General features: G+C 38.3%; 5 protein-coding genes and 5 pseudogenes across 5 annotated transcripts; 7 read left to right on the top strand and 3 right to left on the bottom strand.

Annotated features, from left to right (window-relative positions):
- Positions 1-9,969: 9,969 nt before the first annotated feature.
- Positions 9,970-10,917, top strand: LOC103553539 (olfactory receptor 52L1-like; annotated as a pseudogene).
- Positions 10,918-25,280: 14,363 nt separating this feature from the next.
- LOC103553519 (olfactory receptor 56B34-like) lies at positions 25,281-26,246 on the bottom strand. Its single transcript, XM_008524111.2, has one exon. The coding sequence runs from the start codon at positions 26,244-26,246 to the stop codon at positions 25,281-25,283; it is 966 nt and encodes a 321-aa protein (XP_008522333.2).
- Positions 26,247-48,321: 22,075 nt separating this feature from the next.
- Positions 48,322-49,275, top strand: LOC139084325 (olfactory receptor 52L1). The gene has a single exon (XM_070626722.1). It carries the CDS (start codon positions 48,322-48,324, stop codon positions 49,273-49,275), a length of 954 nt encoding a protein of 317 aa, XP_070482823.1.
- Positions 49,276-57,599: 8,324 nt separating this feature from the next.
- Positions 57,600-58,553, top strand: LOC103555749 (olfactory receptor 56A1-like; annotated as a pseudogene).
- A 13,727-nt stretch (positions 58,554-72,280) lies between these two features.
- LOC103555748 (olfactory receptor 56A1) lies at positions 72,281-73,285 on the top strand. Its single transcript, XM_008527498.2, has one exon. It carries the CDS (start codon positions 72,281-72,283, stop codon positions 73,283-73,285), a length of 1,005 nt encoding a protein of 334 aa, XP_008525720.2.
- Positions 73,286-76,015: 2,730 nt separating this feature from the next.
- Positions 76,016-107,416, top strand: LOC139084273 (olfactory receptor 56A4-like). The gene is made up of 4 exons (XM_070626643.1): positions 76,016-76,102; positions 103,155-103,331; positions 105,677-105,947; positions 106,727-107,416. Exons 3-4 carry the CDS (start codon positions 105,747-105,749, stop codon positions 107,414-107,416), a joined length of 891 nt encoding a protein of 296 aa, XP_070482744.1. The 5' UTR covers positions 76,016-76,102; positions 103,155-103,331; positions 105,677-105,746.
- On the top strand, positions 89,554-90,495 carry LOC103555724 (olfactory receptor 56A4-like). Its single transcript, XM_008527483.2, has one exon. It carries the CDS (start codon positions 89,554-89,556, stop codon positions 90,493-90,495), a length of 942 nt encoding a protein of 313 aa, XP_008525705.1.
- Positions 95,905-96,831, top strand: LOC103555723 (olfactory receptor 56A4-like; annotated as a pseudogene).
- Positions 107,417-114,277: 6,861 nt separating the features above from the next.
- On the bottom strand, positions 114,278-115,206 carry LOC103555722 (olfactory receptor 56A3-like; annotated as a pseudogene).
- Positions 115,207-128,899: 13,693 nt separating this feature from the next.
- On the bottom strand, positions 128,900-129,838 carry LOC139084272 (olfactory receptor 52E5-like; annotated as a pseudogene).
- Positions 129,839-133,548: the final 3,710 nt, after the last annotated feature.

Here is a 133,548-nt window from a genome sequence, read left to right as displayed (position 1 = left end):
GGTTGGCTTATCTGTAGGTTGCCTGAGGAACTGATTCCTGGTTTGCCTGACTTGGAGCTCAGGTAGCAATGATGGCATTCTTTGTATATTGGGTTGGAGGTTGCTGAAGGAAGTAGTGGATACAGCAATGTGTGAGTGTGAGACTACAGGGTTCTACAGACCTGAGTGAACCTGAGGGAAAGAAGTTACAGATGAGGTATATAATTGAACATCTAAATTTCTAAGAAGAAGCATGGGTGAAACTCAGGGAAGTAAGACATTTAAGAGAAGCTAATATTATGAGGCAATTGGGGAAAAGAAAAGCATCTGCACAAGCCCAAGGGAGATACATGTTCAGAAAAGGCCTGTGAAGACTTAAGATTTCTTGCTGGTTTGAGTAGTGAAGATCTCCATCTTCATGGAGACAGTCTGCAAAGACAGGGAGAATGGTCTATTTTTTTCAAATCCCAATTTTCAATAAAATGTTACAATGCATACAAAGAAACTGTAACATGGCCCACTCAAGGGAAAAACATCAATCTTTAGAAACCAAGCTTAAGAAACACAGGATTTGGAATTACTTTGCAAAGACTTTAAAACAACTGTTTTAAATATGCTCAAAGAACTGAAGGAGAACACACAGGGAGAACTAAATAAAATCATAAGATCAATATATGAACAAAATGAGAATATCAATAAAGAGAGAAAAAGTAGAAAAGAAGCAAACAGAAATTCTGGATCTGAAAAATACGGTTACTGAATTGTAAAATTCTTTAGAGGGATTTAACTGAAGGCTCAAATAGGCAGAAGAAAAAAATCAGCAAAGTTCAACACAAGTCACTTGACATTATCGGGTTGAGGATCAAAAAGAAAAATGAATGAAGAAATGTGAACAAAACCGGAACTTGTGGGATACTAGTAAACTGACCCATATACTCGTTATGGAAGTCCCCAAAGGAAAGGAGAGAGAAAAAAGGGCAGAGAGCTTATTTGAAGAAATAATGGCTGAAAACTACTGAAATTTGAGGAAAGAAATGGATATACAAATACAAGAAGCTCAAGGAACTCCAAGTAGGATAAAGAGACCCACACCAACACACATTATCACCAAACTGTTAAAAGTAAAAAACAAAGAGAGAATCTTGAACGCAGTAAGATAAAAACTACTTATCATGTTCAAAGGAGCCACAATAAAATTATCAGCAGATTTCTCAGTAGAAACTTTGTAGGACAGAAGGCAGTGGGATGATATATTGAAAGCACTGAAAATAAAAACTGACCAACTGAGCATTCTTTATTTGGGAAAACTGTACTTCAAAAATGGGGGAGAAATCAAGACATTCTCTGGAAAACAAAAGCTGAAGAAGTTCATTAGCACTAGAAGTGCCCTTCAAGAAATGTAATGGGAGTCCTTCAAATTGAAATGAAAGGATGTTAAACAGTAACCCAAAGCCATAAAAATATAAAATTGTCTTGTAAAAGTAAAGACATGGTTTATTAGCCAGGGTTCTCCAGAGAAACAGAATCAACAGAATGTGTGTATATATATTTATTTCTATTTATTTTATGTGGAAATTTATTTTAAGGAATTGGCTCACATGATTATGAAGGCTGCCAAGTCCAAAATTTGCAGCTGGACTGGCAGACTGCAGAAAATGAAAGAGCTGATGTTGCAGTTGAAGTCTGAAGATTGTCTTCTGGAAGAATTCCCTCTTGCTCAAAGGAAGTCACTTTTGTTGCCTTCAAGTATTTGATTGAAAGGATGAGGTCCACCCACATAATGGAGAGCAATGTGATTTACTCAACACCCACTGATTTAAATGCTAGTCTCATTCAAAAACAACCTCACAGAAACATCCAGAATAATGTTTGATCACATATTTTGTCACAGTGGGTCACAGTGACCCAGCCAAGTGGACACACAAAATATTAGAGCCTATAATGTTGTAATTTTACTTTCTAATTCTACTTTAATTATTCTTTAGGATTTAAAAGACAAAAATCACATAAAATAATTTTAAATATATGCTATATTTATAAAAGATGTAATTTGTGACATCAATGACATAAAGGGGGGGCCTAACTGTAATGGAGTAGAATTTTCCTGTGTTCTTGAAGTTAAGCTGGTACAGTTTAAAACAGACTGTTATAACTTTAGGATGTTATGTATAAACTCTGTGATAATGCCCCCAAAATGTTTATAGAATATACACAATTCAACAAAAAGCTATAACCGTTGTAGACATATATGCACCAAACTTCAGAGCTTCTAAATATATGAAGCAAAATTTGACAGAATTGATAGGAGAAATAGACAACTCTGCAATAATGGTAGGAGACTTCAATACTCCACTTTTACTAATGAATAGAACAATTAGGCAGAAGATCAGTAAGGAAATAGAAGACTTGAACAACATTCTATACCAACTGGACCTAACAGACATATACAGAACATTCATACAGCAGAATACACTTTCTTCTCAAGTGTACATGGAACATTTTCCAGGACAGACCAAATGTTAGACTACAAAACAGTCAACAAATTTCAAAAGCTTAAAATCTTACAAAGTATCTTTTCCAATCATAATGGAATGAAACTAGAAATCAGCAGAAGGAAAAGAGAAAAATAGATGAAATGGATAAATTCTTAGAAACGCAATCTATCAAGTCCATCAAGACTGGGTGACAAACAAATGGAAAATCTGAGCAAATCTATAACTGCTAAGAATATTGAATCAGTATTCAAAAATCTCTCAACAAACAAAAGCCCAAGACCAGAAGACTTCACTGGTGAATTCTACCAAACGTTTAAAGAAGAATTAATCCTAATCCTCCTCAAACTTTTTCAAAAAATCAAAGAGGAAATACTTCTAGACTATTTCTTTGAGGCCAGCTTTACTCTGATTCTGAAGCCAGACAAGGAAACTACAAGAAAGTAAAACTACAGGCCAATATCTCTGGTGAAAAGTCATGCAATATTCCCCAACAAAAAACTAGTAAACTGAATTCAATAACATATTAAAAGTATTATACACCATGACCAATTAGGATCTGTTCCGTGAATGTAATTTTCATTCAATATGTGATATGTTTCAATATACGAAAATAAATCATTCTAATATGCTACATTAACAGAATGGACAAAGCCACATGATCATCTTAATTGATGCAGAAAAAACTTCTTTTATAATTCAACACCCTTTTGTGATAAAAAATACTCAACAAATTAGGAAAAGAAGGAAACTATCTCAATATAATAAAGGTCATTTATGAAAAGCCTTCAGCCAACATCATGCTTAATGGTGAAAAACTGAAAGCTTTCCCTCAAAATACAGGAACAAGATCAGCACGCCTGCTTTCCTCAGCTGTTTGACACAGTACTGGAAGTCCCAGTCAGAGAAATTAGGCAAGGAAAAGAAATAAAAGTTACCCAAATTGGAAGGAAAGAAATAAAATGATTTTTCCACAGTTGATATGATATTATATGTAGAAACCCGTAAAGATTCCACAAAAGCAGTTAGAACTTATAAATTCAGCAAATTTTTAGGATAAAAAATCAAAACACAAATATCAGTTGTATTTTTATAGAGTAATGATGAACAACCTGAAAGAAACTAAGAAAACCATCTCATTTCCTATAGCATCAAAAAGAATAAAAATCTTTAGAATAAAGTTAAGGAAGGATCTGAAAGATCTGTACATTGAAAACAAGAAAATGTTGCTTTATGAAATTAAAAACACAAATAAACGGAGATGTATCCCATGTTCACGGACTGGAAGTGTTAGTATTGTTAAGATGTCAACACTATGCCAAAACGGCCTGCAGATTCACTGAAATTTTTACAGCTTTTAGGTTTAAAGTGGAGTCTTTAACCAAATATTTTTGGTTGACCTCCATGGTAGTCTGTAAACTTCCTCAATTTGTATGGAAAAAATCCTGGCACCATCATCATCATCATCATCATCATCATCATCATCATCATTACTTATTCTGGGGAGAGGATCTGTTTAGCTTTCACGAAATAATCAAAACATTTCACTCCCCAAATAAGAAACACAGAAAGGTATTGTTTTCTCAAAATTTTGACCAACATTCACATCCCTGAAACTTCAAATTTTTAATGATTGACTTTTGCTTTTGTGACATAACTTATTTACATGGAATGAATTTTGCTGTTAATGAGAAGTATGTAAAGAAATTGACTTTAAATACTTAAACAATGGCTTCTATATTTTTCCTGAACTGATTATTAGTCCCCTTCATCACATATATACTTTTTATATGTGTAAAATTCTATTTCTGGACAATCTGTTTCATATTTCCTTCTGCTTATTTTTGTGCCAATATCAAAGTGAATTAAAAATTCTAGTTTTATAATAAATTTAATGCATAGCACGACTATATTACTCTTATTGTCTTCAATATTAAGGCTCTTTTCATGTCTATTTTTCCAGATTGACCTCAGAATTTCTGCATTGAGTTCTAAAATTTCACAGAACTTTGATTGGAATTTTGTTAAATCTGTAGATTAATTTTGAAAAGAAAAAAGAAGTGCCATCTTTATGGTATCAACTCTTTTCATTTAGTAGTGAGGACTCTATCTTCCTTTATTTATATGTTTAAAAATCTGTTATTATAATTCTGTACTTCTTCACTCTTGTTATATATTTTATTAATCTGGGATATATTTAGTGAATATGATTTTTCTTCATTATACATTCCATTGTCTGTTTCTAGCATATGGAAGATGATTAAATTGATTTTTTTAGTTTAATTGTATTGGTTTTTATTTCACCTACTCTGGTAAACTCTTGTCACTTTTAAATGTCTTTTTAATTTTTTCCACCATATTATTATAATAGCCAAGTAGCTGTTGCTAGTAAAGTAAATATTTTGTATTTATTATTTTATATATTGTAACTTTTTTTGTTATTTTGTCTTGTATATCATACACTTTCCTAAACTGTTGTCAATTCTTACAATTTTCCCATTGATACTCTTTCTTTGGTATTTTAGGTAGACCAAAATTTGCTTCAAAACAATGAAGTTTTCCCTCTTTACAAATATTAACATCTCTTAATTTTTGTTTTATTTCTCACTGAAATGGTTGGAAATTCATGATCAGTGTAAAATAATTGTGGTGGCAAATATCTTCAGTTTTTAAAGTGAATTTAGTGGAAATTCAGCTAAAATTTTCATTAAACATTATGTCTTTTGTTTTTTGAAGTTATATGCCTTTTAGCAAATGTAATGAAGTAGTTTTTTGTTTTTAATGGATATTTTAGTTAATACCAATGATTCCTGAAACTACTTTTTGATCTGACAATATTGAATTTAGAATTTACTATTCTAAACCTCTTTGTTTATCATTTATTTGGTGCAGTTTTACTGAGTATTGTATCTAACACTGAGAAATGCATGCTTTTGGTTAGTTTTTTTGAATGTGTTGTTTTATTATGTTTTTTTCACATGGTCTGCTGACTGGAAAGTCCCATCCTTTTGAGGGTATCTCTTCATCTTAGAACTCAGAATCATTTCTCTCCTATTTCCTGCTCACGGACTTTGATCTATACGAAAGTGAGGAGCCTGAGAGAAGGAGTTGCTAAAGGTGAAGAATCAAACAAGGAAAGCCAACAATGGAAGCTAAGATATGGCCTATAATCAAATTCAGAGATCAGGACAGAATTACAGGAACATGGGACACATCCATCCCTTCACCTTAGGATGTAGGTCATTGACTGGCTTACTTACTACTTCAGGAGGGGCTTGGAAGGGGCTCTCAGGCTGCAATAACTTCTGTAGCTCCTTCTGCTTTCCTGGCTTTAGCTTTTTGTTGTTCTGAGCAGATGCCTGACTTATCTTGACATTCCTGGAGATTGGGGTTTTAGAATAAATTAGGTCCTTGAGATGCCCTGCTTTGGTGTGCTGTTCTAGAAGCCCTCCCCACTCTATTTCAAGCATTCTCCAGGGTCTAACGCTTTTTACATTTAAATGGGAAAAAGCCTCCAGTGATCTCAGCAGTTAGTCAAGTAATTTCTGCGGCAGAGTCATTCAACCCCAATCCCAGGAGCATCCCAGCAGATGGACAGATTTGCACTCCAGAATCCCGAGAGCTTAAATCACCCTTCTTTGATGAATAATGCCACTCACTACAGGATAGTTCGGAAGTATTCCATCCCTAAATGTATCTTCCTTCATATCCTTGTATGATGGTTTTGGGGAAGGGTATTGGCAGCTAACTTCTGCCTTTCCCATTGCCCTTGTGACAGGAGTTAAGCTTGGTGGCTACTATGGCCCCAAGTCTTCCAATACCTCTGGTCTGACACTTCTTAGTAGACTTAAGTTTATTTCCCCTTGTGTCAGAGTAGTTGTTCTCCCCGGATCTGACTCCTCAAAAGCAATTTTCTGTATTCCATTCCCCTTAGCTTCTCCTCTTCAGATCATGCACTGCTGCAAACTAACCTGAGAGGTTGCAGATACTTATCAATGCCATTAAATCTTCATGGTCAGCAGAGGCATTCCCTGGGGTCTTTAGCATGCTCCTAAATTGGCATCTTCATCATCAAATATAGTGCATGAAGATATAGCTGATTTACACTTTACCCAAGTCTTCCTAGAGCTAGCACTCATGTTTCATATCCTTGGCCAACTTTAGCTGCATAGACCTTGAATGACGTATTTGATTTCCTCTTTGGTATGCAGTGTAGCCCTTCTGAATATAAAATCCTGTTTATCACTGGTACTTCCAAGCTAGGGCAAAAGGTCATCTTGGAGGTTGAACTGGGGACTCAGCGTGCTTCTACAGCTTAGCAGAGAGGACCATAGTCGAACCTCCCTGAGCCCTGGAATTTTCTCCTTTTTCTAAATTCTCTCCATGTTGCTGAGTCTCCCTCAGTCCTGACTCAAGATTTTAAAGCATGCATCCTCAAGGAGAGCCCAGCGATCAGAACAGTGCCCCTGTACCGGGGATATTTTACTGACAGTTTATGTTTCTCAGATTTGATACCTGTGGTCTGACTCTGGGTATTCGATTTCCATTCCTCCCTCTCCCTGTAGCTCATCACCATGAGCTCACTATTTCTGTGCCCTCTCCTAATCTCTCTCTGTGTCTCTTTATCTCCCTTCTATCACTATCATAAAGTCTATGCCACTGCTAAGAAGGAGATAATGGGGACAGTGACAGGCCACAGCCCATAAAGGAGCTTCCCTGCCTGCAGTGACAGAGACAGTGGCAAAGCGATTAGTAGTGACCACAGGAGTCCTCATTTCTGACACACATCTAGAATTCTGTCATAGCCTCTTATGGCAGAGGGATTCATGGGGTTCCTCCTTCCGTGAAGCATCCAGCATATCACTTCAGGTGAGGAACAGTGAGGCTCAATCAGTCCATCCTTCATAGACATGCCACTGTCTGCTACATCATTCCTATCCCTTAAGTTCAGTGTCTGTCTTGTCAAGTTCCTGTAATTCTTGGTAGTTTTATAGACTCATCTACTTATTTTAATGTAATCATATAGCTATTTATTTATTCAGCAAACATTACTGAGTTTCAATTTGATTCTGGCACTTCTGGAATTTGCCCTGGGACCGCTGCCATAAGCAAAACAGTTCCCTAGTCTTCACAGACTGACACACTGACAGCTTTATAGTACAAGTAATCAGTGCAATGGCACGACTAGAAAAGTGATTTGGTAGGAAAGAAAAAGAGACACGCCATGCTACCTTACAGAATTTGGGGACAGCCTCATAGAAGACAGGTTGCTAGGACTGAGTTTATGTGAATAAGCAGGAATGTACAGCTCAGTTATTTGCTAATTGTCCTTTGCTTCCTGGCCAGGAAACTAAATACATCTTCGCTTGTTTGCTTCACAGGAATATATTTACTTCTGCTTTTCCTCTGAGAATCATTGACGGACATCTTCTTCACTTTAGCAATTAGTTTTCAAAAAGAAGGTCTGGGCTTTTCCTCTAGACTCACAGACTATACAGAGCAAAGAAGAGGCAGGTTAATCTCAGACACATGCATCTCTGCCTCTCTCTTTCACTCATTGAAGTTTGGCTTCATTCTCCACTGCTCTGCTGACACTGCTCCTATCAAAGCAATGGGTGGCCTTCCACAAACGCACAGCTGTTCTCTGTCTTCTCAGGTAAAAAGTGAGAAATGGGTTGAAATCTGCAGCATAAGGGGAGTAGTTAAGAAAGTGCATTAATTTTCTTACTCTGTAAAATGTTAAGCATTGATTGCAAATTTTTGCAAGACTATGAGATTCTCCTGAAGGTCTCAATAAAAATATGTCACTCTTACTTGAAGTTATAAGTGGATTTGAATCTAGAAGGAAAACAAAGGCTGGGAGACCATGTGCCCAACAGGCATTTTAGGTTTTATAGCTGCCATGTTCAGAGTTTTGGGGCCATACTGCACTCATCATTGATTTATAAAAAAGACAGAGTTATCCATAGATGCATAATTCACAAGAACTCAGTTATTCCTGACTCTTTTTATGTATACATATACACGTGTACCCCTACTTTATACAGAAAAATGCAAATTATTTCAGACTGTGTCAGTCTTTTAAGACAAACATACAGACACAAAGATGTCCAGTTTCAAGTTTTTTGTTTTCATGTTTGAGAGATGAATCACACAGAGAAGGTAAACAGAGAGCTTATTTAATTGGTACTTTGCTAACATAAGGATGTCAGAAATACCGAATGGTTGTCACATTGTGATAAGAGATAGACATAGCAAAAGTTTGAAACAGAGAAGCAGACTCATGGAGACAAAGAAAAAGGCAAGAGGCCACTGATCTCATGCTCAGTGATCTTTTATTATTAATGTTAATAGTAATGATAAGTATAACTGATTTAGCATAATTTATATGTAATAACCTTTGGAACATTGTTTGTCAGTCCTAAATGTATGGTTTTATTCCATGGTTTAAATTCACTAAAGGATTTTAATGTCAGAGTTTAATGTCATCTGCATCTTAGGAAAAACCCTCTGACTTCAGAGTGGAGAGTGGTTTGAATGGTGTAATATCAAAGTCTGAGAGATCTAAGGAAATGATCCAGGTGAGAGAAGCTGGGAGTGTGCATAAGGAAGTGACATTGGGAGTTGAGTAAAACGAGTGGATATAAAAGCAGTCAAAAATAAAGTCAACTGGAACTGGTGGTTAGGTAAAAGGGATGAGAGATAAGAATGAGTAAAAATTGTTTCCAAATTTATATATTGGTTTGGGAGGGTCAATAATGATATAGTTCAAAAAAACACTAACAAAAAAGAGGGAGAGCAGATTTAGGAAGGATAGGTGAGTTAGTTCAGTCTTGAGTATGTTGAGTGCATGGTATAGATATTTAGGAAGAATCAGAAAATGGACTTGTGTCCCAGAAAGTTATTTGACTTAAAAACATAGATATGAAAGAAATTAAATATGTAAATGTTAAAACCATGCAAAGGGATAAACTTAACCAGACATAATGTACAGAATAGGGAAGAGAGGAGAAGATGAGACTGTGGAATCAACGACTATAGTGGTAGGTAGATGGAGAAGGTGGTGAGATGGAGGACATAGGAGGAACAACTGTAGAGTACTGTATTCTGGAAACTGAGGGACACTCATTTAAAAAACAACAGATTGATTTACAGTGTCCAACAACGCCAAGAGTAATAAGAAGGGTCCTTTCAAGTTGACATTCCAAATTATAAATAATTGAATGGTAGAGTTTAAACAGCTCTCTAAAAGCAGGGAATGCTTACTCTTACCTATAAATGAAAGTAGACCTATCCTAATTCAGAAATGTAGATGTCTCACTTTTGAAAATTTGTCCCAAGCAAGGGAGATTTTCTTCCCTGTATCTAACTTATTCCCTTGTTTAAGCTTTCCTCTTCTCATGAAGATGGTAGCCAGATCTGGACAATGTGACAATGCATCAGGAATGAAGCAATCATGTTTTTGGTCTCTTTTCCCTCTTCCCTCTCTGAACCATTAATGGTGGTCCTTAGTAATTCCAGCTGGAGGCTACTCCAGCCTTCTTTTTTCCTGATCGGCACCCCAGCTTTGCAGGAAAGGCGGCATTGGATAGCTTTGACACTGTGTCTTTACCTCCTGCCTTAGGTGGGCAATGCCACCACCATCTTCATCATCTGGACCTACTCATCTTTGCACCAGCTTATGTACCTCTTCTTGGCTGTGCTGTCTGATAGTGACCTGGTCCTGGCTTCCTCCACTGCACCCAAAACATTGCAGTGCTCCTAGTTCATGTCCATGAGATTGGGTATACTCCTCTACCTGATCCACATGTTCTTCATTCATGCATTCTCTTCCATGGGATCAGGTGTACTTGTGGCCATGCCTCTGGATCGCTATGTAGCCATATGTCACCCTCTGCACCATTCCACCATTGTGCATCCAGGGTTTATAGGATGCATTGTCATGGCAGTGCTGGTGAGGGGATTACTTTTCCTCTCCTTCCCTATCCTGCTGCATAGCCTTGTCTTCTGCCAGGTCACAATTATAGGCCATGCTTATTGTGAATGTATGGCTGTGGTAAAACTTGCCTGCTTGGAAACTACAGTGAATCGATCTTATGGGTTGGCAGTAGCATTGCATGTGGTTGGGCTAGATGTCCTGGCCATTGGTATTTCCTACGCCATCATCCTCCAGGCAGTGCTGAATATACTGGTGGGTGAGGCCCAACTTAAGGCCTTTAGCACTTTTGGGTCTCATATTTGTGTAATCCTGGTCTTCTGTGTCCTTGGAATATTCTCCTTCCTCACGCACTACTTTGGCCACCATGTATCCCATCATGTCCATGTTCTTCCGGCCACGCTTTACCTCTTTGTGCCACCTGCACTCAATCCTCTTGTCAACATGGTGAAGACTCGGCAGATCTGCTGGTGAGTGCTCAGGGTATTCTACACAAAAGGACAGATCTAAACATATCTCAATTATTATATTCAGAGGCTCCTGCCAAAGACACTGTCAGGAGCCCACTCCTGTTCTAGGCTATATGGACAGAGGTCATTCCACAGAGAGAAGTCCTTCTAGTCCTCCTAGTCTTGTGGCAAAGAACCCTCATGGACACTTGGTTCCATAGCTGATTTAGACATACCTGCATGCTGGATTTGCAAATATTTTCCCCATCCTTTCTTTTGCTCCTGGTTCCAACATTCTCTCCCTTTTGTGTCAGCGTGCTTTAGGGATTGGAAACTGGATGATAGTTTAATATGCAATTTTTCTGCCTTCACCCGATGACTGAGCATGCAACATTGTCTGGAATGGTAATGCGAAGTCCCAATCTTTGCTTGATTTTAGTTTTAGAATGTCTTCACACCCTCTACGTGCTGTGAACTCTAGGTCCTTGGGCTTCTGTGTAGCAACAGGGTCTCTCTCAAAGCAGTTGGGACAGCTACAGTGTGAGAAAATACCTTTCGTTGCAATATGAGAGCACTCATGTATTTAAAATAAATTTAAGTGGAGGAGACACTGTAATAGGCTCTTAGAACAATAAGATATGATCTCTATTCAATGAAGAAATATGTATATGAATAGTAGAGATATTTTTAAAGATGTCTGTTTGTACTTTTTAATTTATTCTTATTTTTGTTTAGAGTAAAGAAAGACTAATACCAAGTGTGGAATATATGTATGTTTTATAAGTCTTATTTAACAAAGCAAAAGCAACTATGTAATTGTCAGTCTCTAATATACATAAAATGTGCTAGAGTCTGGTGCTGGTGAAGATAGATTTAATAACACATGCTTGTAGGAATAATTTCTCTTTTTGAACTATGGATATGGAGTGATGTCAATTAGAACTCCCCCCATTACTTGCTAACAGGAATTGGTTAAAATTTACAGGAAGATTGTCACAGTTGGTGTATTTCACCCTGTTTGTTGGATGTTGTCTTAAGATCTGGCTTAACTCTTCTGTGTTTTTAAAGTTACACCTTTTGTTCAGTCCTGGAAGAAGTCAAGTCACTGCTGCCTTGAGGTAGGATGCTCAGGTGATGAGAGGATCCTATCTTGGGATTCCATAGTGGTAGAAGGGGTAGAGAGGGTGGTTAGTGTTTCTAGTTTCTCCTTTCTTTGTTAATTTTACTCATAGTAAATAGTTTTCTGTTACAGAGACTGAGAATTAAGCCTTCAATTTGATTGATACATGTGGGTGAATTAAGGAGGCCTGGTATGAGTTGTTCTTATTGTGTGAGTGTCACTGGCCATGGGCACTGACCTATTTTGTCTTCTCTGACCTATTTCTCTCGTCTTGCTGAAAATCGCAGGTGTTCCTTTCTCTAATGTCTTTGAGGTTGTTGATTTCAGCTATGTTCCAGGAAGAAGATACAAACACAAACAGCCTTGAACTTGTCCAGACCACGTTGCATAACTGATACATGGGCAGAATAACCAAGCAGTAACCTAGAGCAAGCTTTGCTTCATTAACATAATAAAATTCCTCCCCAGTGGGGAGCAAGAACTCATTTTTGGCCAAAAGGGGTGTTAATAAGTGTGCCTGTGTGAGCTAGACTCCATCTAAATAAGTGCAAATTAGTGTATCCTTGCTGAATATTCACTACCCACCCGAAATAAAGGACACTGCTTTCCCTTTGCTTGGGGAGCCATGACTTTGAGAAATTATTCCCCATTGGCTCATTGTTTGGGGCAAATAAATTTTACCTTGTGTGACAACTACTTCTGGCTGAAGTAGTTGAAGGCTGAAGGCTTTTATTTCAACTCACCAAGAAGCAGACCCACTTTGGACCTGTAACAGGAGGAATGACACATTTTCATCACCTTGGTTCTAGGTCTAGGACTTCAACTCTGGTGAGTTGGCTGGGGAAGTTCAGGCTATGGTCTATCATGTCCGTTGGGAAACAACTCTCTTGACCCTAGAAGTACTTAGTTTTGTAGGTTATAAAGGTAGTAGTCTGCTCTCTCCTTCCATTTACACCATTTCCTGATGCTTGGAATGTGGATTTGATGGTGGGATTGAAGCAGCTTTGTTCAAATCACAAGATGGAAATTTATATTGAAGATGACAGAGCAACAATATAGCAGAGTCTGTGTTGCTAACACATTCTAGGCCACCAGCCCTCACTTAAACCCCTGAGACAGAAATAAACTTGTATCTGATTTAAGCCAGTATATTTTTGGGAATGCTTGTTGCAGTCGAATAACCTATAGCCTAAAAAAAATGTTTTTCACCTCAGATCTTCCAAGTGGGATGTGCATTCTGACCAAGGTATGTCTTTTAAAATTTCTTTTGAAATTGTTTGTATTTTTTGTTTGTTAAAATGTCTCTATTTTACTCTCATTGAAATTTGCTATCAGAAAATTATTTATATCATTTTCTTATATTTTATTTTCTACTGTGCCCACAGGATATCCTCTATTTCAATCCTGGTAGTGTTTATTTGTGCCTTCTCTATTTTTCTTGATCATCCATGCTAAGTGTTGATCAATATTATGAAAATATTTAAATATTTAAACTATAGACATTCAGTTCAAGGTTGGTACTGGCTTTTTGGATTTAACTTTTCTTTTCAGTTGAAGTAGATATCATTACTTTTCTACCACCTCAAAAATGCATTTAAAAGGACATTTAAAAATATTCTTACATATTTATAAATGTCTTTTTTTCTATATTTACTCTTTTCTCTAATGGGCTAGTCTTTTTGTTTGATTAACTTGGTCATTCCCTTTCTTGCTACTTTTCCTCCAGTATCTGTAGATTCTTACTCTGATCTATCTGTTCATAGATGAGAATTAATCAGTTTGGGTAGTTGGTGGCAGTTTTCTCGGAGGCTGTGAAAGTCACAGCTCCTGTGCCCCTGACTGTAGGACCCTATAGGTCATTGTGCAGGGATTTGCTAACAAGCACAATTCCTCTCAGGCTGTCAAGAGAGAAATGAAGAGGTGAGCTGGGTTCCCTCTTCTTTGGCTGAAATAGAGAAGCTTTACGCCCGGAACCAGAGATGCTACTGTATATTTTGCTGATCTCTGGAGCTGCGTTTCTGCACATTTTCTCTCTTTCTAAGTTGGAGAATTGACTCTGATTCTCTCCCTGTGGCTTCATTACAATGATAGTGTTTGGAGATACATAGGAATTTCCTTCATTTTACATAGGGAGCTGATTTTTCCTTGACAATTTGTGTGCACAGAATATGAAACTGACCCTGATGCTTTAGCAATACAAAAGCAATTACCTCCTCAATTCATTGAAGGATTGCTTTCAATTTCTGTTTTCATTTCTTTTGATTCTAAGCTTGGAGTATTCCCTGGATCTCTTAATAAGGATATTTCCAATCTCCACATCAAGCTTTAACTTCTCCATTTCCTCTTTTCCTAAATCATTCATTGGTCCCCAACCAACGGACATTACTAGGTGTTGAGCCCATTGAGCAGGAAAACGAATTTGAGCAGGAAAACAAACTTGCAGCGCACCTTCTGCTGAGCATATTTACGAGTTGTGCCTAATCAGGAAACCTTGTCCTGCTCGGGCAGGGATCCAAGTCAGCAGCCTTGCCCAACTGTTGAGTATGGCCTCTGGTCTTGCATTACCAGGTTGCCTAATAGTGACCCTGGGCAGTCTTGGAACCAGGCCTATAATCCCACCGAGGGTATGGCCCTGCTTGATTACTGAATACGGCCTGTGGCCTTTCCCAGGCAGGGAGCCCAGCCAGGCCCTGGGCAATCGCAGAACACAGCCTGCATCCTTACCCAACAAGAAAGCCTGGAGATCTGCTATGCCTGACCATGGAGCACAGTCTCAAGCTTTATCCAAATAAGGGATCCAGCTAAAGGCCTTACCCAACCAGAGCACCTGGCCAGTGACCTTGCCAATAGTGGAGCACAGCCAGTGTCCTACATGATTGTGAAGCCCAGCCTGTGGTTAACCCAAATTTGGGGCACAACCTACTCTGCCACCTGATTGCAGAGCACAGCCCGAGGTCCTCTCTGACCATGAAGTCCTGTGTGTGGCTATGCCTGAGCAAAGAGTCCAGTCAGCAGCAACATCCAGTTGAGGAGCACACCTGAGGCCCCATTTGACTAAGAACGATTATGGAGCCCATCCTCCAGCCCTGCCCAATTGCACAGGCCATCCCGCAGCACTGCTGTGACAGGGGACACAGGTTGTAACCTCACCTGACCAGAAGTGATTACAGAGCCCAGCTTGTGGGCTCACCTGACTGTGGAGCACAGTCAGCAGCTCCATCTGACCAGGGAGCTCACTTAGAGGCCCTGGTTGAACAGGGAGCAGGACCTCCTCTCCCCTTGATCGCAGAGCATTGGCAGTGGACATTCCCAATTAGAGATCATGATAGCAAGCCCCATAAGTCCACAGATGCTGCCAGCTGACCTGTCTAGTACCCTAAACTGAGCTGACTGAGAATGGTCTTTCCCTGCTTAAGCAACCTGTAAAGTGTGGAAGAGGAAACTACTTACTCTAATATACAGATACCAGTGCAAGGGTATGAGGATCTCAAAGAATCAGGTAAACACAACATCACCAAAGGAACCTAATAAAGCTCCAATATCTGACCCTAAAAGCATAGTGATCTATGAACTGTCAGACAAAGAATTCATAATAATCTTTTTAAAGAAGTTCAGTGAGCTACAAGAACACACAGACAGACAGCCGAATAAAATTGGGTTAACAATGCATGAACAAAATGAGAATTTTAACAAAGAAATAGAAATGTTAAAAAAAAAATAAAGAAATCTTTTCTTCCCCCCTTTTCCCTCCCCTTTTTGTTCCTCTTCTGTTTGGTAAGGAGAAAAAAATCACACAATGAATCTGATGGGTTTTACTTTAACTTCATCATCAGAAATTCCCAAGAGACATTCAGCAATATCTGTGACTGGAATAACCATCACTCTCAGAAACTCTAAATACACTGGAGAGGTAGGAAGGAGTTAGATTATGTATGATTTTGATTTAATTAATTAGGTAAGAATATATTGATCTTACTACATTCTAAACACTGTGTGAGACACCACATTGATGGGGAACAAAATCAACATGCATCTAACGCTCATCAAACTAACAGTCCAGTTCACATGTAGCCTGGAGTAAGTCCATGTTATGAAAACTGGTTTTATTTTATAAACAATGGTAATGATGGATAGTATAATCTAATGTATTTACTAAATGGAATCTTGATGAGGACAGGGACCTTAACTACTTTACTCTATTTTTTATCCTCATGAATAATCTAGTGCTGGGTGTATAGCTGATAATGAAAAAAATATTTATTGAATAACTGATATTTACTTCAGGTAAATTAGCTGCCCAATTTGTGCAGATATCAAATAGCAGAGTTCAATTCAGGTTGATATAAAAAGCAGGAAATATTAGCATTTCTTAAGAAATTCTGGAAAGGTTCAATATGACATTTCAGGATGTTGAAAGTGGAAAAAAGTTATATGTTGAAGGATGCTTTGTGTACTCAAGTGGATGGATATAGATTTGAATTTCAAGTCAGCTTCAAGTCCTGTCCCCCACAGCTCAACTACTGGCACCCAGTAGCACCTTAACATAAATTGGTTCCCATGAAACCCAGCTCATCAGCCACTGGGTCCCAGTGTCCCAAACTACTACTGTTCCAAGCTGGAGTGGAGAAGGGAGTGGAGCAGTGTGAGGAATAGACTGCAGCTCACAAAACTTGTAACATTTTTACTGAGAGTCTCCTGTGTGCCCAGCGTTTTGATAGACAAGAGGTCTTTGCATATTCTTCTGGCTGGAGAGCCCCATCATCTCCAACATGGCCATATCAGAGATCAGCCTCATCTCTTTGGCTTCGTTCCCAAATACAGCTCCTATCCCCTATAAAGTGAAGAGCCTAAGGAAGGCAAGAAAGGCAAATTAAGAAATCCTAGGATAGTGAGCTAGATGCACAAACCAGGGAGAATCCTAGGGAGGTGGGTAGATGGCCTCCATTCATTTCCCTCCCAGAGATCATGTCATTGGCTAGTTTGCTTACTACTTGAGGAGCAACCATGAAGATGCCCTCAGGCTGGCACTTCCTTCTGAGCTTCTTCCCATCTCCTGGCTGTTGCTGCCTGTGCCTGGACTTTTGGTGTTCCTAGCAGATCTATGCCTCTCCCTACCACTCCTTGGGTTTTGGTTGTAAGTCACGGCTGTGAAATGACCTGATCTCTGTCTGACCCTCCCTGGACCCATCTCAGGGCACTCCTCAGTCTCATCCAACCACTCCTGGGCAGGTTGTTGTCTCGTTCCAGCAGGAGGGGCACCCTACGACTTTGGAGGCTTTTCTTGGTCACTCTGTGAAGAGTCCTATTCAAACCTAGTCTCAGGGGGCAGGTCCACCAGATGGATGTCTCTGCCAGCTTGAACGGTTGGACGAGATGTGTTCTCCTTCTGCCTAGGCTTGGTTTCCTCCCCACTCACTCTGGCAGTTACAGTCACTTCTTAATAATCACTGTGCTATGCAAAATGCCACTAGAAAAACCGCTGCACTTATGGAAAAATGGAGTAAGGAGCACAGTCCTCAAAAACGTCATCAGTGACACATAAAAAAGAAAACTGACGCAGTTTCTGAGTTTTACGCATGTTAAATGATTAAGAAAAATACAAAACCTACAACGAGTACAACAGTTTCCTTTGAAAAAGACATGAAGCTTGCTTGTGGAAATGAGAGGAAGGGTTACAGCTTGTGAGTTACTTTGAAGTGGTTGAAGGACATTTACCTGAAATCATATGGAAAGTTGGGACATGAAGGGAGGTAGCTGCCAGATATTAGGGGTATGTGTGTGTTTTGCATATTCCCATGCAGCTTGTTTTCAGCTTGATGCAGTTTTCTGCATTCAACCAGTGTTTGTAGGGGACAAAATTGCACAAAGACAAATGCGAAATTCAGTTGTGCCTAAATTGTTTTGTAATATATCCTTGGTGTGGGAACGTGTTTGTATGTTCAAACCAAGGGACATAGCAGAACTGAGTCTATGTCCTTTTTCCTGTGTCAACAGTCTTCCTCTCGCCTATACCACTCACCTCAATGTATGAAGATTCCAATGCTCTTCAACTTCAGAAAATATCTCTATTCCACATACTTCTGCCTATGTCTCTCTATATCTCTTCCCATCTCACTCCTATATCCTCAGGATCTGCTTTTCACTGATCTATCCTCTTGTAAGAGACATGTTTGTATATTGTCTTCAACTCCTCACCTTTTTAATTTACAGCCACCTGAAATCTGTCCTAACTCTACATTGAAATTACTCTTGCTTATAACTTACATACTGCATAGTTGAATGAACAATGAATTAGACAGAGTCCCACTAGAAAACAGGTGGCCCATTCAAGTTAGAATAATTTGAGAAGGGATTATTTACAAATGAACTATTTCTAGGGTGTGGTCACTAAGAGATTCTAAACGTAGCGTAGTTACCTAGGGCTGGTAACAGCACTTGAAGGGATGAGTGACTGGAATCCTGAAGTAGAGAGTTGGTGTAGAGAAGGTAACCTTGTGAAGAGCTTTTTTTGCTTGATATTGTTGAACTTATTCTATCTCTTCAGGTGTGAGTTATGTTTTTTAAGTTTAATGCCACTGTTTCCTCTTGATGTTGCTCAAACAGATGATTGTATTTGGTATTAAAGACAAAATGCGCCAGACAGGATGAGCAATTGGAGGTTGATTTTATTCTTATCCTATTGCCAGCAATGAGGAAGAAAGCACAGACCAAGTCTGAGTGCTCACTTCTCCTAAAACAAAAGGCATTGTTGGGCTGGGGTAAGGTGTCAGGCAGAATGCATTTAAACCCTTGGGTGAGGTAGTGGAAAAGTACTGGAGGACTTTATTGGGAAGTTGATAAATAGGATGTGTCAAGCTCATTGAATTACTCCTGAGATTGCAAAAGCTTTTGTCTTTGATTAGGTCATCTGCATTGCTAACTGGTGCTCTGAGAAGGTAGGCTCCTACCCTCCACAGATACTTGGAGATTTGGAGTGCTATTTCCTTCGATATTTATATTTCAAGAGATAGTTCTCAGGTTTGAGAAATGCATTTTCTAGGTTATAAAGCTGACAAGAGGTTAGGAGAATATTAATATATACTTCAAAGATGAAGAGAAAGAATTTACAACTACAAGTTTTCTCAAGAAAATACTCTAAGAAAACAAAGTCCAAAGGCACATAGCCAGGAAGAAACCTGTCCAAAGTTTAGCCATCCTGGTCATTGGTGGATCATTTTTCTTTCTTATAGGCAACCTCAGAATGCCACTTTATTTGTTTGATGCAACCTGTTGTAGGGGAGATTTGGGGTGTCCTAATAGTTTGATTTATCATTGAGCTTGTTCCCCGTGGCTCATGGCATGATTGTTAATATTTGTGTGTGTCATTGTCCTGTTTTCTGACCCAATCTCCATTACTCTGGAATACTCACTGCTGTTGCTTGACTTTTGGCTCACTTCATCATCCAAGAGTGTATGTGCGCATGGATAGCTCTGCCTGGCTACTACCATGCTATCCATCAATCACCAGGTTGGTGATTTCCCATGGCCCCCTGCTTCTCTTAGTATCATATATTTCTGAGTCTGGATCAACATTAATTTTGTAGCAATCCTTTCCACGCACCTTTTGGGCTTCTATTCTTTTCTATAATCCTATCACAGTCCTTCATCTTTTGGAGTTTTGTCCTATTTCCTGTGTCATAAATGGCTCTCTGTTTGTTTTACATCATGTTACAGATTGATTTGTTATTGAATATCTTGTCAGTATTGCTAGGTTTTGGAGTGAGAGGATGAAGGTGCAGTAAGTGTTGAGTTTGTCATGTTGATTTAGAGATCTTTGGAACTTATTTATACTCTTGGGAATTTTTGAGACTTTCTTCTTGGTTCAATATTTTGTCAATGTCTAAAAAATAATGCAATGAAAGAACAGATGTGTATTGTCTACTTTTACTGAGAGTTAGCTACATAACATGCATTCAAATTCACCTTTCTATAACTTTCCTTTGTCATAGAGAATGGGAAGCTAAAACACTCATCTTTTGAGTCTTTCTTGCAGCTAAAGATGAATATAAGCATCACTTCTCACTAATTAGATGTAAAACTCTGTTGAGGTTTCCTTTTCCATTTCTTCCTTCTTGTCTGGAATATGGAGTTGAATGTGGAGGATGGTAGTCATAATTTAGGATCACTGAGCAGAAAATAGAACGAGCCTCGTCTTTTGATGGCATAATGGAAGTGCCTTAAGAACTCTGAACTGTATAATTCTGTGTGTGTGTGTATGTGAGATAAGTAACTTCAATTTGATTAAGCCACTATAACTAGTATAATTTATACACAGCTAAATGCAATCCTAATGGGTTGTTCACTAATATTAGGTTGCCACAATTCTCCCTTTCTTGATGTTCTTGTGTCTTGCACAGGGTGATCCATTTTCATAACACTCCTGACTTTGACTCATCCTTTGCTTACTCTCCAGAATAAAAGCAGTGTCCTTATATGAGTGCTAAATGTAAAGAAAAAATAAAACGGGCACATATAAAGATCAGAGCCTTTTTCTCTTCTTGTCTCTGACATGTGAGTCTCTGTGGCTCTCAGCCACGTGGTAAGTCTAAGTATAAAGATCCTTGTGTGAGGGCCTTATGTCTCTGCAGTTTTGGAGAGTCAGTTTGATTCAGGAAATTGTTAGATATTGTTAATTGGCAGAGTATATTAAAAAAGAGTTTATGAAATTATAATATGGGCATTAAAACATATTTGGACACAAAAATCCTCAACAAAATACTACCAAATTGAATTAAACAATATATAAAAATGATTATACACCATAATAAAGTGTGATTTATCTCAGAAATGCAAGATTGCTTTAACATTTGAAATTTAATTAATGTAACACATCATATCAATAGAATAAAAACAAAAACTATATTATCATCTCAACATGTAGAAAAAGCATTTGACAAAATCCAACACTCCTTCAAGATAAAAATACAAACTATGGTAGAAGGGAACTACTTAACCTCATAAAGGTTATCTACAAAAGCCCCACAGTTAACAACATACTTAACAGTGAAAGACTGAAGGGTTTCCCTCTAAGATCAGGAATAAGATAAAGATGTCTGCTCTACCCACTTCTGTTCAACATCATACTGAGGTTCTAGCCAGAGAAATGGCAAAAAACTGAAATAAAAGCATTCTGATTGGAAACAAAAGAGTAAAATATCTCTTTTTGCAGATGACATGATTGTGTATGTAGAAAATCATAAGGAATCCACTAAAAACTATTAAAACTAATAAAAGAGTTTGGCAAGTTTGCAGGATGCAAGGTCATTTGTACAGGAATCATGTGTATATTTTTTACACTGGCAATAAACTATGCAAAAATGAAATTAAGGAAATGATTCCACTTAGCACCACAAATAATAAAATATTTAGGAGTAAGTTTAACAAAAAGAGTGTAAAATGTATACTATGAAAACATTGTTGAATAAAGAAATGATGAACTAAATAAGGAGAAAGATATCTTGTGTTCACAGATCAGAAGACTTAATATCGCTGAGGTGGTAATTCTCCTCAAAACAATCCATAGATTCAGTGAAATCCCTATCAAAGGACCAACTGCCTTTTTTCAAACTTATCCTGAAATTTATATGGAAATTCAAGGGACCCAGAAGAGCTAAAACAACCTTGAATAGGAAGAACAAAGTTAGAAAAATCATACTACCAATTTACTATACAGCTATAGTAATAAAAACTGTGTGGTATTGAAATAAGGATATATCTATATATCTATCTCAATGGAATAGAATTGAGAGTCAAGAGATAAACTCTCACATTTACAATTACCTGGTTTTTTACAAGGTTATTAAGTCAATTAATAAGAGGAATAGTCTTTTCAACAAATGGTGCTGAGAGAATGAAATATCGACATGCGAAAGAATGAAGTTGGACTTCTTCCTCACACATCAAACACAAAAGTTAACTCAAAATGAATCATAAACCTACATATAAGAACTAAAACTATAAAGCCCTTAGAAGATAATATAAGAATAAATCTTTGTGACTGTGGGATAGGCAAAACCTGTTTAGATATGACACTAAAAGGACAAGCAACAAAGAAAAAATACATAAATTAGACTTCATCAAAATTAAAAGCTTTCATGCTTGAAAGGATATCATCAAGACATAAAACGACAGCCCACAGAATGGGAAAACATACCTGCAAATCTTTCATCTGATAAGGAACTTGTATCTAGGATATAAAAAAAACTCTTACGACTCAATAATTAAAGGACAAATAACGCAACTAAAATCCAATTTAAAAATGGACAAAGCATCTGAATAGATATTTCTCCAAAGAAGACTTACCAATGACCAATAAGCACGTGAAAAGATACTCAACATTACTAGCTATCAGGAAGTGCAAATCAAAACCACAGTGAAATAACACTTAATACCAACTAGGATGGCTATAATCAAAAAGATAGATTCTAGCAAGTGAAAAATGGACTTTTTATTTTAGAGTAGTTTTAGATTTATAGAAAAATTGTGAAGATAGTGCAGAGAGTTTCCATATATGCCACTCACAGCTCCCTCTATTATTAATAACTTACTTTAGTACAGCACACATGTCACATGTAAAGAATCAGTCTCAATATATTATTAACTAAAGTACATACTTTATTCATATTTCTTTAGTTTTTACTTAATATATTTTTTCCATTTCAGGATTCCATCAGGATATCACATTGCATTTAGGTGTCAGGTCTCCATAAGATCCTCTTGGTCGTCTGGTGTTTTTCTCATGATTACACTGGGATTATGTAGGTTTTGGAGGAAGACCACAGAAATAAAGTGCCATTCTCATCATATCGTATCAAAGATACATATGATGAACATGATTTATCACTGTTGATGTAAACTTGATCCCCTGGCTGATGTAGTGTTTGTCAGGTTTCTTCATTTGTAAACTTATTTTTCCCCCCTTCCCATACTGTATTCATTGGAGAGAAGTCATTACGCACTTAAGAAGTGAAGAGTTATGTTCCACTTACCTGAGGGTGGAATTCTTTATATGAGAGATTTGTCTATTATTTTCCATTCATTTATTTATTGAATTATCTACTTATATCAGTTTGAACTGAGGGATATTTATTGTGTACTTTGGGTTATAATCCAATACTAGGACATCTAATGTGTAAACAACTTAGAAGTCATCACTTCTGTCCTTACAAGAAGAAAAATCAGAAAGAAAAGAACTACCCATGACTTTTCTTGTACTCATCAGAATTGATGTAGCAGGGCAAACTGCCGTCCCCAAATTTGGAGAATCAGGTGAATACAGAGAATCTGTTTACTTGGAGTAGAAGCTGCTAGAATCACAAACTGGTAGAAAGACTTCAAAGGTAATTTTGACAAATTGCTGGAGGATGAGTGTGGTCTAGATTGAGAATGGGAAAGACTTGGGGGCTGCAGTCTTAGGGAGCCCCACACTTTATATCCAGGAACCCCAGCAGATTCTTACAGTACAGATCCAAGGATGGTCAGCTGGCTCGGGCAGGAGGAGGGGAAAAGTTAACATTGTGTAGAACCCCAGAGCATTCTCCATAGTAGAGGCCTCCTCTCTAGGATAAAAGACATTATTAGAGACATCTCCCACCTAGAGGAAGGGTATTTCTCTGACTCCAGGATGTCACTTAGCCCTGTGATCTCAGTTCTCTGACAGTCCAAGAAAAGTGATTGATTTTCAGTTTGTTCAGCTTTTTGTTGATGTAAGGATGGGAGTGACAACTTCTAAGTCTCTCTACATGTTGGAACTGAAAGGAAGTCTCTGAGTTTTCTTTCACACTCAGGTCTTAGTCACATAATTGTCACTGATGTGTTACTTTTCCAATCTCTATACCCATTTAAAGATGTTTTGTCCATAATTTTTACTTGTTCTCCTTGGAAGGTTTTGTCTGAATTATCTTATCAGCCATTAGTAGAAGTGGAAATCCAATCTCTTGGATGGCCAAATTAGAAGAAATTTCAGAATCTTTCTTTTGGGACTTATTTTCTTTCCCAGAAATATCAAAGGATCTTAGGGACTTAGTCCAAACACTGTGCAGAAAGAGAAACAGTTTGGCCCATCCATTAGTGCACTACTCTTTGTCAGCTGTCAATGCTTCTGTTCTTGATATATGGATGACTATTAAAAACAGGTGAAAGCACATGGTCTAATTCAGCCTTGTCAGCAGATATACAAGGCCTTCACTTTCTGACTCAGTCTGTTACAGGAAAGATGATTCAATTCCTTTTATTTTAATGGCTTTTGATTCTCAAACATTGACTTCCAAGTTTTCTGTCACAGGTTAGTCTCTTCTTCCCAAAATCAGCCATTATACCACATGATTGGGTCAGGGGACTCTTCCAACCATGCTCACCTATCATCCTGGAGCCAACATTTCACCCTTGCTGACTTATACTCTGACGTTGGAATAATTAAAAAAAACGTTTTTGCCCAACTTTCACTTTTCCTTGTCCCCAAACACATTTCATTTCTCTTATCAGGAAAGTTCCCTTTCATACACTTTTGCTGTCCTTTATACTTCCAATGAACCATTGGATCTCACTGGGATTCTCTTAATTCATTATAGAAGTTCAAGTAATTTTGAATGTTTAAAAAAGTGGTTGGGATATTCTGTTTTGGGATCTAATGCAAATGAACTCAAGAGGTGTCAGAGTTTATAAAGTAGCAAAATAATTCCTGTCAAATTGTGATTTACATTCATACAACTAAGAGGGTCCTCCCGAGTGACTATAGAGGATTTAAAATTTGCTGTATTTACCATTAGACAGGAGAATTGCTGCCAACTTTTAAATGGACTTTTTTAAAATTAAAAGACAACTTATTCATAATTTCAGTTAGTTAAATATATCTCTTTTTGTCATCAATTTACACTTTGAAAATTTAGTAGGAAGGTTGAATAGAGAGAAAGAGTTAAGAGCCGGGACTTTGGAGCATGACTGCTAAGGTTGTAATTTCACTCTGTGACTTCCTTTCTTTTTGACCTTGGGTAAGTTTTTCAACTTTCTTGTCACATCTGTAAGATGTATAAATAATAATTAGATTTGCTTCATAGGGTTGTTATGGTAATTAAATGAGTTAGTATTTGTGAAATGTTTAAAAGAGTGCCTTGCACATAGTACGTGATATATAAAATTGGTGAGATAATTTGAATTGATTTTCCTAGCAATTGGGCTATGTGGAATTTTAACCCAGGAACGTTGGGCCCCAAAGCCTGTTCTCTTTCTACAATATCACTTATAATAATCTGTCACTTAAAGTTAGCTCACTTCCTGGCCACACTCTTACCTAAACTGAGCACCCTCTGGAAGCCCACTCTCAGCTCCTGGGTCCTCAGGGCATACACCATGGGGTTAAGGGCTGGGGGGATGACACTGTGCAGCACATTGAGGAGAACAGGGATGAAGGGAACTTTTATTTCTGCCAGATGGATGACAGATACTACAATAAGGGCTGTGTAGAAAAAGAGAATGAGGATGAGATGAGAGCTGCAGGTATTCAGGGCCTTAGATATTGCTTCAGTGGAGCTCAGCTTCAGCACTGAGTGAATAATTAAAGCATAGGAAGCAAAGACCAGACCCATGTCACTCCCAAGTATAACCCAGGCCAAAGCCAACTGGTAAAATCTGTTAATGGTGATGTCATCACACGCCAAGCTAGTGACCCCCAAGTTGGAGCATAGGCAGTGGTCGATCTCATTCCTGGAGCAGTAATGTCTCTGGGCAGCCAGTACAGGTACTGGGATCATCAACAGGCTATTCCTGAGTATGATAGACAGTGTGACTTTGATCACAAAAGCCTCCGTGACTATGGAGGGGTACTGAAGGGGATAGCATATGGCTGCATACCTATCTACAGCCATGCAGAGGAAGATGCCTGACTCCATGGCCATAAAAGTGTGGACGGCATAGATCTGAGTGAAACACTCAGGGAGGCTGATGGCCTTGGCATTAAACCAGAGGACGGCCAGGATCTTGGGCATGATGGTAGTAGCCAGGCCAATGTCCACAGTAGCTAAGATAACAAGGAAGTGATACATAGGCTGGTGCAGGGTGGGCTCATGTTGGATGGTGATCAAGATGAGGAGATTGGCACCAAGAGCTAAGAGGTAAAGGAGAGCCAGGGGCAGTGAGAGCCAGTGCTGCCACTCATGAATTCCTGGGAAGCCCATCAGGATGAACTCAGACACTTGAAACCTTGAGTTATTGGTTATACTCTGGGTGGTATCCATATCATGTAATGTCTTCGTCTCAGCATGTACCTGTTAATGAAGAGAAACAAGAATAGGCTGTGATTAGCCCAGTGAGGGTCAAAATTTGTGTAGAGCTGTAAGATTCATGGACAATAACATGATCCTTTTTAACCTAATACATCGTCTGTCCCCTTGAGACTCTTGGAAAAAGTTTACCTAAGAATAAAAGAAGATTCAGGATAGATCCTAAGACAAATATTTTAATATAATAAAAGTAAATATTTAATGACTTTATGTGCTTGAAATTGACACATGAACATAATGCAAGAGACATATACATTATGAGTAAACAGACATTTCAGGAGGCTTCTAGTTTTCAATGGCTACCGTAATAAAATACTATAGACTAGATGACTACAACAACAGAAAATTATTTTCTCACAATCCTGTAGGCTATAAGTCCAAAATCAAGGCGTCAGCAAGATTGGTTTCTTCTAAGGCCTCTCTACTTGGCTTGTCGATGGCTCTCTTCTGGTGTCTTCATGTGGTCTACTTTCTGTGCATACACATGTCTGTTTCCAAATTTCATTTTCTTATGGACACTAGTTGTTTTGGATTAGGGCCAATTGTAAAGACATTATTTTAACTTACTTGCTTCTTTAAAGAATTTATCTGCAAAGATTGTTACTTAGGAGGTACTAGAGGTTAGAATTCAACATATGAATTTTGAGGGATAATATTGAGCCATAATGTGGAAGTAGATTTAGTGGGCAGGGTTGTTGTCTCCATTCTTGGGGATCTTTAGGAAAAGAATAAGTAGCCAAAGTGAGAATCCTAACTAGTCTTTTCTTTTGAATGCCTTGTTTTTGGAAAATATTTTCTGATATAAACTACTTTATTTAATCATCACCATACAGATGTTGTTATGTTGTTATTCATTAGGAAACAGTGGTTGAATGATTTGTCTAGATGAGAACTATGCATTGAAATCACTAATAAGTGACAAAGCTAAAGCAAAATTTTAATATTCTGCATTTAATTCCAGCACTCTTTCCATAAAATCTTAGCCAACGGGTCCGTACCCTGTAGAATACCAATCGTTTCCTCTTCTGATTATGAAAGTAAAGTTAAAGACATCCCTAAACCTATATTTTAAAATAATCAATGTTATTAGTAAAAGATATAAAGAAGGAAAGGGGGAAACAAAATTTTGACCACTTCCATAGTTCTGTATTGTATAAGTTAGAAATACAGCAGGCATTGATTGCATATATGAGATATTTTTTTGTTGAGGTAACTTTATGGTTTACTCTGGGCCCTTTCACACTTGGTCTTCCTCATTTTTACATTCTTGATTTTCTTAATTCTTTGGCTTTTGAAAAACTTTTCAAATCATCGTATCAAAAAGTGTACTTAAGAGACTAATGTCAGCAGAATGGTGGGCTAGAAAGCTCCAGGTCCTTGTTCTCCCACAGAAACACTAAGTAAGCCAGAGACTGACCAAAATAGCTTTGTGGGATTTCTAGAATCTAAGTAAGAATCTGTAGCAACTGAATGCCCAATCAAGAAAATGCCACACTCAAAATGGCAGGAATTTTTGTGTCGTTTTTCTCACCCTTTCTCCACCCTCTCCCTTCTGCAGTGCGGTATAGGCAGGGGGAATCCTCCCAATTTCCAGTTCCTTTCTTGTGATGAAAGGTAAAAAGTGGAACTTGTCTTCAATGGTTTGCTTATCTGGGGGCTGCCTGAGGGAATGATTCCTGTCTTGCCTGACTTGGAGCTCAGGCTGCAATGACTGCATCATTTGTATATTAGGTTGGAAGGTGCTGAAAGAGTGGTAGGCACAGCAGCATGTGAAACTGCAGGAATCTACAGACCTGTGTATGCCTGGGGGCAAGAATTTATAGACAGAGGTATACAACTGAACATCTAAATCCCTGAGAAATATGGGTGAAATTCTTAGGGAAATTAAGGCATTTAAGAGCAGCTGTGAATATTAGTGAATTGGGAGGATAAAAAAGCATGTACACAAGCCCATGGGAGACACATGCTCAGAAATGACCTGTGAAGACCTTAGGCCTTTGTGCTGGGGTAAGTAGTGAAGATCTCCCTCTGCATGAACCAGTCTTCAAAAACAGGGAGAAGTTCTATTTTTATAAATGCTCAATTTTCAACAAAATATCACAAAGCATACAAGGAAATAGAAACATGGCCCATTCAAAGGAAAAACATAAATATCTAGAAATAAATCCTAAAGAAACTTAAGCTTAGGAGTTACTTAATAGGGTCTTTAAAACAACTGTTTTAAATATGCTCATAGAGCTAAAAGAGAACACATAGAGACAACAAAAGAAAGTCAGGAGATCAATATATGAACAAAATGAGAATATCAAAAAGAGAAATTGTTGAAAAGAAGCAAACAGAAATTCTGGCTCTGAAAAATAAAATTACTGATTTGTAAAATTCACTAGACAGTTTCAACTGCAGAATCAAACAGGCAGAAGAAAAAAATCAGCAGACTTGAAGAGAGGTCACTTGATGTCATCAGGTTGAGGATCAAAAAGAAAAATGAATGAAGAAAAATGAACAAAACTTAAGGGACTTATGAGATGCTGTGAAGCAGATTAATACACAAATTAGGGGAGTCTCAGAAGGATAGGAGAGACAAAAAGGGACAGAGAGCTTATGTGAAGAAATAATGGCTGAAAACGACCAAAATTTGAGGAAAGAAATGAACATGCAAATATCAGAAGCTCAATGAACTCCAAGCAGGATAAAGAGGCCCATAGCAACACATATTATCACCAAACTATGAAAAGTCAAAAACAAAGAGAGAATCTTGAAAGCAGTAAGAGAAAAACTTCTTGTCATGTTCAAAGCAACCACAATAAGATTGTTAGCAGATTTCTCAGTAGAAACTTTGTATGCCAGAAGACAATGGGGTGATACATTTAAAGCACTGAAAGAAAGAGTTGTCAAACAATAATTGTTTATTTGACAAAACTGTCTTTAACATTAGAACTGCCCTACGAGACTGCTAATGGGAGTCCTACAATTTGAAATGAAATGATGTTAAACAGTAACTCAAAGCCATAAAAATATAAAGTTCTTTTGTAAAAGTAAAGATATGGTTTATTAGCCAGGGTTCTCTAGAGAATCAGAATCAATAGAATGTGTAAACATTTATTTATTTTATATAGAATTTTATTTTGAGGAATTGGCTCACAAGATTATGGAGGCTCACAAATTTTGGAGCCAAGTCCAAAATTTGCAAATTGGCTGTCAGGTTGCAGACAAGGAAGACCTGATGTTGCAGTTCAAGTCTCAAGGTTATCTGCTGACAGAATTACCTCTTGTTCAAGGGAGGTCAGACTTTTGTTCCATTCAGGTATTTGACAGGATGAGGCCCACCCACATTATAGAGCGCTATCTGCTTTACTCAATGTCTGCTGGTTAAAATGTTAGTCTCGTGCAGAAACAACCTCACAGAACCATTCAGAATAATTTTTGATTACATATTTGGTCACAGTGACCCAGCCAAGTGGACAAATAAAACTAACCATCACATATCAACAAGTATTAGAACCTATATTTTTGCAATTTTGGTTCATAACTCTACTTTTTATTGTTCCTCAGGTATTAAAAGATGAAATAACAAAAATTATCAATATATGCTAATAGTTACACAATATATAAGATGTAATTTGTGACATCAATAACATAAAGGGGAACATAACCGTAAAGGAGTAGTTTTCATATGTCCTTGGAGTTCAGCTGGTATAATTTAAAACAGACTGTAATAACTTTAGGCTGTTATATATAATCCTTATGTTAATCACCCTGCCCACCCACCAAATGTCTACAAAATATATACAAAAGAAAATAAGGAGGGAATTAAAATGTGTCGCTAAAAAAAATCAACTAACCACAAATGAAGCCAATAAGGGAGAAAAACGAGGGAAAACAAAGGTATAAGACATACAGAAAATAAATAAAAAATGTCAATAGTTAGTCCTTGTCTATCAGTAATTACTTTATGGATGGATCAAGTTCTCCAATGAAAGACAGAGATTGGCAGAATGCATGAAAAAACCCAGGATGCAACTATATGCTGTCTACATATTTTAGAACTAAAGATACACATAAATTAAAATAAAAAGATTGGAAAAATTACATGCAAATAGTAACCAAAGGAGAGCAGAGCTACCTCTACAAATATCAGGCAAAATGGACTTTAAGTTTAAAACTGTTACAAGAGACAAAGGAGGACGTTATATAATGATAAATGGGTTAATTCAACAAGAAGATATAATAATTGTAAACAAATATGCATCAAACATCAGAGCTCCTAAATATATGAAGGAAACTTTGACAGAATTCACAGGAGAAATAGATGTCTCTGTCATAATAGTAGAAGACTTCAATTCTCCACCTTTAATAATGAATATAACAGCTAGACAGAAAATCAATAAGGAAATAGTGGGCCGGAACAATATTATAGACCAACTAGACCTAACAGGCATATACAGAACATTCCACACAAACATAGCAGAACACAATTTCTTCTTAAGTGCACATGGAACATTTTCCAGGACTGCACAAATGTTGCATCATGAAACAGTCTTAACAAATTTAAAAACATTAAAATCTTGGGGCTGGCCTGATGGCGTAGTGGTTAAGTTCCCATGCTCTGCTGCAGGTGACCCTGGGTTTGCAGGTTTGGATCCTGGCCATAGACCTACACACCAGTCATCAAGCCATGCTGTGGTGGCATCCCTCAAACAAAATAGAGGAATATTGGCACAGATGTTAGCTCAGTGGTCACCTTCCTCAACAACAACATAAAAATTAGCAAATGTCTTGAGACAAATGAAAATACGACATACTAAACATTATGGGATTCAGCAAAAGCAATGATAGGAGGGAAATTTATAGCTGCAAATGCTTACATTAAAAAGAAAAAAGACTTCAAATAGATAACCTAACATTACATTTTAAGGAATTAGGAAAAGAAGAGCAAACTAAACCCAAAGCTAGCATAGGGAACAAAATAATATGAGAGCACAGATAAAATAGAGAATAAAAAATCATTAGAGAAAATAAACAAAACCAAGAGTTGGTTTTTCAGAAAGAGAAACAAAGGTAACAAAAGTTTAGCTCTATTGACTAAGAAAAAAGAAGACTCAAATTTAAAAAATCAGAAATGAAAGCAGGAGAGTACAATTGATTTCACAGAAGTAAGAAGTATTATGAGAATAATATGCACAATTGTATGCCCTCAAATGGGATAAACTAGATGAAATGGATAAATTTGTAGAAATACACAGCCTGTGAAGTCTATCAAGACTGGGTCATGAACAAATGGAAAGTCTGAATACACATATAACTATTAAGAATATTGAATCAATAATCAAAAAATCTCTCAACTGAGAAAAGCCCAGGACCAGAAGACTTCCCTGTTGAATCCTACCAAACATTTAAAGAAGAATTAACCCTAATCGTCCTAAAACTCTACCAAAAAATCAGAGGAGGAAACACTTCCAAACTCATTCTTTGAGTCCACTTTACCTTGATTCTAAGGCCAAAGAATCTATAAGAAAAGAAAACTACAGACCTATATCTCTGATGAAAAGTGACACAAAATCCTTCAACATAATACCAGTAAACTGAATTCAACAGCATATTAAAAAGATTATACACTATGCCCAAGTGGGATTTATTTATGGAATGCAAGGATGATACAATATACAAAAATAAATCAATGTAATATGTTATATTAACAGAATGAAGGACAAAACTACATGATAATCTTAATTGATGCAAAAAAGCTTTTGACAAAATTCAACACACTTTCATGATAAAAAATACTCAATAAATTAGGAAAAAAAGGAAACCATCTCAACAAATTAAAGGCCAAATATGAAAAGCCCTCAGCTAACATCACAGTCAATGGTGAAAAACTGAAAGCTTTCCCTCAAAGAACAGGAACAAGATGAGTATGCCTGCTTTTCTCACTTCTATTTGACATAGGACTGGAAGTTCTAGCCAGAGCAATTAGGCAAGAAAGAAATAAAGACATCCAAATGGGAAAAAAAGTAAAATTACCTCTGTGCACAACTGACATGATGCTATTATGTGTAGACAACCCTAACGATTCCACAAAAAACTTGTAGAACTTATAAATTCAACAAATTTTTAGGAAATGGAAAGTCAACACACAAAAATCAGTTGTATTTCTATACAGTAATCACAAACAATATGAAAAGAAACTAAGAAAACTGTCTCATTTACTATAGCATCAAAAAGAATAAAATACTTAGAAATAAACAAGCAGGGATATGAAGGATTTGTACCTTGAAAACTACAAAACGTTGCTGATAGAAATTAAAAACACAAATAAATGGTAATATATCCCAATTTCATGGACTGGAAAAGTTACTATTGTCAAGATGTCGATACTACTTAATAAGAGTCTGCAGATTATTGAAATTCTTATAACATCTCAGTAGTATTTTTTGCAGAATTAGAACAACCCATTCTAAAGTTCATATGTAATCTCAAGGGACCCAGAATAGCCAAATAATCTTGATAAAGAACAAAGTTGGAGGTCTCACACTTCCTGAATTCAAAATTTACTGCAAAGCCACAGTAATCCAAAGAATGTGGTACTACTGTAAAGACAGACACTTGGATCATGGAATAAAATAGAAAGCCTGGATAAATCCTCATCTATATGGTCAGTTGAGTTTTTACAAGGGTGCTGAGATCATAGAATGGAAAACAGACAGTCTTTTCACCAAATGGTATTGGGAAAACTGTACATACATATGCAAAAGAATAAAGTTGAACCCTTTCCTTACACCATATACAAAAATCCACTCAAAATAGATCAAAGATCTAAATGTAAGAGCTGAATCTAAAGCCGCTGGAAGAAAACACATGGGAAAAACTTCATGACACTGGATTTTGCAATGATTTCTTGGATAAGACACCAAAAACTCAAACAAAAACCAGAAAAACAGATAAATTGGACTACATGAAAATTAAAACCTTCTGTGCATCAAAGGAAACAATCAACATAGTGAAAAAGCAACACACAATATGGGAGGAAATACATGCAAATCATTTACCTGATAAGGGATTAATATTCAGAATACATAAAGAATGCCTACAGTTCAACAACAAAAAACCAACAATCCAATTAAAAAGTTAGCAGATGACTTGAATAGACATTCTTCCAAAGAACATACACAGATGACCAATAAGTGAAAAGATATTCAACACCACTAATCATTAGAGAAGTGTAAGTCAAAACCACAATGAGATACCACCTCACACCCACTAGGATGACTGTTATAAAATTTTTTTTAAAACCTTGGAAAAGAACAAATGTTTTCAAGGATGTGGAGAAATTAGAACTCTTGAACATCCTTGGTGGGCATGTAAAATGGTACAACTTCTCTGGAAAACAATATGGTAGTTCCTCAAAATATTAAAAACAGAATTATTATATGATCCAGCAATTCCACGTCTGAGTGTATACCCCAAAGAATTGAAAGCAAGGACTTGAAGAGATCTTTGTACACCCATGTTCACAGCAGCATTATTCTTGATAGCCAAAATGTAAAAGCTACTCAAGTGTCCATGAATGGATGGATGGATAAGCAAAATGTGGTATATACATACATGAAATATTATTTAGCTTTAAAAGGAAGGAAATTCTGACACATGTTACACCATGAATGAAACTTGAGGACGTTATGCTAAATGAAATGTCAGTCACAGAAAGATAGATGCTGTATTATTCCATCTACATGAAGTACCTTAAGTAGTCAAACTCACGGAGACAGAAAGGAGAATGGTGGTTGCCAGGGATTGGGGAAGAGGGATTTGGGAGTTATTGCTTAATAGGTACAAAGTTTGTCTTTCAAGATGAAAGGTGTTCTGTGGATGATGGTGGTGATGGTAGCACAATGTAAAGTTACTTAATGCCACTGAACTATACATTTAAAAATGATTAAGAGGGTGAATTTTTATGTTATATGTATTTCACCACAATTAAAATAAAAAATCTACTTGAACAGTATGCTTTGGGAATCCTTGCCTATCTAAGAATTCCTTTTGTTATTTTTGTCTGTGAATAACACCCTGCTTTGTCAAATACCTAGGTATCAATATTTTCTTTCTCAAATCTCTGACTTTGTATGATTTAACGGCATGACATATAAATTCTAGGCTGCACTTCTCATGACTTTTGAGAAGAATAAATGCCATGTCACTTATTAATTATAACAAGCATATGTTACCCATGAAATTGATATAAAAATATAGGAAAAACAAAGCAAAAGAAATTTTAGGAAATAATATGAAGAAAAAATAACTATAAATCAAGAACCCACCAGCCAAAGATACTGATAATGAATTTTTCAGCATTTTAAGTTTTCTATATTTTTCTTTGCAGTCACACAGTTAAAATTTTATATAAATAGAATTATGCATCCTGTGCTTTTTCTTATCATGATACATACAAAGGTCCCAATTCATTGGGAATTTAAAAGCATTATAATTCTATAATCATTGTTTTCAATGGCTATATTAGATTTCATCATATGGATTTATAACACTTTCTCCAATTTTTGTTTGGTTTTACACACTGTTTGTATATTTTTAGGGATAGCTATATTTACCTGTAAAAATAAGATTTATACTATTTTCTGTTCATCCTTTTTTTCTATATTTTTGGACTTAAAGTGGAGGCTGTAACCAAGTATTTATGGACAGTCTTTATAGTCATCTGTGAATTTCCTTAATTTATACATAAAAAATCCTGTCTTTGTTGTTGTTGTAATATTATTATTATTATTTTTCTGGGAGAGTTGATCTGTTTAGGTTTCATCAAATTATCAAAACATTTCACTCTCCCAATAAGAAACACAGCAAATCATTCTTTACGTAAAATTTTGACCAATATTCACTTCTCTGAGCCTTTAAATTTTAAATGGTTGACCTTTTGGTTTTGTGACATAATTTATTTATATGGAATGAATTTTGCTGTTAATGAAAAGTATATAAAGAAATTGACCTTAAATAATTACACAATGGTTTCTATATTTTCCCCCAACTTATTATTGTACCCTCTTTGTCACATATATACTTTTTATATGTATAAAATTCTATTTCTGGGCAATTTGTTGTTTTATATTTCTTTCTGGTTATTTTTGTGCCAATATAAAACTGAGTTAAATATTCTAATTTTACAATAAATTTAATATACAACAGGACTATATTACTCTTATTCTCTTCAATTTTAAGCTCTTTTCAGATTTATTTTTCCAGATCAACCTTAGAATTCCTGCACTGAGTTCTAAAATAGCACAATATTGGTTGGGATTTTGTTAAATTCACAGATTAATTTTGAAAAAAAAAAGAGATGATATCTTTATACTATCAAGTCTTTTCATTTAGTAATGAAGACACTCTCTTCCCTTATTTAAATGTTTAAAAAAATCTCTTAGCAAAATTCTGTACTTCTTCACTCTTCTTCTTATGAATTTTAGCAGTTTGGGATGCATTTAGTGAATATGATTTTTCTGCATTATTTATTCCATTGTATGTTTCTAGCATATGGAAGCCCATTAAATTGATCTTTTTTAGTGTTATCATATTAGCTTTTGTTATTTCATCTACTTTGATAAAGTCTTGTCACTTTTAAATATTTTTTTATTTTTTCCCCTGTATTATCATAACAACCAATTGTCCGTTGGTAGTAAAGTGGTAAATATTTTGCATTTATTATTTTATATATTGCAACCGCATTTTTGTTGTTGTTGTTATTTTATCTTGTATATCATCCACTTTCCTAAACCGTTGTCAATTCTTACAATTTTCCCATTGATACTCTCTCTGGTATTTTTAGGTAGACCAAAAAGTTCCTTCAAAATATTGATGTTTTCCCTCTTTACAAATAACAACATCTCTTAACTTTTGTTTTATATAGCAATGAAGTGAAGGGAAATTCATGATCAGTGTAAAATAATTATGAAGGCCAATATCTTTAATTATTTGTTTGAATTTGTTGGAAATTCAGCTATAATTTTCATTAAATATTATGTCTTTTGTATTTAGAGTTATATGTCTTTTATCAGATGTAAAGGAGGAGTTTCTTGTTTTTAATTTGTATTTTATATAATACTAATGATTCTTGAAATTACTTTTTCTTCCAGGAATCTTGGATTTAGAATTTACTATTCTAAAGCTCTTCGTTTATCATTTATTCAGTGCACTTTTACTGAGTCTCTTATGTGACAGAAATGCATACTTTTGTTCCCGGCTTTTGAATGCATTGTTTTATTATGTTTTGTTCACATGGTCTGCTGACTGGAAAGTCCCATCCTTTTGAGGGTGTCCCATCATCTTAGAGCTCAGAATCATTTCTCTCCTATTTCCTGATCACAGACCTTAGTCTCTAAAAAGTGAAGACCCTGAGAGACAGGAGGCACTAAAGGTGAAGGATCAAACAAGGAAAGCCAACCATGGAAGCCAAGACATGGCCTATGATCAAATTCAGAGATCAGGACAGAATTACAGGAACATGGGACACATCCATCCCCTCACCTCTCAGGATGCAGGTCATTGACTGGCTTACTTACTATTTCAGGAGGGGTTTGGAAGAGGCTCTCAGGCTGCAATGCCTTCTTTTCTCCTGGCTTCAGCTGCCTGTGTTCAGCCTTTTGTTGTTCAGAGCAGATGCCTGACTTTGCTTGACATCCCTGGAGTTTGAGGTTTTAGAATAAGTTAGATCCCTGGAATGCCCTGCTTTGATGTGCTGTTCTAGAAACACTCCCTACTCTATTTCAAGCATCCTCCAGGGTCCAAAGTGATTTCTGGAGCAGATTCATTCAACCCTAATCCCAGTGGCATCCCAGCAGATGGACATATTTCCACTCCAGACTCTCCAGAGCTTAATTTAGCCTTCTGTGATGAATAATGTCACTCATTATAGGACAGTTCTGAAGTATCCCATCCCCAAATATATCTTTCCTTCATATCTCTATCTGATGTTTTGAGGGAGACGAAGGACAGCTGACTTCTGCCTTTCCCACAGTCCTTCTGATAGGAGCTATTTCTTTTGGTTACTATGACTTCAAGTCTTCCAATATCTCTGGTCTGACACCTCTCAGTAGACTTAAGTTTATTTCCCCTTGTCTCAGAATGGCTATTATCCCCATGTCTGACTCTTCAAAACTAGCCCTTTCTATTCCATTCCCCTTAACTTCTCCCCTTCAGATCACACGTTGCTGCAAGCTAACCTGAGAGGTTGCAGATACTTACCAATCCCATTAAATCTTCACAGTCAGCTGAGGCATTCACAGGGGCAGTGCCCTTGCCCAGCTGGACATCATGATAGTAAGCCCCACTTGGCCACAGATATACCAGCTGACCTGTCCAGTACCCCAAACTGAGCTGACTTACAAAGGTCTTTCCCTGCTGAGGCAAACCTATAAAGTACAGAAAAGGAGATTGCTTACTCCAATTTGCAGATACCAATGCAAGGATATGAGGATCCCGAGGAATCAGGTAAACACAGCACCATCAAAGGAATCTAATGAAGCTCCAATGACTGACCTTAAAAAAATGGTGTTATGTGAACTGTCTGTCGAAAAATCCAGAATAATCCTTTTAAAGAAGTTCAGTGAGCTACAAGAACACACAGACAAACAACTAAAATTGGGTTAACAGTGCATGAACAAAATGAGAATTTCAACAAAGAAGTAGAAATGTTAAAAATAATACAGAAATATTTTCTTCCCTTCCCTTTTTATTCTTCTGTTTAGTAAGGAGAAAAGAATCACACTGTGAATCTGATGGGTTTTACTTTAACTTCATCACCACAAATCTCCAAGAGATATTCTATAATATCTGTGACTGGAATAATCATCACTCAGAAATTCTCAGTACACTGGAGGGTTAAGAAGGAATAAGATTATGTATGATGTTGATCTAATTAGTTAAGACTGTGTTGATCTTACTACATTCTAAACACTGTGTGAGACACCACATTGATGGGGAACAAAATCAACATGGATCTAACTCTCATGTAGCTAACAGTCCAGTTCATGTGCAGCCTGGAGTAGGCCATTCTATGAAAACTGGTTTTATTTTATGAAAAGTGGAAGTGATGGATAGTATAATCTAATATAATTACTAATGGAATCTTGATGAGGGTATGCAGCTTAACTACTTTATTCACCTTTTATCCCTGTGACTAATCTAGTGCTGGACACATAGTTGATAATAAAAAATAAATGGTTATTGAGTAGGGACTGGCCTAGTGGCATAGTGGTTAAGTTCATGCACTCTGCTTTGGCAGCCCAGGGTTCGTGGGTTTAGGTACTGGGCATGGACCTATGCACCGCTTATCAAGCCATGCTGTGGTGGCCTCCCACATACAAAATAGAAGAAGATTGCCATAGGTGTTAGCTCCATGACAATCTTGCTCAAGAAAAAAGGGGAAGATTGGAAACAGATGTTAGCTCAAGAGCAATCTTCCTCACCAAAAAAAAAAGTTACTGAACAACTGATATTACATATGGTAAATTAGCTTCCCAAATCATGCAGATATTAAATAGCAGAGTTGAATTCAGGATGATATAAACAGAAGGAAATATTAGAGTTTCATTGAGAAATTCTGGAAAGGTTCAATGTAACATTTAAGATATTGAAAGTGGTATAAATTTACAGGTTAAAGGATGCTTTGTGTACTCAAGTAGAAGATACAGACTTGAGTTTCAAGTCAGTTTCAAGTCCTGCCCTCCCCCCCCCGCCCCCCCCACAGCTCAACTGCTAGCACCCAGCAGCACCTTAACATAAGGTGGTTCTCATGAAATCCAGTTCATCAGCCACTGGGTCCCAGTATCCCAAGCTACTACTGTTCCCAGCTGGCTTGGAGAAGGGAGTGAAGTAGTGTGAGGAATAGACTCATACAACCTGTACCATTTTTACTGAGTCTCCAGTGTACCTAACATTGTGATAGACAAGAGGTCTTTGCATATTCCTCTGACAGGAGAGCCCCATCATCTCCAATATAGCCATATCGGAGCTCAGCCTCATCTCTCGGGCTTTGTTTATAGATACAGCTACTAACTCCTACAAAGTGAAGAGCCTGAAGGAAGGTAAAGAAAGGCAAATTGAGAAATCCAAGGATAGTGAGCTAGATACACAAACCAGGGAGAATCCTAGGGAGGTGGGTAGATGGCCTCCATTCATTTCCCTCCCAGAGACCATGTCATTGTCTAGTTTACTTACTACTTGAGGAGCAACCATGAAGATGCCCTCAGGCTGGCACTTCCTTCTGAGCTTCTTCCCATCTCCTGGCTGTTGCTGCCTGTGCCTGGACTTTTGGTGTTCCCAGCAGATCTATGCCTCTCCCTACCATTCTTTGGGTTTTGGTTATAAATCGTGGCTGTGAAATGACCTGATCTCTGTTTGACCCTCCCTGGACCTAGCTCAGGGCACTCCTCAGTCTCATTCAACCACTCCCAGGTAGCTTATTGTCTCGTTCCAGCAGGAGGGGCTTCCTATGACTTTGGAGGCTTTTCTTGGTCACTCTGGGAAGAGTTCTATTCAAACCTAGTCTCAGGAGGCAGGTCCACCAGATGGATGTCTCTGCCAGCTTGAACGGTTGGAAGAGATGTGTTCTTTCTATCTATGCTTGGTTTCCTCCCCACTCACTCTGGCAGTTACAGTCACTTCTTAATAATCACTGTGCTATGCAAACTGCCACTAGAAAAACCGCTGCACTTATGGAAAAATGGAGTAAGGAGCACAGTGCTCAAAAACGTCATCAATGACACATAAAAAAGAAAATTTATACAAACAGTTTCTGAGTTTTACACGTTAAATGATTAAGAAAAATACAAAACCTACAATGAGTACAACATTTTCCTTTGAAAAAGACTTGAAGTTTGCTACTGGAAGTGAGCAGAAAGGTTGCAGCTCATGAGTTACTGTGAAGTGGGTGAAGGACATTTACTTGAAATCATATGGAAAGTTGGGACGTGAACGAAGGTAGCTTCCAGATATTAGGGGGTGTGTGTGTGTTCTGCATATTCCCATGCAGCTTGTTTTCAGCTTAATGCAGTTTTCTGCATTCAACCAGTGTTTGTAGGAGACAAAATTGCACAAAAGCAAATGTGAAATTCAGCTATCCTCAAATTGTTTTGTAATATATCATTGGTTTTGGAACATGTTTGTATGTTCAGACCAAGTGACAGATCAGCACTGACTGTATCTCCTGTTTCCTGTGTTAACAGTCTTCCTCTCCCCTGTATCATGAACCTTAATATGTGAAGATTCCAAGGACCATCAACTTCAAAAAATATCTCTGTTCCACATACTTCTTCCTAGATATTTCCACGATACTTCCCGGGTGTAGCCCTGTATCCTCAGGATCTGCCTTTCACTGATCCATCATCTTGTAAGAGTCATCTTTGTATACTGTCTTCAACTCCTCATCTTTTTAATTCATGGCCACCAAAATCTGTCCTATCACCACATTGAAATTGTTCTTGCTAATGTCTTCCATACTACATAATTGAATGAACACTGAATTAGAGTCCCACTAGAGAACAGATGGGCCACTCAAATTAGAATAATTTGAGAAGGGATTATTTACAAATGAACTATTCATAGGGTGTGGTCACTAAGAAATTCTAAGTGATAGCGTAGTTATATAGAGCTAGTAACAGCACTTGCCACCATCTCTAGACATGAAGGAATGAGTGACAGAAATTCTCAAGTAGAGAGTTGGCATAGAGAAAGTTACTTTGTAAGGAGATTTTGTTTGATGTTATTGAATTTATTCTATTATTTCAAGTGTGAGTTATGTTTGTTAACTTTAATCTACTATTTCCCCTTGATTTTGCTCAAATAAATGGTTCTATTTGGGGGACCTGCCTGGTGGTGTAGTAGTTAAGTTTTCTTGCTCTTCTTTGGCAGCCCAAGGTTCACGGGTTGGGATCCTGGGTATGGACCTACACATTGCTCATCAAGCTGTGCTTTGGTGGCAACCCACGCACAAAATAGAGGAATATTGGCACAGATGTTAGCTTAGTGACAATCTTCCTCAAGCAAAAAGAAGATTGGCAACAGATGTTAACTCAGGGCCAATCTTTTCCACAAAAAAAAAAAAAAAAAAAGAAAAAGCCTGTAATGGTATTAAAGAAAAATAGCAGTGGACAGGATGACCAAATGGAAGTTGATTTTATTCTGATCCTATTGCTGATTATGGGGAAGAGTGCACAGATGAAGTCTGAATACTGTGTTCTGCTAAAACAGAAGGCAGTGTTGGGCTGGGGTAAAGTGTCAGGTGGAATGGGTTTAATCCCTAGGATGACCTAGTGGAAAAGTACTGAAGGACTTTATTGGGAAGTTGATCAATGGTATGTGTCAAACACATTGAATTATTCCTGAGATTGCAAATGTTTTTGTCTTTGATTAGGTGATCTGTGTTGCTAATTGGTGCTTTTAAAAGTTAGGCTCCTACTGTCCATAGGGATTGGGAGATGGAATGTCACTTCCTTTGGTGTTTATATTTCAAGAGACAGTTCTTAGTTTCTTGAGAAAGACATTCCTAGGTTATAAAAGAGGCAAGAGGTTAGAAGAAGCTGTATACACACTGCAAAGGGGCAGAGAACGAATTTTACAATTACAAGTTTTCTCAAGGAAATGCTTTAAGAAAACAGAAGGCCAGGGGCCTGTAGTCAGGAAGAAACCTGTCTAAAGGTTAGCCATCTTAGTCTCTGGTTGATTGTTTTTCTTTCTAATAGGCAATCTCAGAATGTTGCTGTATTTATTTGACGCAACCTGTTGTAGGGGATGTGCTAAAAGCTTGATTTATCATTGAGCTTGTTTCTCATGCCTCATGGGGCATGGTAGTTTATTTACCATGTGTGTCACTGCCCTGTTTTCTGAACTAATCTCCAATATTCTGGAACACTCACTACTGGTGCTTGACTTTTGTTCCACTTCTTGGTCCGAGAGTTTATGTGCACAAGGACAGACCTGCCTGGTAACTCCTACTGTACTAATCATTAATCACCAGGTTCGTTTTCTCCTGCTTCTCTTAGTATCAGACATTTCTGAGTGTGAATCAACATTAATTTTGTAGCAGTCCTTTCCATGAACCTTTTGGGCTTCCATTCTTTTCCATAATTCCATCACAGTTGTCCTTCATCTTTTGGAGTTTCCTCACATTTTATGTTTCATAAATGGCTCTCCATTTGTTTTTTATGATGTTATGGATTGATTTACTATTGAATATCTTGTAGTATTGCTAGGTTTTGGACTGAGAGGAGGAAGCTGCAGTGAGTGCTGAGTTTGTCATGGTGATTCAGAGATCTTTGGAACTTATTTACTCTTTGGAATTTTTGAGACTTTCTTCATGGCTCAATATTTTGTCATTTCTGAAAATAATACATGAAAAGAACATGATGTGTATTGTCTGTTTTTACTGAGAGTGAGCAATCAACATCCATTCAAATTCATCTTTCTACAACTTTCCATGATTACAGAGATAAGAAAGCTAAATTACTCAACTTTTGAGAATTTCTTGCAACTAGAGATGAACATCAGACTCATTTCTGACCAACTAGATGTAAAAGTCTATTGAGGCTCCCTTTCCATTTCTTCCTTCTTATTGTCTGGATCATGGAGTTGAATGTGGAGGATGGTAGCCATAGTTTAGGATAGTGCTGCAGAAAGTAGAACCATCCTGGTCTATTGATGGCAGAACAGAGTTGCCTTAACAGCTCTGAAATGCCTGATTCTGTGTGTGTATGTATGTAAGGTAGATAAATTTGGTTAAGCCACTATAATCTAGTGTCTCTTATTCACAGCTAAACACAATCTTACTTGATTGTTTACTAAGATTAGGGAGGCACATTTTCCCTCTTCTTGATGTTTTGATCTTGTTCAGGCCAATCTGTTGTCATAACACTCCTGGCTTCTGTTCATCCTTCACTTACTCTCCAGAGTAGAAAGAGTGTCTTTATATGAGTGGTTAATGTAAAGGCAAAGAAGGCATGTAGAGCTCAGTGCCTTTCTCTCTTCTTGTCTCTGGAACATGTGTCTCTTTGGCTCTCAGCCATGAGGTAAGTCCAATTGTAAAGATCCTGTGTCTGAGGGTCCTATGTCTCTGCAGTTTTGAAGATAAGTTTGTTTTAAAAGACTACTTGCATTTGGTTAATTGACAGACTATTTTGAACAAGAGGTTATAAAATATTATAATTTGGGCATTCAAAATACATGTTTAGACACAAAAATTCCCAAGAAAATACTAGAAACAAAATTCAGCAATATATAAAAATGATTATACATCATAATCAAATGCGATTTATCTCAGAAATGCAGGATTTCTTTAATATCCAAGAATCAATTAATGTAATATATTCTATCAATAGAATTAAAAAAAAAGTTATAATTTCAATATATAGAATAAGCATTTGAAAAAAATCTAACACTCCTTCAAGACAAAAATACTTACCAAGTAGGAATAGATGGGAACTTCCTCAGGCTCATAAAAGGTGTCTACAAAATTCCATAATTAACAACATACTTAATGATGAAAGACTGAAAGTTTTCCCTCTAAGATCAAGAATAAGATAAACATGATGTTCTCTCCACTTCTGTTCAACATCATACTGAGGTTCTAGCCAGGGAAAAGGCAAAAAACTGAAATAAAAAACATTCTGATTGGAAAGAAAGGAGTAAAACTATCTCTATTTGCAGATGACATGATCTTGTATGTAGAAGACCCCCAGGGAATCCACCAAAAAAACTATTATAGCTAATAAATGAGGCTCTCAGGCTGCAATGCCTTCCGGAGCTGCTTCTGCTCTCCTGGCTTCAGCTGCTTGTGTTCAGCCTTTTGTTGTTCAGAGCAGATCCCTGACTTTGCTTGACCTCCTTGGAATTTGGGGTTTTAGAATAAGTTAGATCCCTGAGATGCCCTGCTTTGGTGTGCTGTTCTAGAAGCTCTCCCCACTCTATTTCAAGCATCCTCCAGAGTCTAATGCTTTTTACACTGAAATGGGAAAAGTCCTCCAGTGCTGTCAGTGCTTAGCCAAGTAATTTCTGGGGCAGAGCCATTCAACCTTAATCCCAGGGGCATCCCAGCAGATTGGACAGGTTTGCATTCCAGACTCCCCAGGGCTTCAGTCACTCTTCTCTGATGAATAATGCCATTCATTACAGGACAGTTCTGAAGTATTCCATACCAAAATATATCTTCCCTTCATATCTCTTTGCAATGGTTTTGGGGAAGGCTGTAGACAGACAGCTTCTGCCTTTCCCATAGTTCCTGTGACAGGAGTTATTTTCTTTTGGCTACTATGGCTCCACGTCTCCAAACCTCTGGTCTAACACATCTTAGTAGTTTATTTCCCCTTGTCTCAGAGTAGCTGTTCTCCCCAGGTCTGACTCCTCAAAACCAAGCCTTTCTTTTCAATTGCCCTTAGCTTCCGCCCTTCGGAAAACACACCTTGCTGCAAACTAACCTGAGAATTTCAAATACTTACCAATCCCATTAAACCTTCATGGTCAACTCAGGCATTCACAGGGGCCTTTAGCATGTGTCTAGGTTGGCATCATAGTCATCACATATGATACATGTAGGAATCATTGATTTGCCTACTTTACCCAAGTCTTCCCAGAGTTAGCACTCATGTTTCATATCCTTGGAAAACTTTGGCTGCACTGACCTTGAATGATGTGTTTAGTTTCCTCTTTGGTATTCAGAGATTGCTGTGTAGCTCTTCTGGATATAAAATCCTGTTTATCACTGTTACTCCTAAGCTAGCACAAAAGGTTGTCATGGAGATTGAACTGGGGACTCAGGGTGCTTCTGCAGCTTGAGAGAGGACCATAGTAGAAACTTCCTGAGCCTGGGAGTTTTTTCCTTTTTCTAAATTCTCTCCATGTTGCTGAGTCTCTGTCAGCCTTGACTCAAGACTTTAAAGCATGCATTCTCAAAGACAGCCCAGGGCCAGGAAAACAGTGCCCTTGTACTGGAGATATCTTACTGATTGTTTATTTGTCTCAGATTTGACGCCTGAACTCTGCCTCTGGGTGTTTGATTTCTATTTCTCCCTCTCCTAGTAGCTCATCACAATGAACCCTCTATTTCTGTGCCCTTCCCTAGTTTCTCTCTGTCTATGTCCCTGTATCTCTCTTCTACCACTATCATAAAGTCTGTGCCACTGTTAAGGAGGAAATTAAGGAGAAAGAGACAGGCCACAGCCCATAGAGGAGCCTCCCTTCTTCCAGTGACAGACACTGTGGCAGAACTGACCACTAGTGACCACAGCAGTCCTCATTTCTGACACACACTTAGAATTCTGTCATAACCTCTTTTGGCAGAGAGATTCATTGGGATTCCTTTTTCCATGAAGCACCCAGTGTATCACTTCGGGTGAGGAGCATGGAGGTTCGATCAGTCCATCTCCCATAGACACTCACTGTCTGCTATATCATTCCTATCCTTTAAGTTTAGTGTCTGTCTTGTCAAGTTCCCGTAGTTCCTGGTTGTTTTATGGACTCATCTTATTTTTAAGTAATTTTTAAGTAATCATATAGCTATTTATTTATTTAGCAAATGTTCCTGAGTTCCAATTAGATTCTGACACTTCTGGAATTTTCCCTGGGAATGCTGTCACAAGCAAGGCAAAGACCCTACTTATTCTTTAAGGACCGACACTGACAGGTTTTACAGTGCAAGGTATTCAGCGTAGTGACACGACTGGTAAAGTGATTTAATAGGAAAGAAAAGGAGACATGCATACTGCCTTACAGAATTTGAGGACAGCTTCATAGAAGGCAGGTTGCATGGACAGAATTTACATGAATAAATAGGAATCTACAGCTTTAGTTCTTTATTAATTGTCCTCTGCTTCCTGGTCAGAGAGCTAAATGTATCTTCCCTTTTAGGTTCATGGGAATAAAGTCCCTTTTGCTTTTCCTCTAAGAATCGCTGAGGGACCTCTTGTTTACTTTAGTAATTAAAAAGCAGCTTAAAAAGCAGCTCTAGGCTTTTCCTCTAGACTCACAGACTATGCAGCACAAAGAAGAGGCAGGTTATACTCAGGCACATGAATCTTCTTCACCCACTGTAGTTTGGCTTCATTTTCCACTGCTCTGCTGCTCCTATCAAAATGATGGGTGGCCTTCCAAAAGACGCACAGCTGTTTTCTGACTCCTTGGCTGAAAGGTGAGAATGGGCTGAAATTTGCAGTCGAATGGGAGTAGTTAAGAAAGAGAATTAATTTTTTCTCTATGTAAAATGTTAAGCACTGAAATGTGAGCTTTTGCAAGACTATGAGATTCTCTTGAAGGCCTCAATAAAAACATGTCACTGTTACCTGAAGTTATAAGTGAATTCAAATCTGAAAGGAAAACAAAGGCTGGGAGATATGTGTCCAACAGTCATTTCAGATTTCATAGCTGCCGTGTTCAGAGTTTTGGGGCCATATTGCAGTCATCATTGATTTATATAAAAGACATTCAGAGTGATCTATAGATGCATAATCCACAAGAACTGAATCATTCCTGACTCTTTTATATATATGTATTCTTCTGCATCCCTCCCTTATATAGAAAAATACAATTATTTCAGACTATGTCTGTCTTATAAGACAAACATACAGACACAAACATATCCGGTTTCAAGTGTTTTGTTTTAATGTTCGAAAGATGAATCACGTGGAGAAGGTAAAGTAGAGCACGTATATGATTGATACTTCTTGTTAACATGGGATTATCAGAAACGCTGAATCATCATCACGTCGTGATAAGAGACAGACATAGCAAAAATTTGAAACATAAGCAGATTGACGGAGACAAAGAAAAAGGAAAGAGAGCACTGATCTCATACTCAGTGATACTTTGTTATTAATAGTAACTGTAGTGATAACTATACCTGATTTAGGATAATTTATATAAGATAACCTTTGAAAACCTTGTATGCCAGTCTTAAATGTATGATTTTATTCATGGATTAAATTCATTAAAAGATTTTAACCTCAGAAGTGACATGACATCTATATTTTAGGAAAAACCCTCTGACTTCAGGATGGAGAATGGTTTGAAGGGTATAATGGCAAAGGCTGCAAGATCAAGGGAAACAATTGAGATGAGGGATACTGGGAGTGTGCACTAAGGTAGTGACATTGGGAGTTGAGAAAAATGAGTGGATGTAAAAGGAGTTAAAAGTAAAGTCAACAGGAACCGGTGAATAGATAAAAGGGATGAGAGATAAGAATGAATAAGGATTTCTTCCAAGTTTCGGTATTGCTTTTGGAGGGTAGATAGTGATGTAATGCACCAAGACATGGACGAGAAGGAGATCCATCAGATTTGAGAAGGACAGGTGAGTTAATTCAGTCTTCAATATGTTGAGTGTGTGGTATTGATATTTAGGAAGAAATGGAAAAAGTATTTGTGTTTCAGCAAGGTATTTGACTTAGAAAAGTAGATTTGTAAGAAATTAAAGTATACTCGTAGTTAAAACCATGCAAATGAATGAACTCCATCAGAGCTAAGGTACAGAATAGGGAATAGAGGAAAGGATGGAACTCTGGAATCAACAATAGATAAAGGCTGGTTGATGGAGAACGTGGTGGGACAAGGGACATAGGAGGAAGTACTGTAGAGTACTGTATCCTGGAAACTGAGGGAGACTCATTTAAAAAATAACAGATTGATTTATAGTGTTCAGTATGCCAAGAGGTAATAAAGACTATTCTTTCAAGTTGACATTCCAAACTCTAAGTAATTGAATGATAGAGTTTAAACAGCTCTCTAAAGGCAGCATATGCTTACTCTTATCTGTAAATGAAATTAGACTGGCCTAATTCATACGTGTGGATGTCTCATCTTTAAAAAACTGTATCTCAACAAAAGGAAATTTTCTTCCCTGTATGTAGCTTATTCCCTTATGTTGCAGTTTAAGCCTCTTTCCTCTTCTCATGAAGATGGTAGCCAGATCTGGAAAATGTGATAATGCAGGAAGAAAGCAGTCGTGATTTTGGTTTCTTTTCCCTCTTCAGTCTCTGAGCTATTGATGATGGCCCTTAGTAATTCCAGCTGGAGGCTACTCCAGCCTTCTTTTTTCCTGATTGGCATCCCAGGTTTGGAAGAAAGCCAGCACTGGATAGCATTGCCACTGTGTGTCCTTTACCTCCTCGCTCTAGTGGGCAATGTCACTATTATCTTCATCATCTGGACTGACCCATCCTTGCACCAGCCTATGTACCTCTTCCTGGCCATGCTATCTGGCATCGATCTGGTCCTGGCTTCCTCCACTGCACCCAAAACTCTTGCAGTGCTCCTGGCTCATGCCCATGAGATTGGGTACACTGTCTGTCTGATCCAGATGTTCTTCATCCATGCGTTCTCTTCCATGGAGTCAGGTGTACTTGTGGCCATGGCTCTGGATCGCTATGTAGCCATATGTCACCCTCTGCACCATTCCACCATCCTGCATCCAGGGCTCATAGGGCACATTGGCATGGCAGTGCTGGTGAGGGGATTCCTCCTCCTCCTCCCTTTCCCTATCCTGTTGCGGAGACTTGTCTTCTGCCAGACCACTGTCATAGGCCACGCCTATTGCGAACATATGGCTGTGGTAAAACTTGCCTGCTCAGAAACCACAGTGAACCGAGCATATGGATTGGCAGTGGCACTGCTTGTGGTTGGGCTAGATGTCCTGGTCATTGGTATTTCCTATGCCCTCATCCTCCAGGCAGTGCTGAAGGTACCGGGGGCTCAGGCCCGACTTAAGGCGTTTAGCACTTGTGGGTCTCATATTTGTGTCATCCTGGTCTTCTACATTCCTGGAATGTTCTCCTTCCTCACTCATCGCTTTGGCCACCATGTACCCCATCATGTCCATGTTCTTCTGGCCACACTCTACCTTCTTGTGCCACCTGCACTCAATCCTCTTGTCTATGGGGTGAAGACTCAGCAGATCCGCCAGCGAGTACTCAGGGTATTTTACATAATAGGATGGATCTGAACATGTCCCAATTATTTTCTTCAGAGTCTCATGAAAGACACTGCCAGAGGCCATGGTTGCTGTAGGCTATATGAACAGAGGCCATCCCACAGTAAAAAATCCTTCTAATCCTACTGGTCTTCTGTCAAAGAACACCCATAGGCACTTGACTCCATAGCTTATTGAGAAGTACCTGGATACCTGGATTTGCAAATATTTTCCCCATACTTTCTTTTGCTCCTGATCCTAATGTTTTTCTACTCCTTGTGATGGAGGGACTTGGGTATGGGAAAAATAGATGATAGCTGTGGATATGCTATCATCTGGCATTGGAATGGGAAGTCCCAAATTTTGCTTGCTTTTAATTTTAGAATGTCTTTAAAGACTGTGTGCTGTGAGCTCTACGTCACTGGGCTCGTGTGTAGCAATAGGGTCTCTCTCAAAGCAGTTGGGACAGCCACAATGTCAGAAAACACCTTTCATCACAGTATGAGTGCACTCGTGTGTAAAATAAACTTAAGTGGGGGAGGTACTTTAATAGGTCCTTAGAATAATGAGATATGATCTCTATTTTCAAAGAAGAAATATATATGTGTATAGCGGATTTCTTTTTAAAAAGGTCTGTTTGTATGTTTTAATTTTTTCACATTTTTGTTTAAAGAGAGAATAAGACCAAGTATTGAATATATGTATGTCTTGTAAATCTTAATTTGACAAACGAAAAGCAGTCATGTAATTATCAGTATCTAATAAACAGAAAATGTGCTAGAGTCTGGTATTGGTAAACATAGTTTTGTTAATAAATGTAGAAGCAAGTATACCACTTAAAAATGAATTTCTTTTTCTGAAATGTGGATATGGAGTAATGGCAATTAGAACCTCCAGTTTTACTAATAGGAACTGGGTAAAACTTACAAGAAGATTGTCACAATTGGTGTATTGCACCCGGTTTATTGGATGTTACCCTAAGATCTGGCTTAATTGTGTTGTGTTCCTAAAATGTAACACATTTTGCTCAGTAGTAGATTAAGCCAAGTCACTGCTACCTTGAGGTAGGATGCTCAAGTGATGAGAGGATCCTACTGGGATTCTGTAGTGGTAGAAGGGGTGGAGTGGATGGTTAGTTTTTCCAATTTCTTCTTTCTTTATAAATTTTACTGTTAATAAATTGTTTTCTGTTGCAGAGACTGAGAATTAAGTCTTTAATTTGGTTGGCATATGTGGGTGAATTAGGGAGGTGTGGTATTAGTTGTTCTCATTGCAGGAGGAATTACACATTCTCATCACCTTGGTTCTAGCTCTTGGGCTTAAACTCTGGTAAGCTGTCCTGGAGAAGCCCAGCCTATGGTCTATCCTGTCCATTGGCAAGCACTCTCTTGACTCTAGAGGCACTTAGTCTGAGTAGGTTATAAGAGGAAGCAGTGTGTTCTCTCCTTCCATTTACATCATTTCTGATGTTTGCAATGTGGATATGATGGTGGGATCTGAAGAAACTTCCTTTGGTCACAAGATGAAAATGTGTTTTTAAGTTGGCAGAACAACACTGTGGAAGAGGCTGTGTTCCTGATATACTCTGGGCCACCAATCCTGACTTAAACCCAAGCCAGAAATAAACTTGTATCTGATTTAAGCCAGTGTATTTTGGGGAATCTTTGTTGCAGCTGATTGACCTATTGCCTAAAAAGTGTGTTTTCCATCTCAGATCTTCCAAGTGGGATATGTATTCTGCCTGATGTATGCCTTTTAGATTCCTTTGAAAACGTTTGCAATTTTTGTTTATTTAAAATATATTTATTGTCATTCAAGTTTACTATCAGAAAATTAGTTATGCTATTTTATTCTTATATTTTATTTTCTACTGTGCCTCCAGTATATCGCCTATTTCATTTCTAGCAATGCTTATGTGTGCTGTCTCTATTTTCCTTGATCACCAATGTTAAGTGCTATAGATTTAATAAATGTGCTTTTTTTCTATATTCAGTCTTTTCTCTAATGGGTGTGTTTTTCTGCTCGTTTAGCTTGGTCCTTCCATTTTTCGCTAGTTTTCCTCCAATATTTGTAGATTCTTACTCTCATCTATCTGTTCATAGATGAGAATTAATCGATTTGGGTAGTTGGTGGGAGTTTCCTCAGAGGCGTGAAGGTCACAGCTCCTATGCCCTGATTGTAGGACTGCGAAGGTCATTGTGTGGGAATTTGTTAACAGGCAGAATTCCCCTCAGGCTGTCAAGAGGAAAATGAAGAGGTGAGCTGGGTTCCTTATTTCTTTGCTGAAATAGAGAAGCTTTCATACCAAGAACCAGAGATGCTACCATGTATTTTGCTGATCTCTGGAGCTGCTTTTCTATACTTTTTCTCTATGTCTATCTTGGAGAACTGACTCTGATTCTCCTTCTCTGGCTTCACTGCTATAACAGGGTTTGGAGATATAGAGGAATCGCCTTCATTTTACATAGGGAGCTGATTTCTTTGTCAATTTGTGTGCACAGAATAAAAATCTGATCTAGCTGCTCTAGCAATACAAGAACAATTACCTCCTGAATTCACTAAAGGATTGCTTTCAATTTCTGTTATTTCTATTGATTCTAAGCTTGGAAGATTCTCTGGATTTTTTAATAAGAGTATTTCCCATCTCTGCATCAAGCTTTAACTTCTTCAATTCTTCTTTCACTAAATTATTAGTTGGTTCCCAAGCAATGGGTCTTACTAGCCACGGATCCCATTCCATGAGGCCACTTGGGAAGGAAAACAAATTTGTAGCCCCACCCACTGTTGAGCATAGCTTCTAGTTGTGCCTGACCAGGAAGCTTTGTCCTGCTTAGGAAGGGATCCAAGTCAGCAGCCCTGCCCAACTGTTGAGCATAGTTTCTGGCCCTGCATTACCAGTTTGCCTGACAGTTACCATGGGCAGCCTTGGAACTCAGCCTATAATCCTGATCCGCTTACGGCAGTGCCTGATTGTTGAACACAGTCTGTGGCCTTACCCAGGCAGGGATCCCAACCAGTGACCCTGCCCAATTGCAGAACATAGCCTGCATGCTCACTCAAAAAGGAAACCTGGAGAGCTGCCATGCCAGTTTAAGGATCACAGTATCAGGCCTCATCCAGATAAGACATACAGCTAAATGCCTCACTCAACCAGAGATCCTGGCCAGTGACCTTGCCTAATAGTGGAGCACAGCCAGTGGCCTACATGATTGTAAAGCCTACCCTGTGGCCTTACCAAATTTGGGGCACAACCCACAGGCCGGACCAATTACAGAGTCCATCCGGTGCCATCATTCTGCCGGGGAACACAGCCTTCATCCTCACCTGACAAGAGGTGATTGCAGAGCCCAGCTTGTGGGCTCACCCAACAGTGGAGCACAGCCAGCAGCTCCACCTGACAAGTGAGCCCACTTAGCTTCCCTGCTTGAATGCAGAGGCCAGGGAACAGGACCTTTCACTGCCCCTGAGCTCAGAGCATGGGCAGTGGACATGACCAACTACAGATCATGATAGCAGGCCCATCTGGCCACTGGGTTTACCAGCTGACCTGTCCAGTATCCCGAACTGAGCTGCCTGATGAAGGTCTTTCCCTGCTGAGGCAAATCTATAAGGTATGGAAGAGGAGACTGCTTACTCCAATATGTAGATATCACTGCAAGGATATGAGGATCCCAAAAAATCATGTAAACATGACACCACCAAAGGGATCTAATAAAACTTCAATAACTAACCCTAAAAAAATGGTGACCTATGAACTCTCTGACAAAGAATTCAGAATAATCCTTTTAAAAAGAAATTCAGTGAACTACAAGAACACATAGACAGACAACCAAATGAAATTGGGTTAACAATGCATGAGCCAAATGAGAATTTTAACAAAGAAATAGAAATGTTGAAAAAAAAAACAAACAGAAATCTTTTCTTCCCTTCCCTTCCCTTTTTCTTCTTTTTCTCTTGGCAAGGAAAAAGAAAATCACACAATGAATCTGATGGTTTTTACTTTAAATTCATCATTACAAACCCCCAAGAGACATTCAATAATATCTGTGACTGGCATAATCACTCATTCAGAAATTCTAAATACACTGTGGAGGTGGAAAGGAGTCAGATTATCTATGACCATGATTTAATTAATTTTGTAAAAATTAATTTTTACGTGTTGATTCTACTACATTCCAAACACTGTGTGAGACACCATAGTGATGAGGAAAAAACTCGACATGGGTGTAATGCTCATGAAGCCAGCAGTCCAGTGCATGTGTAGTCTGGAGTAGTGCATATTATGAAAACTGGTTTTATTTTCGAACAATGGGAAGTTCCTGATATTTTAATGTAATGTAATTACTATAATGGAATCTTGAGGACAGAGATCTTAACTACATTATTTACCTTTTTATCCCTGTGACTAATCTAATGTTGGACATATAGTTGATAAAAAATAACTACTTGTTGGGGCTGGCCCCGTGGCTGAGTGGTTGAGTTCGCGCGCTCCGCTGCAGGCGGCCCAGTGTTTCGTTGGTTCGAATCCTGGGCGCGGACATGGCATTGCTCATCGGACCACACTGAGGCAGTGTCCCACATGCCACAACTAGAAGGACCCACAACGAAGAATATACAACTATGTACCGGGGGGCTTCGGGGAGAAAAAGAAAAAAAAAAAAATCTTAAAAAAAAAAAAAACCTACTTGTTGAATAACTGATATTTACAAAGGGTAAATTAGCTGCCCAAATCATGCGGATATCAAATGAGAGTTGAATTCAGCATAATATACAAAGCAGGAAATACTACAGTTGTGTTAAGAAATTCTGGAAAGTTTCAATATAACATTTCAGGAAGTTGAAAGTGGTATAAAATTATGTTTAAAAGGATGTTCTGTGTAGTCAAGGAGGTAGATACGAATTTGAATTTCAAGTCAGTTTCAAATCCTGTCCCTCACATCTCAACTACTGGCACCCAGTAGTACCTTAAAATAAGGTGAGGTGAAGGTTCCCATGAGATCCAGCTCATCAGCCTTTAGGTCCCAGTATTTCAAACTACTACTGTTCCCAAATGGCTGGAGAAGGGGGAGGGACTGTGAGAGGAATTGACTACAGATTATAAAATCCTCTAGATTTTTTCATGACAGCCAAGGAAGCAGTTCCAGTTCTGGTAACTGGATGCAGGCAGCTTATTCCTTAAGTGGGACCCAATCTATGGCATCGTCGGTGAGTTCTATGGGTAAGGGAGGGGAAAAATGCTGTGCTGGATGCACAGCACCTAAATTGCCAGAAGACTCAGAACAGGAAAACTTCTCCTCATTCTCATACTGGCTCCCATGGTAAAAGAAGCAAAAGGTCATGAGTGGTGGTATTGTGTGCATGAGCATTCAGAAATCATAGGTTCCTCTTGGAAGAAAATGATCTTCTACAGTCTCAACAATCCCACATCATGGAATACAAGGGATCCCATGTTTTCTATTGTTGGGAACTTTATGCAAATATGTGATTAAGATCCATCTGGAAAGCAGTCTAGGGATTCCAGAGAATGAAAAGATGATAGTGGGACAGGGACAGCATTTTGTGTTTAATACGACACTGGGCACTCAGGGGCATCCAGGGCCGTGAGGCTCAGGGAGAGAGATGGTGAGGAAATTTGGTTATTGCCTTCCCCCAACATGTTCTAGAAGTGTAGTATTAACAAGAGAGAAAGTCTCCTCTGATGATTATACAGGATTCATATTGAACAAAAACAGATCTATCTGTGATTTTCTCCTAGTAGACCTAGGTTTTGGCTCTTCCACTTGAAAGTCAGTCATATATTTAGAAGGCATCACTTAGGTAAAATAGCTTCACTTTCCTAAATTGTTCCTCATTATGAGTTTTCAGGACACTTTTTATCCTGAACACCTTCTTCTAGGTGGTACAGTTTCAAAAATGTTCCTTTAATCAAGGTGCACTGAACTGGACACAATGTCCCAAGCATGGTTGAACCAGAGAAAAGCAGAATATAGAAGAGTCATCACCTTCCTTCTAATCGTTGTTACTTCTTCTGGTAGAGTAAGTTTATAACAGTTCTTACTAACTGAATATATCAACACTTTGGCTCATATTCATGTCTATACTTCCACCTGACAATTGACCCCCTTTTCTCTGCACCTATTCCTTTTTATCCTCTCCTTTTTTAACCTTTATATGGAGTTCACTCTTCTTAGTGAAATCTAGGTAGCAGAAGAATAAGCTTACTTAGAATAGTTCTCTACAGTGTGAGAAAGAATGAGAACAGGCAGGTGGATGAATCAGAGACTGGGATTTGTGAAGCATGATCACAGATAGGAGCTACACATAAGGTGCAAGAAAAAGAACAAAGAGCCAAGGAAGGGATTTTCAGGGATAGAAGAATAAGACAGGAAAAGAGATTGAGTGGAAGGTGAGAAATGAGAACAACAATGTTTTGAACTATACCTTATGTGCTGATGATTTCCAATTCCAACTCTTTTCTCCAACAGTTCATAGTCATGTATATTTTGATAGCTCACAGACTCTATCAACTCAAAATATCAGAATTGGATCCGTCATTTCTCCCTCTACAACATACACCAAATCTTTTCAAAGCCTGTTGTCTTTCTGGTGAAATTTAGACATTTAATCCAGAAGAGACAACACAATTTTAGATTTCCTGACATCTCTTCTGCTCTAAGACTACTCAGTCTAGTCTCTGTCAATATCATTATATTTACACCTCTAAAAGACATCCCTTTGCTACATCCTCAGAGCCATTCCAGAGCCATTTGTTTAAACACTGATCCCTTCTCAACTGGACTATTGAAGCCAACAGTCTCCTGTCTACTTTTAGATGTTCTTTGCCTCTTATGGTTCCTTAAGTTTGGGTATGAAAGAAAGAGGAAGAAGAGAGAGACACTCGGTATCTTTGTCCAAAACTGAATTTATGGTCTTTACACCAAATGGGGATATGCAATACATATAGAAATTTATTAAGATATGAGATACTTGAGCATTTTGAATATCCACAGGAACCTTCTATGGAGGAAGAGATTGAACATATAGGAAATGGAATGGATAATTAGTAGGTCTATGTTCCTAAGAAGATCAGAGTGAATAAACTCCAAATCAGAGGTGGGGGGATTGGAATTAGGAGGAGGGATAGAACCTTGAGTCTACTAGATGCAAAGAAGAGAGCAAGGGTGTAGGTGTTGGTGGGTTTATGAGTCTGTCATGGGAAACTGAGGAACTTGCATCTGATAGCCTCTGCTGCCTCTGTGAAGCAGCTGCAGAGTCATCTTCTGAGAGAGGAGAGGATTTAGCATTTGAAAATAATATACAAAATTCGAAAACTTTCTTGCAGTGGATTAGCCAAAGGTTATTATAATGGACATGCCTATTAAGTGTTCATTCGAGGTTGACGGTCATTAATGTTAATGAAAACAGCCTGCCTTTGAGCATAACTTTCTATAGGAACATTGAACTCCTCTTGTGTGGGCTTGAATTAAGTATGTCCAGGAAGTGCTGTGCGAGAGGTACAATAAGTCAGAATGATAGGGGAGTTTGGGGGATCTTCTTTATGTTTAATCAAGTTTTACTTTTATTTTCTTCTATTTTATCATTAGATTGGGAGTGTCATAGAATTTTTCCATCTCAAATTTACTTTGATGTGTGATAAAAACTGAGGAGGGACTGGCCCGGTGGTGCAACGGTTAAGTGTGTCCATTCCGCTTCAGCAGCCTGGGATTCGCCTGTTCAGATCCCGGGTGCAGACACTGCACTGCTGGGCAAGCCATGCTGTGGTAGGCGTCCTATGTATAAAGTAGAGGAAGATGGACATGGATGTTAGTTCAGGGGTAATCTTCCTCAAAAAAAAACAAAAAAAAGTGAGGAAAAACTATTTTTTTTTACCACTAACAAATTATGTGAGCCATACTCACAGAGAAGACATACCATTAAATATGATTTTAAGATATTTTTATTAATTCTAGATTACTCTCTAATTCAGTGAGCATTTCTGGCCTATGGGATCTATAATTAGTCAATTTTCTTTGTCAGTATCACTTGGAAGATTTTTTTTTAGCTTTACAGTATATTTTAATGAGATAATTATTATTTTCCTTCTAAACCTTGTGGCTAGTCTGTCTTGTTTGTTTTTCCAGATTAACTTTAGAAATGATTTGCAAAGCCCTACCCACATTCATATTTATCTTCACTGAACTTTGCCTTCATTTGGAATTGTTCTTCTATATCTCATCAGTTTTCTGGATGAGTAAGGATTAGTAAATATTTTTACAATTTCATTTTTTATTGACTTAATTCCTGTGTCTCACCATAAATAAACCCAGGTTAAATCTTTTCAGTTTAGGATTTATCTCATGACATTACCCAGCAACTACTCCACTGCTCCAGTCTCTGAATTCCTCCTCATCTGCTTCCCTAACTACCAGACTTGGCAGCACTGGCTGTCCCTGCCCCTCAGCCTCCTCTTCCTTCTGGCCATGGGGGCCAATGCCACCCTTCTGATCACCATCTGGCTGGAGGCATCTCTGCATGAGCCTATGCACTACCTGCTCAGTCTCCTCTCTCTGAGCATCGTGTTGGACATCATGTTCTAGCTCACTGTCATCCCCAAGGTCTTGGCCATCTTGTGGTTTGTCTTCAGGTCCATCAGCTTCTCAGCCTGCTTGCTCCAGATGTTCAATAACAGCTTCCTCCCCATGGAATCCTGCACATTCATGGTCGTGGGCCATGACTCCTGAGTGGCTATCTGTCACCCTTTACGATACCTATCCATCATCACTAACCAATTTGTGGCCAAGGCTAGTGCTTTCATTGTGGCTCAGAATGCTTTGTTGCTTTCACCTGTCCCCATTCTCTCTGCCCAGCTTCATTATTGTGGGAAAAATATCACTGAGAACCGCATCTGTGCCAACCGTCTGTGTCCAGGCTCTCCTGTGACAAGTTCACCCTTAACGGAATCTACCAATTGGTGGCTGGTTGGACCTTACTAGGCTCGCATTTCACCCTCATCTTCATCTTCCTCTCCTACACCTTCATGCTTAGAGCTGTGCTTAGATTCAAAGCCAAGGGGGCTGCAGCAAAGCCCTGAGCACATGTGTCTCCCACTTCATCCTCGTCTTCTTCTTCAGCACCATCCTGCTGGTTGTGGTGTTGACAAGTGTGTCCAGAAAGAGGGTCCCCATGGATATCCTTATCCTGCTCAATGTCCTTCATCATTCATACCCCCTGCATTGAACCCTATTGTTTATGGATTTCCAGCTAAAGAGTTAAAGCAGGAGTTACAGAAGTTGTTGCAGAGAGGGCTTTAAACACATGGAAGGGACTCTCTATAGAAACACCTATTACTATTTCCTCTCTTTTTATTTCAGGATCTGTGATTCTACACAGTGAAATAGTGGTTGAATAGTGAATATTTCCTACCTACTTTCTGTCCCTCCAGTATCAGGAATTACTGTGGATCTCTTAGTGCTTGACCAAAGTTCATTTGCCTGGTTCAGGTAACTAATATTCTTAGGTACTTAACTCTGTGTCTAGACATTTATATGTTTAAATTCTCTCACTTTCATAACAATTCTGCAGGGCAGGGATTATTGTTCCACTTTGTACATTAGAAAACAAAAATTTATGGAGAAATATTGAAAAAGGTCACATCTGGTGAGTGGTGAGGCATCAATTCATGTACAGGTCTATCTGACTCCAGGGCCTTTTCATGACACAGCATTCCTTCCTCAGGTACAAATGGAGCCCTATCTCTACTCTTTAGGCTATGATCTCTGTGTCACTTTTCTGAACCTCTTGTTGCCAATAGGCATCTTCTCTCTCTACCCTCTCCCTTCAGAGTCAGGAAGAACTAAGCAGATGCACAGAACTCAGAGAGGTCATCATCTTTTTATGATCATGACTGTTCAAGCTTCTGTTACAAAAGGATAGTATTCATAATAGTACTAGCCTTTGCTCAGCAGAAGCCTCATCTCCCTTTAAGCTCTTTATGGAAAATCCAGAACACTGAGGACCCATTTGGAAGTAGAGGTGGGGAATGAGAAGATCAGTAATGTGGGAAGTGGTAAAACTGACTGGGGTGATATAGATGACAGTCTGTTTACTCAAAATCATGCCCCACATGGCCTGGAGCTTCACCCAAGTGCCTCAAATGAGGGGAGTGTAAATATGGCATATGGTTAAACTTCTGGATGGTACAATCTTGTGTAAATGGGTGAGGAAACATAATATATTATTGTAGTTGGTATTCAGTGATGTCATTATTTACATGAGTCATAGGTAATTTAGGGTTCAGGCTCATCCAGTAAACTTACCCAAAGGTCAGACATACTTCTTATTTGCAAACTTCAGTAAGATGAAAGCAAGGACCTCTCTATTAAGAGGTATTTAAGCACTGATTAAGGTGAGTAGATTCCAAAGTTCTTTAAGCCATTTGAAATGTAGAGAGTACTAATCCCTTGTTTTCAACAAATATGATCTTTGTTTTTAAAATGTCTCTTGACTGGTAAATTGCAAACATTGGATATGGTGTATCCAATGGTATATGTTATATTGTATTAGAGTATGTCATGAACTTGGTGAAAGATGGAGGCTGGGAATTGCTTGATTCTTTTAATGGAAAAGTCATAAAAATGTGTTTGGAAAGTATTTTAAAGGATTTTCTTTAAAGAGTGAGCAGGACTTGATTATCAGTTGGATGTGTGACAGGAAGAGAAAGATGACTATATTTTCATGCTGACAATTCTGTGGCTTTGTCATCTCCAGTCTTTGGTTATTCAGGGAATATTGGAATAAGGTTCTCTTCTTATGGGTGAAGACAGAGATTAGGTTCCCCAGAGCTGAACATAATTAACCTGGAGGCCTGGTCATGCAGCTATCCCTGCGTAATCCTGTGCAAAAAAGATTCATAGCTACATATTCTTCCCTGAGACACTCATATTAATTCTGGGTACACATCCTATTGTCTCCACACATGAAGAAGAAAACTTTGATAGACTCCTCACTTAAAAATAAATCTAAGTGCCATTCTTAGTGTTGAAGGTCCTGAATTAGTCACATTTCACTTACTTTCCCATTTCTGTACACCACTGCCCTTCCTCCAGTCCTAAAATCTATTTTCTTCAAATTCCTTACATACATTTTGGAGTCCCTGAATCACTCTGACCTCAGGTTCCCCCAGAGGTGTTTACTCTTTTTATCATTGTACATAGTTCTCCTAAGATACTAGGACTTCAGCTGTAAAACAGATCTCTCCTGACTGTGGGGAGGGTGGAGGTTTATATAGTACCAAATCCAGCCCTGAGTCCAGGGAGGAGTCAGTTGGATGGAGAAGTTGGATGGTGCTTTCATTTGCTTGTCCAGCATGATTTTACACACTCAAGAAGAACTATAGCTTCTCAAAATGGAGCAACAAAGACTGAATTTATCTTCTCACTTGAAACAACAAAGAAAACTAGACAGAATATATAAAACAATGGTTCTGAAGACATTGAACATCAGGCAATGGAGGACAATGATCTCTGAGAGACAAGAAACAAATGAGGTGAGTTCTGTTTAGTGAGAAAGCTTGTGGCAGCTTATTGGAGGGAGATTCCAGGCTGTGTCAAAGGAAGGGTGAACTTAGGTGTAGCCTGACAGTCTTCCTATGTTGAGGAGAAGGACATGGGAGTCAGAGGAGTCTAAGGTAGGGAGAGTTCACAGGCTAGAGTATTGGAGGAGAGAGAACTGTATGGAAAGAAAATTCCCAAGATCTACAGAGGGCCCCCTTGAGTATTCAGCAGGGTACTGATGGGCACGTGCATGTGCGAAAACTATCCAAAAATATTTGAAGAAACAAAAACGAAAACAAGAACAAGAACTCACACAATCACATAGGGAGCTCTGGGATGGCCTTTCAGAGTAGTCTAAATTGACGTGTGTGTGCCAGGCCTTTTTCCTCTCTCATCAACTAGTCATGGGATGGGGGTTGCCCCAGGGAAGGGTATAACCTTGGAGGAGGCACCTCCTTTATGCCAAGGGCAATGCACCAAGAGGAACAGAGCTGAATGCCCTTATCACTGTTACTGTTCAATGTAAAGAAAGTCCTGATCAACACAATAAGTCAAGGGAGAAAGAAGAGTTTTAGGAACCAAAATAAAAATGGTTAAACTATCATTGTTTCTATATGATATAATCATTAAAAATAATAGACAGATTTTTAGAATTAACTTTATGTTTCGTAAGATGTTCAGATATGAGATACTAGCAAAAAATCATCCAAAAGTATTAGAAATTAACATACTATTTACAATAGGAAAAAACTTTTTCATATGTAGAAATTGGCATCCTAACTAACACACAAGACCTTTAAGGATATCATTTTAAAATTACATTTAAAGTATTTAAGTGAAGACCTGATTAAGAGTACAGATACACCATGTACAGGGAAAGGACACATGAACATTTTAAAGATGTCAGTTCTCCTCAGATTAATTGATAAATTCAATGCAACTTCAAGAAACATTCCAGCAAGATTGTCAGAGGAACATTTGTTCCAGTTATTCTAAAATGTATACGGAAGGTGAAAGTTTTGCCAATGGAAGATTCTTTAAAATGGAAGATCTTTAAAGAGATTCAAGTCACACCTTGCCAGATAATAAAACGTACTACAAACTCATAGTATATAAAATGGTTGTTGCCTAGTGTAAAGGCATGGGATATAATAAAGAGATTATAACAGACCCATGTATGTAAGTTAAATTGATATGGAATAATGTCATTTACTTATATATGAAATGTTGACATACACATAGAGAAACATAGATGAAAGATACACAGTAGATTGTTTATGCCAGTTATTTCTAATGGATGAGATTTTGCTGAACTTTAAATAATATACAATATCATATAATTCAAATATTAAAATGTCAATGTATTATTTTTTAATCATAGGAGAAATTAGAAACTGTATTGATTGGGCTGTATTGTTTAGAGTGAGAGATCAAAGGATGAGTATTAGATTGGCAAGAAAAATGTATCAGTGTTTCTAAGTAGAACGTAAATATAGAAGTCAGTGAATTCAGGGATACATTTAAAGGTCACCAGTTAGGAACTTGTGGAGAAAAAGAAGAAATAAGGATGGGAGAAGTGGAAATTACAAAGCAGCACTTTCACTTTTTATTGGCTTGATAGTAGCATGGTCTTTGAAATTTCAGTTTTGGCCGTCAGTCAGTCCTGGTGCTATCTTTGCACAGCCCTATTCAGTTCCAGGTGCATACCTCCCAGCACAAGTGAATAGAATTGTGTCACTAAGTTCCCAGTGGACAAAGCTCATGCCCTGCTTGCCCACTGAGATGGTATCTCCTTGTTCTCCTAAAGTATCTATTATGGATGGGCCCCATCCTCCTGTGCAATGTAAAGGGATAGGAAGCTCCATCTAAGCAGCAGACTGCTACAATTACACCAATCCCAGACAAATTTCTAAACAGCACCAGGAGAATACGTTTCTGCCCATTTTCTAATGTAAGGTAGCTTGTAGGCAATGATGCCTACAGGTGGATCAGGTGAGACAACAAGAAAATTAAATAAATTATTTATTACCTAACTAAATTATTTGTCTAAAATCAGTGGAAGATACTACAGGCTAAAAATTCAAGTCTCAAATTATTTCTTTGTTGAACATATTTTTTGCCTGAAGTCTAAACCTCTCTCAGTCTCTTTTCAGATTTATCCCTAATTTAAGTAATTATACTCTATGAAGCTCCTCTTATAACTATTAATTACGTCATTTATATGCATTTATTTTTCATCAGAATGTCATGTGCATGCAGTTTTTACACTACTGAGAAAACTGGAAATGCTTGAATACTTAGTTCAGCCTGTACTCAAAACTTAACTTTTCTGGTTTAATTCCCAATTTTTGATTTATCTCATTTTTGTGGTTAATCCACCTCTAAAATTTAGATTTTAAACGTCCTGCTTTATGGCTATCACTTTCTAGCTTCAGGCTCAAATTTTCAAGTATCCTTAGCACGGTCCCAATTGTTAGACATCAAGACAACCAAGCCATTAGCAGAATCACCTTCATACTATTACTCATCCCTCTCTCGTCTTGAATTTATTCCTTGTCTAGCTAGATTCTATGGCCCACCAGTTTATTTTCTTGGAAATAATCTAACCTCCTTTGTAGTTCTTCAAAAAAGCCCAAACTTTGTTTAAATCTAACTATGTGTCTCCTCTGTGAAAGACTGAAACTTGCTAGAAAGAAATCTCATAAGTAAACTTACTGATTTCATGTTAAATTTATCATCACAGACTTCAAATGTAAACTCAACAATGCCCAGAAATCTTACTGTGTTATGCCATTGAAGAAAATGGGCTACTATCAAGCAAGTTGTCCAAGACAGAATCCTAAAAATCATATTTGATTTATACATTGAATACCTCATTTCTAATTCATCAGTATATCTACTTGACTATTCTTCCAAAATTTGTCCACTCAGATTCATTTCCTCTGCAACCATTCTGGTCCAGGCCACCACCATCTCTTGCCTGGACCACGTAATAGTCTTCTGACTGGCCCCTCTGCGTCTACTCTTGTTTTCTTTCTTATTCGTACATTTTTTAGTTGAGGCCTTTTTGATCCACTTATCGAAAGTAATGCTCCTATGGTAATGCTTTATGATGGCAAATGACAGGACTTTTTATATTTTCTTTTGTATAATTACCAAAGCTTTCTGCATTTACTTATTTTATATTTTCATCTATATGATCAAAAGAATACAATTAAAAGTATGTTTAATTAAAAATAGACAATTATGCACTGGGTTCAAAAATTTAACAAAAGTATGTAGTAAAAGTAACTCATTCTCTGTATCAGTTAATATTATTTCTGGCTGCATCTAAAATGAAATTCAAATAATGATGACCTAAACAAATTAGAATTTATTTTCCTTCCATGTAAGAGTTTCAAAGGTGGATATCCAGGACTGGAACCAGAGCTTCACCAGTTTATCTCTTTCTGCTTTACCATGCTTAAAATCTGACTTTCATCCTCAAAGTTGTTGATAGTTTAAGGTGGTTGCTAGAAATTCAAGCATCGATCCTATGCATGTTCCATGAGGCAGGAGTGAGGGCTAATGACCTTCATTTCTCAGTTGAGTAAGTTCACATTAAAGAGTCTTCTGAAACCCCACCAAATGACATCTGCTAACATTTGGAATCTGGGACATTTAGTATTTTGGCAGTCTACATGAGTATCCAAATAGAATCGTGGTTTTTGTTACTAAGGAAGAATGTGGGGCACTGGAAAAGCAACTAGCAATCTCTAACATACCATTCTATTCCTGTCTGCCAAACACATATTTGTCCTTCCCAGAAGCAATACTCTTACAGGTTTCTCATGTGTCCTTTCAGAGGTAATTTGATTATATAGAAGAATATATATACTAAAGTATGCATATATATATATATATATATATATATATATATATATATATATATACTTATTTCTACGTATTCTTTGTATGGCATTACAAAATTACTTTGTGTAGCATTCTATGTGCTGTTTTTGCCTAAGGATATCTTAGAAATTATTCAAATAAATACATTTAGAGATGCCTAATTTCTTCTAACAATCACATAATTAGAGTGAACTCTTGGTGAGGACAAAAACTATGTTTGCTTTATTCCCCATTGTAAACAATGTTGAACACAGTTTGTGGAGTTTATAAGCATTTGTTTAATGGATGAGTCACACAAATAACAAACACCAGAACTAAGATTTAATCTACTGTGATTTGAGTGATTTTTTCTCATGACCTTATTCACAACCTTGATGTGTTAAGTTAGGTTGACAGATTGCCTTATATTGAGCTCTCTTTGCATTTTTTAGGAGATAAATGTATTTTTCAGTTAAAAGTTTGTTGAACTTGATTTGCTAGGATTTTTTCTTAGGATAGCAATACCTACAGTCACATTTATCAGTATTGTGGAGACAGTAGAGTCATTCAGAATACAGACATTGGAATCAGACCGACACGGCTATAAATGTAGGCTGTGTGACTTTGGGCAAGGCTTCATCTTTCCATCTATCCCTACACAGTGGGGATAATAGTTCCTACTCCAAAGAGTAGGGAATTGATTAGTAAGAAAAGCTATATAAAGAATTTAAGTAGTTTGGGTCACTCAGAAATTGCTTAAAACATTGGAGTTATTATTATAAAGAGGTTGTTCTATAGCCTCTTTTGCTGCATTTTTGTCTGTGTTTGTGCACCAGATCCCTGGCTGCTGGATTCTAGGTATGTTCTCACTTCAGTTTCAAATCACTCATCCTTTACATCTCAACTCCCTACCTGCAAGAGCAGCAAGAGACAGAGTTCCAAAAGGACTCAGCTCCTCATCCCCCAAGTCTCTGTTTCCCAAGCTGTTTTTCTCATCTGGGTCTAAGAAGGGGGGTAGGAGAGGAATAAGGAGCTCAAAAAACTCTCAGGATTTATTCAGCAAAATCCCAGCATGGTTAACACTACAGCTAATCCATCATAAAGGACACATCCTTTTACATCTTCTGTAAGTTCCAGGGCCAAGGGAGGGAAGCACAGGCTATATTGGATCTAGATAGGAAGAGTAACAAGGCTGGCAGGGATCCTTTACTAACAGGAAAGCTTCAATAAATGGGAAGAAAAAGGCAACAAGGAGGTGGAAGGTGTGGTGAACCTGGATGCATTAGCACCCAGAAATCCTGAGCACCTCTAAACTAAGGAGCATCCTAGTTTCTCTTTCTTCCCTCTGCCTTCCTACAAGAGGGCCCCATTTCCTTGCTTTGTTAAGAGACTTAGTGCAAGTAGAGAATTGGGCTTCATCTTGACTGACCAGGAAAGAAAGGAAGTCTATAAATCCTACAATGGGATAAAAAGTACTAGGGATGCTGAGTTTAGTTTGTCACTGGTCCCCTGGGACATAGAGTCAGAAAAAATATTGATGAAGGAGATTCGCCCCAACTCTGTCCCAGTGGAGTAGTTTAAACTGCAGATGGGTACCTTTCTTTAGACTGACAGAAAGCTCGCGTTCATATTTAATGCAACTCAGTTTCTCTGTGATTTCTTTCTGATATCCTATCTTTGCTCTTTTCCCTAAAACAACCATTCATATATTTTGAAGTTATCGTGGCTGTCCTTGTTTTTTGCAGTCCATGTATCTATAATTTGTAAAAATGATCTCCACCTCCAAAAGGGATCAATTTTTTTTGTTATCCTGTAACTCTCTATGACTATGTCTCAGTTTGACAAGGAATTTCTTAATACATAGTGTCCTGAATTGGATAAGATACTCCAGGTGGACTAACCAGAACTGTATTGAGAAAGATTCTCAACTACTTTGCTCTTGACATTGCTCTTGACATTAACACATATAATGAACTTAGAAGAAGGCCTGGTACATACTACAAACTTGGTATATATGAGCTAATATTGTCAATCCAGTTTCAGAGTTCCTAAATTAATATTTATTCTATGTACCACATTATTGACATGTTCATGTATGCACTTCCACCTGTTAGAACATCTAGGAATCTGTTCCCTTTTCCTTCTTTCCTATTCTAGATTTTCTCATCTCTCCTCACCCCTTTCCCCCCCTTTCTCAAATGTTAAGTAGTGAAGAAATGCGGTTTAGAGCTTAAGTGATAACATCGGATGGCTCGAGACAAGTGTCCTGAGCTTGATGAGTTTCTGCCAATAAAGCCTATCTACAAGTAAATAGCCAACATGTGATGAATGGAAGCAGATACGTGGGAGAATTGGAACAGTGAGTGGCCTTTGAGGAGGAGCATGAACAGGAGTGAAGATTATGTCAAATGATACCAGAAAAGGAGAGTGCCCTCCTTAGGATATAGGATACGGGGAGGATAAGGGTCAAGGAAGAGAGGAAAGACTGGTGCAAGGAGATGAGATTTTAAATGAGTATTTTGGTAATGATTTGGACTGGGAGACATTGAAGAAAATTCTTATCAACATATTAGGAGCAATAGAGTTGTTGGTGTTTGTATTTAGGGCAAGGGCAAAAGACTTATCAAATCAGAGAACTAGCACAGGGTCTTACCATTAGCCAAGGGGCAGGCTCTCAAGAAACACCTGCAAACAGTGGCGTGAATAAGCTCCAAGTTCCAACATGGATTTTGTGCCCCACCCAGCCCTCTGCAGACTGCCACACGAACCTCAGTGACCACCATTCATAGTACTGATCAGAACTTCTCCTGTCCCCTTCTCAGAGGCCTCTTAAGCACACTGAAACTCTGTTTAATTCTCCCCTCTAACCTTCCCTCCTTGAAAATTTCCATCAATGTAAAATGCCAAGGCCCAGCAATTCAAAACGTTTTTCAATGGACTTTTATTAACAATCTATAGGGTGTTAAAGAATGTTGGTATGTATAAATGGAAAAGCCCACTTTATTTGTCCTCACATATTTCACAGTAGGGTGGAGGGAGAGAGAGAGGTGCAAAAGCTATATGTTAAGGTGTCTGGCTGCATGCCCAGTTAGGAAAGCAGTGTGGGATAGGTTGCAGAGAGACCAAAGAAAAGACCCAGAGATGGTGAGTGAGACATATAGTTTCATTGGGAGTTACTTACAGAGAGGTCCAGTGGTGGCTGGCTGGACAGCAACATGCACCTGCTACCGTGAGTGGGGAGGGGATTTCTTTTATAAGCAGGGGACACAAAGGCTGTATGCTGGACAAAGGCTCTCCCTGGTACCACCAGCATTCCCAGGAATAGTGGCTCATGTGGAGGGGCTCTGTATGTCTTTAAGATGCACTGTTTTTTAAGCAAGATAAGGTAGTACCTGGGCTGACCAGGCCCCGGATTTTCACAAACCCAGTTGGGTGTCCTGCCCAGAAGGAAGCCAGAAGGACACATGGTTGTAATCGGCTTGTGGGCTTTTGCTGAGCAAGCAAGGTCCAGACCCTACATAAGGGTTACAAAGAAAATGATAATAACAATAGAGGTTGCTTTCTTAATGAACTAACTACTTCAAGTGTCTTACTTTCCTTCTGAATCTTTAACCTTTCCCTAAACACAGAAGCATGCTGCGGTATGTCTCACTTCTGTCTTGCTTTTTTTCTTCACTCACAAGCTTGAAAGAGGCTCTCTAGCTACATAGTCAACTCTTCCTCCTTATACTTCCTCACCTACTAACTCTTCACTTCCATTTATTCTGGTTTCTATTGCCAGCAGCCCAACTAATTACTCTTGTCCAGGTCACTAACGGCACGCTTATGATAAAATTTAATGGCTATTCATATTCTCAAGTTATTGGACTTCTGCTTAACTGACAAGTTGGTCATACACTCCTTGAAATTTTCTCTTTAATTTTTCCTTGGGCACTTCTGATTTTCTTCATACCTTTCCAGACCCTCCATTTGTGTCTCTCTTTTTTTTTGCCCTTTTAATGTTATTATTTACCAGTGTTCTAATCTCAGCCTTATGTTATTCTCCCTACATCAGTCATGCGCTGATGCTTTTTGAATTTTTATCATAAACCAGGAACTTCTAATTTATTAAAACTTCATTTCCAGCAGCCTAAGATGAATCTCTATGTGGAGATTATAAAAACCTCAGCCTTGACATATACCCATATATACTAAACATACTCATTTGCCTGTGTTTCATATCTTAGTGATTCTATTTACTTACTCACGTGAGAAAACAGGATGTCATCCTAGGCTTCTCATCTACCATTTTTTTCATAATTAATCTGTCATTAAGTTCTGTCTACATTACCACTAGAACATGCACCTTCTTCCCATCCTCAGGACTTCAGTCTTTGTTCAGACACTCACCACTTCTCATCTGGACTATTCAACTTTCATTCTTTTTGCTTCTGCTCTCTCTTCTTACCCAAATCCATAGCATTGCATCCAGAGTTATCTCCGTGTAGCCCATATCTAGTCTTCTCTCTCTCCTAACAGGAACACTTCTTTGTCTTCTCTTTATCCATAAGATTAATTCTAAAATCCTTAGCATAGAAAAGGTCCTTCATGATCTGGCTTTCTCTTTTTTTCAATTCCATTTTCTGCTCTTTCTTCCAACTTCCCATCCTCTTGGCTCCAGTCAGATTAAATATTACATAGAATTTCCTACCAAAGTTTTTCTCCAATTCATTTCCATGCTTTTACAAATATATTACCCATAGTTTTTTGCACATTTATAAGTCTTCCACATCCATTAAAACTCAGCTAAGGTGTTAGCAACTTTAGGAAGGCTTCCTTTTTCTTCTCAGGCTAATTTAGAAAATTTTATTTTGTTATCCTCTATCACTCTATTCATAAACCTAGCAGTGAATCTTTTCTACAAATATTGTTGGCCACCACTTCATGCCAAGCACTATACTAATTGATGAGCATGGTCCTTACTTTCATGGCATAAAATGCCTAATAGGACTTGGGGGAAAGTTTATTTAACCAAATTATCACACAAGTATATAACTACAAAATGTGAGGGTGGAACAAAGTACTATGAGAACATAAAATAGAAGGCTTAGATTTTGTCTGGAGAGGGTTAGAGGAAACCTCCCAGAGAAGGGAATCTTTGAACTTAGATGTAAAGGATAAATAGAAAGTAAGCGGATGTATTGTGGAAGCACAGTCTTCCAAGAGAAGTGGGAGCAGAAAGTACGCGTTGTATTTGAAGATCTGAAAGAAGGACAGTATAGCTGGAGCTCAAGAGAGAGAGGGATGTCAGATGACATTGAAAAGTGAGGAGGCAGACAAATGATATATGACTTTTTGTTCATTCGTTCATTTACTTATTTGTTAAATAATTTTTTCAATTGACTATGAATACCTATGAAGGAATCTACCTATACACTGTACATATAACGATGAAAAAACAACAGGTGTAGTTTCTCTCTCATTAACTTACGATCTAATAAAGTTCAAGTTAAAGATCTTGCTTTTATTCTATTAACAATGAGAAGCCAATGACATATTTTAAGTAGATGAGTGGTGAGATCTTACTTATATTTTAAAATATTTCTCCGGTTTCAATGTAGAGAATGATTCTATCATGAAACCTAGAATGCATTAGGAGACAATTTATGTTTTCACTCAGGAGATAATAATCTTTTATTCTTGACAGTGGAGATGGAGAAGTAGATAGACTCAAGAACTAATTAAAAGGGAAATTTGACAGGTGTTGGTGGTGGGTTTGTAATGGGTGGTACAGATAAAGAATATGTTGAAGATAGTTTCTAGCCTTTGGCTTATGGAACCATCTAGATTTTTCGCCATTCACTGAGATAGGAGATGTTAGAAAAAGACAGGCTTGGCAGAAATATTATAAATCAATTTTGGATATGGTGAGTTTGGGGTGCCTTTGAGACACAAGTTGATACATCAAGTAGGCTTTTAAAGAGTTCTAGGTAAGAGAGATAATTTAGCAATCATCAACATAGAGAAGGTAATTGGCTGAGGATACGGAAAAGAGAAAAAAAGTGGAAGAAAGAGCAGAACAGAATAGCAAAGAGGAGAAAAGAAAATCAAAGAGAGCCCAGGAGTGAACCTTGAAACTGATGAAGATTGTGGATGAAAAACATGTAAGAGAAAATGAGAAAGAGACCAGGAGTTATGAGACCGTGATGCAAATTAAACCAAAGTGAGTGTTTCAGGAAAGAGGATTTGATCAATTGTTTCAGCAAGATTCAACACTCTAAAGGTGACATTTTTTGAGAGACATTTTGTGGAACTAATGGAGAAGGAAACCGCACTGAAGTGCATTGTGGAATGAATGTGGGGTGAGGAAATGGTGACAAGGAGTCTAGCAGTGCTTGTGAGAAAGTTTGGTTGTGAAGGGAAGGAGAGAGAGAAATAGCTGGAAGGCAAGAAAGAGGCTTTCTTATTTTTCTTTTTAAAGATGAAAGATACTGGAGAATGTTTGAAAGACAGGGCAGATCCAGTATAGAAGACAATATGGCCCCAAATTAGGGAACTCAAATGAACAATTGATACAAGGCTAGGAGGGCTAGGATTCAATGTACAAGTGGAATGTTTGACATTTTGAGAATGGGCAGATTCTATTGTAATGGGAGGAGACAAGGAAAACTTGGGAGAATAGACAAGTAGATTTGTAAATTTTATCTTGAGAAGTTGAAGAAAATCTCACTGGACACCTCTTTTCTCTGTGAGGTAGTAGTTGATATCATCCTCCAAGAGAAGGAGTAAAGTTCAAGATTTGAAAAGAATGAAGATCTGAAAAGGGTCTTGGCAAGAGGGGAAGTTTGATCAGGGAAGTTTTGTAAGATGGACAGGCAATATTGAGGGTCCATTTAAAGATGGTAACAATAAACTTATAGTAAAAGCAGACTTTTCTGTTGTTTTAGGCTTATTCCAAGAGCACTGGGATGGTCAGGTGCAGGCCTTGGAAAATGAATGGTTATATTCAAATAAGATTAGAGTTTAGCAAAATACTAATTTAATAAATCCTACATTCTATTTTTTTCTAGTATACCTGAGTTTGAGGAAGCGATACAACAAAATTATCCATCTCAAATTATATTGGGTATGGTAGTAGGTGAGGACCTAATTAAAGGTTTTATCCCCTTAATAATGTAAACAATTGTCTCAAAAACATCTATTAAAAAACTTCTTATCCACCATAGGTTTGATGCCTCCTTCATCACATGTAGATTATTGTAAAACTAGATGTATTGTTGGCCTATCTTCTTTATGCTATCAACATTTTGCTTTTTTTACTCTGGTACTATACTGACCTAATTTGTTGTACATTTTTAATGTTGTGAGGTTTTTACCTGTCATTATTCAGTTTTCAAATATTAGTTTTTCCATGGATTCATTTTTCTTCATAGACCGTAGCATGATTTGTCAAGTCTCACAAGTCTACCTTTAGGCTATTGACTGGAATTTGCCTTATTTGGGAAGAGTATCCTATATATCATTTGTGTCCTAAAGAGTAAGTGAGAGGTAAAGTTTGGAGTCAATTAAACAAAATTACCTCTTGTATCTGCCCATACAAACAGTCAAGAGGAGCCTTCTCAGCTCAAGATTCCTTCATGGCATCATCCAACAACTACTCCACTGCTCCAGTCTCTGAATTCCTCCTCATCTGCTTCCCTAACTACCAGACTTGGCAGCACTGGCTGTCCCTGCCCCTCAGCCTCCTCTTCCTTCTGGCCATGGGGGCCAATGCCACCCTTCTGATCACCATCTGGCTGGAGGCCTCTCTGCACGAGCCTATGTACTATCTGCTCAGCCTCCTCTCTCTGCTGGACATTGTGCTCTGCCTCACTGTTATCCCCAAGGTCCTGGCCATCTTCTGGTTTGACCTCAGGTCCATCAGCTTCTCCACCTGCTTCTTCCAGATGTTCATCATGAACAGTTTCCTCCCCATGGAGTCCTGCACGTTCATGGTCATGGCCTATGACCGCTATGTGGCCATCTGTCACCCACTGCGATACCCATCCATCATCACTAATCAATTTGTGGCCAGGGCTAGTGTCTTCATTGTCACGCGGAATGCCCTCCTCACTGCACCCATTCCTATTCTCACTGCTCGGCTCCGTTATTGTGGGAAAAATGTCACTGAGAACTGCATCTGTGCCAACCTGTCTGTGTCCAGGCTCTCCTGTGACAATTTCACCCTTAACAGAATCTACCAATTGGTGGCTGGTTGGACCTTACTAGGCTCAGATTTCATCCTCATCTTCCTCTCCTACACCTTCATTTTAAGAGCTGTGCTTAGATTCAAGGCCGAGGGGGCTGCAGTCAAAGCCCTGAGCACATGTGTCTCCCACTTCATCCTCATCCTCTTCTTCAGCACCATCCTGCTGGTTGTGGTGCTGACAAACGTGTCCAGAAAGAGGGTCCCCATGGACATCCTGATCCTGCTCAATGTCCTTCATCATCTCATACCCCCTGCCTTGAACCCTATTGTATATGGCGTTCGGACCAAAGAGATAAAACAAGGAATTCAGAAATTGCTGCAGAGAGGGGTACGAACATGTAAAATTTCTAATTCCTTTTCTCCTTTCCCCTCAGTTATTTTGCCTACACAGTGAGATGGAGAAAAGCCTGGTAAGTGAGTATTTATTATGCACACTGAAGTTCACTTCATAACTGACCCAGATTCCTTCCTCTACTCTTCTCACCTGGTTCAGGTGGAGGGAGGCAAGAGGAATAAACTCATATTTCTTGAATAACTTCTTTGAGCCTAGGCAATTATACCTCAGTAAATTTGATTTTCATAACATTCCTTCAGGTACTTCCATTTTGCATAGCAGAAAATAAGTTGCTTTTAGGAGAAGAAACTACCAATGATCACATACCTGGGAAGTGACAGAGATCCAAATCCAGATTCAAGAGCCTAGGCTCCTATAGAAATGACCCTTCAAGTACAATTGAAGCTAGAGGCCAGGCCTCTATCCTACTCTCCTTTGCCTGTGTTTTGTCCTTCTAGCTGTTCATAGGTATTCCCTGGCTGTATCAGCTTCCTTGAGAACCAGGAGGTTCTCAGAGACGGCAGAGTCCTGCCTGACAAAGCATCTATAAGATTGTACAGAAATAATATGCAGAAACGCCAGCTTCTTATTCTATCCTACACAGCTCACTACCTTCAGGGAGTCTTGAAAATGAGAAAACAGATTGAGAGAAGGGTGAAGAGAGGGGATACCATTTCCCAGGAAATGGGGAAATTGACCGGGGCAGTGGGTTGGCCACTTCCCCTATAGGTTGAAGCTATGCATGCAGTGAACTGAAAGTCATGTCTTATTCGATCTATGGACTCTGCCCAAGAGCTCTAGTTGAAGGCAGGAAGACAGAGCATAGTGTCAGGTTTCAGGATAACAGTGAGTCCAGTCAAGAGAAAAGAAATCAGAATGGTTATTTTTAGAGAATTTAATGTAACAATTGATTAAATGGGTATTGAAGACTTGAAAAGCGAAATAGGGGGTGCTGAAGTAACACAGAGAGTGTTCCTGCAGGAAGAACCTTGCACTTGGGCAGAGGTTGGGTGATCAGAATCACAAGATTGGAGGCAGCCCATTGATCTGGGTCTCACAACTCTGAGGAAGGTGCTACCTCTAACTGGTACCAGCATCACAGCAGCTCGGAGGAGGTGCCCTTAGAGGTGGGACGGAGACCTCTGAGGATAGGACTGTATCGTGCTGCTGTGCTACTGGTCCATCGGAGGTTAGTTCAGTGAGGCTGATTTGATCCTGGGAGTTCTAAAACCCAAACCAAACCCAAACTCAAAACCGAATCAACCAACTAACCAACCAACAAACAAATCCTGGAGAATAGAATCAGCTCCACTATCAGGATGAAGAGTCATTGCTGAGGGATACTGGCAAGACAGGAACAGATAGAAAGGAACAAGTATCCCCTCCCCTGCTTCAACCTTCCAGTCTTTTTCTTTTGCTCTCTGTTGGTGGGAACTAAAAGGGTTCCAGCTGACAAAGAAGAGTCCCAGAGTCCAAACCCCAGCATCACAAAGTGGAGTATGGATGGGTGAGTTTAGGGCTGAGGGAGGATAGTTAATGACAGCACAGCTCCAGTTGGTTCTGTGTCTGAAGCTTGTGAGGACATGAGGGACAGCTATAACAGCACCCTGCAGTGCACAGTAGCTCCCAGGGAACCAGAGACAGTGCAGGTAGGTGAAGAGACATGACATAATGTTATAGGGGCAGCTTTCATAGCCATGAAAGAATTTGGCATAAAACTGATGGCAGGAATAGATTGACTGTCCCATACTCTGGGGATTAGATAGAGTAACTGCAACTCAGTGCTGCTGGGGGCTCCAGGGGCAGATTATTCCAAAGCCACACTCACTAACAGCAGGAAAGAAAATGACATCCACTTGCCTACAGGAAGGGGCTCTTAATACCCTCAGGCTTTGGTCTCATTTTCTCAAGCTAGAGCCACAGGTGTGCTTGTCATTTTTAGAAGGAAATTCTCTAAGAGGGCTTCTCTCCAACTCATGGCTGCTAGAACAGTTTTATTCACAACCATCTTCCTACTGTCCCTCAGAGGACAGAAGGGCCAACTTCAACACTGATTGCCTAAAATGATACTAATAACCTCAATGTCCTAATATACTGATAATAAAGATAATAATAATAATGAAATGAAAAGCTCAAATGTTTTGAGCTCTTGCAAAATACCAGTGTCTGTGCATGATAATATTTAATTTTCATAAGAGCTTTCTGTGGATGATTATAAAAATGAGTTTTTTTTAAAAAAAAGTCTAGCAGAAAGGATATAATCCATAGAAACATGATACATATTATCCAGGTGATATTTTCAAACATCTGGTCCACTCTGATGGTCTCCCTCGGAGAGTTTTTTCTACCTCAGCTACACTTTCACACAGGTGCAAACCCAGAGGGGACTGAAAAAGGAGTGTGTTGGTTGGTCAAAATTCAGATCTTAATTATTGAACCAGTCTTCTCTAGATCAATGCAAAAGGCCAACATAATTATGAGAAGCTTGACTCAAACTAGGTGTACACAGGATAGAAACTACCAACTCATAGAGATTTGTAAAGGATGTAGGGACAAACACACCAGTTGTCATTCCTCACTACTGTCAGTACTCACTGCTAGCACAATAATGACACATCAAGGTGCTCATAAACATTTCCTTACCGATGATATAAAGCAGCTAAGTGAAGAGTTGACAAATAATGTCTACAGCGAATCTCTGTTTCCATGGTAATAAAGCCCTAAATATAAGAAACAGACAAGTCATGTATGTAAGCTTGGCTCTCCACTCTGGTTCTAAGGAGAGAAGTTGAGAGGACCAAGCTTCTCACAGAATTGTCACATCCAGTGCAGGTGGTTCAAGGAACTGCACACAATGGTCCTAAGACACGCTTTGGGGTGAGTCCACCTACACGTAATGGTGATGGGGGGGCAGGGTAATTCAAGGAGCCAGATCTTGAAGGGCAGACACAGCTGTGCCGTGAAGTTGCCATAGCATAAGAAAATGTGCTTGGTAGAAATCTTTGAACACTGTCTTGAGTGGATGGATAGAATGAAGTAGCACAAACTAAAGGCATTTTAAATTGGTGGGGTATAAAAGGTATAAATTTCCAGTTATAAGATAAATAAGTATTGGGGATGTAATGTACAGCATGACGACTATAGTTAACACTGCTAGATGGTATATTTGAAAGTTGCTAAGAGAGCAAATCCTAAAAGTCTTTATCACAAGGAAGAAACCTTTTTTTCTTTCCTTTTCTTGTTTCTATATGAGACGTTGGATATTAACTAAACTTATTTTGGTAAGCATTTCACAACATTTGTAAGTTAAGTACACTTTAAACTTATACAGTGTTGAATGCCAATTATATCTCGATAAAACTGAAAGAATTATTATAAATTGGTAGGGTACAGATGTTTTGTCAGTTTAACTGAAAAAAATCTTTGAAGAGCCACTGCTAACATGGGCTAACTGTCATCCACCTGTACCGGAAGGGGGTGTGTTGAGAACATGAGAAGGGCCTACCAACAGCCACTCCCCTCACTCCCTGGTTTGAGAGTTAGTCACATTTGCATGAGGAATTTGCATGAGGAACACAGAGCCTTTGAGAACGAAGATCTGAAAGCATTGAGCACTGCTATTCAGGAACAGAGCAGATTTAAATCAAGACCTAGCGGCAAGAGAGAGCACCAAGTCCGCTGGAATTAAATTAGCTGGAGTAAAAAGGGAATTTATGCTCGTGGCCAATGTCCCAAATAAAGACCTAAATATTGTTGAGGGAAGAAAACTACGTTTTCCACTATCATAAAGTGGAGTTTGGGAGCCTCTTAGTACACAGTCACCGTGATATGTTATTGTGCTTCGGGATATATTCTAAGCATGTAGTTGTTAACAACGAGAGCTGTGAGTTCCAAGGCCCCGCGTGGGACATCAAGGCTGCGCAGCCAGGGAGTCTAAACAGCACGGCATTACTGCCGGTTTATAAACGCTTCAATGCTGGCAAGTCAACAGTGCCACCTTGTGCCTGTCAAGGGGAACAGCAATACCGGGGAGAATTCAGTTCTCAGCCTCTGCTTGGTGTTTGAAAGGGGACTGACAACTCCGTATTCAGAAAACCCCCGGGATCTCCAACACTTAGCAGGAGGGTAGTAGACGGTTTCAAGAAGAACATATTGTGCCTCCTGCTCATGGGGCACATGGGGATTTGAAAGATTAATTTAGAAATAAAAGGGATATAACGATTTATACTCTGATTTTCTTTACTTCAGTGACATTTAGGACTCAATCTCAAATCAACGACTTGTGTCAGGTATTCGTAAGGGTAGAATGTGTCTCAGTATTTAATAAGATGTTACATTAGCAGTATTTGGCTTAGTGTTATATGTAATAATAACACTTATTCATTTCTTTGTCTACTCAACCAGAAGTTAGTTACTGAGTGCTTTATGTGTGTTTAACACAGTAGTGATTAGTATAAATAGCTACCAAGAGAGAAACTACTTTCAGAGAGATTATGTTCAAAACAGTCCACAAATTATTATTATTCCCATTTTTGCAGATTAGGGGACTGAACAAACAGATAAATGACTAAAGGTCATTCAACTAACAGTGACCAGAGTCAAGAGTGAGACATTAGGCGCATTTGCTATACAAATCCAGTTTTCCTATTGCATTGTCTAAGGGTGAGCTGCATTTGTAGACTTCCACTGGATCGTTTTGTAGTTTTCTGAAGTTTTTCATACCCTAGGTTATAGATAGCAGAGGCAGTTCACATCACAGCCTATCATATATTGAATGAGTCGATGCAAATAAAGTTAGTTACTACAACAAAGAGAGCACAGCAACTTAACACGATGTAAGTTTACTTCTCATCCACATCCCATTCTAATCCATGGGGGCTTTGCTTCATGTCAACATTTAAGGACTCATGCTTCCTCCATTTGTGAATCCTCCAGGTTCTAGGCCCTTAGAGAGCTTCACTGGTGCTTCTGAATCTGGCTGTCAGGGGAGCAAAGGCAGAGAATGTGCAGGATCTTGTAGGAGGTTTGAGAAGCTCAATCGGGGAGAGATTTACATCATTTTCTCTATTATTCCATTGGGTAAAATCCTCACATAGATCCAGCTGCCTACAGGAGAGACTGGGTCACTGAATATTCATTTCTTAAGAGAAATGACATAAGAGAGACTCTTGCATGTAAAACATACTTAACCTTTTCCCAACTCTCGTGTAGTCACTGTACACAGCACAAAGTCCAAGTTCTCCAGGAGTGTGTGGTACTCTTCATCAGGTCATGATGGGGTTCTTCTCGGACCAGTTATCTTTCTCCTCCCACCACATAGTCAATGGTGGAGCAGAATCTTGGTACCAGCCACAAAGGTTCCCAGTTGGGAGTGAAGTGTGGAATACGTTTAACAGTAAACTGTCAGTGGTAATGCTAGAATACGTGGGGGGCAGACATTGCAATATTTTTACCTCCTGACAGTGGGAGAAGTTCCCTGGCTAGACACCAGTTATGTTCTCTTGGAGGAACTCTCCTGGCCATTGTTTCTATGTGCCTTTGTTCTCCCCTTGGGGGCTTGTGCGTTCTTCAATGTGACTGGAGACATATGAAGCAGGTGTGGGAGAATGTAGCTTCTTTTGCAGATACTGCATTTGGAGCCTGCTTACTGTTGTAAAATATTAGGATCAAGAATTGTTTTAATTCTTAATCAGAAACTTTGTCTTTTTTTGATGGCTGAGTAGTAAAATCGTCCCATTTACAACAACATGGATGGAATTTGAGGGTTTGATATTAAGCAAAATAAACCAGACAGAGAAAGACAAATACTGCATGATTTCACTCATATGTGGAAGATAACAAATACATGGATAAAGATAACATATTAGTGGTTACCAGAGGGGAATGGGGTTGGGTGGTGGTCAAAAGGGGTAAAGGGACACATATGTACGGTGACAGACAACAATTAGACTACTGGTGGTGAGCACGATGAAGTCTATTCAGAGACTGATAAATAGTAACATACACCCCAAATTACACAATGTTATAAACCATCATGATCTCAATAAAATTACTGGAGGGAAAAAAAACCTTTCTTTAAAATCCAAGTTCATGTTTCTTCGGCAATGAACCCCCTCAAAAACCTAACAGGTCTGATCTATTTGTAGCAGGTCAGTTCCATGCACTAGTAATTACATCCAAAGGATTTTCTCAGGCATAGCTTAAGATTTCTTTCTTTTCTTTATGTCTTTACTTTTTCCCCACGTCACTCCTTATCTGTGTAATAGTGTCTGTCCAAGGCTATCAGACTTCATAGGACAGGTATCCATGCAATCTAGTCTCTTCTCAGGGCTGGTTTCTATGAGTCTCTGTTACTCACAGGCATTCTAAAACTTTCTCTTAACCTTTGAACTCCAAAGCAGTAGGACAATTCTTCAAGACTCCCTATACAAGAACTTTCTCTATTATCATTAATTTCTGCTTGAAACCCAGCCAACTTTCTTCTAAAATCATGTATTTCTCATAACGGCTTGTCAAAGGAACCAACCCTTGCAAACACACACTATTATTTTGAATTGTTCCAACCCTTTTCCTTAGAGGTACCATTTAGTAGGCATGCTAGCTCTCCTTGTTATGTGATCTGTCTAGCATTGGATGTCAATTTTCTCACTGTCTGCAGCCTTAGTCAGGATAACTTGCCAGCTGTTGAAATAGACAATTCCAATTTGTCAGTGATTTAACATAATAGAATTTTACTTTTTGGTGACATCCAGTCCAATGCATGTAAGCTCTCTTCCACGCAGTCATTCAGGGCTCTAGCCTCCTTCCATTGTGTGGTTCTACCATTTCTATGGCTTCAATGTCTTCCAGTGGGTTATCTGTATCTGGCCAGAGGAGGAGGAAAAGAGAGAGTGTAGATGACATCTAGGAGCTTGTAAAGGCCATTCTTGGAAGAGGTGCATGCATTTCCTTGGCCACACTTAGTCTTAAAGCCCTACTAGGCAAGTGAGCCTGGAAAATATAAATTCATTTTTATGTCTAGGAGGAAGAAAACTCTGGTGAACTTAGCCTTGTCTCTGTCATTTATATACATTGATTCTCAAGCTGAAAACCAATTTGTGGAGTAGGAAGAGGCAGAAGTGGTAGAAGAAACTCTGGAGATTTTTGTGGCTCTCCTAGTGTCTCTGAGACACTGTTAGTCCTAGAGTCTGGTCTGCTTCTTGCTCGTCTCCTCCAGATGCTTTATTAAGTAGATCACCAGGTTTGATTTTAAACTCATAAATGAGAGGCAAAAGGCTCTTTTAGATCCACCCATATTTCCAGTCTTTCCCATCATCTGTGGTAGAAGAAAGAGAGGGCCGCTGGGTGGAACATTGGTAAGCTGCATCTCAGGAGTAGAAGTTAAATTGTTGAGGTGCAGGGATTTGAATCCCACTTAGAGCCAGCCCCTAGCCAGGACTCTCCAAACATATTCCTGAAACCTGATGTGACATTCCACTATGGTGATGTCAGGAGCCTGGTATTTGATTTAGACAAGCAATGCATTTTGTGTTCATCCTTTGAGTTTATACAGAGTTCTTATGATCTGTCAAGAGCTACTGTTATTAGGATATAGTGGGGAAGAGGGAATAGATAAGCTAATATTCTAGGGGAGAACACATCTTTATGGATTTCCTGAATAAAGTTACTGAATTTATTGCATTTACTTGGATGTTTGTAACAGAATTAAGAACTGTGTCCTGTTTGAGAAAGAGGCTGAGAGTTTTCTTAGACCTATGATTACTCCTGTAAAAGTAAATGTTGATTTTTCTGTAAATTTAGCCAAAGGGGGGATATTTGTGGGTCCATGTGTCTTGCTTCTTCACAGCTGGGGGAGATCGGTCTCCTTGACCTCTCAGGTTTACTGTTGACTTAAGAGAAGACTGAGGAACTCCTACAGTTATCCAGCCAAATAAGATCAGATAGAACATATTTCTGAGACTATAAAATTACCTTTCTCTTTATTTTTTTCCTGTTTTGGGGTAAATAGTACCTTACTGTACTGTCATCAACTTCACTTTCCTTTTGCACCATAGTCTTTTTTTTCTTAGTCAGATGGATTGCATAATTCACCACAATAATAAACATGTTATAATGATCATCATACCTTGTTCTTCGTAGTCTCCACAGAGTGACAGACTGATCAATGTGTCTAAATATTCCTGAGAAAGAGCCTTCTGACACTCACTTTCAGCATAAAGACACTTGGATTTTAAGTTTGGAATTCAGGTTTAGTATCCTGGCTAAGCTGTTGCCAGCTGTATGAATTGGGCAGATAATTTAAACTCTCCATATTTCAGTTTCACTGTCTCAAAAACAGGAATGAGAGCAATTTTCAGTTTGATTTTTAAAATCAATTATATATATAGAACATTAACTACGGGGTTGGCCCTGTGGCATAGTGGTTGAGTCTAGTGCACTCTGCTTCAGTGGCCTGGGTTCATGGGTTTGGATCCTGGTTGTGGGTCTACACCATTCATCAAGCCATGCTGTGGTGGCAACCCTCATACAAGGGACAAGTTTGGCGCAAACGTTAGCTCAAGGCTAATCTTCCTCAAGCAAAAAGAGGGAAGATTGGCAACAGATTAAGTTAGCTCAGAGCAACTCTTCCTCACCAAACAACCACAACAAAAAACATTAAATACAATCACCCAATATATTTGTTATTTTTACTTCCTTATGCACTGTCTTCCTCTTTCCTTCTGATCTTTTTTTTCCCTTCCTTCCTTCTTTCTGGTTTTCTCTGCTCCTTTTTTCTCTATCTAACCTGTGCCTTCCTCCAGTTTCTCCTTCCTTGTATTCTTTTTACAAGAAGCTCAGGTACATTTTTTCTGCTCTAGACTGTGACTCCAGGCCTTTTCTTTGTCTTTTCATAATCTCATCCTCCAAAATGGGTCACCAGTAGCACAGACTTTCAGGATCAATTGATTGCTTTGAATAGTCTCAGCACATGTTTGAACTCAGGTAGATAAAGGACAGGTAACTGGCCTAATTCCCAGTACAGCTGGATCCAGAGGAGAGTGAATAATTACTTAAATAGAGATAACAAGGTTGAGAGTGCAAACATATGTTATTTAAGGGTATGTTCTCATGATCCATACTGAAAGTTTATTCCATACCACTATGTAAGTAAATAAGTCCTGTCCTCCCTATGAAGAACATTTCTGACTTCCATGTGCTAAATAACAAAGTAATATATAATAAACCTCTTCAAATGCACATGTTTAAAGTAAAGTGAAGAAACGTGCTAATGGTCCAAAAGGATTGGGAGATGAAAATAAGAGTGACAAATAGACCTTGAATCTATTGCTGAAATGGGAACATTTATCAGTTTCTACAACAAAGGGGTTTGCATTATAAATGATCATACAAATGGAGAACACAAGAATTTGGATACTCATAAGGATAGGAGGTAGAATTAAGACACATAGATCCCCATAGGGCCAGGGATCTTGAAGGGCCTTAACCTATGTGAAGAAGCAGACAAGAAACACATACACACACTCACTCACACACACACACACACTCTTACACACACATATTTTGTCTTCAACTAGGCTTTAGAGAGAATAAAACAAATTTTCCTCAGGTATATTTGATTTGACATTTATACTATGTGGGCTGGAATATCCCAAGTGAAGAAATTAATATAAAGTGTCCATAAGGTGATCTCACAGAAATAACTCTGTTGATCATGAGCTTGCACTCCAAAAGACAAAACAGAAGCAATATTCTGCATAATTAAATACAAGGACTTTGAAAAATTGAATTATCAGATGTAAGTTATATTATTGCTATGTTTAAAATGGTTAAAGGAAAAAAAGATGGAGCTCAAAAACATGAGAAAGGAGCAATAACCTATCAGAAAGCCAGGTATATTTGAAAAACAACAATAACTATACTTTTTGGAAAATCACAAACATGTAGTCACTGATATAAAGAAAAGAATAACAGATTACAAGATATTGGCACAGCTAAATTGAGAACTGGTAAAATGAAGCTAAAGTTGAAGAGCTTAACCTGAAAGCAGTATAAGTTGAAAGAGAATGGAATATGAAATAGAGGTGAAAAGACAAAGAGAATTGAATAAGAAGGCCCAATATACTATACCAAACTGGATTTGTACAAAGGAATATAGAAAATGGGGGGGGGGGGAGGAGAAATATTCAAAAGGATAATGACTAAATTATCTTCAGATTCAAGAAGTTTAATTAATCAAAAACAGAATAACTTTTCTGAAAAATCTTCATACATTTTCTAACATTCCAAAACCCTAGAGACAAAAAGTTCTGAATAGAGCCAGAGAGATAGTACATTGTCTACAAAGGAACAGCAATTTGACTGACAAGATACTTCTCAACAGCTACAATAGATGTCAGAGGGCTGTGGAAATATATATACATACATATATATATATAAAACATAGATAAATTATACATTTAACATATATGTTATATATGTAGTTCAATTTCTATTTCTAAATATTTGTCAATATTTAAACTGTAACCTAGCTAAATTGTATTAAAAAACCTGCTAGAATTAATAAAATAGAAACATTGTTTAAAAGCATTGAAGAGTTAAAAAGGAAAAAAAAAAAAGTTAAAAAAACCCCCAAAATATACGAGAAAGTAGAACCAGAGAGAAACCCACAATTTAAAACTACTTCTGCTCTGAGGACTTTTGCTAATTCTAGAGAGATAAGTATAAAATGGAGAAAAATTTGGCAATTTCCTGGCATGAGGAGACAGAAATCAACCTGGATCCATCAATAGAGTCTGATAATCATCCTTCACACACACATTTTAAACTGGAAACTTGCGGTAGGCTCTCAGCTCGTGGTTGAACTAAAGTTCATCAGTCTTTGTCTTAACTGGTAACTCTCAACTTGATTACATCTTCAAAGACTGTATTTCTGAGGAAGTTCACACTTGCAGGTTCCTGGGGGTTAGGGCTTCAATATATTTTTAAAGGGACACATTTCAACCCACAGCATGCATTTTTTTGATTCCTCATCAGGAATTGTTAACTATAGTTATTGCCTATAACAATATGTATCTCTGTACGTTGTTATGAGAATTAAATGAAATATCAAGTAATAATTGAAACAATATGACACATTAAAAACTCAACGAAGATTTATTATTATTATTACTAGCATAATCCTTGGTGTGACTTTATGTTAAGTTTTGGGGTCCCTACCTAAGATGGTAGAAACCATTCTTTCATGTACTATATTTCTAACATGTAGTATAGTGCTTTGTACAAAGTAGGATCAAAATGTTTGTTCAATGAAAATGTAAAAGTAATTTTATCTTTGCAGCAACCCTCTGTCAGAAGGTTCATCATCCCCATATTTCAGATGAGGAAATCATGGTTCTGAGAGCTTATGAAAGCTGTCCAAGGGCAAGCAAGCAGGAAGTGGTAGGACAAGGGTTCGAACTTAAGTCCAATTGTCTCTTCCCAACATCCCTATGATTTGAGAGTGGAGAGGGATTATTCATTTATAAGAAACCCTAAGGTCCAAGATTCTTTGCCCAGAGTAGACTACACGCTCTTAGCAAGATACTTTCGTTGAACCTTGATTCACGGATGAAATAGTTGCCTTCGCTTAGCATGACTATCAACTCTTTTTGGTGCTGCCAAGGGCTTTCTTGCTCCATTCAGGACTCTACATAGCAATGGAGCAGTAGGGACAAGAGAGGAGTTAGTGCATGGAGGGATCGAGACTGCATTCCATCTACATTTCTGCCCTGATGACTCCTTTTCCAGCAGTTGTGGGTAGGAACGTGTGAGATCCAAAACCAGACTACACTTAGTCTTCTCTTTCCAAGATTCCTGTGCCCAAATCCCGAAAGATGCTACATTTAGACTGAGCATCCCTATCCTAATAAGAATCTAGACACCTTTATAAGAGAGGCTATTTTCTAGGTCCTTTTGTGCATCAGTTCAGAATGGTGGCTGTACTCGTGACAATCCCACTTGGTTCCCAAGGAAGCAATGCCAAGTGTTGCTCTGTGGAAGGTGAGTACTGTTAACAGTAGCATTTTTTGCAGCCATACTTAGGAAACAGAGTTTAGACAAAGAACAATCATGGAAGTAAAAATTGGACATGAGACCATGAGCATAAACAGGGCCACTCCCAGGAATTTGCTTGGGTCCAGACCAATGATGCTCACACTACTGAGAAGGGCTCACAGGGAAAGTACTCCCTGCCCCCAACTCAGTTGCCTATGGCCCATGCTCCTGTGAGATCCATCTCCTTTGATTGTTTGGGATGTTCCTCTGTCACCTCCCTCCACAGATCTAAAGTGCTGAGGATGGGTTATTCTGTTCTTCCCCACAGCTGTGTCCAAAGAAATTTTTCCTGAGAAGATTCTCATCACTCAATTTCCCTACCCTTCTTTGCCCAGGGCTTCTTTTTCTTTATTTAGACTCCCCATGAGCCTTTGACTCTCCTGCCCTCACTCTATCCACATGCTGAATTAAGACTTTTATAATATACTGTCTTGAGGAATAGACCAGAGGGCCTCAAGGGCCCAGGCGCCCAACAAGGATGCCAACTTCCATGAGCAATGGGGAGCAAAGGGACATATTGGAGCCAGAGCCCATAAAATCAGTCTCTAGAGCCCTTGAATGGGCCAGTTCAGGTGTTTTTTCCAACAGCCAGAAACAGCACAGTTCAGCCTTCTGATTGGTGAGTCTCAAGTTGAGGCCACAAAAGTTATGAGGAAGGAGATAACGAGGAAAGGAGGGGAGTCCAGGAGACTGGTAGGTACAGGAGATGGAACTCTTTCAGTAGGGCCTGGTGGAGATGCTGAAGTTGCCAGGATGCTTACATCCTGGTATAAGCGTGAGTGACAGGGACAGACCTAATGCTGTTATTTCCTTCAGAACTGATGCTGAGCTGTTCTGCAGCCATACAAGGTTTGTGCACCCAAAACCTCTGTAGGTTCAAAGACCCCCACCCATATCATGGCTAGGAGGCCAGGGTTCTGTGCCTGACTATGTTAGAATCTTTTCTGCACTAGTCTAAATTCATCTATAAGCCAAGATGATCACTCCTTTTTCTAGGCAATCATAGCTTGGCTGGGATCTTCTGTTGTGATTTTGATTATTTAAGACTTGTCTGCCCTTTTCAGAGTCAATATCTCATGGTCAGAGACCATGTTTTGTTCATTAGCACTTAGAACAAGTAACCACTATGACCACCCCTTTATGAATATGAATCTGTGAATACAAACTGATGGAATTGGAGTATTAAAGATCAAAGTGATGCCACAGTTGGACAATGATTCTTCATTTCTCAGTTAGGAGGCCTCAGTTTCACTGAGGAGAATACAGAGAGAGAGAGGAAAATGGTCCCAGCTATTAATGAATTTAAAAGCAACTATAAAACAGAGATGAAAGTATATTACTACCTGGGAGAATATGTCAGTGGTAAAGGAGGTCTGAAAAGGACATTTCTTCCCTGTATCAGTTAAAAGATCCTCAGTGGCGTTCTTGACTCCAGTCTCTCTCTGCTTCCTCATCCTTTCTTACACTAAATCCTGTAGTCCTCCCCACCCCTCAAATACATTCTTTTGTGTCCACTTGCATGGCCTTTGTTCAGATCTTAATAACTTTTCCTTTGGACTATTCAGGACTCTCCAAAACCCTCCATCCCTTCTGTGTGATTCCCACTTGTTCTATCAATAGCACATCACTTCCCTGTTTCAAATCTTCTATGGTTCTTAACAGTGTACATGATAACACCTACTATCAGGTGGACCGCACAAAGCTGTCCCTGCACATCTTTAAACTTTGACTCCTGATGCTCTCTTACCTCCTTTCCCCAAAGACTTAGGATCTACCAGCCCCTAACACTTCATAATTGATCATTACTGAACATCCACTTAGGCTAGTCTTTCTTCTCTTACCATGGACTACCAGGACAGTCCCCCTTCTCCTCCAGGTGAATGTTACCTCTTTTTTGTATCCTTCTCTGATGATCTCAGCTTGTCATGTCTCCATGCCTAAGAGGACCTCAGGAAATTATAGCTCTTTTCCCTTCCCACGAGAACACTGGAGTTAGATATAATTTCTCTATTTCATAAACTAGAAAACGAGCTACCACAGAGTTCAAATAACTGACAAGGTTATACAGTGAGTATAGAGGCAGACTTGGAATTCATTTCTGTCTGAGGCCAACTTTTCAACCATATCACATTGCTCCATTCATCTGTACTTTCTTTTTTTTGAGGAAGATTAGCCCTGAGCTAACTACTGCCAGTCCTCCTCTTTTTGCTGAGGAAGCCTGGCCCCGAGCTAACCTCGTGCCCGTCTTCCTCTACTTTATATGTGGGACACCTGCCACAGCATGGCATGCCAGGTGGTGCCATGTACGCACCCGGGATCCGAACCGGCGAAGCCTGGGCCGCCGTGAAGTGGAACGTGCGAACTTAACCTCTGCGCCACTGGGCTGGGCCCTCGTCTACTTTTGTCTCTTTCCCACTGTTTGTAATGTAATCTTTATTAGAGCCACAACTATACTGCACTATAAGTGCTTGTAAGTTAATTTTACTTTATTAATCTGTATGTTCTCAGAAGATAATGGTTTTTGTTTAATACATGCTATACATTAGTATGCTCAACATTAATACCAGATATGAGAAGCTACTGACTATTTTCTTGCCTGTTCAAATAGATCAAGTCATTCTAAAGATCCAGACTAGAGGTTATTGTAAAGGAGAAGTCTTTTCAGAAAGGTGGGTTTGTTTCCTATCCTTCTTGTTTCTCTGATTCATACTCAGGGTAATTTTCCTAATTAAATATGGAAATACAGGACGGAACCGATATACAACATAATTGTCCCTACCCTGGTTTTAACTTCTGAATCTTTGGTTTGCTTTAAGTCTAACAATGTGTAGAATGTGTGTGTGTGTGTGTGTGTGTGTGTGTGTGTATCTGTGTGTGTGTGTCTGTGTATTGTATAATCTGTATTTGGAAAGTCTGAGATATTCAAAGTGAAAGTCCTTGTATCTTATCTTTGATGGCAGCTAGAGTCTGATCCCTTCTCATACACACTTCAACCCTCCTGGAGGAGACATATCAGATGGGACAGGTGAGCAGCATCAGTAATCCCAGCTACACTGATTGTATGTCTCTTAGCTATCCTGCCGAGACTCCCTGCCTCTTTCCTCCTTCTTTGGCTGTGACATCCATTATTGTCACCTTTGTTTATATTTGGCTACTCTGCTCTTTGTTTAGTAGTGAGAGTAAAAAGATGATACCCAATAAAAGAAACAACTGGAAGCAAAGCAGATGAGTTTGCATAACATAGATTCCATATGCTAGGATAATTAGATCCTGACCACAAGGAAACACTGATAATTTTACTTACCAGGTCAATAAATTCTGTATAGGTTTATAGATCTAAAACTCACTGACTAGCTAGTTTCTGACCCTAACCTTTGGTAAAGTTCCTGGTGTACCCTTCAATATTGGCTGTCTCTGTCATCAGAATAGGAAACTCACAGTCCATTCTAAAGGATTCAACCAAAGAAAACACTTTTGAACCTTCACAAAGAGAAATAACAGCAAATAATCCAGTAAAAGAATGATAAGCATTATGGTTTTAAGGTGAAATTCCTGTTGGGGCTGGAGGAAATTAAGGGCCTTCGGCTGGGGTCAAGGGCTGCTCTATTTCTAATCCAATATTTCCTGAAGAGTGAAAATAAGGAATCCTGAAGTCAATCCTTGTCCAATTGTATGCAGTAGAGGGCTTTTCTAGGACTTCCATGGAGTCAGCTAAACAGAGCTTTCCCTATAGCTATCTCTTCTACACTCTGAAGGAAGGAAGGGCTTAGTTAAGTCACCTTGCTTGGTGAGGCTAAGTTGTGCATAGTGGGTAAAAGCAGAGACTCTAGAGTCAAACTGTCTAGTTTTCAGTTGTGGCTTCACCACTTACTGGCTCTTTAATTTTGATCAAATTATCCTGCTCCCCTTTACCTGTACCTTTGCATTATCTGTGAAATTAGTATAACAATATTGACTGCTCTTAAGTGTTTTTTTTTAAAAGGGTGAAATGAGATAATGGGTATGAATATTCAGCATAATGCCTAGCACGTGGTAAGTGTTAAGTTAAATGTCAGCAATGATTAATTGATGATGATGATTTGAAAACTTCATTGGGACAGATTAAGAGTCCCAATGGAAACCCGAGTTCTAGCACTTCACTATATATATTATAGTTTCGATAGTGATATATTCTACATTTTAAGGGACTACATTTTAAGAGACTCTGGATTTCTAGCTTGTACAGGGTACTTTATATGGCATTTCCCAGCAACTACTCCACTGCTCCAGTCTCTGAATTCCTCCTCATCTGCTTCCCTAACTACCAGACTTGGCAGCACTGGCTGTCCCTGCCTCTCAGCCTCCTCTTCCTTCTGGCCATGGGGGCCAATGCCACCCTTCTGATCACCATCTGGCTGGAGGCCTCTCTGCACGAGCCTATGTACTATCTGCTCAGCCTCCTCTCTCTGCTGGACATGGTGCTCTGCCTCACTGTCATCCCCAAGGTCCTGGCCATCTTCTGGTTTGACCTCAGGTCCATCAGCTTCTCAGCCTGCTTCCTCCAGATGTTCATCATGAATTGCTTCCTTGCTATGGAGTCTTGCACATTCATGGTCATGGCCTATGACCGCTATGTGGCCATCTGCCACCCATTACAATACCCATTCATCATCTCTGACCAATTTGTGGCTAGAACTATCATCTTTGCTGTGGCCCGCAATGGCCTCTTTTTTCTCCCTGTTCCAATTCTTTCTTCCAGACTCAGATACTGTGCAGAGAACATCATCAAGAACTGCATCTGCACTAACCTGTCTGTGTCCAGACTCTCCTGTGATGACATCACCTTCAATCAGCTCTACCAGTTTGTGGTAGGCTGGACCCTACTGGGCTCTGACCTAATTTTTATTGTTGTCTCCTATTCCTTTATTCTGAAAGTTGTGCTAAGGATCAAGGCTGAGGGTGCTGTGGCCAAGGCCCTGAGCACATGTGGTTCCCACTTCATCCTCATCCTCTTCTTCAGCACAGTCCTGCTGGTTCTGGTCATCACTAACCTGGCCAGGAAGAGAATTCCGCCAGATGTCCCCATCCTGCTCAACATCTTGCACCACCTCATCCCCCCAGCTCTGAACCCCATTGTTTATGGTGTGAGAACCAAGGAGATCAAGCAGGGAATCCAGAAGCTACTGAAGAGGTTGTAAGAGGTAAAAAGGATCAGACTCACCTTTGGAATTATTAACAAAAGTCAGGAATTATTTGTATGTTGGAAAGGAAATTTCACTTTTTAATCCTGGAATGAGTTCTGATTCTCCTTCTTCTTAATATTTAGACAACAATGAAAACATTCTTCTGTGAATCCTTGTTTACTGTTGCTTCAGAGAAAACTTCTCTTTCCTAGATTGGAAACTTGAGAGTTTTCCCTGACCAAATCCATAATTGATGATCTTGCCAAGTCTTAGCCAAATGGAGCTGGATTAGAGTGGGAGTGTTTGAGCACTAAAGAAACAAACTTTATATGATGTCCTTAAAAGGATCTGCCTGACTCCTGATTTGCAAAGGATATAGATGCTTCTCCTGTCTCCTGATTCAGCCGAGCAGATCCCTACATGGCTTTTGTGTTGTGAAGGGTTGCTTGGACTGAAGTATAGATGTTCATCCCAAGTCTTTGGCTCTTGAAGTCCAGTGCTTTACCCTGAACATCCCTGACTGTCTTCTTTGGCACCTGTGGCAGACTTGCCATCTTCTGGCTCTGCCGCTCCTCCTACTCTCTTTTAAGATTTTCTATCTGTCCAACCTCTCCTTATTTCTTGTTGTTTTGAAGAGTGAATAAACTAAGTATGAAAATTTTGTTCAGGACATCGAATGTATACACATTAAATTACATAGACATTAAATGAGTTGCTATTATAATTATTATTCTAAGCACACTGCTTCCCCTGTGCCCTCCGAATAGAAGGCAGATCATCATCTCACACTCCATTTACCTTGGCATAGAAGATATCCATTCCGTTTTAGCCCTCCTCCATCCCTGCAGTCATTTTTATTACTGGTTTATTTTCTTGAGAAATCTTTTTGATTTATGTGAGAGTTAACACTTTGGAACCCCAAACTATTGGATGTCTAATAAAACTGTCGATTAGGCATAGTCTATTCATATCCATTTCAGTCTGGGTATGCCATGAGGCTTCCTATGAAGCATATCTTCTGGAACTCCAAAAGACAGCCACCGGTGATATGTGGCTATGACATCACCCCAGTACTCACAGCCTTTCAGGTTATCTGGCTTCTATTGTCACTTTCCACCAAAATTCTCTCCACATTCTTATCTGGTGTAGTCAAGGGAGCAAGACAGGGTCTGACACACCAATTATGAAATAAAAATCTGCTTTCACCACACCCAACCAGCTGTCTTAGTAAATTATCTTATTGATTTATGGTCACATAGCATGCAGATGCTAGACTGCTTTGCAACTGCTGCCCAGGGCAGTAGAAAGGAATGTACCTCTCAGTTTACATGCAAAACAACGTAGGAAATAAATAGAGCCCACAACGCTGATCACATACTTTCTTCAGATCTCATGGAGTCCCTACAATAGTTCAATTTTCCTTCTTAGGATAGGACAGCTCCTGCAGCTTCTCTCAGGACCAGCTATGACTTGGCGCTGCGTGTGAGAAAAGCTGCTAAGCTGTTATTCTCTGCTTCTACTTCTGCTTCTGAAGTGTTCTCAGTAGACAAGAGCTATGGTATCATTCATTGGTGTCTTCACTTTTGTTTACTTCTCTCCTGTCTATCACAATTTCTTCTTTCTTTGATTTGTTATTCTTCCTAATTTTGCCTCTTCCTGAGTGAAAGCCTTTGGTTCTGGCACACTGACAATACATAACCCAGGCAGTAGAAGGAGCCTCCCTGGAATTTCTGCTTTTGTTTATGAAAAGGTGGTAGCATTAGAAGAATAGAGTATATCAGAATTATTTTTATCCTTAGGCATTACTTATGGTCAGTACTAGCTTGGCCAGATGAAATGAGGTTGATATCCAATCCAAAGTTCCCTTTAGAGACACATTCAAAGCAACAGAGGTAGTATCTTGCTCAGCTATACCCCATCACCTGAAACACAATTGCAATCCCAATCCTGGAACTCAGACTTTCTGAGGTAGAAAGACAGCATCTTCTCCAACTCCCTCACTCCTATTTCTGGCACCCAGAAGCTTTCTAAGGCATTTCTGTTTACCACTGCACATATTCGGATGAAGCCTATACTCAATGAGTGAGTGAGTCAGATTTTCACGCTCTTACCATGCCCTATCATTAACAACAAATGTTTCACATGTCCATTCCTATTTCCAATTAAGCCACTGCATTGTGGGTGATAAAGAAAAATAATATGTCCATAGCATATTATGCTTCATGGCCCAGCTTTTCGTACACTGGCTATAATGAAACGATCCCAGTTTAAGGATAATATTAAATCCTCATTTAAACATAATTTTCCCAAGAGTACTCTTAATGTCTGAAATAAATTTCTCTCTGTCCTAAGTCTAGAAACACTTGTTTTTCAAACATATATGCTCTTTATGTAGCCCTTCCCCCTAAGTCTTTCCAGTTTACCTCAACTTTCTCCCTGTTCACCACTATTGCTATATTGAATTTCATCTTTTGTATTTCCTCTGCTCATGCGCTCTCCTTTCCTTTCCCCCATCAACCTAACGCTTAACTCCCAGGAATGGGCCTTATGCTCTAGGTTCAGATGCCTAAAATGGTCTTATCTCCTGTGGGCTGTGGGGAGGTAAGGGACAGAGTGGAGCTTAGGGCCATGAAAATAACCTCTGGAACTTCTGGGAGACTAGATCAGATGGTTCAGTAAACAGCTGTAAATAGCAAGAGTGCAGTCCTGTCTCATCAGGCTGGTAGGTCTGTTTTGGAGCCAAGAAAACGATGAAGATGGGAATGATGAGGCATGTGGGGATCCGGATAGTCAAGAGAAGAAGGGAGAAGAAGTTCTTCTGGTAGGACTACAGTAGGTCTGGTACTGCAGGTTCAGAGCCTACCAATTTCCCCAAATCTGGTACATCACTTCTTTCATATGGGAGCGAAGGTTTTCTAGTGTAAGCTGTGTTCTACCCATTTAGAAAATGGAGGTTTTCAGGGTGAGTGTTCTTGAATTAAATCTATATCTTATTATTGCCTGTGGAAACTGGAGACCAGGAGTTTATATTCTCAACTGCAACTGAGCCCCCACTAGAGAAGATTGCCCAAGAAGCACCAGTGAGATAGGAACAGTAATCCCAGCTGCCTTGATTACTCCCAGCTGGCCTTCCTGTCTCATCCTGCCTTGTTTCAGTTCTCCTTCCTCTTTCTCGAGCTTGGACAGAAAACTTTTCCATTGCTCAAGCCACCATGCCCCCTAGAAGACTCCATACTGGGGGGGGGGGAGGGGGAGGGTTCAATTCTTTATTTTGGATTCATTGATATAGGAAAAAGAACACTGTAACCACCTGGAAACAAAGCAGATGAGTTTATAGAAATAGATTTATTTCTTTAAGGTAACTGGAATCTGGCCACAAGTAAGTTTGTATGGTCTGACTAACAGGATAAGCAGTTTTTTATCTGGATTTATATCTGAAGCTATAGTTGTTTTCTAATTCACGTGCTACCTTTTGAACTTCAGCTCTCTTGCCACTCTTTGTTAACAAAACCTAGTTCTAGTCTCCAAATATATCTTATGTGAAAGAATTGTGTTTCTATGACCACATTTGGAGATATCTGGACATTTTGGCATTCCTATTGAATGGTGACATTGATTCTAAAAAGAATAAATAACTTCACTGGTCTAAGGTAGGAGTGAGGGGAAGAACAATGTCTAGTCTGAGTCAAGGAGGTTGGGGTGGCTGGAAAGTCCTAGTCTCTGGTGGAGGTGTCTGTGCTACCTCTAAGTTGAGAACTTGGTATGGATTGATTATCTCTGTCCTTAATGAGGTATTCCCATCCTGAAGTTTGAAAGATTACTTCACTAAGAAATATTTAAAGGAAGCTTGATGGAGAGTAGTGAAAAAGAAAGCAAAAACTGTAATTTTGAGCTGATCCAGAAACAGAATCAAATGAAAGGAGTTCCCATACACAACCTAAGAGCCAAAGGTGCCAGATTGCCAACACCAAGCGTAAACTCATACATGAAGAAAAATAAAAAAGAGGATGTTTAGTTTTCCAAAACTCTAGACCTGTGCTGTGCAATACAGCAGCCAGTAGCCACATGTGGCTGTTGAGCATTTGTAATGCCGCTAGTCAGAATTGAGATGGATTTTAAGTGTAAAATACACACTTGATTTGAAGACTGTACAAAAAAAAATTGTTAAATAGGTCTTTGCTGGTTTTTTACATTGATTACACATTAAAATGATAGTACTTTGGATATATTGAGTAAAATAACATTACTAAAATTAATTTCACATATTTCTTTTTAATTTTCAGGTGATTACTAGAAATTTAAAATTATCTATGTGGCTTGCGTTGTATTTCTAATGGAAGTGTTGCAACAGATTATATGGAAAGTGATAATGTATTAGGCAAAATAGAAGGGCAAATTTGTTTCTTCCAACTTCCAAATCTGCTTTCAAATTCACTTACTTCTTACCTTTGAGGAACAGGTTTCTGCTCTTTAAGGACTTAGTTGCCACTGTTGGTAAAAACTGGCTAAGGTTGGACTTCTTCAAGAGCATTAAAAAAACAAGTGTCACTGTGGCATATCAGCCAATGTTCTGAGATCAGCCTTAGCATGGCAACCATAAAAAAGTACCTCATAAGTGTCTTACATTTGTTCATAACTGGCTGTGGTGTACTGGGCTAGGAACCCATGGGAGCTTACTTAGTTTGAGTTTGTGACTGATGGAGAGTCCACGTGAAGTCAGATGAAGACAACAGTTGCTGCTATCCCTCGCTCTTGGAATAATACTGTTAGACCAAAATTACTGATGCCTGAAATTTCTTGTTCTCATCTTAACTGCTTGCCCAAGACATGCCCTTAGGCCCAATTTCTCCTTTGCCTGTGACGTTGTCTCTTGGAGAAAAGATGGGTGCAGGCATTTGTGTGGGGCCTATGGCTTACCTGCACCAGCAGCAGGGCCTGCATAAGTGTTTTTGTTTATAGAAGCAGAACAGGTAGCGGCTGAGAGCTTCAGCTTGGATTCAGACTTGATAGTTTCAGATTATGGCTTTACCACTGTGATTTTAATAAAAATGACTTTACTTATCTTTGCCTTTGTTTCCTCATCTGTAAAATTGGGATAACAATGGTATTTTCTTGTAAGGAGGATGATCATGTAACTGATCAACTTAATGTGGAAACTATTAAGAGTAAAAGGGACATAAACGAGAATTATCCCAGGCAAATAGTCATCTTACTATCATTCTACTTATAGGATTATTAACAAAATGGATGAGTTTACATTTATAAAGTACATAAAATAGTACCAGACACTTAAATTTTATTATTTTCCAATAGTTCTTTAGAAAATAAGCTACTTCCTCATGTGTATTCATATTGTCTGAACGGACTTATTCTTGTCTTACCCTCCAAGGTTTTCTGGTGTCAGTTGTGGTCAGGATACTTGACATGGCATCACCCAGAAACTACTCTACTGTTCCAGTCTCCAAATTCCTCCTCCAGATCTACTTCCCTAACTACCAGAATTGGCAGCACTGGCTGTCCTTGCCCCTCAGTCTCTCTTCCTCCTTGGCCATTGGATTTAATGCCGCCCTCCTGATCACCATCTGGCTGGAGACCTCTCTGCATGAGTCCATGTATTACCTGCTCAGCCTCCTTTCCCTGCTGGACACTGTACTCTGCCTTACTGTTATTCCTAAGGTCTTGGACATCTTCTAGTTTGACAACAAATCCATTAGTTTCTCTATCTACTTGTAGACGTTCAACATGAATAGTTTCCTGACCATGGAATCCTGTACATTCATGGTCTTGGCCTATGACCTCTATGTGGCCCTCTGTCACCTACTATGATATCCTTCCATTGTCACTGACCAATTTGTAGCTCGAGCTGCCATCTTTGTTGTGGCCCACAATGGCCTTCTTACTATTCCTATACTAATGCTTTCTTCCCTGACTCAGATACTGTGAAAGAAATATTATCAAGAACTGCATCTCCACTAACCTGTGTCCAAACTCTCCTGTGATGACATCACCTTCAGTCAGCTCTACCAGTTTGGACCCTACTGGGCTCTGACCTCATCCTTATTGATCTCTCCTACTCCTTTATCCTGAAAGCTGTGCTAAGGATCAAGGCTCAGGGTGTTGTGGCCAAGATTCTGAGAATGTGTGGTTCCCACTTCATCCTCATCCTCTTCTTCAGCACAGTCCTCTGGTTCTGGTCATCACTAACCTGGTCAGGAAGAGAATTCTGCCAGATGTCCCCATCCTGCTCAATATCTTGCACCACCTCATCCCCCCAGTCTGAACCCCATTGTTTATGGTGTGAGAACCAAGGAGATAAAGCAGGGAATCTAGAAACTTCTGAGAAGGTTGTAAGAGGTAAAATTTGTGAGAGCCAATCTTGGCAACAGAAATTAGTAATGGAGAATAATTTTCACATGCATAGTAAATTTAAATAGTTATGGCAAGATAAGTTTGGATTTTGCTTTCTCCAATGTTTCAATTGACTATGGGGCTATCTATATCTTGGCTCCTGTTTTCTATTGCACTGAATGGAACGCTAGTTTTTTGAATCCTGGAGTTACCTCGAAGTTTCCCTTGGCCTCATCTATGTGAGAGAGACTTGTCAAACCATAATTACAGGAGCTTTATTAGAGTGATATAGTTGTTCAAATAAAGAATACATGCTATGCCAATGATTTCCAATGCCTCTCAATTGTTAATACTTAGATATTTATTAGATCTCTTGATCCTACCTGACACAGTTAAAACTGGTTTTGTGCCATGAATGGGTCTTTTGTGGAGGTATCGAAGTTGGCTCCAGAACTTTGATTCTCACTGTTGAGTAAATGACGTGTGTCTTCTACAGCCTCCTCTAGCCCTCAGATCTTGTTAATATCTTTATCTAATGCCACTTCTCTGGAGTATGATTTTCCTGTAATTCTTTCCTTTTTTCTAATGAATTTAAAAAACATTTAAAATGATTCATTTGCATGTGCGCTTTGTTTTAAGTGAAAATGTGTGCCCTTTTTCAGATGTGCTTTACCAACTTCTGACTTCATCCTATGCTACACGACTTTTCTGTCAGATTTCAGACACTATCTGCATCCCCACTCTCTCCTGCTTATCTTAGATACACAGTTAAATTGACTTTCTCATCCTACTTTCAGCCTTGTTGTGTCAGTCCTCATATCCTGTGCTGGTGCCAGCATACCTTCCCAGAGGATCCAGGCATCAGAATTAGTGGGTTAGTCAAACAAGGATAAGTGTATTTAACTCTTTGCTATTTCGTTCCTGAAAGTGATGGGGACTCAAGTCTTAGCCAATATTTCCTGGGATTAATTTACATTGGTAACAAGGTGACTTTTTGGATAATAACTGAGAGCTTCGAATATTTTATGTCATTTGAGGATGTTGCTTAGTATAGCTGATCTATGATGAAGCTAGCCATTCTTGGGGACTTATAAAATAATTTCTCATTTCTATAGTATTGCCTTTCAAAGTAGTAGCTTTGATCTACTCTTTCTTCTTTGTTTCACAACTTCAAAGACTGGTCCTAACCAAAGTACAAAATATCTCACTTTCCCATTTACTTATCATTCCAGTTTCTCCTAGCTCATTATTTTCAGATTATGTCATCTGATATTTTTTCTTTAAGTCTATGGCCAATTATCTTCTTCCACATAGAAAAACTAACACCAGCGTCTTCATTTAACAAACTATGCGCATCCCACAAGTCTTAATTTAAACTTCACCTACCCCACAGTGCCTTCCTTTATTCATCTCATAGAATTAATCTATTTTAAGCCATGTGTATATCTCCCTCTGATACTAGATTATAAATTCCTCTGAGTTTGGTCAAGAGTTTTAGTCATCTTCTCAATTTTATACAGAGCTGCCAATACAATTCTTTACGCATTGCACTTGCTTTTGTTGAATAAAAGTGAATAATTCATACATTCACATATTGTTTCTAATTTCCTCTGAAAACTTCTTAAGGGACAAATCAAGTTGTTAACATAATATATTCTCCAAAGCGCCTTACACAAAGCCTTACATAACTCACAGTTCAATGTGATTTTATATATCATAGAACCTAAGACTCCTTATCTCAAAAGCCTCATATCTAGTTTTTTCATTTCAGAAGAGTGACAATTGCCTTCTTGTTTTGTGATATTTCTGATTGTTGGATGACCTAGTTTATGGAAAGTTTTTCAGCCAGAGCCTAAAACATGCTGGCAATTTATAAATGAGAACTCATTTTTATTATTTTCCTATGCACACTGCTTTCTCTAATGTCTTCAGAAGAAGATGCTCTTCGTTATTTTACATACCACGCATTTCAGAGATGCCCTGTCCTGCCCTATATGTCATTCTCAGTCCCCAGTGCAATTTCTTGATTATTGTGCATCACTCTTTTATAGAATCCTTTCCTATTTGAAGCTCATCGTGTTATGCTGTGACACTCTCATTTGTTCCTTGTTCTACATCATCTATTAAAATCTTAGTCCTGCTGCCTCATTTCAGATGTTGGCAGTTGGTTGGAATGGATTCAGAATAACAGCACTGCTCTACGTAATGAATGATTATAGGCTGTCTATGAACAGAGAACAGAAAAAAAAGGGATCTCAAGTCAGCTAATGAGGGACATGTGCTGATAAATTCAATAAACATATCTCTACAATTTGTCATGTTACTATTGCTATCTCATTTTTTTTTTTTTAATTTTATTTTTTCCTTTTCTCCCCAAAGCCCCCCGGTACATAGCTGTGTATTCTTCGTTGTGGGTTCTTCTAGTTGTGGCATGTGGGACGCTGCCTCAGCGTGGTCTGATGAGCAGTGCCATGTCCGCGCCCAGGATTCGAACTAACGAAACACTGGGCCGCCTGCAGCGGAGCGCGCGAACTTAACCACTCGGCCACGGGGCCAGCCTCGCTGTTTCATTTTTTTGAAATTAGAAAGTTTCAAATTCTCTCCAATTCACCTCTTGAGAACACAAAAGTACTTGGTAGACTGTACATATGGGCCACTACTTTTATTATTTCTGGATACCTAGACTTTTATATCTATGGAGATTTTAAACTCATCAAAGCTAGATTCCTCTTGGAATCCCTGCTGAAGAATATTTGATAAATAGGCATCCAAGATTTGCTTTAATTATTCTATTGAAGAGGAATACCTCTAGCACTTGGGAGAGAAAATCTCTGTTTCTGTTTGGGAGTTTTAAAAAGTTCCCTTTAATTGTCTGTAATTTTTTCCTTGGGCCTATGTAGAAAAAATATCTGGTGAATTAGAATTCCAGTATAAGCTTCACTAATTTTAACAATATTCCGTTTTTAATACCATGAGAGCTTGGTAGCTCTGAAAGAGGTATTGCTCACTCTCCTTCCAAATAGTTTCCACTTCCCTCTAATGTGCTTTCTCCTTTATCTTGTAAGCTCTATTAGGTTAGTATTTGTTCACTCATTGTTGCATTTTCTACTCAATCAAGCAGAAAAACAAACATAAAAGATGTTTACCAAATGCTTATGCGATAGATTAATAAAATGTAGAATGCAGTAAAATGAGAGAATGAAATAATACGTGGAATGAGTACATAGTAAAATGAAAAGTGAGAGGAGTATATGTCATAATGGAATATCATCCTAAATATCTATTTCTATTACAAACAAACATTTCAAAGCATAGAATTTTAAAATGCTCTGGGAAAAGTGCTATAAGCCTCTATTGTCTCTTCCTCTTTGTATTTAAATGCATATATCTCTCCTTCACCTTTGGAAGAGTGTAGGTTTGTGTAGGTATCTGTGTAAGTTTAAGCAGGTGGGTATGTTTGTGCAAGGATGTAAAACTTCAGGGAGTGGTGACCGTAAGGACAGGAAACCTAAAGCATCGTTGTATCTTTTGACCTACAGGAGAGGGAACATTATGATTTTAGCAATTTTCTGGATCCCAGCCATGAATATAAGGTGATGAGAAGTTGAAGAGTCACATACTGGCTGCAGACTACTAACTAAATAAGATATTAGCTTGGAGGAAACTTTACATAGGTACCTTGAAAAATTCATTTAAAAGCTTAGCAAAAGTAACACTTTTTGTGTTAGGGTAACACTTTTTGTTAGGGTTTTCATTCCTTGCATATATAAGAGAATGAGACCGCATCCCCTAGATGTTGGTCTTTCAGGACCCAAAGAGACAGAGATCAGAAGGATGTAATTTTGTTGGAATGTCTGTAGGTCAGCCCAAAACATGTAAACTGCAGCCCTGGTCTGCATCTACAAGGGAGGCTGAATGGAGAGCCTTGGAGAAGAAGATTATTATTTAACTTTTACTTAGAGATATAGGTATCAGGCTTTTCTTTTTCCTGTACCAAATGATGAGGGTTCAAAAATGTATAAGACTGTGTCATTTTCCCTCATAAGCTTTGATATTACCAAGTTACACTAGGAACTACAACTCCAGATAGAAAGATAAAATTGTGGAAGGGATAACTATACAACTCTAAGCATAGATTGGAGGAAGAGTGTGTCCAACTTTTTGGGAACAGGGACTGAGAGAGGCTGTGTAATGAGAACAGTAGCCAACTTAATGTCTAAACCTGAGTAGAGTTGTGTCTAGAGCTGGGCTATCTGAGGCAGGATTAAGATTAGGGTTAGTCTGAAATCAACACCGACATGCAGACATTTGAGAAAAGAGAGAAGAACTTACTTTCCTAATGAGATAATTTAAGACTCTACTCCTCCCTCACAGCTGTGGTGATAATGAAACTGTGGGCAGAAACAGCCCTCCATAAGAGGTAACACTTGGCCTAAGCTTTGGGGGAAAACATGGCTGAGTTAGCAACTCAGACTGATGGATAGTCAAGGAATCACCCAAAAAGAAATAAAGCACCAGTTTGAGTTCATTTGGGCTCTTCAACATTTCACCAAGTGTTCTTTTATGGCCAACTAGTCAATTCTGCCCCTCCCTCAGGAAATCCCTTCCCTCATTGTGCAATCTATACCCACATCTTCACTTGTAATTTTGTCCCTTGGAGATAATTTTGTGTTTCAGGAGCCCATGAAGTAGCTGCTCACCTTTATCTCCCTCATGGATATTCCTCATACCCCAAAATTAAATGCCCTCCAGACTCTCTTCCAGGCACTAACTTTCACTTTCAACAATTAGAAGGAAAATTCATCTGGATTGATCTTTGTATATAGTTGGAGGTAGGAGCGAAGGGTCTTTTTACTTCTATGTGGGGATCCAACTGATCCAGCAACATTTATTAAAATGACCATTTCCCCCTAGGGACCTGCATTGTTGATTTGCTTTTATCATCAATCAAGTGGCCATATATGTCTGGATATGTTTCTGGACTCTATATTGTGTTTAATTAGTTAGATTGTCTATCCTTGTGCCAATAGCACATTGTCTTAATTCTTAAGTAAGAATTAAGAATGTACAAAGTACATTCTTTGTAGTGTTATGCGTATTTTGAAATCTGGCAAAATGTAAGTCCTTCAATGTTGTTCATCTTGAAGACTGCCTTTTCTATTCTTTCCCTATTCAATACCAATATGAAGTTTTACAGTCAATTTCCAAAAGGAAAGAAACTGCTGGGATTTTGACTAGGGTTGCACTGAATCTAGGGATTAATCAATTTAATATAGCTACCTGACATTCTTCTGGTCTGACATTCTAGGTTTTTTATGGTATATTTTTTCCTATTATTTCCTTTTCAACTATTCTGGGTTCTGATATTTAAAATGTATCTTTTATAAGCAACATGAATATATTCAATCTGGTAGTCTTAGTCTTTTACTTGGAATACTTGGTCTATTTACGTACACGCAATTACTGATTGCTTTATAGCTGCCGTCGTCTTATTTGTAACTCACATATCTTATATTCCTTCTTCTCACTTTCTTGTCTTATTTTGGATTAATCAAATTTTTATACAATCTTTTCGCTATTATTTCGGTGATAATCTTTGAAATAAAAATGTGTACCCTTGACTTACTACAGTCAATTAAATGTATATAATGAATGTTCAGGATTCCATGTAATTGTTTTCCTTTAAGTGTCATATTTAACTTGTGTAAAGATATTTCTAAAACTTAACAAAAATTAATGATAAATAAATTATCATAAAGTACTTATGTTAAAAACAATTTTTCAAGAATACAGCTAATATGTAAGATGAAGTCATTTCGTAAATCTAATGGCATTTGTCTTCTCAAAGGGTCTCTTAGATACATCTTCTATGTTTCTGAGTGATATTCCTTTCTACTACAAATAATATATCTCAGTTTATACAATTGTCAGACATCTCAAGAGAAACTATAAGATGATCGTGACTCTTTCACTTCATATGAGTTTAAATACAGAAATCTCTTTTTACATGGGAACTGTGTATGTATCTGTAGGGAAACAGGAGCCCATGGGAATAGGATTCCTGACTCTTCATATTCTAGCCACAGGAGAATGACCATTATTGACAGAGCATCTTCATAAAGACGTCCGGGGCCAAAGCCACAAGCAGAAGTCCAGTGAGAATTTGGGGAGTCACTCATTGCCTGAAAGCAGCTGGATGGTCAAAACTGCTGTTTGGAGCAGACTTTCCCCGAAATTAATTTTGGAAACAGTACATTGGAAAGCCAAGCATAAGTGACACTTTGAATTTGGTCCCTGACTAAAACTGAGTTCTTTGTTTATTTCAGAGAGTGTTATTGCACCCTCAGGTGCTAGTATGTGAAGACCCTGAAGATCACTGATGTCAGAAGAGTGTGAGCACATTAGAATGTGCGTCAGCTAAGCTCACGGAAGGTCTGCTCAGGTCTGTCTATGCAGGAAGGCTGACTGGAGAATACTCCTTCCTTGATTATTAGAGACATATTGTAAGTATCTGGATTTGTACCACCTGTCACAAAGAAAAATGAAGACTACCTTATCCTTGACCTTAATGAGCTTTAGTCTTTCCAGGAGAGATGACTAAGAACTATAGATCCAGGCAGAGAGAGAAAACCATGAGAAAGGAGCCTACACAATTCCCAAAGGGTCCATGGTGAAGGATACTTTTCAAAGTGGGAGGCCAGAGACTGGTCAGAATTGTGCTTAAATAACTGAAGAAAATGGGAGAAGCAGTCATTTTGATGTCTGAAGCTGAGCAGAGCTACAGTGAGGGCTGTCCGAATTGAGGCAGCAATCTTGATTAGGGATAGTCTAAATCAGTGGTTAGGTCAGTGATCACAACTGAGTGGAGCTCTGTCATTCTCATAGTACTGTTCCTGGAAAAACAGCATCAGCATTACCTAGGAATTTGTTAAAAAGGTGAATTCTTGGGCTTCTCCCCAGACCTACAGAATTGGAAGTTCTGGAGATTGGGCTCAGTTGTCTGTTTTCAACAAGTTCTCCAGGTGATTCTGATGCACACTCACTTTTTTTTTTTTTTTTTGGTGAGGAAGATTGGCCCTGAGCTAACATCTGTACCAATCTTCCTCTATTTTGCATGTCAGACACTGCCACAACATGGCTTGATGATCCGTGTGTAGGTCTGCATTCAGGATCCGAACCCATGAAGCAGAGCATGTGAACCTAACCACCATGCAACTGGGCCGGCCCCTGCACACTCACATTTGAGAACCAGTGGTCTAGATAAAAGAAAATCCTGATGAGAAGCCCACTCTATGTATTTGAAAAAAAAAACAGAAACCAAAAGCCAAAACAGTTCCAAACCTTTTTTGGGAGATATTTTTGTGTCCAGGGAGCTCCAACAACAGGCCCCCAAATCCATCTACAAGACATGATTTTTCCTTTCCTTCAGAGGATAATTCAGCAGAACCTGGCAACGTCTTCACCAGCAGGATTCTGGAGAGTTAAGAAGATACTCAAAGAGAATTTAAGCTCCAGGCTGGGTAGCATCATATCCTGGGGCATGTTTAAGTATTCCTTCAATTCTTTCCCTCTCTTAGAAGGCTCATTTCCTTATTTTTTCTCCTTTTCCTGGGAAATGCAGTTTTGTTTTGTTTTTTTAAAGCAGTCAGTTACCAAATACACATGTAAATAAGATATTGCACAGGTATCTTTTCTATTTATTGTTCTCCCACTAGGTTGTTTTTCTCTTCTTCAGCACCAGATTGTTTTTTTTTTTCCATTCTCCTTTCTTCAACTTTTAAATTTATTTTTATTTTATTTTTTTTGAGGAACATTAGCCCTGAGCTAACTGCTGCCAATCCTCCTCTTTTTTCTGAGGAAGACTGGCCGTGAGCTAACATCTGTGCCCATCCTCCTCCACTTTATACGTGGGACGCTTACCACAGCATGGTGTGCCAAGTGGTGCCATGTCTGCAGCCGGGATCCAAACCAGCGAACCCCGGGCCGCCAAAGCGGAACGTGTGCACTTAACCGCTGCACCTCCGGGCCAGCCCCTGTTCAACTTTTTACTGAGTGTTAAGCAGGAGTACCGGTGGTTTATAGTAGAGCAAGATATGGAGACGCTATATTATGTTAGTCAAGGCATCGTGATGCTTTCAACAATCTGTCAGTCTCACATATCTGAACTGGTTTTATTGAGGGCCTATTATGTCAACAGGTACATGGTATTTTTTCTGTGCTATCATAAAAAGATAAGATTCCATTGTTGGAAGATGGAGCGTAGAAATTTTGGAAGACAAATAGGAAACATCAATGAGTATAGGAAAGTTTTATTGATGCTTTAAGAGCAGCATGCTTAGGATATTTAAGGGTCATAGAGAATCTATGGAAAAGAGAGGCATCTAACCATGTATGTAAAAAGAGTAACAAGAAAAAAGCTACAGTTTTTTCCTTACATTTCTAAGAGGTGTAATTCTTAATACAGACAGAATGGGACAAACAGAAGTTAGTCATTTGAGAGCAAGAGAGTTGATTCTAGAAGAACATGACACATGTAAAAATACATAGGTGAGACGAATCAAAGCATGTTCTATAGGTGGCTGGGTCTATGTGTATGGAGTTGGAACACACTCACATGAAGGAAGTTGGAACATAGTTATGTGAAATGAATTCCTTTTTACTCATAAAGTTATACATGCTGAGGAAATTGTTTTAACAAGGAGTTATGTGGTCCACTTCCAATTTTAGAAAGATTTTATGTAGACTGAATTGTGGTGAATCTTGGTGGCCTAGAATGGAGACAGATAGATCAATTAGAACATTATTAAGGAAATAGTCAAACCCTAAATTCATGTCTCTTTCCCTTCAGTCTTCCAGGCCCACCTGCCAGTCATGGTATTATCTCTCAACAACACAGGGACCAGGTGACTGAATTCCTGATGATCTGCTTTCCAGGAATGCAGGACACACAGCACTGGTTATCTATAGTCCTGGCCCCTCTTCTGGTTTTGGCTCTTGGGGCCAATTTTGTGTTATTACTCACCATCCTGCAGGAGGCATCTCTGCATGAACCCATGTACTACCTGCTTGCCATCCTCTCCACACTGGATGTCATCCTCTGCCTCACTGTCATCCCCAAGGTAAGACCCTCTCTGGATTTATTCTTAGGCACTCAGTGATCTTTCTCTAAATAGTACCTTGTTTTGCTGCTGTAAATCTTCCATCACCTGAAGGGAAATCCTTAATGAGTTTCTTGAACCATCACACTAGGTCCATCACAGCTCCCAGATATGACCCCTCTCATTCTCAATGCCCATGTTTATTTTTAAGGTTTTATTTTTTTCCCAACTGAAAGGCCCTCTCTCAATGTCTGAGTCAGTGACATTCCAAGTTTTGTCCTTATTTTTACTTCTAGGGAGATTCTGCTTGACCTGAATGACTCCACTCTTACACTTAAAGACTCCAAAATTTATTTCTAAAATGTAACTGGATGTATGTTTATGTCATATACTGAGATAGAGAGCTTAATTGGAGGTATCTTATGTATATGGTGGGTTGGAAGGTGTCCAAATGTAAGTATTGGATTACTGAATTTGATGTTCTTGTGATACATTTAGAGGGGCAGATGTATTAAGCTGGAGTTTGGGTAAGAACTCTGGAGATCAGGATAATATAGGCTAGAAATAAACATTTTTAAACAAAAGGCATAGTCTATAGAATGAGAACAAAGGGTATAAATCAGGCTCTGAAGATTGGAATGCACACAGAAGGTATTTGAAATTAGGATACTGTCCCAGCTGAGGTTTGGGGGTCGTGGTTTGGGGATATGGGTGGTTGAAGCCATCTGGGGGTTTTCCCAAGTTTAGGTACCCTAGCGTGGGAATCAATGCACAGTGTTTGAGAATAATGATTCTCGCAGGTCCTGCTCATCTTCTGGTTCAACATGAAGCCCATTAGCTTTGCAGGCTGCTTCCTGCAGATGTTCATCATGAATACATTCCTTCCCATGGAGTCATCCACCTTTCTGGTCATGGCCTATGATCGCTATGTAGCCATCTGCCATCCACTGCGGTACCTGTCCATCATCACTGAACAGTTTGTCATTAATGCAGTCATCTTCATTGTCTTCCGCAACTTGTTGGCCACACTGCCCACACCAGTTCTAGCTGCCAGGCTCAACTACTGTGCCAGCAATGTGGTGGAGAACTGTATCTGTGCCAACATTTCTGTAGCAAAGCTCTCCTGTGGGGATATTCACTTAAATAAGCTCTACCAGTTTGTGAGTGTTTGGTGCCTGCTAGGTTCTGACCTGGTACTCATCTTGCTATCCTACTGCTTCATCCTGAGGGCTGTTATGCATCTGCAGTCAGCAGGTGCAGCCACCAAGGCCTTGAGTACTTGTGGTTCTCATCTCATTCTTATACTTTTCTTCTATACATTGCTATTAGTCTTCATTTTCACAAACAAGGCAGGAAAAAAGGTGCCCTCAGAAGTACCCATTCTTCTCAATGTCTTGCACCACCTCATCCCACCAGCCCTGAACCCCATTGTTTATGGAGTACGAACTCAGGAAATTAAGCAAGGGATTATCAAGCTATTCAAGTACTAGTGCTGAGAAATATGATTCAAGATCAAGAAATATGGAAGTCTTGGCATATCGTGATGGTTTCATCTGAATGCCACAAGAAGCACAATATGACATCCATGCTACTACTCTCATTTTGAACTTGAACTTTCTTCAACCACTATCACAATATTTACCCTCACTACTGCATCCTCAAATCCTCACTGAACACATGTTTAGGTATCCATTATCTTCTTTCTGACACCTTGCCATCATGACTCTTCGATTACTGATTTATTAAGTAAGTATTTCATATATTCCCCATACTTCTCAGTCTTTACATTCTGAGTGGCTCTCACACTTAATTTATAGGGCAGAGGTGAGACAGCACTTCAAATAGACCATGGGGGTATAGGTAGGATGAGGGAAACCAACGAGGACTTTATTTCAACAGTCTGGGTGAAAAGTAATAATGTCTTGGGCTAAGGTGGTGAGTGAAAATTGAAGTTATATGTCACAAGATTTGCTGAGAGTCCATGTGTATTATATAAAAGACGGAGAGCAATAATAAATGACACCAAGACTTTTTGTGAGAGCAATTGGTAAAGTGGAACTGCCAATAACTGAGGAGATAGTTTCGTAATATCAAAAATTTTGCTTTGAACACTGAATTCTATTTCCATTCCAAACTCCTCCAAATGACTGTACTTTTGAAATTGTTGTTGAATATCCAAACAGAGAAGTAAAATAAGCAACTAGACATGTTGCACTTTTTAGGGGCCAGATCCATGCTAGACACAGAAGTTTGGATCACCAGGGTATAGATGGTATTTAAATCCCATTTAGATGTGTGATATGAGGTCAAAGAATTATCCACTCATTTCTATCCCTTTCTTCAAGAAACTTGTTAAAATGTTGGGTACCCTGGATTGATGATTGTTTGCCATTCCCAGTAGACTGTGATCTCATTAAGAAATTCTGTTTAATTCTTTGTGTCTGCAACATCTAGCATTGTACCTGGCACATAGAAGGTGCTTTTTAAATTAATTAATAAGTGATTTTGACTCACAACTTTTGGTCCCACTGCATGGCATCTGGTTTATGGAGTCTTGATCCCAAAATAACAGTTTGTTGATGAAATTTCATATGTTGGTTAGTTAGGCCATTTTATAAGACATTAATATAATTTAGCAGAGCAATTGCTTTTTTATGTTCAAAATAGGGGATATGACTTTAAAGTAACATTTAAAAAGATTCAAAAACATAGTAAGCTCCTTGACATAAGTCTTGGCAATGATTTTTTGGATTTGAAACTCAAAGCAAAGGTAAGAAAAGCAAAAATAAACAAGTGTGACTATATAAAACTAAAAAGCTTCTTTACAGCAAAGGAAACCATCAACAAAATGGAAAAGCAACTTACTGAATGGGAGATAATGTTTGCAAACCATCCAATAAGGGGTTAATATTGAAAATATAAAAAGAACTCATACAACTAAATAGCAAAAAACTAAGCAATCTGATTAAAAAATGGGCAGAGAAACTGAACATTTTTCCAGAGAAAACATACAGATGGCTAACAGGTACATGAAAATGTGCTCAACGTCACTGATCATCAAGGCAATGCAAATTGAAACTACAGTGAGATATCATCACACACCTGTCAGAATGGTTACTATCAAAAATGGTGAGGATATGGAGAAAAGGGAACCCTGTGCACTGTTGGTTGGAATGTAAATTGGTGCAACCACAATGGAGAACAGTATGGAGGTTCCTCAAAAAATTAAAAAATAGAGCTACCATATGATCCAGCAATTCCACTTCTTGGTATTTATCTAGAGAATATTAAATCGCTAATTTAAGAAGACTTATGCACTTCGTTGTTCACTGTAGCATTATTTACGATGGCCAAGATATGGAAACAATCTAAGTCTCCAAAGATGGATGAATGGCTAAAGAAAAGAAAAGAAGGAAATCTTGCCATTTGCGACAAGATGGATGAAACTTGAAGGCGTTATGCAAGTGAAATAAATAAGTCAGAGAGAGAAAGACAAATATTGTGTGATCTCACTTACATGTGGAATCTAAAAACAAACACGAAACAAAAATACGAGCTCATAGATACAGAGTACAGATTGATGGTTGCCAGAGGCAGGGGATAGGAGGCGAGTAAGACAGGTGAATGGGGTCAAAAGGTGCAAACTTCCAGTTATAAAATAAATGAGTCATGGGGATATAATGATGACTATAGTTAGTAATATGTTTTGGATATTTGAAGGTTGCTAAGGTAGTAGATCTTGAAAGTTCTCATGATAAGAAAAAAATTGTAACTATGTATGGTGATAGATGTTAATTAGACTTGTGATCATTTCTAATATAAAAATATTGAATCATTATGTTTCACACCTTAAACTAACATAATGTTATATGTCAATTATACCACAATAAAAAAATAAAAGAAATGCAATCAGCAAGATGTTATTAAATTCTTCGTCCATAGAAAGAAAACTTGAAAACTCTCATTGACCAGGCTGAATGTCTCCCCCGTCCCTGCCTCCCCCCTACATCCTGGAATCCCTGGTAAAGTGTATGGGGAAGGGTGATTATTTTAGGTCTCTTTTATTTACAGCTACTCCAGCCAGATTCAATAATCTTCTACCATTTGGCTCAGATCTGCCTCCAGCGGCATCCGGTCTAGGAGGAAGGAGAATGAAATTATGTATTTAATCAACATTTGAAGATGATGCTTTAGTGTTGAGCACCATCCCAATGAAAATTACCAAAGATTTAACATCTCTGTGTTGTAGCATTCCCTCTCGAGAACCATTATGATAATTGGGTCCTGCCTTTAAGGCCCAGCCTCTTCTTTTGTATGTCTCTGGTTGTGGGATTGGGTCCCTGCTTTGGTTCTGACTTGAGTTCCTACTCTATTATTCTGCATTGACCTCCAGTTCTCGTCCAGGCCTAGGGTGAGCATCACCTTCTCAGAGCCAGTTCTCCTTTGTCTGTTTGGAACCAGACGTTCTGCTACCTGCAGTCAGATCTCCCCAGGGGCCACTGCCCTGGATTTCTGCCCTCCCCTCCCCATGCTATATCCCATCCACCTGCCGGGATCTACTACTTCTTGGACTTCTGTTTGTCCTCGGCTTAGGCTTCTGAACTTATTGTTCCATCTGATTGGAACAGTCTTATCTTATATGTTCAAGCGATTAACTTCTCAACATTCAGAATCTCAATTCAAAAACCACCTCCATGAAGAGTACATCCTTAATAATTACATCCAAAGTGGCCTCCTTCTCCTACTGCAGGTCATTGTACCACATTGTACTTTCCTTTTTCTCTATACCACTTATCACTTTCTGAATGATTTATTTATTTATTTACCTATTTAATGATTGAACTTCCCTTTAAAATGTATCTGGAGCTTGTCTTTTTTGCTCCTGATCCCATCCTCGAATCCTAGATCCTGTTATGTCTGGCACATGTCAGGTATTAAATACACATTAAAGGAATAACTGGTCCCAAAGTCAGACATGCAGGGCCACTGCCATGCCCTGTGGACATTCTGAAATATATTCTTAGATTAATCTCCAGTACCAGTTGGAATGTCCCCTAAGGTATCTTTCTGATGTACCTACCAGTGATAGGAGACGAGTCCCTAATTCCTGGTAACATTAACATTACCAACAAAATCTTCATTTCAACATTATCTGTATAGTTGCTCCATAGTTCAAAGGGCCAGATTTCCTATTTGTTTCTTTTTGAATGTTAGATTATAAAATATTCTATATCTCTTAGGTTTTTTTTTAAATAAAATTAATCAGTTTCAAATACTGATATGCAAAATTGCGAAACACCTGCTGAAGGCAAGGTTTAAACTTAAGATTAAAAAAATGAGGTAATTGTTTCCTTTCTGATAAACTCTTAACATGAACAACCACTGCTTACCCTACTGTTAATATTCCTAATTATTCACTAATAAAAACTAATTAGGAATAACATTTTCCTGGATTTATTTATGGCTCATCTTCAGCCTCAATCCTGTCCCTGCAGAATTTGTGCCTATATGACATGCATAAAGCTAATAAATAAGACTTCCACCATTTTAATCTTTTCATCCTGTTTTCTAATATATTTATATTCTGCTTTCTCGTTATTTTAGCACAAAGTAGTCATCATTCTCCCTAATTCTCTGGCTTCCTTTTCTCTTTGTGGTAAAACAGAAACAGATAAGAGAAATTTTATTTATTATTGTGGCTATTTGTTTAGAGTGAACTCTTTTTTGTCCCACTAACTTGTTTTTCCTATCCATTTTCCTGTGTTTTAAATCAGTGGCTGGAGAAAATCTTAATACATTTCATGTGTCTTGAAGGGGATATAGCCACTGTTGTTATCTACTGTGTTTTTCATAGAAATTTCACATACATTTTTTAAGCAATCCAGAATTTATGTTCCCACATTTTAAAAATTATATGTAGATAAAACAATGCAGAGTTCTTAATAACATAAAAAATATCAAAGTTCCATTTCAGTAGAAATAGATTGTGATAAATTCCTCAGTTCTGGGAAACCATTTCGTCTAAGTTTCATTCTGCCATTTTATTGAAAAATCTGGGTTTGCTTTGAGGTAAGTTGACATGAGTCACTGTTAGACCTCATGATTTTTAGACCATTGATGGAAAGATGTTGGAAAAAACATCATTTGGAAGTTGCAAGCATTGTTTATTTCATAATAGTAGTTGATTAAATTTGCTTTAGAAGTAGAGCCTATTTTTATTTTGAGAATCCTTCTCATTGATGTTTAGTTATAACTATGTTGAATTAAGACCTTCTTCTGAAATAGTAGCATTTGCAAGAGTGAGATATTAATTGACTATTCTGGTCTATGTAATAGAGAGTGTATTGTGTGAATGAAATTTAGACCTAATATTACCTGCAATTATTGTTTATTATTAGGATGGTGTAACAGTAGGATGCATTTTCGTTTTCAGGGAGATGCTAATAGGAGTCCAGTAGTAGTGAAACCAAAGACTATTGGAAAAAGTTCAAATTGATTTCTATTCATCACTGAATGGAGGATTAAATAAATTGACAAAGCATGGAAGACTATGCCTTAAATACATCCCATGATTCACCATTATATCTCAAGCTAAATGGCCCAGACTTTGAAAACTGTATGAATAGCAGACTTTGAGAATTTTCATTTTGGAGTCAGAAGGTAGGAATCCATCATTTTGGGTCTAGGAGGCCTTTCCCTGAATTGATATTTTCTCCATCAATAATCCTGGAAATGTGTTAATCCTAATGACAAGATGAAGTCTCAAATAGTCTTAGCTTTTTCAGAGGGAAATGCTTTGTCTGTCGGGGTTCACATGGCTATTGGACCAAAGAGTAAACACACATGGAGCCCTCCCATAAGAAAGGACCAAAAGCTTGCTCTGAGAAGGCAAATGCAGGCTGGGACTTGTAAATGATATGAATATATAAACGATATTTCAGGCAAGCTTGGATTTTGACCTGTGAACAAAATCATAAATTGTCATATTTGGAAGTTATCCTCAATACAATGTTCAAATTTCCCACTTATTTTCAATTATCTTGAGGGAATTTGGGAAGGGTTCATGCCTATACTTAAAGGGAAGAAGTATGGAAAAGAAACTCAATAATGAAAGTGACACCTGTCTTAAAGCTGGGCATGGTTACATAGATTGTTAGAACTAGGAATATGTTTTAAAATAATTAGTTTACTATCTTTGTGTTACAGATGAGGACTCTGAAACTCAATGAGGCTGCTGATTTGTTCCTAGTCCCACATCTTATTTGTGGTTGTGCAAGTCCTAGAAGGCAGAACTTCCAGCTCACCATTTCAGGCTTTTTCTCTTTTCAAGTCACTTACTGTGCTTATTTGTGCCCCATTTCTTTCCGCTTCCTTATGTTTAAATGAAAACATTCCTTCAATAGTAAAGGATCTAGATTGCTTTCTATTCTGCCTAAACAGCATATGAGTTCCTCAATGATTGCAAATTTGTTTTGTGCATCTTGCTCTAACAAACTTCCTGTATCAGAGCAGTTGCTTAGAAAACATTTCTTCAATCATTAAAAGGCCCTAGGATATTTTAATGTCATTGTTGGAACGTCTTCTGATACTAAGCATATTAATACATCAAAGCAGAGCTCTTTATGCACATCACAAACTGAATAATTTTAACTTCTGAAGGTGAAGCTTGAAGCACAGACAATGGTGCGAAGACATTGAGGAAGAGGATTTATATGATAACTCCTTCTCTTAAACCCAGTAAATCCCATTTCTCCACATGTGAGCAATTCTTGCAAGAGTTCTACTCTTTTGAGGGTTGCACTTGACAAGACACTGGCTTTACTTGATAAAGCACAGGAGGAGAAGAAACTTATTGCCTTGGTTGGAGGTAAGTGAAAGAGATTTACTTACGGACTCTAGCTGCTTTTCATCATTCAGGGCTAAGATTTAAAATACTGTAGTCTTTTCACAACTGCAATATGCAAGTGGGCTAATAACAACAATAAGTTAGAAGCAATGACATTAATATCCACAGTTCTGTTTTATAAAAAATTACGTATACAGAAATAGTAAATACATTATTAAGTAGGATTTATTTCTCCACTGTAGATTTGTTCTCTGAGTTCTCACACTTTAGATAGAATCATAAAAATAGAATCATAAAAATTTTTTTTAAAGGTCACAGAAATGTCAGATTTTGGGGAGAGAACATAGGGATTTGAAGAGAAAGGAGAGACAAGAAATTGCTTGAGTTAATTTTACTTTTCTCCTTGAACATATGTCTCTGAGCTATGGGTTTACAACCAATTTCCTGTTAACTGTTTTAGAAGTCATTCTATTTTAGGAGTTCAGAGATCCAGTTATCCTTATTATTACCCTTTCTTCAGTAACCTCTGGATTCATTGCTTCATCTCTTGGGTTCGCACTCCATAAACAACGGGGTTGAGGGCTGCAAGGATGACATGGTGGAGGACATTGAGCAAGACTGGCACATCAGGGGAGACTTTCTTCTTTGCCACATGAGTGAGGATGAAGACCAGAAGGATGGTGCTGAAGAACAGGATAAGGATGAAGTGGGAGCCACATGTGCTTAGGGCCTTGGCCACAGCACCCTCTGCTTTGCGTTAGCATAGCTTACAGTATGAGGGTGGAGGAGAGAAAGATGAAGATGAAGTCAGATTGTAGCAAAGTCTAGCCTCCAGCAAACTGGAGGAGGCGACTGATGGTGACATCATCACAGGAGAGCCTGGAGACTGATGTTGGTGCAGATGCAGTTCTCAATGACATTTATCCCACAATAATAAAGTCAGGCAGAGAGGATGGGAATGGACATGGTAAGAAGTGCATTTCTGGCGAAAATAAAAATGGCAGCCTTGGCTACAAATTGGTCAGTGAGGTTAGATGATTACCTAAATGGGTGACGGATGACTGCATAGTGGTCATCGGCTATGACCATGAATGTGCAAGACTCCAAAGCAAAGAAGCAATTCGTGATGTACATCTGAAGGAAGCAGGCAAAGAAGCTGATGCACCTGAGGTCAAACCAGAAGATGGCCAAGACTTTTGGAATATGGTGAAACAGAGCACCATATCTAGCAGGGAAAGGAGGCTGAGCAGCTAGTACAGGGGCTGGTGCAGAGGCCTCCAGCTGGATGGTGATCAGAATAGTGTTAGCCCTTCTGACCAGAAGGAAGAGGAGGCTGAGGGGCAGGGACAGCCAGAGCCGCCAGCTGGGAGACCTAACAAAACACTGTAGGAGGAAGTTTGAAACCCCAGTGGAGCCATTTCTGTGAGGTGTCATCTTGTGGATTTTGTTTCTATAGATTCCTTTCATCATCTAAAAAGTCAGGATCAAAATTAGCTTCTGACTGTACTGACAATGGAAGAAAAACTCAGCTTAACTGGGTTCAATTTATGGCTTCTAGCAGATTATTTTGCTTAAATGGAGATTTTGTATGTTACATACAGAAAATAAATTTATTTTAATCTTTTACAAATTTTTTTTCTGTTCATTAATGGAATATTTCTAAGTTTTGAATGAAAAAATCTTATAAAGTAGAATGAGTTATGAACAACTAGCTGTGAGGCAATATCCTTGCAATTGAGGATTGTGATAAAAATAGGTCCTCTGATTTCAGCAGCGTGGAGGTGGTGAAATTGGTCCTCTCTGAGTCTCTTTGCCCGGTTGCCCAGATAATGTTCCCAACATCCACACCAGGTGCTGTTTATTCATTCTTTTCTTCTTATTTACCTTTTATTTACTCTTAAATACAGTGGACACAGAGATTAAGTATTATTCTTGTTCTCAAGGAGTGACAATCCCTTGGGGATTGTCAATTATAAGACAATTATAAGACAAAATGATAATAAAGACAGAGCAGTGTGCAGAATATTTTGAGAGTGTAGGTTAGGATTAACTTCATTCACGTGAAAGTAAAGTGTTCTCAGGACTCCTCTCTTGCTGAATTTTAAAGGCAAGTCCAAAGAAGACTGTGAAAATGAGTTGCCTGTTGCAGTGAGAGATGCTTGTAAAATGTTTGAGGTCAGCATTTCTGGAGTGTTTAAAATCATGCTGTGTGTGGTCCCTAGATCTGTCTACTTCATACAGATCTTCTGCTCAGGTGTCATCCCATGAGTGTAATTCTGTTTCATCGGTATTTAAACTTCACTATTTTGCATCTGTTTAGCTAGCTGGTAAAATGTAAACATGTTTTCAGCGTACCGAATGAATTTACAATACTTGCCAGGCACTTTGCTAAAATATATTAGGAGGATTATCTCACTTGATTATTAAAATTACCCTGGGAGGTATGTCTTCAATGACTTCACAAGTGAGGAAAATGAGAAGAAAAAAAGTTGAGAAAATTCCAAAATCACAGGTGGTAAAACTCCCAATCTAGATGCAGATTCTATTTGATTTTAAACCCAATGCTTATTCACCTATCCTGTACTACTAGCTAAAGAGCATTGGTTTGACAGTCTCTCAGGATTTCTCTGAGCCTTGTAATGCTATGATACCATATTTGGTTCCTCAATCTCTGAAAAAAGAACAAATCTGTCCCCCAGGGTAACAATTTTGGAAGGTTGAATACAGTATTAGAGAGATGTCTCTGGAATGGGGCCTGAGTGGATAGTATGAACCCAGAACTGAAAATATTTTTCAATCATCAGAATCTAATTTGATGTATCTGTTAAAATGACACATTCATTCCCACATATGTATATCCTTGATCCCACACTTCCAGTCTTGTTCACTTTGTTTTCTCTTAGCCCTCAACCTTCTTACCAAATGGCCCTGGGAATTGCTGAGTCAGCAAAAGATAATAGGCTTTACCCTCTCCCTTCCCCAATTCCTCTCTTCATTCCTTTCGACGTTCTGCTTTAAAATCAAAGGAGTTCTGTCTAATTAGTGTCTGCCGGGAACTGTCCCTCTCTCTGGAGGCAAAAGTAACTTCAAGATACATTAGGAGTTTACATTACCTCCAAGTTCTTTTCCTGCTATTAACAATAACTTATGTTGGGGCCAGCCCTGTGGTGGAGTGGTTCTGCGTGCTCTGCTTCAGCAGCCCTGGGTTTGCGGGTTTGGGTCCTTGGTGTGGACCTACTCCACTTATCAGCCATAATGTGGAGATTTCCTACATACAAAGTCGAGGAAGATTGGAACAGCTGTTAGCTCAGGGCTAATCTTCCTCAAGCGAAAAAGAGGAAGACGGGGAATGGATGTTAGCTCAGGGCGAATCTCACACACACACATACAAATCAGCATAGCATATGTTAACAATGCCTTCGTAAATTTCAAAGTGGTTTTAAAGTTATCTCATTTATGTCAATGAGACACAGTACACAAAGCAGAATTGCTATTTTACCAGTTAAGTTTGTCCCAACACATGCAAATTGCAGTGTCAGTTTCTAACACTGCTTCCTTCCATCAGGTCTTGTACATTTCAGCTCTTCCTCGTCTCACACATTCTGTAGTAATATTATAGTGCTTTTATTCTTAGCACAGCCCCAAATCGCACCATAATTAAACTGGATTAAGGATCCCTGCTTGATTTCTGGAGGATCCAGCCACACAGAAGTGCCTCTTCTGCAGGAAAAGAGGATCCATAAGGAAATCTAGAAAAAATAGAATATTTTTTTATTTCCTGAATAGTCTTGGAAAGATTATTTCCAGCACTAGGATAGCATTTCTGGAGAGCACAAAGGAAGAATTTTCCATTCTTTCTTTTTTTTTCCGTCTTGGTTTTTTTTCCTCCTTCTTTCTATTTTTCCTTCAACCAATACTTTTTTCCACAAGAAGTTAGTATCTACTGAACTCTAGGGCTAAAGTATTTGGATATATATATATCTTTTTCTCTTCCTTTTTGAAGCTTCCTCAGCAATCAGGGACAGTCTATCACAAGAGTAGGACCAAGGTCCCAAAGCTAATAATTTCTTGCCCCCATCAGGGGCAGGCTGAGGAAGGCAATTGAAGCTGGAGACCAATGCAGAGAACTAACTCCCCCTGTTCCTGTGCTCCAGGATGGAACTATGTCACAGCACCCAGGAAGCAGAGACTTTGAAATTTGGAGTGGATGAAAAGGATAGCTTAGCATCATGGTGTTTGGATACACTTGTGAAACATTCCCACCAGTCTATCCTTCAATCTTATGGACTGAATCCAGAGACATAAAGGAAATTACTTTTTTTGGCAGATCTTCTAATATTAGCATTTCAGCTTTTAGAAATTCTTTAGGTTGAGATATGTTATTCTTTCTCTCCTCACCCTCATACACATCTTTGTTTTCCGATCTCTGTCGCTACATAGAGTGAGTTAATTCCTCCCCCAATGAATCAGGTATTTATATATAGATTTGTTCTAGATCTGGGTTTCTAGATTTCCAGACCTCAGACTAAAAACACCTAATTTATTCTACTGGGTTCTACTTTTCAGCTATCCCAAGACATTAGTTAATTTTCCACAGACAAGCTCCAGCTTAGGTATATCCCTGGTACATAAAGACCCCAGACATGGTCAAGGCAGTTAAGAAGGGTCCTCTTGTTACAGAGGACACAGTCTCTACTACCCCTGTTCAGACCACTTAAGCACCCTTGACCCAGGAAAGGACTGGGATACACATCAGGACTTAAGAGATAGGGTCCCCTGCCTTTTGGCACATCTTGGTATTCATGGCCCTCAGGCCCCTCTCCAGGTTTTCCTTCTCAGACTCACTTTCAGAGGATGCAGTAGCATGGGTTCTGGCTCCACTGATGTTGGAGCTCTGACTAATATAGCTGAGACTGTTTTAACCTGAGTGGCCTCAAGGACCCTTCCATGGGGGAACCTGTCCTTTTCTATTCCCTTGAGAGGGAGGTGGAAACCAAGAATGGCAAGCTCCCAAGGCTCTCCTGGGACACATAGGCATGCGGTTAAAGAAGAGAATGGTTGCTTCTCAGCCTGAGAAAAGACGTCTTTGGGAGCCCAGCCCTATGAGACACTATATTGTTTATATGATCTGCAGTGAGTCATTTCTCTGGACATCAAGGACTTCCATATACACCCGTATGTTCACACATTTATGTGCAGGTATACTCGCATCTTCCTCCAAGGATGCAGTAAGTTCATTCACAAGTTCTTGAGGACTTCAAGCACATGCTTAGTGGTGGATAGGTATTTTCTATCCTTGTTCAATGGATAGATGACCACTTATCATGCTTTCAACCATCACATTATAGTGATAAAAGTGAAATGAAACAAAAATTCTTACTTACAGAGCAATGAAACCCGTTTTCCAGAGATGATATCCATGTAAAGAAAATTTTGTTACAGGAAAAATTTGGTCTTAAAAATTTGATCAAAATGTAATTTGATCTTAACTTGATAATTTCTATGGAAAATGGAGTATTTCTTTATTTATTTTCCTTTGGGACCTCAGGTGCCCTGAATTGAGGTACCCACACTCTTCACATTATAGTACACTAATATCATGACCTTGGTTTAGCCTTATGCTAATGTTTTTATTTATTAATAACAATAACAAAATTTAATTTTACTTTGCTTTCGTCACCCAACCTCAATCCCAATTCCTGCCCCCTCCAAAAGGCACAGAACTGATTTAATTAATAGATGTCCTTCTTGACTCACTTTTAATATGTTTGCCTTTTTTATTTTTTCAAATTATTTTATTGAAGTCATTTTGGTTTATATCATTGTGCAAATTTCAGTTGTATGTTATTATATCTCCATTTCTGTATAGACTGCTCATGTTAACCAATACTCTAGTTTTTATCCATACCATATGTATGCACCCCTTTACCCCTTCAACCTCCCCTGACCACCACCCCCTCTGGTAACCACCAATCCATTATCCTTATCTATTTGTTTGTTTATCTTGCACAAATGAGTGAAATCATATGGTGTTTATTTGTCTCTGTATGACTTATTTAATTTAGCATAATACACTCAAGATCCATCTGTGTTGTCACAAATGGCATGATTTTGTCTTTTTTATGGCTGAGTAGTGTTTCATTGTATATACGTACCACATCTTATTTATCTATTCATCCATTGTTGGGGACTTGGGTTGCTTCCATGTCTTGGCTATTGTGAATAATGCTGCAATGAACATAGGAGTGCATAAATCTTTTTGAGTTATTGATTTCATGCTCTTTCGATAAATACACTGTAGTGAATAGCTAGATCATATGGTATTTCTATTTGTAATTTTTAAAGAAATCTCCATGTTGTTTTCCATAGTGGCTGCACTAGTTTGCATTCCCACCAGCAGTGTATGAGGCTTCCCTTTTCTCCACGTCTTCTCTGACTCTTGTTATTTCTTGTCTTGTTAGTTACAGCCATTCTGATGTGAGGTGATATCTCATTGTAGGATGTTTTTTTGTGGTTTCGATTTGCATTTCCCTAATAATCAGCAATGTTGGACATCTTTTCAAGTGCCTGTTGGTTACTTGCATGCCTTCTTTGGAAAAATGTCTGTTCATATCGTCTGCCCATTTTTTGATTGGGGTTTTCATTTTTTCTGTTGTTGAGTTCTGTGAATTCTTTATATAATTTGGAGGTTAACTCCTTACTAGATATATAATTCACAAATATTTTCTTCCAGATGATGGGTTGTCTTTTTATTTTGTTGATGGTTTCCTTTGCCAGACAGAGCTTTTTAGTGTGATGTACACCTATTTGTTTATTTTTTCTTTTGTTTCCTTGCCTGAGTAGATATGGTATTCAAAAAGATACTGCAAAGACCAATGTCAAAGAGTACAGTGCTTGTATTTTCTTCTAGGGGTTTTATGATTTCAGGTCTTACATTCAGATATTTAATCCATTTTGAGTTAATTTTTGTGTATGGTGTGAGATAATGATCTACTTTCATTCTTTTGCATGTGGCTATTCGGTTTTCCCAATGCCATTTATTGAAGAGACTTTCCTTTCTCCATTATATGTTCTTGGCTCCTTTGTAGAAGATTAGCTGTACACAGATGAGTGGTTTTATTTTTGGTCTTTCAATTCTGCTCCATTGATCTAAGTGTTCATTTTTCTGCCAGTACCGTGCTGTTTTGATTGCTATAGTTTTGTGGTATATTGACGTCGGGGAGTGTGATACTTCTAGCTTTGTCGTTTTTTCTCAAGATTGCTTTGGCTATTCGGGGTCTTTTGTTGTTCCATATAAATTTTAGGATTCTTTGTTCTATTTCTGTGAAGAATGTCATTGGGATTCTGAATGAGATTGCATTGAATCTGTAGATTGCTTTAGATAATATGGACATTTTATCTATGTTTATTATTCTGAGGTATGAGCATGGAATGTCTTTCTATTTCATTATGTCTTCTTCAATTTCTTTCAACAATGTCTTCTAGTTTTCAGTGTATAGGTCTTTCACCTCCTTGGTTAAACTTATTCCTAAGTATTTTATTTTTTTTATTGTGAATGCAAATAGGATTGTATTCTTGATTTTTTTCTCCTAGTTCATTTTTAGTATATAGAAATGCAAACGATTTTTATATGTTTCTTTTGTACTCTGAAACTTTTCACTGTATTTCTTGATTATTTCTAATAGTTTCCTGGTGCATCCTTTAGGATTTTCTCTATATAGAATCATATCATCCACCAATAGTGACAGTTTTACTTCTTCCTTTCCAGTTTGGATACCTTTTATTTCTTTTTCTTGACTAATTGCTCTGCTAAAACCTCCAGTACTATGTTGAATAAGGGTGGTGACAGTGGGCATCCTTGTCTTTTTCCTCTTCTCAGAGAAATATCTTTCAGTTTTTCACCGTTGTGTATGATTTTAGTTGTGGATTTGCCACATATAGCTTTTATTATGTTGAGGTACTTTCCTTTGAAACCCATTTTACTGAGAGTTTTTATCATAAATGAATGCTGTATCTTTTCAAATGCTTTCTCTGTATCTCTTGAGATGATCATGTAATTTTTATTCTTCATTTTGTTAAGGTGGTGTATTACATTGACTGATTTGCAGATGTTGAACCATTCCTGCATCTTTGGAATAAATCTCACTTGATAGCAGTATATGATCCTTTTAATGTATTACTGTATTTTATTTGTGAATATTTTCTTGAGGATTTTTACATCTATGTTCATCAGCAATATTGGCCTGTAATTTTTGTTTTATGTGTTGTCCTTGTCTGCTTTTCATATCAGGGTGATATTGGCTTTGTAAAATGAGTTACAAAGCAACTCATCCTCTTCAATTTTTCAGAAGAGTTTGAGAAGGATCGGTATTAAATCTTCTTTGAATGTTTGGTAGAATTCAGCAGATAAGCTATTTGGTCCTGGACTTTCGTTTTTTGGTAGGTTTTGATTACTCCTTCACTCTCTTTACTTATGATTGGTGTATTCAGATTTTCTATTTCTTCTTGATTCTGTTTTGGGAAGTTGTATGACTCTAAGAATTTATCCATTTCTTCTACATCATCCAATTGTTTGACATAGCTTTTCATGGTATTCTCTTATAATCCTTTGTATTTCTGTGGTGTGTCTTGTAATTTCTCCTCTCTCTTATCTAAATTTATTTATTTGAGTCTTCTCTTTTTCTTAGTGAGTCTGGCTAGTGGTTTATCAATTTTGTTTATCTTCTCAGAGAATTAGCTCTTAGTTTCATTGATCCTTTCTATTGTTTTTTTTTTAGTCTTTTTTTCATTTATTTCTGCTCTGATTCTTATTATTTCCTTCCTTCTACTGACTTTGGGCTCTGTTTGTTGTTCTTTTTCTAGTTATTTTAGGCATAGAGTAAGATTGTTTGTTTGAAATTTTTCTTGTTTTTTGAGGGAGGCCTGTATTGCTATAAATTTCCCTCTTAGTACCACTTTAGCTGCATTCCATACATTTTGGTATGTGTTTTCAAGCATTTGTCTCCAGGTATTTTTTGATTTCTCCTTTGATTTCTTCATTGATCAATAGTTGTTCAGTAGCATGTTGTTTAGTCTCTACATATTTGCGAATTTTCCAGCTTTTTTCTTGTAGTTGGTTTGTAGTTTCATATCACTGTGGTCAGAAAAGATATTTGACATGCTTTAGATCTTCTTAAACTTATTGAGAATTTCTTTGTTTCCAAACATGTGGTCTATCTTTGAGAATGTTCCATGTGCATTTGAGAGGAATGTGTATTCTGCTATTTTGGGATGGAATGTTCTATATGTAACTATTAAGTCCATCAGGTCTAGTGTTTCATTTAAGGCCACTGTTCCTTGTTGACTTAGTCTGAATGATCTATCCATTGATGCAAGTGGTGTGTTAAAGTCCCCTACTGTTATTAGGTTGTTGTCAATTTCTCCCTTTAGGGCTGTTAATAGTTGTTTTGTATACCTTGGTTCTGCTGTGTAAGGTGCATATATATTAGTAAGTATTGTGCCTTCTTGATGGAAAGTCCTTTTTATCATTATATAATGCCCATCTTTGTCTCTTATTTTCTTTTTTGTCTTAAAGTGCTTTGTCTGATATAAATATGGCTACACCTGCTTTCCTTTGCTTGCCATTTTCTTGAAGTATCATCTTCCATACCTTCACTCTGAACCTATATTTGTCTTTAGAGCTGAGATATATTTCCTGGAGGCAGCATATTGGGTCTTGTTTTTTTATCCAAGCAGTCACTTTGTGTCTTTTGATTGGCGAATTCAATCCATTTACATTTAGAGTGATTATGATTTTTGAGGGCTTAATACTTCTATTTTATCTTTTGTTTTTTCTGGTGTTCTATATTTCTAGTTTTTCTTTTTCCTTGTATTTCTGTCAGCCATTTCAGTTTGGTTGTTTTCTGTGATGTTTTTCTCAGTTTTCTCTTTATGATTTGTGACTGCTCTGATTTTTTCTTTGTGGTTACCATGAGGTTTGTATAAAATATCTCATAGGTGAGATAGCCATTTTTCTGATATCCTCTTATCTCCATTAGCATATGAAGGTTCTGCCTTTTTCCTCTTCCCCTTCTATGCTATTGCTTTCACAAGTTATTCTTTTTTGTGTTGTGAGTTTCTGAGCAAATTGAAGTTGTTATTGTTTTTTGATACTTTCTTTCCCTTTAACTTTTATGTTATATTTAAATGCTTACTAATCTATTGTGATATAGTGCTGCAATTCTGTCCATTTATTTATCTCCTTGTGGCAAGCTTTGTAAACTTTTACCTTGTTGTTTTGGGTAGGAGGACTCCTTTCAACATTTCTTGTAAGGCTTGTCTAGTGGTGATGAATTCCCTCAGCTTTAGTTTGTCTGGGAAAGTTTTTTATTTCTCCATCATATCTGAAGGATAACTTTACTGGATAAAGTATTCTTGGCTTATAGTTTCTGTCTTTCAGCATTTTGAATATATCATTCTACTTTCTATTAGTCTGTAGAGTTTCTGCTGAGAAATTTGCTCAAAACTTGACAGGAGTTGCTTTGTAGGTTATTTTCTTCTCTCTTGCTATCCTTAATATTTTTTCTTTTACATTGACTTTTGGCAGTTTTAATATTATATGCCTTGGAGAAGGTCTTTTTTTCATTGAGGTAATTAGGAGTTCTATTGGCTTAATGTACTTGCATGTTCAGTTCCTTCCCCAGGTTTGGGAAGTTCTCCACTATTATTTGCTTGAAAAAGTCTCTGTTCCTTTGTCTCGTGTTTCTCCTTCTAGGACACCTATAATCTTTATGTTGTTTTTCCTAATTGAGTGGGAGATTTCTCAAGGAATTTCTTAATTTTTAAAAAATCTTAGTTCTCTCTCCTCCATCTGAATCCTTTCTAGGTTTCTATCTTCTGGCTCGCTAATGTTCTCCTCTATATGGTCTACTCTATTTTCAATGCTTTCTACTTTATTTTTCATCTCATTAATCTTGCTCTTCATCTCCCGAATTTCTGGGATTTTTTTTTTTTAGAGTTTCAGTCTCTTCAATGATGTACTCCTTCTGTTCATTAATTTTATTCCTGAGCTCGTTGAACTGTCTTTCTGAGTTTTCTTGTAACTCATTGAGTTTCTTTATGACAGATCTTTTGAATTCTCTGTCAGTTAGATTGTAATGTTCTGTGACTTCAAGTCTTGTTTCTTGAGGATTGTCATCATTCTCATTCTGTTCTGCCATGTTACTTTGGTTCTTCACAGTGTTTGAAGAACTGATCTTCTGCCAGTGTATGTGTGGTAGTAATCACCTTCTCTTATTTGGGTATAGCTTTGGTTACTTGGTTCTGGTCTGCTTCTGGTTGTATTTGAGAGCCTATGCTTTCCACCTTCCACTGCCTCTGTTAGAGGCACTGTCAGCACCCCCCTTGTGCTGCCTTGTGCCTCTGAGTTTGCTGGTGCTTTGCTGCTTATGATATTGCTGCAGTCTCAGATATCACCAGGCTGCAAACACTTCTGCTGCTTATGGGGTCACCTGGGTCTTGTGTTCCTCCACTGACTCTCTCTGAGCTCTCCATAGGCAGATGCTGTTACCTCATGTGTTACTGCTCCCAGGTTGTCTGGGGGTGCTAGTAGCACAGCTGCCAATGGTGCTGGGCTCATGGATGACCCTGTCACTGCCAGAGGCCTGGGGACCTAGGGACTTGTATGCAGCCCCCACTGCAGGTTGAGTTGGTGTAGGGGTGCCACCACTGGGGGCTGTGTCACTGGTTCTGCTGTGGTTCCTGAAGCCTCTTGTCACAGGTTCCATCTGCCACAACTTAGGGGGGAGAAGGGACTGTTTTTTTCTGTTCCTGTGGCCTCCCCTCATGGTCATGTGACCCACTGGATTGTTGCCACCTGGGGAGGTGGAAAAGGATGCTCCGCTGCCTTCTTGGGGTCCAGGCCACCCACCTTCAGATGACTAGGTGCATGGCTCTCTTATGCATCCCGTTGTGCTGTGGAGGGATTTGCGTTGGTCAATGAATGCCTGATTGGTTGTAATTTGGAGGGGAGAGACAAAGGAAACAACTCTCTATCATGATGCTGACATCACCTCTGTCAATATGTTTATTCATCTCTAGGTTATCCATAAGAAAGAGTTTTTCTCAGTATTGAACAGTATTTTTTTTAGTTTTTATTGTTTTATTGGATCTCATTGGTTTATATCATTGTGTAAATTTCAGATGTACATCATTATATTTCAGCTTCTGTATAGACTGCATTGTGTTTACCACCAAAAGTCTAGTTCCCATCTGTCATCATACATATTGCCCCTTTACCCCTTTTACCCATCTCCTGCTCCCTTCCCCTCTGGTAACCACCATTCTGTTAGCCATATCTATGTGTTTGTTTATCTTTCACATATGGGTGAAATCATACAGTAATTTTTATATAGTGTATTATATTATAAATCTCATCTTGTTCCTTAAGCACTCTCTAAAAAAAATCTATCCAGGGTACAACATCTAAATCTAATTTATTCTTTTAACTCTGAATAGTATTCTATTGTATATATATAATTTTTTATTAATACAGGCAACATTTAGTTTGGGATCTTTCTGTTAATACATTAGAAAGAATACTGTCATTTGTCATTTTTTAAAATGGTTGTGTGAACGTTTCTCTATGGTATTTGCCTAGGAGCAGGATTACTGAATCACAGAGTACAAACTTACTTTTCACTAACTACACTAGATTTCTCTAGGATACCTATGCACTCCTAACAGAATTACGTTAAGTTTCTTGATTTCTTATATGCACAGCAGCATTAGATATTATACAGCTTTTTTTTTTTTTAACAGATATACTGGTTAAAAATAGTCCTCATTGTTTTAATTTAGTTTTCCTGATTGCTGAATGTTTCTTAAATAAACTTTTTATTCATTCTGGTTTTCCTTTCTCTGAGTTACCTACTTATACTTTTTATCCATTCTTGCTCTTCTTTTTTCTTGATGACTCACATCAGAGCCTTGTATATTTTCAAATTTAAGTTTTAGAACATTTAATTCTATTTTAGACATTGTTAATATCCTCTTCCAATCTGTTACACATTTGGCTATTTTTGAAAATAATGTTTTCGTTAAATAGAAATCTGCAACTTTTATGTAGACAGCTCCAGGCAGATCTCTCCTAATAGTTTCTACTGTTGGACTTTTGTTCAAGAACTCTTTCCCCACCTCAAGGTCACAAAGTAATTATTCTGTATTTTATATGAGCTCTTGAATCTTATCTTTTATTTTTATGTCTTTATTTATGGTTTATGTTGTATATCGTGGGGCTGATATTCATTTGTTTACTCTGGTATAGTCATTTTAGTCATTAAGATATTGAAGTTGATAAAAAGCTGCTGTTCTGATATCTGTGGGTGACTATCCCCATCATTGCCCTGATGTCTCCTAACTATTTAAGATAAGCAATTAATGGTTAAATTTTTGGCAGGCAGATGCCTTTAATTAGGAAGATACTGATTTACTCTGATCACTTAGTGTGTATGCTATAGTAGTTGTTAAATATTTTGGATATTATATCTATGGATATTCTAAAATATGCAGCCAACTTTATTTTCTGAAAATGGGGAGCCCATTTTATCACCACAATTTACTAAATCATGGATATTTACAGTACTGATTTGTTTTGTCAACTAAGACATCCTGTACATTTTCATGCACAAAAATCTGTTGTTGTCCAAATCATTATCTAAGTTGGTGTATCTGATCATTTTTGAATCAGTTCTACAATGTTTTTGTTACAATTGCTTTATGAAATATATTAATATCTGGTAGGGTTAATTGGACTTTATTTGGTTTCCCAAAATTGTTTTAGTTAATGTGAAGAATTACAGTGAATGATTTTTGTCAACTGAAGTGAGCACCAGTGCACATTCAAGAACTTTCTCTAGGCTATATTAACTTTTTTGCTCTTTGTCACAATATAGACTGAAAGAACTTAGAGCACTTTGACACTCCATATAGTAATCAGAGTGGTTAAACAGAAAGTGTCAAGTGCCCCGGATTCTCTCACAGAACACGTGCACATGACATGGTGGAAGATAAATACCACAAAGATTCAGGAGTTTGTCACATTAAGGACGTTTTCACATTTCCAATGGTTTGGAGCATGTTCAGACATCATCCCCATGTTAAAGGACAAAATATTCTTCCTTGCACCTCCTGCCACTAAGAAAGGAGCTTCTTTGGATTTTGGAAACAGCATATAATACCCTTAAGAATTCTAGTTTGATCCATTCACTAGGTGACAAGGAAGGCTGACAGGTTTGTTTGGGACCAAGATCAAGATAGAACTCTGCCACAAGTTTAAGCTGAATTTCAGGCAGCCCTGATTCTCAAACTATAGGATTTGGGAGATACAATGCTACTCCTGGTATTAATAGTAGATAAAGAAACTGGATAATTTTCTCTGATAAATTGTGAGTCTAAGCATAAATCCATGAAGTCTGCAGTAAAGAATGAAGCAGAGCACCAGCCACCATTCAAAACACAGCTCCAATCATCTGAATCAAGACATAAGAAGGTCGTACAGGCGTAGAAGCAACCCATCTTAACAAGAGAATAGTATTTTTGGAGTTGCCTAGAGCAACTACAGAGGGTACAAGTTACATAATCAGTTGTCCCAGACCTCATTTTTGCCTACTTCATTTGCATGAATGTTTTTCCTTCGTCGCACATTTATGGTGTCAAGGAGAATCTCTATGACCAGCTAAAAGGGAGAGGAAAAAGCTCTTCCTAAGTAATGAATTAATCAGCTTACTATGTGAAAATTAAAAATGCACCATTGCCACATTACAGCCTTAGTTATGGGAGAAACAAAGACTGAGACAGTTCTGAGCAGTGCATCCGGCCATCAACTTTGCGCAAAGAGAGAATTAGCAAGACTTGAAAATCAGTAGGGCTAAAGCACAGGTGTAATGCAATAGTGTCTGAGAGTGTTTAGACTAGAAGCTCTTCATTGGACCTTGGTTTCTCCTTCTAGCTGAATCTACACACAAATACACACACAAACACACATATGTATGTATGTATGTATGTATATATATATATATATACAAACATATGTATATTTATATATGTATCATAATGTCACATATAGTATCATGATTGGGGCAGTTGAGGATCAAATATCTTTAGGGTTAATAATTCTTAGGACTTGTTCCCAGATCTGCTTTGCCTTGACCCCATGGATAATAGGGTTGAGTGCAGGTGGAATGAGCATAGAGAGATTGGCCAGAAATATATGAATATAGCCAGGGATGCTATGACCAAATGAGTGTGTCAGAAAAGAGAAAAATGTTGGGATGTAGAAGATGAACATGACACAGACATGGGAACCACAGGTATTGAGAGCTTTGAATCAGGTATTCCATCATGGTAAGTGGAGCACTGCGTAGAGTATCTTCACATAGGAGAAAGCAATTACAGTGAGGTCAAGAATCCTACAGAAAAGCCAACCATCCCAAATAAATAATTGACCCTGATACTGGCATAGGAAAGACGGGCAATGCCCATATGCTCACAGCAGGTGTGAGGGATGATATAGGCACCACAGATGACAAAAGCAAGATGAGAAACACAAAAGAGATAACAGAGATAAAAGATTTCACTATAATGACTGTACCTAGAATGGCCACCACCTTGTCAATGAGGATCATGGTATATCTTAGGGGATTGCAGATGGCAACATAGCAGTCAAAGGCCATGACTTTCAGGACCCCAGACTCTGGCCTGTGCACAGATGAATCATAAACATTTGTGCAAGGCAGGAACCTAACAGTATTTTCTTGACATTGAGCCAGACAATGCCCAGCATCTTGGGGATAGTGCCAATGGACAGGCTTAGATCAAAACAGGCCAATATTCCCAGGAAGTAAAACATGGGATGGTGGAGACTAGGCTTGGACTGAATTATAAAGAGGATTATAATGTCCCCCGGGAGGGCAATCAGATATACAGCACAAAAGGGGAAACCAATCAAGATGTGAAAATTTTCCAGGCCTGGAATCCCAAGAAAGACAAGGGAGGAAGCATGGAATTGATTGGTGTTGTGATGGGACATCTTCATGATTTCTGGCCAATTTTCTCACACTGTGTTAAGACTCCAATCTCATTCATGCCATTCTTTCAGGTCATGGAGAGACATGGCATCAATTCTCTGCCTTAAAACTCAGCAGAAGTCCCTGGGATGGAAAGTGATAAAAGATTTTAAGAGCTCCCAAATGCAGAACACACCACCTTCTTGATATCTTGTTTTTCTGACCAAGATACATCCCAAACTTGATGCTCTGCTACAGTCCTAGGAATGGTGTAATATGTGCTTACATTTTAGAGGAACTTTTGTAATGTCACAATGAAGAATGTATTGAAGGGGCAGGTTAGGGTTTGAAGTAAGCTGAGTGAGAGATGATGCTAGCCTGATTTAAACAAGTGGTAATGGAGATGGTGAAGTGATGGCATATAAACTGAATTGGCAGAGAAGACTGATGTGATTTGAGGGATGAAATGGAGTAATAAGTAATGTTTAACTTTTAGGATTCTATCTTGGGGAAATGGGTGAATATTGGGGCTATTCGCTGAGATGTGGAATATAGCAAGAGAGAGTTTGTTTATTTTAGTTGAAGAGTGTAGGTGTTGACATCAGTTCTGAAATACGTGAATATAAAGTTCCTATTGAATCAAGTAGAGATTATCATCAGGCAGAATATTAGTGAAGCTCCCATTGTTCTTGAAGACTAGTACTTTTGGCATCAAGGAGTTTATAAAGCACTAAAAATTCTATGCACATGACTTTAGGAACCACAGGATCTCTACTGGGATTAAGACAATATCATTTTGTTCTTTTCCATGTTCAAAATATTTACAACCTCTAGAGAGCTATACTGGGATGAATATCACAGCAGTGAATGAATCTCTGTATCTTCTCAAAGGATCCTCAGGGAAATAAAGAAGTAAGAGGTAGAGAAAGGAGCCTATCTCAGAGATGACAAATCAAATGTCTTCAGGGAAAAGAAAATCTCACAAATGTGTTATACAGGGAGTTATGAATACTCTCTACTTGTTTACACTCTTGCCTGTCCAGTGGTGTTAAAATTTATTATAAAATATTAAGCAGTTCAAACAAAATATGCAGGTTGGATATGGTCTATGAGACTAGGGCATGGACATATTTTAGGGTGTGCATTATTCTGTCTAGCACACCTGTTATATTCCTTTCCTTTCTAAGCTACCATTCTAGGCTGAGATCTAAATAAGGACTCAACATTGCGCTTTTAAAAGAGCCTGGTTTTATTGGGCCCACACAGTACAAAGAAAAGTGTAGTGATGTCAACTACCCATATTACTCACGTCCTCTAAATTCCTCCCTTGGTTTCAATGTGTAAATGTTCTCTCTTGGGATAGCGGTCATTATTCACAAATTATGCTTATGTTTACTCTTAGATCATGGCTTGGCTGTTTTCCCTCAATTCCAGCAGTTCAGGTATCAGTGGAAAATCTGAGAAGTCACACTCAGACCCTAAGTGTCATCTGGATAAGCAGAACATAAGATGACAGAAGTGTTAAACTCCTTATGTGCTGCTCTTCCTGCTCTCTTGCCACCATGGATGGGAATTTGCTTCTCATTAGATTCTCTCTCCTAAGGTTTCCACGTCAGAAGCAGGAGTTTACTTCTCATTGACATACAGAGTCCTAAAATCAATTTACATTAAAGACAATATAATTCTTAAAGGCATAAATGCTTTGTTTTATTTGTGAAAGTAAAATTTAATCACATTGAAATTTAAAACTTTTAGATGATCATTAAAGATTGTCCAAGGCAAATTTGTTCATTTCACTTCCCTTTTTTTCAGTGTTTATTTGCTATTTATGAACACATTGTTGCTTTTATTTTCTTACTTTTAGTAGGAAATGAACCCCAAATTCACTTTAAGAAATCTCTTTTATAGGTTCTACTCTCATAAAAGCACAGCATTTGAAAAGGGGAAATAATATTCTCATTTGAGATTAAATAATCCAATGAATTCCATGTTTAGAAGAGGGATATTTGAAGACATCTAAATGGGGTATAACAACCATCAGCAAAGTAGGACTTGAGTGTTATTTAATTGCACCTAGCTACAAAAATAAAGTCACACAGTTGGGGAAGGATTGGGTAATCACATAAACACAAGAAAAAGAGCAACAGATCACATATCAGCCTATGCTCGGATATTGAGAGTATATTTTCTTTGTGCTAAAGAAGCACTCCACTTAATGCAGGTATGCTGATGTGGATTCTGCTCATTTAGCTATGTTCTGAAGTGAAATTATTGAGAATCTTATTCTCATACAAATACTTAGTGAGCATGAGAGTTGCCCCTGATGAAAATATTCAGCTAGCAAAAATGGGGACTATGTGCCAAGACCCACTTTTTAGTAGCCCCAATATTTTGAAACAATAACCTAGTTGCATCCTTTTAGATTGGCTTGAAGCATGCTAATACTTCACAGACAGGGATCTCAGCCCAAGTGATCAATGTCTAATGCTTAACACAGCAATTAGCACAAAGCAGCAGAGCTACTCCTTTTGAGTCTTGCAGTGTTGATAACTTTGTATAAACTCTTTTGTTAACAGCTCTAGAGATTGATGAAATTTCCAAGAAATTTAGCTTTCTTGGGATGTCTGTCAGCACAGCCTGCTGTTTCCAGTCATGCCCCTCATGTTACAGCCCCCAGAACATGCACTTGGTGATAAATGCGGTTTTCTTATGTATTTTCTGCTATGCTACTTAAAAACTACAGCCGTGGTGACATCACTCTGACACTCATTTCCATTTGGAGTACTCACTTTCCCGGCTAAGAGACATTTAGCAAAGTCTTAGAAATGAAAATCTATAGTGCAGCAGGAAAGTTCTCAAATAGTAGAAATTGTTAATGGATGAAAGCAAAATTGAATTTTCTGGATGTTAAACATATTTCGAAGGAGTAGAGTGAACAAAATCAAAATACTTTTTCTATAGGTCTATTATAGCCTTTAAATATACAAATGTGAACATTCAGATTCTAAGAAATAACATTTTTACAACTAAAATATTAAATAAAAAATTAAATATTAAAATAATTGAAATGAGTTTGCAGCATATACTTAAGTTATGATAACAAGATATCCATTTAATTAGACAGGTAAAATTTAGTTCTTAGAAGAACACAATGCTTTTCTACTGGAAAGGCTGGATGTCTTGGGTCCTTTAAGTTTTTCTGATACATAAATGTTTCAAATATTTATTTAACATTTATCATTTACTTTGTAGGTGGTGTTAGATATGGGCATAACTAAAGTATATGGTGATGATTAAAAATACTGTTCTTTTGGGGCTGGCCCCGTGGCCGAGTGGTTAAGTTCGCGCGCTCTGCTGCAGGCGGCCCAGTGTTTCATTCGTTCGAATCCTGGGCGCGGACATGGCACTGCTCATCAAACCACGCTGAGGCAGTGTCCCACATGCCACAACTAGAAGAACCCACAACGAAGAATATACAACTATGTACCGGGGGCTTTGGGGAGAAAAAGGAAAAAATAAAAAAAATCTTTAAAAAAAAAATACTGTTCTTTTATTCATAATGCTTACATTCTACATTAGGAAGAAAGACAATAAGCATGCAAAACACAACTAAATTATCCCAGCTCAACCAGATGGACCTATATCTAGAATATGCAACTACATACTAGGGGGCTTCAGGAAGAAGGCAAAAAAAAGGAACACTGACAACAGGTGTTAGCTCAGGTGCCAATCT

This window comes from Equus przewalskii, chromosome 6, assembly GCF_037783145.1.
Source record: "Equus przewalskii isolate Varuska chromosome 6, EquPr2, whole genome shotgun sequence".
NCBI lineage: Eukaryota > Metazoa > Chordata > Mammalia > Perissodactyla > Equidae > Equus > Equus przewalskii.
This window is presented reverse-complemented; position numbering and strand designations above follow the sequence as displayed.

What these genes read in the sequence shown, in the direction of transcription:
- LOC103555724 (XM_008527483.2), top strand. Translation starts at nt 89,554, where the DNA reads ATGGCATTTCCCAGCAACTACTCCACTGCTCCAGTCTCTGAATTCCTC.
- LOC103553519 (XM_008524111.2), bottom strand. Translation starts at nt 26,246, where the DNA reads ATGGATACCACCCAGAGTATAACCAATAACTCAAGGTTTCAAGTGTCT.
- LOC139084273 (XM_070626643.1), top strand. Translation starts at nt 105,747, where the DNA reads ATGATCTGCTTTCCAGGAATGCAGGACACACAGCACTGGTTATCTATA. An exon ending in GCCTCACTGTCATCCCCAAG is followed by an intron (nt 105,948 to 106,726) that starts GTAAGACCCTCT and finishes TGATTCTCGCAG; the next exon opens with GTCCTGCTCATCTTCTGGTT.
- LOC103555748 (XM_008527498.2), top strand. Translation starts at nt 72,281, where the DNA reads ATGGCATCATCCAACAACTACTCCACTGCTCCAGTCTCTGAATTCCTC.
- LOC139084325 (XM_070626722.1), top strand. Translation starts at nt 48,322, where the DNA reads ATGATGGCCCTTAGTAATTCCAGCTGGAGGCTACTCCAGCCTTCTTTT.